The sequence below is a fragment of the Lathyrus oleraceus genome, chromosome 5 (genome assembly GCF_024323335.1).
Source record: "Lathyrus oleraceus cultivar Zhongwan6 chromosome 5, CAAS_Psat_ZW6_1.0, whole genome shotgun sequence".
NCBI lineage: Eukaryota > Viridiplantae > Streptophyta > Magnoliopsida > Fabales > Fabaceae > Lathyrus > Lathyrus oleraceus.
The window spans coordinates 179,957,843-180,102,021 of NC_066583.1; the positions used below are offsets into that span (position 1 = coordinate 179,957,843).

General features: G+C 39.6%; 1 protein-coding gene across 1 annotated transcript; it reads right to left on the reverse strand.

Annotated features, from left to right (window-relative positions):
* Positions 1–36,241: 36,241 nt before the first annotated feature.
* Positions 36,242–37,048, reverse strand: LOC127079570 (uncharacterized). Its single transcript, XM_051019954.1, has one exon. It carries the CDS (start codon positions 37,046–37,048, stop codon positions 36,242–36,244), a length of 807 nt encoding a protein of 268 aa, XP_050875911.1.
* Positions 37,049–144,179: the final 107,131 nt, after the last annotated feature.

Below are 144,179 nucleotides of genomic sequence, written 5' to 3' on the forward strand. Positions count from 1 at the left end.
GCTGCTGTATCTTAACAGAATTTAGAAGTAAGCCGCATTGACCCATGTTAGAATTCGGTAATTACCGCATCCATCAACTAGTCAATAGTAGAATTTATTTTTTTCCTAATGACTAACATCTTAACACAACTAACTTGTAACTTGACGACTCTAAACCAAATAAATTCAGAATTAACCAACTGCCCAACTGTGTAACTGCACTTCAAATAACAATTAATATACCATAAGTTAACAGAGAATCAAGTAAAGCAAAACCTTTTTTCATCTATTTGGTTCTACTGGACTAACTGTTGCTAACAGTTATAACAAATTAAAAGGCTGAAAATAATTACCATCACAATTTCATGACTAACCTAACAGAATGTTGTTAACGATTTCCTAACTAACCTTCATTGCATTTGAATTTAACCATAACAAGTAATCATCCATCCCAAACCTTGGTTGCAACCTTCATACAACAAGGCAGTTAGTGACCATGTGATAACAGAGATTAAACTATAAGTCTAACAGGAAACCAATTTCACCTTCTGGCAGTGTATAACAGAATTTCTCCAAGCAGCCAACTCCCAACTTCACTTTGCAACTGAACCATAACAAGAACAACTTCCCGAACCTGCAACAAAACCTAACTGAATCATTCTCTAACAAAAAAAAACAGAACCACCAAACAAACTAACATTCTAACTCAACCCATCTAATTGGCCTAACCTGTAACAAACCGATAACAGTTTGATCACAACCAAAGCTGAACAGAAATATCCAACCTCTCACTTCAAAAACCATAACAGAAGGTCATTCCCTCTAACTTCCTAACCATCTCTCCAACTGAATCAAACTACTCAAAAAACCACCTCTTAACTGCTTCAACTAACTAACAACTTTTCAACCATTGATAACAAACTTTTCTAACAGAAAAATAGAAGGAAGGAGAATAGATTAAAATAAAGAGAAACGCTATATAAAGGGAAATACCTTGCTGCAGAAGAGGGACTTTTTTTGGACTCTGCCATACAATCTTCTCCAATCTCACCTTCACCTTCAACTTCACCTTTTACTCTTCAATAGAGTTTTGATCCTTCCATCTGCTTTAACCTTCTTCACTGTCCAAAACTTCACGGTCGAAACTCCAATCTTCAACTCCGTCGAATTCCTTCACCATCACCCTGCAGAATAAACTGAAGCGAAACCGATTGAAGCTTCAACCTTCCAACTGCAGAACAATAACGCTTAGAGGATCAAAAGCAGAAGAAGGAGAAAGCATCAGAGGAAATTCAAGAAAGGAGTTGAAGAGGAAAGCTTAGGTAGCAGCATACCGTGGAGTTTTCGAAGTGGATAACTACAAGCATAGGCATCGCGAACCGCATCAGCACTATCGGACCCAGCCTCACTCTTCATCACCGACGGAAAACCGGCATCGCACGAACGTAGAATAACGTCTGTCTCCATCAACTGTGACACAACAATTCAGAATTGAATACCACAACACACACAATCATCTTCACTTTTCATCACAAACGGAAGCGCACGGTTAGGCACGAAGAAGAGGACCAAAACGCATCACCTCGAACCTCCGTCGAATCCGGTAGGTTCTCTTTCCTTCAATTTTCTCCATTCCACGCTCAGTTCAGGTCTTAGCTCAGTTCAGTGTTGAAGTATCCGGCGGATCAATCGTTGATCTTGATTCTTTCGTGGCGGGAGAAAGTCAATTTCTCGTTTTTTCGGCGAATTCTTTGTTTGCGTACAATCGAAGCGATCTCGAAGCGAGGTTCTTGTGCTGTGGTTGATATCTCAGTGCCGGCGTGAAATCGTGAAGAAGATGTTGCTCTGTTCGTATGGCTTGGCAGTGTTTCACTTCGAACCTGGAGCCTTGTTCATGTGAACCCGGTGCAAGACTTAGAGCTTGGGCCAACAGATCACAATTTCATGGCCCAAGTAGAATCCACCACACCACCAGTTCCAGGCATGCACTCCTTTCCTTTTTTTTCCTTACTCTTTTTTATTCATGCTTTTTAATTTGTTAATCATGTTTAGTGGTTAATTAGGTTGATTAGTTTTATTAGTTAATTAGGATTTTGGATCTTTAATTAGTTTAATTAGGTGTTAGGAATTAATTAGGTTTTTAGAAATACATTTTAATTAGATTTAGAGATTTAGGAATTAATTAGGTTTAGAGATCTTGTTAGAATAATTAGAATAGTTTAGAAGTTAAAATTGATTTTAATTAGGATATTGAAATTCTTTTAGAATTCTAGTTAGATAGAATTAGAGTTAATTAGGTTTAGTTAGCTATTAGATTTTAATTAGAACTTAAATTTAGTTTTAACTAGAAATTAGGTAGGATTTAGGCTAATTTTTAATATTAGGTTAAAACCATTTTTAGGACTTAATCATTTTAGGTTCTAGTTAGATTTTGATTAGAATTTAATTTTGTTCCTAATTTATATATTTTGAGAATGGACCATTTTACCCTTATGGGTTAACTTGGTATTTTAACCATACAATTGCATGTCCCCTTAGAATTTTTAACATAGAATTTTAATTAAGTTTGAACCACATATTAACATGATCCCCTAGGATAGTTTGATTCAACTCTAACCTTTAGATTAGGTTCTAACCTAGTTTCCAAATCATTTCAAGCCCTCAAATTCAAATTAATCAAAAGAAATTTTGATCAATTAAATCCTTTGAACTTGTATAATCCCACGGTCTAAATTGAGTGACCAAAAGACCTTTGGTCACTTAATAAGACTTTTTCTATAAACTGTGGAGCTCGAAGCCTCAAGTCAGATTCTCAATCAAAGCATCCTCAGTCACATCAAGCAGTGGATTATACAAGATAAATCAAAGGTCAACACTTGGTAAATACGATTCAAATTATATGATACGAGCCTTAAGTAATAAGGAATGATGAGACATAGTTTCTCCTATCCTTGTCTAGAGTGACTCTACGTACGGGGCGTAGGCCCCAGCTATTCAGAGCATTCGCCCTTATTCATATACTTTAGTGAGATATGAATCAAATAAATTATCAAGTCTTCTTCATACAAGACAACATCAACACAAGGAGCAATAATGAAGATCCCCCTCCTACAACTTGTTAGTTATGAGAAGTATCATGCGCCATTAGCCTTAAGCAATAAGGAATTATGAGACGGAATTTCTCCTATCCTTGTCTAAAGTGACTTTGCGTACGGGGTGTAGGTCCTAGCTATTCAAAGCATTCACCCTTATTCATAGACTTTAGTGTGGTTCCTATCAATCGATTGTCAAGTCTCTTATTAATCCAGGTCTATTCCATCATTTCAATTAATCATTCAATCACTCTTTTGCCTCCTCAATCACCTTGTTTTCAGCCCTAGTGGGCTGAACTACGAAAGCTCTGGTTTCCTTATTGCACTATAAGGATACGTAGGCAGGAGAATTCAGATTCTCCGCAAGCTACCTTATCTATAATTCATCCTTCATTTTAATCAATCCTTATTTTGCCTCAATCATCTTGTTTTCAGCCGTCGTAGGCTGAACTATGAAAGCTCTTATTCCTTATTGCACTATAAGGATACGTAAGCAGGAGAACCCAGTTTCTTCGTGAGATACCTTATTTATCGATCAATCATTCTTCATTCATCAATCAAGACCATCTTTTTTAGATGAAATATACTTCTCCTTGGACTCCTTGTACATCCTTTTAGGACGATATAGAGGCAGTCCACCTCATGAATCAAGAGTTGTTTGGATCGTCCCCAAACAATTAATTTATTCTTTTTTGGATAAGATGCCGATTTGCTCTTCGATTCAAAGTCTATCTCTTTCATGAATCCAAGATATCATTCTTATTTGATTTCGAATTGTTTGTTCCCCATCTAGTGATATATTGTTCCTTGTACACAATAATACTTTCTCTTGGGCCCCGCTTATACCCTTTAAGAACGATATAGCGGCAGTCCATCTTGTGAATTAAGAGTTGTTTGGATCGTACCCAGACATTTAATTCACTCTTTTTGGCTAAGATGCAGGTTTACTCTTTGGTTCCAAGTTCACTGTCCATTTGTGGGTTCCCTTGATACCATTCTGTTGGTACAAGTTAAACTTTTCATCACCCTTATCTCTCTTTGTTCTCGTGGTTCCACGAACTACGATTGCTCTGACTTTCTCATTGCATGATGAGAATACGTAGGCATGAGGAAGTGAATCCCTGGTGAGGATACTCATAATTATTCCTCCTTCCGCCTTAGGGAATCATCCATATCTTTCCTGATCCATTATCTACATTCGATCATAAATCGTTCACCCAGTGACATACTACTTCTTTAAGATCAGAAAAATAGTTTTCTTTGGAATCCCTTATATATATATATATATATATATATATATATATATATATATATCCTTTTAGGACGATGTAACGGCAGTCCGCATTTGTACCTAGAGTTGTTTGGATCGTCCCCAAACATTTAATTCCTTTTTTTTTTACTAAGGCCAATTTCCCTCTATGGTATAGATCCCATTTCTCCTATGGATTCCATTATACCTTTACTTTCGGTTTCAAACTATACCTATTCAGTCACTTGTCACCAGAATCTCATTTTTGTGACTTTAGTCACTTCATTCCATTCATCTTCATGATGAATTCATATTCTACCTTCATTCACTCCATGTGATATACTAGCTATATTTGAGCCAAATACACTACCTCTTTGTGCTCCTTCTTACGTCACCTTGTGAACCAATATATGTTTGGGTCGTCCCCAAACACTTATTTCTTCGTATTCTCGGCATTACCCTATAGCGGCAGCCATGCTAGCCCACGTACTGGTAAGATCCACCTTACTCTTGGGTTCATGTTTTAACCCTTGTTAGAGTTCAAAATACTATCCTTTGGTTTATACCATATCTTGGTAACACTTCTTTTCATCTCCCACCACTAGTTCTTTGAACTACGGAGCTCTGAATTCATTATTGCACTATGAGGATACGTAGGCATGAGAGCCACAATCCTCACCGAGCACTTTATCTATTCTTTTCCTTTTCCCATTCTTTTGCAAGTAATCTTTAGATATCGCACATATTCGAGCGAGAACAATCAAAACAGTTCCCATTGAGTACCATGGATGTTTGGGGTGCTAATACCTTCCTCTTGCATAACTGACTTCCTTACTCAACATATCTCTTTTCCCCGGGTTTTATCGATGTTTTCCCTTTCCTTTGGGAATAAATAAATTTATATGGCGACTTTATTGTATGTTTGAGCGTGTGATACATTCGGGTATATTTTGTTAGCTTCAGGATTGTGCTCGAAAGTCTGCAATCTTTTCAGACCCCGATGTTTCTCGATTCCTCAACGCCAACCGATTAAAAATTTCTTTGAAGGGAGGCATCCAGAAGTATGTGTTATTAAATTCTGTCGGCATGAAACTAGATGTGGAGATTAATAAGATATGGTAAGAGATTTTCTAGAAGTATTTCCATTAGATGTGTCGGGGTTACCTCTGGTACGTGAGGTTGTATTTGCTAGCAATGTTATCCCAGGAACTGCACCTATTCATACTGCTCCATAAAGAATGGCTCCATCTGATATGTTAGAGCTGAAAAGTCAACTTGAAGACCCACTATCAAAGAATTTTATCCGACCAAGTGTCTCACCATGGGGAGCTCCTGTATTATTGGTGAAGAAGAAAGATGGGAAGTCGAGATTGTGTGTTGACTACCGATAACTTAATAATGCCACTATCAAGAATATATACCCTTTACCACGCATTGATGACTTGATGGACCAACTTAGAGGCGCTTTGATATTCTCAAAGATTGATCTGAAGTCAGGATACCACCAGATTCGAGTGAAGGAACAAGATATATCCAAGACACCATTCATAACACGATATATGCATTATGAGTATTTGGTGATGCCTTTTGGAGTGACCAATGCATCAACGATTTTCATGGACTATATGAATCGTATATTCCATCCTTTCTTAGACAAGTTTTTGTGGTTTTCATTGATGATATCCTTATATACTCCAGGAGTAGACAAGAACATGAGGAGAACTTACGCTTAGTCTTGCAAGTGTTAAAGGAGAAGCAGTTGTACACTAACCTAGGGAAGTGTGAATTTTGGTTGGAGGAGGTGAAATTCTTAGGCCATACAATATCAAAGGAAGGTATTGCAGTTGACCCATCCAAGGTTGAAGTCTTAGTTTCTTGGGAACAACTAAAAACAGCCATTGAAATTAGAAGCTTTGTGGGATTTGCAGGATATTATAGGAGATTCATTGAAGGATTCACCAAGATTGTAGCCCCAATAACACAAATCACTCGAAAGAATAATATTTTTGCATGGAAGGAGGAGTGCGAGAAGAGTTTCCATCTAATGAAGGAGAAATTGACCACATCACATGTGTTAGTACTACCACAACCAAAAGAGCCTTAAGAAGTTTATTGTAATGCTTCATATCAAGGTTTGGGTTGTGTACTTATACAACATAAACAAGTTGTGGCTTATGCTTCGAGGCAATTGAAAATTCATGAGAAGAATCATCCCAGTCATGATTTGGAGCTCGATGTTATAGTATTTACACTTAAGATTTGGAGGCACTACTTATACGATTGTAGCTTTGAAGTGTTTAGCGACCATAAAAGCTTAAAATATTTATTTGATCAGAAAGAGCTTAACGCTAGATAGATGAGATGGATGGAATTCATCAATGATTATGACTTAACTTTTCAATATCACCCAGGAAAAGCAAATGTAGTGGCAGATGCATTGAGTAAAAATCTAGTTCATCTCTCGACTATTACATTAAAGGGGTTGTAATTGTTAGAGAAGTTTTGGGACTTGAACTTGGATTTAGATTCTTCAATTGAGATAGTGCATTATGGAATGATCACTATCGAGAATGAATTGATGAATAAGATTATGACCCTCCAGGGAGACGACGGAGAAATTCAGGAGAAGAGGAAGTTGATGGAGATCGAAAGAGTACTAGAGTTCAAATTGGGACCAGACAACATTTTGTGTTCTAATGGGCATGTGTGTATTCCTAATAATTCAGAGTTGAGAAAGACTATTTTGGATGAAGCCTATAAAAGTAAGATGAGTATTCATCCCGGAGCGACAAAAATGTATCAAGACTTAAAGTAGAGATTTTGGTGGTCAGGGATGAAGAAACATGTGGTTGATTATATGGATTCTTGTTTGACATGTAAGGAAGTTAAGGTAGAACATCAAAAGCCAACTAGATTATTACAGTCTCTGGATGTTCCACAATGGAAGTGGGGTAACATTTCTATGGACTTGTTGGGGAATTACCAAAGACTTAGAGTAAGTTTGACTCTATTTGGGTGATCATGGACAGGTTGACAAAATCATCTCATTTTATACCAGTGTGAACCAATTATATTGTAGCCAAGATTGCAGAGATATATATTGCATAGATTGTGAAACTACACAGACTACCTTCTAGCATTGTGTCAGATAGAGATCCGAAGTTTACTTCCCACTTTAGGGGAGAATTACAGGAGGCTTTAGGGACGAAGCTAAGACTGAGTTCTGCTTATCATCCTCAGACAGATGGATAAACCGAGAGGACTATTCATACCTTGGAAGACATGTTAAGGGCATGTATCTTAGATGATCAGGTAGTTGGAACAGTTTGTTACCACTTATTGAATTCACTTACAACAACAGTTATCATTCTAGCATCAGAATGGCACCATATGAGGCTTTATATGGACGCAAATGTCAGACCCTATTATGTTGGTACAAGGATGGTGAAAGCATGTTAGTAGGCCCTGAATTAGTCCAACAAATGATTGATAAGGTCAGGTTGATCCAAGAACGAATGAAGACAGACCATAGCAGACATAAGAGTTATGTAGATCAGCCGAGAAGGCCTCTAGAGTTTCAGGAAGATGATCATGTGTTTTTTAGGGTGGCGCTTAGAACTGGTGTAGGTAGAGCGTTGAAGTCCAAAAAGCTTACCCCTAAGTTTATTGGACCATACAGATTCTTAATCATGTAGGTTCGGTGGCGTATGAGATTGCTTTGCCTCCAAATTTGGCTAACCTTCATAGCATATTCCATGTGTCCCAGTTGAGAAAGTATATGGTTGATGCTTCACATGTTATCACACCTGATGACATTCAGTTGAAGGATAATCTTTCGTTTCAAGATCTTCCAATGACTATTGGTGGTCAATCCAATAGACTTTTGAGAGGAAAGGAAATTCTATTGGTCAAAATAATTTGGAACCAGAAGACCTGTGACGCTACATGGGAGCGAGAGAATCAAATGCGAAAACTATATCCTGAACTTTTTGCATCTGTCTAGTTTCGAGGACAAAACTATTTTAAGGGGGGTAAGTATTGTAACATCCTATATTTTAATTAATTAAGTAGAACCCATATTTTGATTTAATTGTATAATATAATCATTTTCTTTATATGCATGATGTATAAAACTTAAATCAATTAATAGATAATTAATCTACTATTAAAGTGATAATATTCTGACTTTGTGTGAATACTGTCGAGTTAGTAATAATTAAATAAATTATTTATACTTATACATATAATAATAATAATAATAATAATAATAATAATAATAATAATAATAATAATAGTGACATAGGTAGATTATTAGACACCTCACATTTGCACTCATGTCTTTATAGGAAGGAAATTCATAAACAAAATATATTTATTAATATATGAAATTAATATGTTAGAGATAAATATTATTTAAATTAAATTAAAACTAGATGGTTATGTAGTAGAACCATGCTAAATCATATGCCACGGAGAATTGTTTTCAAAATTTCAAGCACTTGTCAAATATTAGTACCACATTTTGAGAAACAAATTTAGCAATAAAGAGGGAAATGAGAGACGAGGTATGTGTGCATGTATTGTGCACACAATTGCAAAAATATAGTAATATATGATGATAACCTAACATAAATGATATGATCTAAAGGCCAAGTAACTATTCTATACTATTTTTTTTTAAATTTTGGGAGTCAAATAATGGGTGCTAGTGAGCAATTTTATTCCAATAACTAAATCACATGAATCACTCACATATTTAAACCCATCATTAGTCTTACTACTCTACTTAATCGTACCAACACCTTGAATTCTAGTTCAATCATGAACTTTAAAGGTATCGTCTTTTTATTATTGTCAATTATTTTCACATATAATACCTTTCTAATAGATAGATAAATAAATTTTAGAACCTTCAAGTTTCGGATCATCCGACCGATGGTAGAATCTTTAAAGTCAATATTGTTATAAGAGCATCTAAAAAAGGTAAAAGCTTTTTCCCCATACACTCATATCCATTATTAATAATCTTCTTGAATACATTATTAATCATACTTTCAAGTATTTGGTCTAAGAGAAAAGTGGTAAGATCGTTGTTGTCTAAAGGTTGTATGGCACGTTTTGTATTCATTCCAACTTTCGTTCGAGAGTTTTTTGTGGAGTGCATGTGCATCCTCCGTCATTCGTACGGTGAGGTAATATATTTTCCATTTTTGCTTTGTAAGGAGATTCTTTCTTTTGCCTGTTTATTTTTTTAAAGGTATATGATTTACCTTGTGTATGATATATGTTATGAGTGCTCAGTCTGAAAAATTTAAGTGATAACCAATGTGTGTTTCATTTAAAATGATTGTAGTGACCTTATCTAAATATCTTCACACGTATGTTATACCATCTCTAGCTTATGCTTACTTGGAATATTTCAAGGTTATGTCGATGATATTATTTTTGGATCCACCAACATGCAACTTATAGAGGAGTTTTCTAAGCTTATGCAGGGACTTACTAAAGAGATTTGGCATGGTTGATGCAAATTCGATTGACACTCTGATGGCTATGAACGGTAACTTGGAAAGGAACGAAAATGGTAAGGATGTGGAAGTGAAGAAATATAATGGTACGATAGGTTCTCTTCTATATCTCACTGCATCTAGGCCAGATATCATGTTTAGTTTCTGTATGTGTGCCCGATATCAATCGGCCCCTAAGGAATCTCATCTCAAAGACGTCAAACATATTTTTAGGAAAAGCACTAGTGGGATTTGTCACATATTTTCAAATTCCTTAGTTAGTTGACATAGCAAAAAACTTAGTTTCGATTGCGTTGTCAACTGCGGAGGAGAAATACATAGTGGACGGTAGTTGTTATGCTCAAATTTTGTGGCTTAAACAATAATTACTTGATTTTGATATAAAACTAAGTCGTATTCCGATTTTGTGCGACAACACTAGTGCCATTAACCTAACTAACAACCCAATGCTACATTCTCTTACTAAGAATATTGAGATTCGTCATCACTTCCTACGCGATCATGTAAAAAAAGGAGACATCATTTTTTAGCATGTTGATAGTAAAAATCAACTTGTCGATATTTTTACAAAACCACTTACGACCGAACACTTCTTTAACATTCGACAAGAATTAGTAATTCTTGACATCTAAAAACACTTGCCTAAATTTTATGTTAATGCACTTTAAATATATCTTGTCTATCTAATATTTCTTTACAAGCACACTTCATAAGAGTGCATTCCTCATCATTTCACAAGCAAGGTACTATCGTTTCATCTTCCATTTTTATGTGTAAGCTTTTTCTTTTCGCATGTTGTTTATGATCCATATAGTTGATGTTCTTGACCTATAAGATAGTTTATGTATGATCACTTCCAACAATGTCTAATTGATGTATGTCAATTTATATGTTTATAGTGACGTTATGCTATCTTCTTTTTCCTTGAAATATAGTAAATGATGCATCGGTTTGTTATCTATTTTTCTCATGATTGATGATTGAACATGTTACATTGTTAACAATATTCTTGATTGTGTGTTATTATTATATTTTCATCTCTGTTTTTGATTTGTATGGTGATGTTTTATTTATCGCCTTGCTAGAGCACATGCGTGTGCAGCATTTCAGGAGCACCCCAAGGCATATGTCACATAATTGTGTCGCTTTTGTAGCATGTCAAGTATTTTGTGTTCACTTTGTATCCTTCATTTTTCATGATTGTGTTATGATTATGTAGCATAAGTTGTGACAATTTATTCTATTGTCGCATTATTCTCTTGTATTTGTGTTTAAGTATTTTTTTAATATGCAAATTATTCTATGTGAGTGCTATCATATTGATGTTTTTATCTTTGAAAAGTGCCTTTGTGTGTTAAATTCGTTTATGTGTGATTTTATATTATTCTCATGGATTACTTTGTTTCTTTTCGATATTGTCAAGGGAGAGAAGAAAATTAAGATGAAGATGAATGAAGTTGTAGCGTGCATACATTCAGGGGGAGACTTTTAATTCCAAACTCATATACATCGTCTCAATTTTTGTCATCATAAAAAAGGGGGAGTATATGAGTGGAACTTCTGTTAGATGTGTTTTGTATGATGTCAAAACTAGGATACTTTAGCGTAAATGTATATTGGACGGTATTTTCTGAATCTCTATGTGCGTCTTAGTATTAGGAAGCATAAAAGTATTTGGAAATAATGTGGAAAATGTCTCATGCATCAAACATGCATGAAAAATTAATTTTTGTGAAAAATAGCAGTACATGTCGATACATAGAACTATAGATCGACCTATGGAAAAATATTTCTGGCTATAGGTCTATACATAGAACTACAGGTCGACCTATGGAAAAAATTTATTGGCTATAGGTCGACACATGAAGTCTATAGGTCGACACATATACTGTTGTATTAAAGCATGTGGCCTTTGTTTCATGTTCCGAGTCTTCAGGTTGACACATAGGGAGCACATAACTGCCATAGGTCGACACATAAACTTGGACAGGTCGACATATGCATCGAACAGGTCGACATATAACCTGTATAGGTCGACCTTTCCAATATTTTTCTTCAAAAATTCATATTTTTCTACTTTACTTTTCATTTCCTTTTTCCCTAAATCACCGATGCATATAAATATTTCATACATGCATCATTATCTAGTAAGGTTTCTAGAGTGAGTAAAACCCACATGAATCCAGAATTTCAAAGCATCTCATCATCTTCAATTCATCTATGCATACACACAATCAAACTACACATAATCATTTTTTGATTGGGTACCATCTAGATTGGGATTGATAACATCCAATTAGATTTTTTGTACCGAGAATATTGGGTTGTGATCTTTGAGGGATTCAAATAAGAAAACCAGTTTGGGGTTTTCCTTTAAGATCTTTAGGGTTTGAAGGTTTCTGACAAGATTGTGCAATTCAGATTCGATCGAGTGAAAGCCTTGAGGCCAGGTGTGTCGGCAAGGGAGTAGCATGAAATGGTGGATCGTGTTGACAAATCTTGGGTTCAACAAGTGTAATACCCCATATTTCCTTAAATGCCTAAATTCCTATTAATTGAGATCAACTGAGTTCCTATGTGCTCTAAAAGTTTCCAATTGGGATAAATAGAGCAAATTGTGAGTTCAGGTTGACTTAATTAATATTATTTGGAACGGACCTTTTATTAATTGGGACATTTTGGTAACACTAATAATGGGTCAATAGCTCCGGTAGAACAAATATTACAAGTTAGTGCCACTTGAGATATTTGTTACTACCACTCCACCACTTTCTAACCATACATTTATCATGGCCACTTGATACTAGCCTTGGATTCACTCATCACCACATGTTTCTACCTGCCATAAGCCATTTTATTTGTTCTATGTATCAGAAAGTATAGAAAGAAAGAGGAAAGCTCAAGAGAGAAAAGGAAAAACAAGGCTAGTGAAGAAGAAGAAGAAGAAGCTTGGAAAGAGCAAGAGCTTGGAACCAACACCATCATCTTCACCCTCATCTCATCTTCAACAACTTCTCCTCTTCAATTTCTTGAGGTGGGTTCTAGTTAGAAACCCTAGGTTCTAGAAGATCAGGGTTGTAGAATCATAGATAAATCATGAATAATCCATGCTATGTGATGAATATTTCTCTTGATGTTGTTGTTTTTATGAACATGTGCTTGATATGCTCTTCATGATTGTTATGATTGCATGATTTGTTATGGTTGTGTTCATGATGTTGAAATCCTTGCTATACATGCACATATAAACATGTAATATGATGAGTTTGTTGGAAGAAGAAATGGATGGTGTGTTAGAAATGAAGTAACAGAGGAAAATGGTGTCTGTGAAGTGGAAAAATGAAAATGTGTGTGAACCAATCAATTGGCCCCTGTTATCAATCGATTGACAGCCTTTAGTTTAGCAGAAAAGTGAAATTTTTACAGGACCAATCGATTGACGCTGCATGTCAATCGATTGCACAAACTTGCTGTTTATGAACAGTGGAAATTTTCAGCAGGATCAATCAATTGACACTCAGGATCAATCGATTGACACTCAACAAATTTTGAAAAACAGAAACGTAAGTGGAACCAATCGATTGGGCTTCCCCAACCAATCGATTGACTCAAGTTAAAAACCTCAAAATCAATTTTCTAAGTGTTTCTAAATGCATTCTTTCATCCATTAATCAATTGTGATGCTATGTTTATGTTGAATACATGTTAATGGTGAAAATTACATGATGAATCTAGTGGGTTAACCTAGGATTGAAATTAGGTCATGAGTGAGGTTTATAATCTAGATAATGCGAGAATATGGTAATCATTCGTACGACGCTTATGTGGAGGTCGTGGACGAATTTTTGCCATGATTGAGAATGGGACGCATTGTATGGAACATGCCATGTTATTGTTGTGTATTGTGGTGAATGAAGTCACCTATGATTGACAAATTTTGTTATGGTTCGTGGAACCGATGATTTTAGAACCGATCATGTATTCAGAATGTGTGTTTTCTGTGATGGTACACATCTCTATTGGTATGCTTAGACGTGTAAGTATTGGGATGTGGGACCAATGATTCGAGCCTTAATTGGGTTTGAGCCCTAACCATGGCGGACATGGGGGAAAGGTGGACACCAAAGCGGGATAAGGCCCATACGGTGAAAGAAACTCAAAGTGGGTAAAGTCCCATACGAGTGATGGTTCTTAAAAGTGGGTTCGAGTCCCATAGGGGAACTTGATATCCACCGCGAAAGTCGAATCATACGAGCATGCATGAACCGGGCCTGGCTTAGACGTAAGTCCTTTCGGGAATTGATGTTTCGTGATCTGAATAATGATCGTGGTTGAGTTATGAGAACTCATATGCATGTTACCATACAATTGCGAGTTAGTTTCCCCATCGCTCAAGTCTTCGTTCCCTTGTTGACTTGAGTTGGATATGAGTTGAATATTGATTATAAAACCTTGTAGAGTCGAGTGAACCCATAAGATAGGGAACCCACTGTAGCGGGGTATTCATTACCATTAGAGATATTGACTAAATCCAAGGTAAATCATACAAGTCGAGTCGCCACCGTACTTCTATTTATCCAAAGGAATGGTTAGAAAGCGAACAAAAACCTAAAAGTTTTATCGAATCAAAAACTAGTAAAAAAGTCAGAGATTTGGGTAAGGGGGTTGGTTATGCAATGGGAAGGTGTTAGACACCCAAAACATCCTAGGTACTCCTAGGGATCCCTTTTCATACTTGTTGTAAGGTTGTTGTTTTTTTGTGAAAAAATTGTTTGTGCAAACATGATTGAAGAGATGAGAAGAGAATATACAAGTTTATTTACATTTTTGTTTGGATGGATAAACCCATTGCCTAAGTACCATCTTAAAAAAGATTAGGATCAAAACCTCGTAGTTCGGGGTAAAAATCTCAAAATGAGTTGGTGAATTGATTGGTCCAAAAGCCTTAAGGTCTTTTGTTATCAAAGGGAGAAAACTCAACCTAAAACCATAAATCCACCATGTGAGGATAGCTTCAACATGCTAGTGAGGGGTTAACCCTATAATAAGCATGGAAGACTCATTGTCCATCACTAAGGATATAGGTGAGTACTACATCTACCACAAGGATAACTCAAACCTAATAGCTAAAGGTTATGAAAAAGTTTGATTAAGAGAGTGGCCATTGAAACCACAAAAGACATTTAAATGGGTTATATTTACCAATGAAAAGTATGTACAAAATTTGGTCAAAGTTGACTTAGAAGTTCAATTTAAAATAAGTGTTATGAAAAGAAAGTTTGAAAATCAAAAGCATAAGGCTTAGGTTTCTAATGTTGAAAACAAGTATTAAATGTTTGCACAAAAGTTTTGACTTGGGTTAGAGTGGAGGGAAGAAAAAGAATGGCTAAGACCCTAAGCAATGCAAAAGGTGAGGGATAAGAAACAAAACTACAAAAGGAGTTCCTATCTTGAGATCATATGGATGATCCAAGTAGCTCCCACCCTTTGGAATAAGCAATCACATAAGCATAAACTCAAGCAATCAACAATCAAATGAACTCTTAGAAGGTTCCTCAATGTATCTTGAATCTCTCTCTCTTAGGAGCACATGGCAATGGTTCCCCAATTTGGATCAAGTTGGAATCCCTAGCCCAAAGAAACACACACATCAAAAGGTTCTATTTACAAATCAAAGAATGGACAAGAGGGAGTTTAGAATATGGTCCTTTCAATGTTCATCTTCAAGCTTTAAGCATTCTAAAGGCATGAGGCCTAGTTGCTCTTTGACATTTATAGCACTCTAAAGGCATGAGGCCTAGTTGCTCTTTGACTCCATTTTGCATAGGGAAGGTCCTAAAGTCTAAGTCCTTTTGTCCATTTTTTGCATTTTTGGTCCACAACAATCAAACAAAACACAAACATAATAGTATATACACAAGTATGTGCTCAAGTGAGCAAAAGACAAATTGCATTAACATAAACATGTGCTCAAGTGAGCAAAGGAAAAAGCAAATGAATAATATGTGCAAGAATAGTAAATTACATAAAAGTAAAGAGCAAAAGTAGATGTTAATGGTTAATAGTTAGTGTTAGTAGTTAGTGTGCCATAAGGCAAATTTAGCGCTATGTTAAGCAATCGTAATTGGACTTATGTAGAAGTCATAACTATCTGAGGCCGGTCAATAATAATGTAGGCAACAACACAAGTTAGAAGTCTTGATTAGTGAACCAAGTTCCAACAACTTGCCATGCCAAAAAGAAGAAGAGAATTGATCTTGTATTGGTTTAAGCCTTTTGCATGTTTAGGAAACAACCTATCCTTAATGCAAAGCCATTCACTTGACCAATTGATCAAGATGAATTAGATTTGAATCAAGGAAGATTAAGTCTCCCTAATCAATTCTAACTTATCAACCTTCAACTCATTGATCAAAAAGAAAAAGAATAAGAAAAAGAAAGAGATGAATAATGGAAAAGGAAATGGAAAGAATAAAGTGCATAAGGTGAAATAGAATGTACCAATCCATGTGTGTTGACCAAATGGCATTGAAAAGTCAAAGTCAAACAATGAGAAACCAGAAATGGGATGGAGATTGGAGGTCAAATAATAATCAAAATATTTTTGGCATTTTTAATATCAAAATAAACTTGAATTAAAAATAAAAGAAAGGTCAAACTTCAAAATCACTTCAAATCAACCTTGAAAGGTCCAAGTGATTTATCCCAAGTTCAACAAGGTCAAGCAAAGTTTGACAAAAAATTTCAGCATTTTAAAAAGTCAGAAACTATTTTTAATCAATTAAAAATGAATAAAAATAACCTAATTGAACTAAAATCTCAAATAAATCTCAAATCAATTAAAAAATTGATGAGAATATTTTTCATAGATCCATCATCATTCAAATAGGTTAGGAAAATATTTTTGTATTTTTTGAATATCAAAAACTATTTAAAATGAATTAAAAATAACCAGAAAAGAGAAAGTTCACAAAAAATATCAAATGACAAAATAAAAAATATTAAAAATCAAAATTAGAAACTAGAATTTATTTGGAGAAGAATGCAATTGGTCCCATATTTTTTGGATTTAAAATGAAGAAGATATGAATTTTTGAAAATAAAGGAAATAAAAGAAATTAAATCAGAAAATAGGAAAATCAAAAAAACCAGGAGCGTCTGATCAAGCCTCATTAATTGACGTGGTTGATCAGACGCTCCACATGCGCGCTTCCATGGTAGACCAAAGTCAGCAACGAAACACATGGCATTAAAATAAGTCATATGAAGCAAGGGCCAGGATTAGATCGTGGTCAATGGATCCAAGGGCCATGAGGCCATCCACGTGTGGACGGTGGTGGAAACCACCGTCTTCTCCGGTGAGAAGCCAAAATCCGGCCACCAGTTGCAGGTTTTCAAACCTCAACCAAACCACACGATCCTTATATCAAAATGAAGTTGGGGTGATGTACATCACCCCTGTAACTTTGAATTGCACTCAATCTTTCTATAGAATAAGAAATCTGAGCTGGAAGATTCAGGTACAAAAATTACAGTTCATTAAAACACAAAATTAAAGCCACCACTGGCTTGCCTCTCAAGTGAGGACTTCAGAAAACACATTGGCCAAGCAAATAGATCATGGAACAATGAGATTCGAAGCAAAAATCAGTTGGACCACACCTTTGGATTGTGAAGATTTGAGCTGATTTCTTTGCTTCCTTTTGCAAAACAGAAGTACAATGGACTAAAGGATGAAGGTCTAGGAACTTTAGATCCAAAGATTCAACCAGATTTAGTTGAATTTCAGATCTGGAAAAAAATGAAGAAAAGTGAAATAGTTCCTTTGGTAATGGTTATGGATTCAGTTGTACAGCATCTCAGGCGCCATTAGGTTGAATTTCAAGTGAAGCAAGCAAGTGTATTTATAGCAAGAGCTGATGCAATGCATGATCAAACTCGTGTGCATGTGAATTGGGTCCTCCATGCATGGGCCTATACAGGCGCATGTGAGGCCCAAAACTTGGTGCAAATGCAAGCTGAAATGAATGTGAGATGGTTTGGACGTGTAGTTTGGAGTGAATTGGCTTGTGTGATGAATTTCAACATGTTATGCATAATCATGCCTAAAACTTCTCCTCTTCGAAAATGCCATTTGCCAAATCCAAACATGAGCATGTGAGTAATGGTTGGAAAGGTCTTGATGTAAGGAACAAATGTTATGTTGGGAAAAAATCCATTTGAAGTGTGGAAATTAGTGAATTTTGAGTTTAAAGTGTAAGGTGCAAAACATGCAAAGGCAAGGTTTCCAAATTTGGCCAATGTTTGAGCCCCTCTATTTTGATGATGCAAGCCTCAAATGAAAAAACCTCCAACATCAAAGTTGTAGATATTTTCAAGACAATCAAAATGGACTTAAATTTTGCATCATTTGGATTTTTGATGAAAGCGTTATGGGCACTTGAAGTTGGACTTTTTTGACTTTCAATGCATTTGGTCCAAAGTGACCTATAATGTTTTGCATTATCACATGTATTTCCTTTGAGATTTTGAAATTTTGTTCAACATAACATTTGAATTATACATCTTAATCTTTCCAATGCATTTGATCCCACCTCAAAATCATAAAAATGAATGAGTTATGTTTTTGGGAAGTTGACCCAAAATTAGGGTTTCAGTCAAAATGACCTATAATATCTTGGAATGGGAGATGACCTTCCAAGATTCAAATCAATTTTTGATGAACATGAAAGTTGTTCATATTGTCCTTAAGAACATGTTTGCTTTTGGGATCATCTCCATTTGACCAACACATAAAAAGTTAGGTCTCAATGCATTTCAAAATAGTCAGATGAATTGACTGATCAACTTCTCAAGTCCATGACTCACATCTTGATGAATTGATGATTGAGGACACTCAAATAAGTTCAAATATGCATTAAATGATGAATTAAAGAACTTCCCTTGATTGTATTTGATCATGGGCTGAGGTTGCTTCAAGAGCAAGGCATTGTGGTACACAGATGAATTAGGGTTTCCTTTGGAAACAAACCTCAAACTCTTTGACTTGCTTTGATAAAAAATGATGAATTGAGATGCTAGGGGGGCATATTTGATGGATGAGAGCTTTGGGAACCATTACCATGCTTGATTTCCTCTTCTCTTGGCCATATCTTAGTACTTATGATCTCCTAGAGGCTTTTGACTTTGTGATTGCTCAAGCTACAAACAAGAAATGTTAGTGACATATTTTTGTGCTTTTGGTTAGTAAACAAAATAAGAAAAGCAATAATATACAATTCAAGCATGCTTGGTGATCTCAAACCACTCACAAGAGGTCCCACCCAAAGGTAAGGGGAACCGAGATGCTTATGATCCTTGAGGCAATGCAAATGCAATGTTATGATGCCATGAGGGATCTTAGGGACAAAATTAGGGTCTTACACCCACTAAGATTATCATCTCACCCCATGTTATTGATTATTTTTCAGGTGGTTCTGAGTAGGATAAGGGTAAGGGCAAGATATAGTGATGTCTTGCTTACCTGAGGACTGATGGCTTTTCTTCCGTTGTGTAGATATATTTGAGATCATTGTCTAATGATCTAGATCAGTAGTTTTATTTTGGGCACTCTTATGTACATTTATGCCATATTATGTTATTTTGGGTATGTATTTATATACGTACATTGTGTTGCTAGACACTTATGTATTTCAATACCAGTATTACACTATGTATAATATGTATTCTAGACATATATTATATGTGGGTGTTACAACAAGTGTGCGATTGGGATTAATTTAATTGGGTGAAGTCCTTGAGACAAAGAGGTTGTGCAAGGAAGTAGAAACAACGGGTGAATTGAAGCGGCATTGTTGGTTACATGATCATGCATTTGGGATTAATTCAACCAGGTGAAATCCTTGGGACAAGGGGTACCTTGCAAGGAAATAGCAACAACAGGTGAATTGAAGTGGCATGGTTAGTTACTTGGTCAAGATAGATCAAGGTTTTTGAAGATGCTAGAGTCAAGAACAAACTTAGGGTTTGTGGGATTTGATTTCTCACCTCTTGTATTAATACATTTGCAAAGTAAGATTTATTATATTAACATCTCAATTTGAATTTGAATTGAGGGTAGACGTACCCATAGCAAGGTCAATTGTAGAACTTCCTAAACAAATCCTTGCATACTCTCTTTCTATCACGTTTATTTTTTGGTTCACAAATTGTTAATTACTTTGATCTCTTGATCAATATTTTTTGGATGATAACTTTTGAATTATTTGTTAAATTATGTTGTAGTAATCACATACCATTTGGTAGTGATTGGTTTTTTAAGAACTACGAACACTATACTAATATCCAAACTTTGTTAATTGCACGCAAAGTGTTTGACAAATTATGTAAACTAGTCTTTTGTGTGTTGTTGTCATTGGAGATAAATTGTTACTTTAGTAGAGTATTCAATTTACTGCTTGAAGTGTTGATATATCAACATGTGAATTATCATCATACCATTAGTACTCATACGCATATCTGAGTTTTTCAATAGAAGGTTCGGTTAGACGATTTTGGATCCGAGAAATATTTGAATGCGCCATAAATTTTTCTAAATCAAATTTTCGAATAAATTTTTAACTTGGGATCTATTCACCCCCCCCCCTCTAGATCTAGGGATATCGTCTAACAATTCTCCCTCATCTAATCGATTAGGTACTTGATCTAATCGATTAGAGAGTACAATAACTTGTCTCAATCAATTTGACGATTCTCAATCATCTGGTTAGGTTCCAAAAATATTTTGGTGATTTTATTTGAAAAATAGAGGATTCAAAAATACTTTTAAGTGAGTGTGTATTTTAGCCATACTACTTATCAAACCTCCCTTGTGCCTTTATTACAATATAATGATCACTAAGAAGACCACGATCAGGTGAACTTTCACACTTCCTCTCTTTCACACTCTGAAGCTTCAAGTCATTTTGTTGGATATACCAATCATATAAGCACTTAACTTATATGAGCACTTAACAATATTTGAAACGAGGGATCACACTTTTATGAGGCATATCAAGATGAAACGAGGGATCACACTTTTGTCAAAGCTTTTCAATATTTGAATGGCCAAGAATAAAGTGGTAATGAGGTTAGAGATAATCTCAACTTTAGGGCTCATTCCCATATTCATGACGAACATTATCTTTTTATTGACAGTAGGGTAGATATGGTTCCAAAAGACAGACATGGTTTTATGATTTCTGTTGATATTGTTCAGTATTTTTAGGTGGAGACCATATTGGTGGGGATGGTTTACATCTTCGGAAATGCTCAAAGTTTAGAGGATGCTTATTCAATCATAAGACTCTCATCTTATTGGTTTGTTTCTCACATTGATCAAAGCAAGATGGTGTGTAGTTCTTCCAGATTGAAGTTTAAAATGCCTTTTAACATTTTTTAAGAATAATTTGTAAATCATATGAGGATTGCACCGTCATAGCTACACCTAATAGCTTGGGCCTTTGTAAAGATATTATAATATTAGTGTGAGTATCGAGGCGGAATGCCAACTCTGAGATTATTCTTCAACTTCTTCAAATTGTTTGATGTTTATCTAAGAAGCTAGAAAAAATTTAAGGCTTGTTACTTATTAGTTATTCCTCATAATCGAGAAACGCATTCCTCTTTTTGAACTTATTTGAAAGATGGTCCCTCTGGCCCCCTCATTCGAAGCAAGTGAAACATAGGAACATGATTAAAAAATGTTGGGTCAAAACCATTTCTTCTAGCCTCCAAAACGTTATGGTTTTGGTTCTCACTTTGTAACATCGAAAGAGTATTTGTTCACCTTTTGGGAGAGTTTGAACTGCGAAGATGGTACACACCCTAAGGATCTACTTCCTGGTCAATAGAAGAGGATGTACATTGATACTCAATCATTCATAGAAGAAAACACATCTCAAGAGAGAAATGATCTCTTTGGTAAGAGGAGTCAACCATCTTTTAGTTTTTCTTCATTGTCTTCTTAGTATATTTTCTTGATAATCTTTTTTAATTATCTCGTAGATGACATGAGGTTGATCTGTGATATATTCAAAAGTAAGAAAGCTTAAGCAACAAAGAATGCCTTCTCAAATACTTCTCCAAATTTTGATCCACGTCTTCGGGTAACTACCCACGTCAGGTAACTACCCACGCTTAACTTCCACCATGGTCTTCGACTTCGACAGGTTTCTTTCTATGTCGACCCTGTGCCATAACTTTTTCCCTCGTCGATCTAGTCCTCCGACAACCCTTATGGTCGACCAAGCTTTCCATTCTTTTGGACGAAATTTGTCAGCTAACACCCCCTATACCCATTTCCTTCCTTTTTTTCGTTGTGTTTGTTTAAAATAAAAACTAGTTTTATTTTATTTTTATAATAAATAGTTTAGGTTTTTTAAAAGAAATATTTTAAACAAAAATATAAAAATAAAATAAAAAGATCAAACTTTTTTTATTAAATAAATAGAAATAAATAGAGTTTTTTTTAATAATGCTTTAGTTTATTTTTATTCAACTTATTTTCTCTTTCAAAATCAAAAATAAAATAAAAGAGATTTGCTTAGATGTATGAATAGATCTTATCAATTTGCATTTTCAAAAGTCCATTGAATTTCTTTTAAGATTTAGTACTTCGAATCAATCATGACTCATGCTTAGTTGGATTTATTTGAACCTTGATTAAAAGTATAATTTCTTGCATATCTTATTAATTATGGATGATTGTCTGACATGTTTGATTGTAAAATCTTGTGTGTAGACTTTTAATTGTTAAATAAAAATGATAAAGGGGATATATAATAAGATCAATCTTTTAAGATAAGTTTCAAACACATGATCAGGATCAAGTTAGTTTTCAAAATCTTACAAACTCAAACTCATTTCTCACTTACACAAACCAAACATCGATCAAACATCGAGTAACTTTTCCTAAATCAAATGTAATGTTAAACCTTTTTTTCTAAACAAACGCGAAAGAAGTGGACTATTGGAGTCTAGCATTCTAGTGGAGTCCTCAAATGATTGGTCCCGAGGCACACATTTTGGGTTAGTCGTTCATTCTTTCTTTTGCATCCAAAACACTTAATAAACTTGGACTAAAAATGACCTTTGGAATCTAGCATTCCAGTGTAACCCTTGATCAATTGATTCCAAGGCACGTGTCTTGTTCTTATCAAGCGTTCGTTGTCCATCAAACAATTTTCTTGAATACCTTGAATGAAAAAGGTCCATTGGAATCTAGCATTCCGGTGGAACCTCGAATGTTTGATCTTGAGGCTTATGTCTCGTTATTATCAAGCGTTCGTCATTCGCCTAAAACATATCCAACCAATCAAACTCTTTTCTCGCCACCGTACGATCCTCCAACACTTTTCACAAACAAAAGGTATTTTTTCTCAAGACAATGATTCGTCCACAATCACGTGAGTTGAGATAAGTGGCACTTTCCCATGATGTTGATTTGTAAATCCATTCAATATGATGCAAATGCCCGCTCCTTACTTGTTTTGGGTAAGTAATGCTTTCCGTCATCGTGACAAAATATATTTCGCTAAAATAGACCAACAAACAAATATTTTCTAACCAGAACTACGTATGCCTTGAGTTCTCCATCGCATCCGGAGATACGTAGGAGCGAGACCCACAATCTCGTCAGACACATTAATAAAAAACTTTTTGCGACCCCTTTCTTTTTCTCTTTTCCCTTTTTAATAAATCGAAGAAAATAAATGACATAAGCTAACATTCAAATTGCAAGTTAAACTAAAAGGTTCCCGTTGAGTATAATGGACGTGAGGGGTGCTAATACCTTTTCCTTGCGTAATTGACTTCCGAACGCAAATATGGTTGCGACGACCATGTTATTTTTCAAAGGTTTTATCGATATTTTCCTATTCCTTCATTGGAATGAATAAAGTTTGATGGCGACTCTGTTCGAACAACATTTTTCTGCAAGTGTGTGATGCACTTCGTGAAGGATCAGATTTTTCGAGGTACGATAACTACTCAAGAACACATGCAGGAGACTTCACTGCTCAAGCAACCTTGCATGAGACTTCCTCTACTTCAAACAAACATGTTAGTAGAAATGATTACAACTATACTTTAATAAACAATCATAAGTATATAAGTGATACAATAACCACAAAGATCTCTAACACTTAAGATTTCTAAGATATACAAAGATAAAAAATATTAAGAGCTTATGCAATAAATAGATAAAATGTTAGCTCAAAGTTTGTACTTAATGTGTTCTGTTAAATTGTTTTATAGTTGGTTGTGAGTTATTAACCTTCCTTCAAATCTTTAGCTCCCTTTTATAGAGGCAGAAAAAGAGTCATTGGAAAGTTCTTCGCACGTGTGATCTTTGAAAGTAACAACTCCAAGAGAGAGACATTGGAAGATGAATCATGTTAAGATCTTAAACCAATGTGTAATAACATAGTCCACTACTTCCTTTTCATACTAGGTATAAACCAGATGAGTGGGCGGACTAGACAAGTCACATCATCTTTCCTTGAGCCTTGCACTAAGAGACTCTAGTTGATTTTTTCCATAAGTCCGGTGTTGACAAGATAGGTCTATTGTGGAGACAGAGTACATACCAGAATCTGAGCTCTTGAAGCTGAGGTCTCCATAGTTTGAGTTTTCACTAGAGGTAGGGATACCATGATCAGAGTTTGAACCTTTAGAATCTGGAATACATCGTTTATAGTCTGATCCTTCAGAAGCTGAAACACTACTTTCAAAGTCATCAGATTCTGATTCATCAGGATCTGATACATTCAGCTTTTCTACATATGTTTTCATCAGGGTCAAATTTGAGTTGAATATTAAGCTTGTGATCCTTCATATTTGAAAATATGTTAGTATATCTAATTTTCTTTAATTACTTTGTTATCATCAAAACCCAAGGGATATGAATAATTTTGTTCCAACAATCTCCCTCCTTTTTATGATGACAAAAAAGTATTTAAGATTAATGGTTGGTCAGTTTAATTAACTTGAAAACATCAGAGTCTGAGGTTTGTAAGCTCCCCCTGAGTTTAATAGTTCAAAGGTACATTTTTGTAAGATCTCCCTAAGTCCTATCCAAGTTAATTAAACTTATCTTGATAACATAAGAAAATAATGTTCAGATTTAAGCATAAAATGAGTTATGATTGGGGTTCAGGTAAATAAAAGCATTTCAAAAATAATTTTATCCTCTTAAATACTTCCATGGTTTTCTCCCTCTTTTGTCATCAACGAAAAGTTAACAAGTTAACAAGGCAACATAGAGAAAGAGAGAGAGAGAGAGGGAGAGAGAAACTAGTGAAGAAAAATAATAAGAGAAAAAATATTGATAAATAAGAATTGATTCCACAAGTTCCAAGAGGTCAAATATAGGTTCTGGAAGTATAATATAGGAAGCAAGACTCAAGAAAGAGTTTGACTCGGAAACACCTCTATAAAAGAAGGTGTCGAATTAAGACCTTGATCATATTTCTCTGGAGATTTTTTGTGCAGCAAAAGAATGGGAAAAATAAAACAAAACCATGTGAGGCCTATAAGGGAGAAGTGTTTTGAATTTATCCTAGATCATGTAAAATTTCCTTAAGTATGTGGTTTCGATGATGGACCAATTTCTGAGGGATTCACTCTGGCATATAATGGGAAGTTTTACGTTTTCAATGAAGTCAAGAAAATAACTATAATTTAACGAAGAAACCAGAGAGTCCGAGTAGCTTTGACTTGTAGAGAAATTTCCTAGATCATGTAAAATTTCCTTAAGTATGTGGTTTCGATGATGGACCAATTTCTGAGGGATTCACTCTGGCATATAATGGGAAGTTTTACGTTTTCAATGAAGTCAAGAAAATAACTACAATTTAACGAAGAAACCAAAGAGTCCGAGTAGCTTTGACATGTAGAGAAATACAAGATCCCTAGTGTATTCTCGACCTTTGGTCGTTGCAGAACTCATTAAGTTATAGATGTAGAGAAGTCGGAAAGTCCTTGTGGGATCCCAACCCATTGGCGTCGTAGAACCTGGTAGGTTTTAAACATAGTGAGTTGGAGGACCCCTTGGACAGTCTCGACCATTTATCATTGCAGAACCTAATAAGTTCAACACATGGAGAAACCGGAGATCCCCAGTGGCGTCTCAACCCTTTGTCGTTTGTAGAACCCGATAGGTTCTAGACATGGAGAAGTCGAAGAGATCTGGTGGGGTCTCAACCTATTGAAGCTCTGTTTTAACCACTCCAATGCTTGACCTTGTTCTTAAATTTATAATACCCCATGTAGGTTATGAGTATTATGGTAATCCGAGCTCTATTGTCGGCATCTTTCATAGTACTCTAATTAAATAAGATCAGGTCGGCCCATACCACTTAAGCATGTTTCATACACCCTGGATGGGATATATGTAGGATAATAATTTTTAACGGATCAGCGATTTGTCCTAATCAGACCATGGTGACTCTGATTATACGCATGTATCATAACGCATCCTTGAAGGTCCTAAGTGTATTATCTTGACCTGACTATAGGTATGTTGATTTGGTATTTTAAAAAGTCAGAGGTTTTATTAACATATACGATGTTCATAGTGTCAATAGACGTTGACGTGGTATTGGTCAGAGCCTTTGTGGCATGACCGACATTTAGAGCTCCATAGGAGTTAACATCAAATGGTGGTTATAAGGCTTTTATTTGCATAATCAACGTTCAGGGCTCCAAGGGAGTTTACGTCAAGTTGAGGTTAGAGGCTTTTATTTTCATGACCGACGTTCAGATCTCCACGGGAGTTGGCGTCAAAAGGAGGTCAGAGGCTTTTATTTGCATGACTGACGTTCATAGCCCCCTGGGGGTTGAAGGTAAATGGAGTCAGAGGCTTTTATTTGCATGACCGACGTTCAGAGCTCCATGGGGGTTGACGTCAAATGGAGGTCAGAATATTTTATTTTGCATGACCCGGCCAGAGGTTTAACATTTACGCGACCGATATTCCCCCTGTGCGGGTCTTGGGTTAAATGTCATTATGGAGGTCATCGTCTTTCTCGACCCTTACTTTTTTGGAGAGTAAGTTTGTATCCGGATTTTATACCTGATGAACTACATAAAAATGTTTAAAATCACAAACAACTCATTATATTCAAACACTCATGTCGAATTTTGTATCAGATGGTTATCCCGACGAGATCGTTTGACTTTTCTTCTTCAACTTCTAATTTGTTTAATTTATGTGACATTTTGATTTTCTTTGATCATGGCATCAGATGTCCTCTTACTGAAAATTTAATTTCTTCGATAGAATATTGTTCTTCCGACAACTACCCTGTATAGTTTTAAAAGTTTAGAAAAGAAGAGGTGTCTCCCGCCCTCGCAAGGGAAAGGAACGACACTCATTGGCTAAAGCAAGTTTCTAAATAGGTCATTAATTACAAACGGCAGAGACATTAACTTGCTTTATACAATAATAAAAATGTTTAACTATAGCATAGAGTTTCATATGTCAAGTCTCTTGGTTTTGCTCGCAATTTCGTTTGATACTCTTTATGCAGTGTGACACATCTCTCCTATTTGCGAGCCACTTACGATCTTTTAAAGATTTTGCATGAAAACTCTTGAGAATTATCTAACAAAAACTAACTAGCTGACTTTGTAAAAAAAATAACTAAGCTTTCTAACTACTCTAATTATATCCTAACAACCTACCATCAAGTTTTTATTTACATAGCATAAAAACACATGTACTTAATAACGCATGACCTCCCTTGCTCAAGAGGAACCCTACTTGTGGTGAACGCGCATGGAGCCTAGAAACAATTGCATTACTCTACTCAAATCCAACCTCTGTAAGTCGACCATGAACGCGAATAACAACATCTTGAGTAGGAGAATGCCTTTGCTCAGAATTCTTACAAATCTTTATCATCAAGAGTGTTATATAATATGGAGGGGTACTTCTTTATGTAATTAACTAGCTAATTAGACCATCCCCTGTCATCGCTTCAGATCGCTTCGGCTGCCATCTTGCCCAATGCAATATTTATCATTATCCTATGTGTGTGAGAACTACACACAACCTCGAATAACATCCTACAACTTTCTCTAATATGGTTAAAAGGGTAAGGAAAATGAGTGTAAGCTTGCAGCACCACTATTTGTGTGTTTCACATGAATCTTGTAGTATTCTTGTTGAAGAATCACCATTTGGTCCAACACCGTTGAGATTAGAGAAAGTAATGACACTGTCCCTTCCCAAAACTGCAATCCAACATGAATTTATACCTGCATCAAAAGAGAAAAGGAATTGCCCTAACAAAGATATTATTGTTATCATAGAATCTCCAAGAATTGTCACTGAGATTTGCAGAAGTAACAACATCGCCGTCCTTATCAACGGTTCTACGGTTACCCTTCTGCATAGTCTCATATATTTGTAGAGTTTTGAAATCAGTTCTATTATTCCCAAAATCAATAGAAGTGTGTTGCCTGCTCCTAAAAAAAACCAAAGCAGTGCAAGTATCCTTTCTAAAAGTAGTCGCATTCTCAGAGCCATCATAGTCATCAGAGCTCAATTCAGTTTGAACAACTTATTCAACATTCCAAAACCTGTAAGAGATTAACAATGGTCTCAATAGTAGCGACCTTACTGACACAATGTTTATAGGATCAGACTTCTCCTTAAAAAAGGATTTGTCCTTAGTTAAGCTTGTAGTTGGTCCCACAGATTCATAACTACAAATTTCGGTTTACCATACTTCATAGGAAGCCTTTAGCAATAGACACCTTTTTTGTAGAACCAGCAGCGACTTCGGGTTCTTTCTTTGAACGCAAGGCATAACAACCTTAATTAAACTCTGATATAATAGCTCCTTTCATTTTAGCACAGCTGCTAGAGGACAAGGTCATTCCACAAATGGACAAGCCATGGCAGGTGATGGAGTTGTAATTGACATGGCTAGCATGGACTGATGTTTTATATGCTATGCATGAATATGGTATTGCTTTCGTTCTCAAGCTTTAAACCAGTTTTCCAATTGAATTTTTCGTTGGAACAGATGAATTTGGATCATCAACAAGACTACACTGTCATTTGGCTGGATGTCGGTTGATGTGCGGCAATGGTATTCAACTCTGTCTTGAACAAGCATGTAAGTAATCGGAATTGTCATGGACCGATCAACATCTCCGTCAAAGATCATTCTCACTGAAACGCCACGGCATAAACCATTCGGTTTACCCGGATTACCTTGAACAAGTTAAAATAACCAAAGATTATTATATCACTAATTCAGTAAACATTCATGACATTCTCATTACCAACTTTGACATATAAGTGGATGATGCAAAGACATTGCAAACACACGTTAAGATTAATATATGTCCTAATATTATACAAAGCAGTGGCATTGAGAAGGACAAGCATGCCCCCATATTTGTGATTCTCTGTCACGGTTTTCCATTTTCTTTATTTCTCTCATTGATATAAATTTTATAAAATATCCCAATAACATTTCTTGCGTGTGATCTTTATTGATTATTCAACATGAATAAAAGTTGCTTATCCATTGTATTTGACTCGACAACATTTTGTAACTCATTTCAGTTTGTTTTATATGCAAAAGAAAGTATGACTTTGCAGGGAATTTGTTAGCTGAGCTAAACTTTGTTACTTCGATTATATATGGATGTTTACCAACATGAAAAAATGCACTGCTAAAACCACTTAAACTGAGATGTTCGAAGCCCCTATAGTAGAACTATCAATTTAATTCAACATTCCAAGTATTACTCTTAAGATCTATGTTGTGATGTATTAAGAACATTATTTTCAAAATAACACTACAACAAGTCATCATAACTGCATACACACCACAACATTTGACCAACTAATAAGGTAAATGTTTTAACAACAACAATCATCATATGACAATTAGGTACGACTATTTAGAAAAATATGTAGAACCACTTATCTTTTATTGTCGACGGCGGCAACACTGTGTCGGCTCTGTAGTTATGTGTCGCGGCAACAACCTTCAATAAAGTCTTCTTTTTCTTTCGTAATCATTTTTGGCGACGCCAGCATATACCGCCTCAGCTTGAAAGTTAGAACCACATCGCCTGTCTGCATCGATTTCGCCCGAATTGGTTGAAATTACAATGGATCAACTCTGTCCTTTGGTTGAATCAACGGCGGCTTCGGATTACTTAGGGCCTGTTTGGATCCCTTTCTAAAAACAGTTTTTTTTGTTTTTAAAAATTAAAAAATTAAAAATGTATTTGGCAAACTATTTTTAAATTATAATTTTCAAAAACTGATTTGTGTTTTTAACTTTTAAAAACTAAAAAAGTAAAACAGCTTAAACATGTTTTTAATTTTTTAATTTTGGTTTTTTAAACACAAATGAAATTGAAAACAATCTTCTCTCACATAAAAATGCAGCAACGAAAAAATTTCACTCAGCACTGATTCCACACGATCTTCCATTTTTCACTCAGCATTGATTCCACACGATCTTCCATTTTTCACTCAGCACTGATTCTACAAGATCTTCCATTTTTCACTCAGCACTGATTCCACACGATCTTCCATTTTTCACTAATCTTCAATTTCTTCTCTACAATTTGTGATTCGGATTTTTTAGGTTGGTATTTTCTTCATCTTGAACTATTGTCAATAGATTTCACAGTATGTAAGATTCAAGTTTAGATCTAGTAGAAATTATATGAATATTTTTGTTTAAAGTTTTGTTGGATTAACCCAATTTGATATGCATAATCTATCCATTTGTGAAATTGAATTTAGAATTTTAGATCTAGTAAAGTTTACATGCTAAAATGATTTTATTGTGGAACTGAATATTGTGGAACTGAATATTTTTTTGTTTTGATTAGTTGTAAGGAAATTATATTTTGGGATGTTGTTTTACAGTAGAATAAAACAATTCTGTTCAATGCTACTATCATTCTACTATCATAGCAATTCTTGGTTGTAAGGAATTTTTTGTATTAATTAGTTCTAAACAGGTTTGAGATTTTGAAAAAGCATGAAGAATAATAGCTATCGTCCGTATTTTGCTGCGCCAGACTCCTCCTCGACCAGGCCTGCCTCTTCCTCGATTGCACCTACTTCTATTGGGGCACCTGCCATTGCTGCACAGGTAACAAACTCTCTGTTTCTATGCCATGATAATCTTGTATGTTCTTCAAATTTTTGAATAATTCATTTGTTGAGAAATAGTTTTCATTGGACTTGAGGCAATAAAATATGTTTATGTTTTTTATTCTTGCGAATGACTATGTGTGATTTTATTTTAGATTTCCTAAGTTGCTTATTTTTATGATAGATGGCAACTAATGTTGACATTAGTGACTCAAAGCTTTGGCCTGATTTTGTAACTAAAGCTTTCATTGACATAGGACAGTTTCCCCACATCCATAGGGCTCCAAGATTGTCAATAGAAAGTGACATCATTCCTCCTGCTTTGACAGAAATTATTTGTAGCCCGGATAGGAGTGAAAAGATAATTACAATGAGGTGGATAACCACGAAGAGGAGCACTTCCTTGTGAAAAACCTTAAGGGCCTTGATAATGAGCATGAGCAGAAATTCAGTTAGGTCAGTCATTTGTGTGAATTAGTCTCATGAACAAATTTGGTTAGAGTATTAACTCTGTTAGTTTCCTGTTGGTTAGTAGTAATGAGAAAATTATTAGTGAATTTGTGAAATCAGTCACTGCTATGTTGATTAGTAGTAATGTCAAAAAATTTATTTTAGTTTTCAAAATTAATTCTAGTATTCTGTTTTTAAAATTTAAAAAGTGAAAACATTTTTTAGATGTTTTTCTTTTCTATTTAGTGTTTTAAAAATATTTGGAAAATAGTGATTTTTTATTAATAGCATTACCGTAAATATGTTAATTTTTTTGTTTTTTATTTGTTTTTGTAAGTTTGTGAATTTTTTTAATACAGCATCACGATTATGTGTTTTTCTAATTTTGTTTTAACATATTTATGAGTTCTTTTTACTTTATCATACGTTTTATCCATTTTTAATCGTAGAAAAAAATTCACTTTAATATAGAACTCTCTCAATTGATTATTTTTAATCAAAAGTAAAATTTAAAAAAATATATTTAAATTGGTAAAGTTTATCTTTTTTAATATAGTCCATATTTGATGACTCATGAAAATTATTATATCTTTTATTTGGAATTATTTATTTAAAATCTTAATTATATTTGAATTTTATTTTAGATCCCTTAATTTTTATTGATTTTATGTTGCTCCGTTATATTATAATATCAAATACTTTAATACTTTAATTTTTATTTTGCTATTTTATTTATTTTAAAAATTACAGTAGATTCTAAAATAAATTAAATAACATTGATTTGAATGTTATAAAAAAATTAAATTAATTATAAATAAATATATTATATATGAGTTTTGTTAAGATAGAGCCATTTAATTTTTAACATATATATATATATATATACATACATACATATATATATATATATATATATATATATATATATATATATATATATATATATATATATTCAAATGATTAATAAAATATTAAAATAGAAAATCTTAAATATTCAGATTGTTTATTAACTTATCTTATCCGATTGATAAAATTATATATAGTTTTGATTTGTATTAGAGTTATTTTACTATAAAACTTAAAAGATTAGATTTTAGGATCTTTAAGATATTCATTTTTTTTTTTAAATTAGAAACCAAAAACAATTTCTCCAAACAAGTTTTTAAGTTTTAAATTTTTAAAAACAGAGCTATCAAGCAGATTTTATTCCATTAGTTTTTTTAAAAACAATTTTTTAAAACTGATTTATAAAATCATTTTTAAAAATAGAAAATCAAAACTCAATCAAACGAGCCATTACTCTTCCCTTTTTATTTTTTTACTCAATCCTTAATTTGAGAGTCATATGCACACACTCATGCTTCATTCATAATTCGTAAGTATCATTAATTGATGTTTGATAGTTGATCACTATAGATTCAAAGCTCTTGGCTTGCAAAGTTGGGGTTTGTGTGTGGATCAAACCTTAAAGGTGACTTTCTTCATCTGGTCATAGGGGAAGTGAAACCCTAATTGCTTTGTCTTGTTGGAAATAAACCCTTTTTGTGTTTAGGAAAAGTGTGTGGGAATTTTAGAGGTTTGAATAGAAACTTGGTAGGTGGGAGAATTATTTATGGAAGAGAGAACTTTATATTTTTGCTTGATCCAAAAGTGTAAGATTACATCTCTATTTATAATACTCTAAGGAGAACTCTAGACACACTAATTCTAGAGAGTTCTCAACTCTAGACATTCAAAGAGTATTCTAGAAAATATTATAATCCTAAGAAATATCTAGACACTCCAAATACTACAAGACTTTTCTAGAAACATTACCCAAAATAAACTAAGTCAACATAACTAAGCCCAAAATCAAATAATAAAATTAGGCCCAAATCAAGTTTAATATTTCAACATCCCCCCTTAAACTTGATTTGTGACTCCAAGCATATTCCTTAGCTTCACGAAAGTTTCCAATTTGAGTGGCTTGGTGAAAATGTCGGCAGCTTGATCTCTAGACATCACATACTTCAACTTCACCTTCTTCTTCTCAATGCATTCTCTTATGAAGTGGTAACGAGTGTCGATTTGCTTACTTCTTTCATGAAATATAGGATTCTTTGCCAAAGCAAGTGTTGATTTATTGTCAACACATATTTCGACAGGATCTTCCTATGGCATTTTTAATTCTGTCAACAAATTCCTTAGCCAAACTGCATGACAAACACATGATGTGGCGGCAACATACTTAGCTTCACAAGTTGACAGTGTGACAATAGGTTGCTTCTTTGACATCCAAGTGAAAGCAGTATCTCCCATAAAGAACACAAAACCAGTAGTGTTCTTTCTATCATCCAAATCTCCACTCCAATCATTATCACTATAGCCAATAATCTCATAATTATTAGAAGAGTAATAGTGCAAGCCAAAGTTTGTTGTACCTTTGATGTATCGAAGGATTCTTTTTGCCGCCTTGAAGTGAGTTGTTATTGGAGCTTCCATGTAGCGACTTACGACTCCTACAACATAGAGAATATTCGGCCTTGTACTTGTCAAGTAACGCAGACTTCCAACCAAACTTTTGTAAAGAGTTGGATCAACAAACTCTCCATTTTCATGCTTACTCAACTTGCTGTCACATTCCATCGGGGTGCCAACTGGATTGGCATCATGCATGTTGAACTTCTTAAGGACTTCTTTGGCATAACCTTCTTGGGTGATAAAAATTCCTTTGTCTTCTTGCTTTACTTCGATGTCGAGATAATATGCCATGAGCCCCATATCTGTCATCTCAAATTCATTTGACATGTCTTTCTTGAACTCTTCGAACATGCTTAAATTGTTCCCTGTGAAGATCAAGTCATCAACATATAAGCACACAATCAAAAAATCTCCACTTTGCGCTTTAATATAGAGTGCATGCTCATATAGACACTTGATGAAGTTCTTGTCTTGAAAGTACTTGTCGATTCGAACATTCCAAGCTCTCGGTGCTTGCTTGAGTCCGTACAATGCCTTCTTCAACTTCAAGACTTTTTCTTCTTGCCCTTTTACTTCACAGCCCTGTGGTTGCTCAATATAAACTTCTTCTTCGAGAAAACCATTCAAGAAGGCCGACTTCACATCCATTTGATAGATCTTCCATTCATTTTGGGCTGCCAAAGAAATGATCAATCTAATAGTTTCAAGACAAGCAACGGGGGAAAATACCTCATCATAGTCAATTCCTTGTCTTTGACTATATCCTTTCGCCACCAATCTTGCTTTGTATCTATCCATATCTCCTTTTGCATTCTTCTTCTCCTTGTACACCCATCTTACTCTGATTGCTTTGTGTCCTTGTGGAAGTGTAGTAAGTTCCCATGTATCATTCTTCGTGATTGACTTGATTTCTTCTTCCATGGCGTCTCTCCACTTTACGTTTTCAACTGCTTCTTGATAGCTTAGAGGCTCGCAATTACCCAAAAGGAAAAAAAAGGTTAATGTCATTTATGTCTTCGGTTAGCTCATAAAGGTTTTCAATACTCCTTAGTCGTGGTGTCCTCTCACTTGAGCTTGTTTCATCCAACCTTGGTGTCAGTGAGGCCGATGGTGTAATATTTTCCTCTATCATTGGTTGTTCCATTTCGTCTTCTTCTTCAAAGTAAGGAAGAAAATCATACATGTCTTCTTAAACACTCCAATCCCAACAATCTTCTTCTTCGAACTCCACGTCACGACTTATGACGATCTTTCCACTATTTGGATTATAGAGCTTGTACCCTTTGGAGCTTGAGTCATAACCGACGAATACATACTTCTCACTTTTATCATCGAGCTTTGTTCTCCTTTCATCAGGAACGTGAGTATAGGCAATGCTTCCAAACACTTTGAGGCGAGAGATCCCAGGCTTCCTTCCATTTTATGCTTCTTGTGGTGTCTTCTCATGCATGCTTTTTGTTGGGGAACGGTTTGTCAGATAAACCGCACATGCCACTGCTTCGGCCCAAAACTCTCTCGGCATCTTCTTTCTCTTAAGCATGCTTCACACCATGTTAAGTATGGTCCGATTCTTTCTCTCTTCTACTCCATTTTGTTGTGATGATCTTGGCACTGTTAGTGTGCGGCGAATTCCATGGTCTTCACAATATTTTTGGAACTCATTTGAAATGAACTCTCCTCCTCGGTCAGATCTCATGGCCTTAATGGGAAGACCACTTTGTTTCTCCACAAGGGCTTTGAACTTCTTAAAGTTTTAAAACACTTCTGACTTCTCCTTCAATAAATAAACCCATGTTTTTCTAGAATAATCATCAATAAAGAGGAGAAAGTATTTACTCTTACCAAAAGAGTTTGGATTGATTGGTCCATAAACATCAGTTTGTATGAGCTCTAGCGGTTTTGTCGCTCTTGACGTTGATTCCTTTGGAAAGCTTTTTCAGAATTTCTTCCCAACTATACATCCTTCACATAGTTGGTCTGGGTGGTTTATACTAGGCGAGACTCTCACCACTTCCTTCTTTGACAAACATTTTAGACTGTCGAAGTTGAGATGTCTGAATCGTAGATACCATAGCCACGAAGAGTCAGTATAACAAGTCTTGAGACACTTTACAACATCATTTTGAATGTGCAAGAGGAACATTCTATTATTTGACATGGGCACCTTAGCAATCAAGTTATGTCTACAATCTCTTAAGAAAAGACTATGTTCTTTCAAGTGGATGTCATAACATTTCTCTAATAATTGTCCCAAGCTCAAAATATTATTCTTCATGTTAGGAACATAATAGACATTGGATATGAATTAATGACTCCCATTCTTTAAGCGTATAAGAATTTTACCTTTGCCTTTGACCGGTATCTTTGAGTCATCTCCAAATGAGATATTGTCAATTGTCGCTTCATTGATCTCTACGAACATGCTTTGATCGCCGCACATGTGATTGCTTGCACCGGTGTCGAGGTACCATTTGTTTCTTTTCTCTTCAACTTGATTTTGGCATGCGAGCAACAAAGTTTCTTCTTCTCCGCCTTTTTCTTCTACAAAGTTAGCTTTCTCCACAACTTTCTTCGAGAATCTACACTCAGATGCATAATGTCTGATCTTGTTGCAGTTGAAGCACTTGATTTGTGATTTGTCACACCTCGACCATGAATTTCCTCTTCCACGACCTCTTGTTGCTTGTGGATTCCAACTTCTTTCTCCATTTTTAGAGTAGTTGTTGTAACTGCCTCTTCCTTCTCCTCCATGTCCTCGTCCACGCCCACGATCTTGGCCACAACCTCGTCCTCTTTGGCTCTTGTAATTCACATAATTTGCTTCCTTTATGTTGAGTTGCAGTAGTTGCTCCATAACCTCCTTTTGTTTAATTTTTCTCTTTTGTTTTTCTTTGTATGCTTGTAAAGAACCCATGAGTTGCTCAATAGTCATGGTCTTTAAATACCTGTTTTCTTCAATGTTGGTAACAATGAAGTCAAAACTTGGATTTAAAGTGCGAAGTATTTTCTCCATGACTTTCACCTCCTCAACATCTTCGCCATTTCTTTTAAGTTGATTGACTACGGCCAATACTCGAGAAAAGTAATCAGAAATTGACTCGGAATCTTCCATAAATAAACGTTCAAATCACCTCTAAGAGTTTGAAGACGAATCTTTTTCACCTGTTCCACTCCTTTGTTGCAAGTTTGAAGTTTGTCTCATGCTTCTTTTGTCGTCGTTGCATTGGAGATCTTCTCAAATGTATCTTCATCCACCGATTGATAAATAAGGAAGAGAGCTTTCTTGTCTCTCTTTCTTGACTCCCTCAATGTCTCCTTTACACCTTGGCTTAGCGAGGCTTCATATTGCTCATTGAAGCCTTTCTCAATGATATCCCACACATCTTGAGCTCCTAGTAGCGCCTTCATCTTGATACTCCAATTGTCATAGTTGTTCTTTGTGAGCATCGGCATTTGAAAAGGGAAACCTCCATTCTCCATTTTTTAGGACCTTGAAGCTCTGATGCCACTTTGTTGGAAATAAACCCTTTTTGTGTTTAGGAAAAGTGTGTGGGAATATTAGAGGCTTGAATAGAAACTTGATAGGTGGGAGAATTATTTATGGAAGAGAGAACTTTGTATTTTTGCTTGATCCAAAAGTGTAAGATTACATCTCTATTTATAATACTCTAAGGAGAACTCTAGACACACTAATTCTAGAGAGTTCTCAACTCTAGACATTCAAAGAGTATTCTAGAAAATATTATAATCCTAAGAAATATCTAGACACTCCAAATACTACAAGACTTTTCTAGAAACAGGTCTTTGAAGCATGAATTCAATAATATCTCATCATGGCACTCCTCAGGCCTCAGGACTTTCAAACCCTAATTTCTTGATGATTTGGTTTGGGGAATTTATGGATGTCCTTTGGGCCTTATCTTGGCTAGCAAAACCCTAATTAGGGCTCACACATGGGAGACTTGCTTGTAAATCATCTTGATTCATTCAAAGGTTTTGTTTGGGGGATATGGCTCATGGAAACCCTAATCAGGGAAAATTGGGTCCTAATATGCTTTGTGACTTGGCCTTTCACCTGGTGATAAGGGAAACCTTAATTTCTTGATCTGGGACTCAAGAGACTTCATTGTGGCATGTCTTGGATCATCTAAACCCTAATGTGGCCCCATCTTCACCGGTTGACCTCTTAACTTTAGTTATGTGTGTTGTGTGCTACACTCCACTTCTCATTCATGTTATTGTCTTGGTTTTGGTTCCATTCATTTGTACTTAAGCCCAGTGGTCCTAGCTTAAATCTTTGGTCCCACAACTTCCATTCTTATTTCTATTCCATGACATTTCATATGGTCATTTCTGGTTGCTAGTTTATGCCTTGCTTGGTTTCACCTGGTCAATGTTATCCAATTTCATTTCATGTCATTGTCATGCCATTGGTGCTTGGTTCATGAATCATTGGTTAGATCATAGTACATCTTGGTCCTTCCTTAGATCTTGGGGCCATGCTCATCATTTTCCATTCAAGTTAATTTGATTCATGTTAATGGTTCATTCAAGTCATAACCGTGTTCTCCAGTCATATTCAGTCCATTTAAGTCATTTATAGTTCATGTTCAAGTCTTGGTCTTAAGCATGTTCATACGACATTCATCCTAATTCATCAAATCATCCATTTCAGTCCAATCCATGATCATATACAATGGCTCATAATGTTCGAGTCCCATATCAAGTTCAAATTTCAATATCATGATCAAAGTCATTTATTCAAGAACCAAGCTCATTTCATTAAAAATTCCAATAGCATGCATTACATATTCACAACAAATGTCCATTCCATGAGAAAAAATACAAAAAATATGAACTTTGATCAAATGTTGACTTTGGTCAACAGTTGAGTTTTTGGTCAACTTTGACCAAAGTCAACCTAATCCTAAAACCCTATATCCAAATCCTAATCCTAAATCCAAAGGCCAGTTTTGATACTTGATCTTTGGTCCTTGCCAATGGTAATGGATGCTTCAAAGATTCAACTTAGTGCAACTTGGTTAAATACCTTGTCTAACCATCCCCCATGTGTAGATAACCATGCCAATGCAAGCCATAAGTCTGCAATCATACTGCAAGCAAACACATGACATGAAGCTAGTCAGGAACATTGGCAAAGCATGATGCAAAAGCTAATAAGAACCTAGAAAAACATGAAGCAAGATCACCATGAAACTTCAAGCACAACAAATTCAAAACATGGCATTGGCCTCATGCACATAAACATGATTAAAGCTCATTGTAACAAGGTCATACCAAACATGCTAATAGGGTCATTCACCTAGCCTACCGCAATCAATTCCTATCACAAAGCAAGTCAGAACCACATTCAGGCATGCCATAAAATGCTGCAAAAAAACCAGTACATAAGACCTACTGCAGAACCATATGAAATTTGTAGCAATAGACCAAGCAGCATCAAGGCATGTGACTACAACAAAGTACAAATAATCAAAACCAATTGCAGATGACATCAAAGATCCAAGATAACCACAACAAAGATGCAATGCACTCACCACGACCATTTTGCAGTGAATCCAGTTACAAGTCAGTGGCATCATAATGTAAGACCCCAATTTTGACCATAAGATCCCTCATGCATTTCCATCATAAGCATAAGCATTAGGATCATACTCTAGTATCCTCCTTACTCATTTTTCATTGGGTTTGTTTTGGGAGAGACCACTAAGCATCTTGTGATTATATCATACTTTTATATTATCATTTTACTAACCAAAATACCAAAAATATGTCTTTGTATCTATCTAACTCTTTTGTAGGTAGGACATGATCTCATTGATTCATTGATCACATCTAGGGTTTGAGACCCTCATGAACAAAGAGCACAACCAAGAATTTATTCAAGAATGGTTATGAACATCATATATGAGTCCCAATTATCTCTACATGTCATATTGATCAAGTTTTCTTCAAGAGTTTGAGGGTAATTTTCCTTGGAAACCCTAGTTTGATTGGGTATCTTGAGTAACTTCTCCAACAAGCTATCTCACCAATTGATCAAATTTCTTAAGGGACACATCAAATTTCATCATCTTATGCATATATGATCTACCATGTGTCGCAACCTGAAAAATACAGTGCGCAAAAAAAACAACCGGCGAAAGAGAATGACAGGAGAGTCGCCACCGTGCGTTATTCATCCCAAAGGAGGGAAAGGAAACGCTCGAAGTAAACCTGAAAAAAGGAAAGGACAAGACGGGGTCTCGCAACCAAATCTTGGGTTCGGGAGTCGGTTATGCGAAGGGAAGGTATTAGCACCCCTACGCATCCATAGTACTCTACGGGATCCACTTTTGTAGTTTTTGTCTAAAGGGTGTGAGTTTATCTTGTGCTGTTTGCCAAAAAAACAAAAAAAGGGTTAAATAAAAATGACTCGCGCGGATGTTGCATCCACTGCATACGTATCTCATCTGAATATGAGAATCAGAGTCTTCGTAGCTCGGCTGACCTATGGGTTGGGGGGATGTGTGCTCGCTAAGACATCGCGTCTTATGCCTACGTATCTCATCTGGAATGAGAATCAGAGCAAGCCGTAGTTCGGCTAACTACGGGGTTATGGATTGGGTTTTGGACGAACAACGTTACTACGCAATCTACCGGATGCTCGACCTTTGGAGACTTACTCGCCTGTAGTAGAAGGAGTAAACGTGTTGCTTTGGGTTTTAGGGTTTGGGATGCTCGAGGGCAAAAAGGCAGTCCTTGACGAAGGAACCGCGCTACAGGTGGAGATATGAATACAAAACACAAAACATGTATCTCAAAGTAAAATGCCACCAAGGGGCTCAAACATTTCCTCCTATCGAGGTCTTCCAGCTAAGAAAGCGATAAAGTATGAGAGAGGAAAAAAATTACCACACGGATAAAGATCCGAAGTTACAGTAATTAAAGGAATGGGAAACCCAGGGATCCTTCCAAGCTAAACACCATCAAAGAAAGTGAGTCAGTACAGGTAATCGGAATGAAACCTCCAGGGGGTATCCCACAAATAAAGTGGGAAACCACGCAAGTTATCCCTGCAAAAGTTAGGTGCCTTCACAAAAACTCAACAAAAGGGTTAGTGAAGCAAAATAGGGTAACCAAGAGTTGCCCTCAAATCAAAATGTAATCACATAAATCATGCCCTTTCAATTCACTAAAAGCTCATAAAAAGCAACCAAAGGTAGGAGGCCTAAACCTCTTGTCAAACACATGCATCAAAAGGGTATCAAATTCACCCATAATACCTCATATATTTAGAGCATTCAAGTTAAAGGCATAAAGATGATGGATATAGGGCAAACCTGATTGGAGAAGAAAAATCAAATGGCAGGGTTTGCTTGAGCTGAAAGTCTGTGAGTCAGAATGAACCTTTCAGAGGTGCCTGGAGGTTGCTGCAGAGTAGCCTGTAGGTTTCCCTTCAGGTTTTGTCCAGTGTTTTGTTCCAAGGAAACCTCAGAGTATTTTGCTTCTCTCCCTTTTTCTCAAGTGAATCTCCCAGTGTAACTCCAAGTGTCTTTTCCTCTACTGAAACCTCAGTATTTATAGACTGATCTTCGTGGGTAATGGACTCAAATGAGGGAGACCCAAGTCCAAAATAATTTGTTATATTTTATTTATTTATTTTAATTATTTAATTAATTAATTAATTAATTAAATTTTTTTTTTTATTATTATTTTTATTTTCGTTTTCGTTTTTTTTTTTTTTTTTTATTTTCGTTTTTTTTTTATTAGGAAAAATGAAGGGTAAATTTTGGGGTATTACAGCTGCCCCTATTCAATCAACTGGAGACCCGGAAGGAAGATGACAGCTGCTTTCGTGCTTTCGAGGTATCAAGGGATTGAATACAATAAAAGCCCAAAAATTTGCACTGAAGTGAAGTGAAGTAACAATGTCTGTCAGAATCGGCAAAGAGGTGGTCTTGAAAGAAGAATCCGTCTGGTACGGTGAAAGTCAGTCTGAATATCGAAAAAAGAATGTTAAACTGGATACCAAAATAAATGGTAACACAGAAATAACCATGGCCTGAATGCCGCTCAGCAGTCTGAATACTGGAAAGGATTTCGATCTGAACATCAGAAAATTGGCCTGAATGCCACAAGTCGCATCGACCTGAACGTCGGAAACTTCTTCGATCTGAATATCGGAAAATTGGCCTGAATGCCACAAGTCGCATCGACCTGAACATCGGAAACTTCTTCGATCTGAACATCGGAACACTGGCCTGAATGCCACTTCGATCTGAATATCGGAACACTAGCCTGAATGCCACTTCGATCTGAATATCGGAACACCGGCCTGAATGCCACTTCGATCTGAATATCGGAAACTTCTTCGATCTGAACATCGGAACACTGGCCTGAATGCCACTTCGATCTGAATATCGGAACACTGGCCTGAATGCCACTTCGATCTGAATATCGGAATACTAGCCTGAATGCTACTTCGATCTGAATATCGGAACACTGGCCTGAATGCCACTTCGATCTGAATATCGGAACACTAGCCTGAATGCCACTTCGATCTGAATATCGGAACACTGGCCTGAATACCACTTCGATCTGAATATCGGAACACTGGCCTGAATGCCACTTCGGTCTGGATACCGGAAAACTGGCCTGAATGCCACTTCGGTCTGGATACCGGAAAACTGGCCTGAATGTCACTTCGGTCTGGATACCGGAAAACTTCATGACTGTCAGCATTGGCAGAAATAGGGAATGATAATAGAGGCGGCGCATGGGCCAATGACACTTGCTGGGGATAACAAAGGTAAGTCATGAACAATCTTCAGTCTGAGTACTGGAAACAACTTCTAGCTTATCACTTGGGATACCGAGAATGTTTTATGCTTACATGCGTATGTTTGAATTTTTCAATGGCGTAATGCTCCATGAAAATGGAAATGCTACGCGATTTGGAAGGATGCAATGCAATATGATTCTACATGCAGGGATGCGAAATGCTGGGTAGAATGCCAAGCTGAGGCAAGGGATCTGCTGGAGAAATGATCACCATCTTCTGGACCCTGGCAAGGCTGTTGGAGATGCACAGCGCAAAGAACTCTGTGGGGAGATGACTAGCCATGCGGTGTTTTGGCCATACCGAGACTCTAATCGGGGAAAGAATAGCATTGGAAGCCTGCTGCTGAGGAAAGCTACAATGGTTCTGGCAACCACGATTTGCGAGAGATGACTCAGCAGGGGGAGCAAACACTAATACGGTACCGAGGTTCTGCTTTAAGGAAAGAAACCATGGATCTGGCATTGGGATTATCGATCTGGCATCGAACTCTAAGGAGCAGCCACTTCTGCTGGAAAGATACAGTCTGGCACTGTCAACTCCGCTGGGGAGTGTATGTCCTGAAACAACCGCTTGGGGAAGTGCGGTGGTGAGAAACTGCTGGGGATTGAAGAATCCAACGCTCTGATCAGCTCTGCAGGGATAAGACACCGAATTTGTCTGTTGGTGACTTCACTGGGGAAGATATTCACGATCATCTGCAGGGAATTTTAAGGAAATGCCCCGAGGGTATCTGTTCTGAATAGACGATCCAAAACACTTAAAATTTACAGCAATTTTAAATGTTTATTAAGCATGTACCTGTAAAGCCCTTATGTGTCATGATGCAATGTTTATCAAAAATTCGAACGTCATTTTTGCAAACAAAACAGTAAAATGAAAATGAAAACAGAGATATACTGAATAACATGATTTTATTGATTGAATGGCCTCTGAATAGGCATTTACATTAAGAAGCAATCCCTGGAAAGAGGTAATCGCACAATAGATAAAAACAGAAATTAATCTAATGGCAATGTGAAATGGATTTCTATTGGGTTCCAATTCTGCTATGACTTGCTCGTCTTCAAGATCCTCCAGATAATCAGCCTTCTGAAAGAGTGATTGGACTGTTTCCTATCCTTCAAAAATTTCCAATCATTGGCACGAGATGAGATTCAGAACTACTCAGAACGCAGTCATTCGCTTAATCCCTAACTTTTGCCTGGATCGCCCTTTTCGGGTTTTCAATCCACCGGGATACCCATTTTTGCCTAAGTTGCCTTTTCAGGTTTTCAACTTACCGGGTGTACGATCTTTTCATTTTTAATCCCTAATTTTTGCCCGAACCTTTTCATTTTCTTGGTTCGTTGGGATGCCCATTTTTGCCTGGACTACTCTTTTTACTGTCCAGCGGGTCTATTTTATGCGAAGTATTTTTTAACTGCGTCTGAGTTCACAGGGGAAGTGAAGTTTTCACCATCCATAGTTGCAAGCATTAAAGCCCCACCATCAAAAACCTTGGTGACGATATACGGTCCATCATAGTTAGGAGTCCACTTGCCCCTGCGATCTGTCTGAGGAGGAAGGATCCTTTTCAAAACTAAATCTCCGACTTGGAAACAACGAGGATGCACTTTCTGATCAAAGGCTCTCTTCATCCGACTCTGATACAACTGCCCATGACAAATGGCTGCCATTCGCTTCTCTTCGATAAGACTCAACTCATTGAACCTTGTTCGAATCCATTCAGCTTCGTCTAGCTTAACATCCAACAAGACTCTTAGGGAAGGAATCTCCACTTCAACAGGTAGGACTGCTTCCATACCATACACAAGGGAGTAAGGGGTTGCCCCGGTCGATGTACGTACTGAAATGTGGTACCCATGCAAGGCGAAAGGTAGCATCTCATGCCAATCTCTGTACGTTACTGTCATCTTTTGTACAATCTTCTTTATGTTCTTATTTGCCGCCTCAACAGCGCCGTTCATCTTTGGCCGGTAAGGGGAAGAATTGTGATGCTGAATGTTGAAGTTCTGACACAACTCCTTCATCATTTTGTTGTTGAGATTAGAACCATTATCAGTAATGATTCTTTCGGGAATCCCATAGCGACAAATGATTTCTTTCTTGATGAAACGGGCAACCACATGTCTGGTGACATTCGCGAACGACGCTGCCTCGACCCACTTGGTGAAATAGTCGATGGCAACAAGGATGAAGCGATGCCCATTGGAAGCAGTCGGCTCAATCTTTCCAATCATGTCAATGCCCCACATGGCAAACGGCCACGGCGAAGACATCACATTCAGAGGATTCGGCGGTACATGCACCTTATCAACATAAATCTGGCATTTATGACACTTCCGAGCATACTTGAAACAATCTGATTCCATGGTCATCCAATAATAACCCGCTCTCAACAATTTCTTAGCCATTGCATGTCCGCCGGCATGAGTACCGAAGGAACCTTCATGAACTTCCTGCATTAACATGTCCGCCTCGTGTCTGTCCACGCATCTGAGCAAAACCATGTCGAAGTTCCTCTTATACAGCACATCGTCTTTGTTCAAGAAGAAACTGCCTGCCAATCTTCTCAAAGTCTTTCTGTCATTGTTGGATGCCCCTGCAGGGTACTCTTGATTCTTCAGAAAGCACTTGATATCGTGATACCAGGGCTTGTCATCGACTACCAGTTCAGCAGCAAACACATACGCGGCCCTGTCAAGGCGCATCACATCGATCCTGGGAGCATGGTTCCAACGAATTACCTTGATCATGGAGGATAGAGTAGCAAGTGCGTCTGCCATCTGGTTCTCATCACGAGGTATATGATACAATTTTACCGTTGTGAAGAAAGTCAAAAGTCTTCTCGTGTAATCTCTGTAGGGGACCAGAGTGGGCTGGAGAGTATCCCAATCACCATTCACTTGATTGACCACCAGAGCTGAATCTCCGAAGATGTCCAGAGTCTTGATTCTCAGATCAATGGGTTGCTCAATACCCAAGATACAGGCCTCATACTCAGCTTCGTTATTTGTGCACTCAAAAGTCAAACGAGCGGTGAAAGGCATGTGGGCACCTTTCGGAGTTGTGATGACAACGCCAATTCCACTTCCTCTAGCATTGACAGCCCCATCAAACAACAAAGTCCACTTTTCGTTTGGATCAGGTCCCTTCTCAACAACTGGCTCTTCACAGTCTTTCATCTTGAGGAACATGATGTCTTCATCAGGGAATTCAAACTTCATTGGCTCATAATCATCAATCGGTTGCTCGGCAAGGTAGTCTGACAGAATACTACCTTTGATGGCCTTCTGTGACGTGTACTGAATATCATACTCTGTTAAAATCATTTGCCAACGAGCGACCCTTCCGGTGAGAGCTGGCTTCTCGAATATGTATTTCACTGGATCCATCTTAGAAATCAACAAGGTAGTATGGTTCAACATATACTGTCTCAGTCGGCGAGCAGCCCAGGCCAAAGCACAGCAAGTTTTCTCAGGCTGCGAATATTTGATTTCACAGTCGGTAAACTTTTTGCTAAGGTAGTATATGGCATGCTCTTTTCGACCAGACTCGTCATGCTGTCCCAATACACACCCCATCGAGTTCTCGGTCACTGATAGGTACATTATCAGAGGTCTCCCAGGAACTGGAGGTATAAGGATCAAAGGTTTCTGTAGATATTCTTTTATCTTCTCGAAAGCCCTTTGACAATCTTCATTCCACCTGATAGCCTGATCCTTCCTCAGCAATTTGAAAATTGGCTCACACGTGGTTGTTAGGTGAGAGATGAACCTTGCAATGTAGTTCAACCTCCCTAAGAAACTACGGACTTGCTTCTCTGTTCTTGGCTCTGGAATTTCCTGTATCGCTTTTACTTTGTCAGGATCCACCTCAATCCCTTTTCCGCTAACAATAAAACCCAGCAATTTTCCCGATCTCACCCCGAAAGTGCACTTATTCGGATTAAGTCTCAGTTTGAATTTCCTCAAACGCTCAAACAGTTTCTGCAAATTCAACAAATGTTCTTCTTCTGTCTGAGATTTGGCAATCATATCGTCCACATAAACCTCGATTTCATGATGAATCATATCATGGAACAGAGTCACCATTGCTCGCTGATATGTTGCTCCGGCATTTTTCAGACCAAACGGCATCACCTTGTAGCAGAAGGTGCCCCATGGGGTTATGAAAGTTGTCTTTTCCATGTCTTCTGGTGCCATCTTGATTTGGTTATAGCCAGAAAAGCCATCCATGAAGGAGAATACCGAGAACTGAGCTGTATTATCCACCAAAACGTCGATGTGAGGTAATGGGAAATCATCTTTAGGGCTAGCTCTGTTCAGATCCCGGTAGTCGACACACATCCGTACCTTTCCGTCCTTCTTAGGTACTGGGACGATATTTGCAACCCATGGCGGATAATTGGTGACTGCTAGAAACCCTGCATCCAACTGCTTTTGCACTTCTTCCTTTATCTTGACAGCCATCTCTGGTCTTGTTCTTCTGAGCTTCTGCTTGACCGGAGGACAACCTTCTTTGAGAGGCAAGCGGTGTACCACGATGTCTGTGTCCAGCCCAGGCATGTCCTGATAAGACCAGGCGAAGATGTCAACGTATTCTTGCAGCAATTCAATCAGCCCTTTCTTCACATTGTCTTCTAAAGCAGCCCCTATCTTGATTTCTCTCTTGGTGTCCTCGGTGCCGAGATTAATCACTTCAACAGACTCTTGATGCGGTTGAATAACCCTTTCCTCTTGTTTTAATAACCTGGTAAGCTCTTCAGGGAGTTCACAGTCTTCATCACCCTCTTCTTCAGCTTGAAAGATTGGATTTTCAAAGTCGAAACGAGCCATAGCAGAACCGTTATCAATAGGATCCGGTGTTGTGCATCTGCATGAGTGATGATATGTGCTTATGAGTGTGAACAAGAAGTGAAAACTAAACAAAACATTGCCATTTTTTTATTTTGAAAAACTGCAAAAATAGAAAGACAGGGAACGAAATATTTGAATGCAAAAAGACGTCCTTTATTTATGATAAAAATGCAATTGTCACATAGATGGGCCCTACAATGAGTCATTACGCCCTGGGCGGAACGTAAGACTTGGATATGCATGAATAAACAAAGAAAATTACTCTTCAAGAAGAGTGACTTGGATAATCTCTTCAGAAGACCAATTGTTGATGACTTCACCCGGGATCCTCGGACGCACCCAGTTATCAATGTCACAATCACTATCCCCCTCTTCTTCGTTGATTGCAGAGACTTGACCATACTGAATGATGCCAGCACTGGAGAAAGTGATCGGCCCCTGATGAGTCTGAAGTGTTGAAGTTGTAGAAGTTAGAGCTGGCTGATACCCAATCCCGAACTTATCTTCTTTCACTGGTAATTCCAACAGACGCCCCCAACCGGGAGCAATACCTGAATCCACCACGGCTCGTGCCTGCTTAAAGGATGAGATAGAGGCACCCGCTTTAACCTCTTCCACAGACTCTTGGACAGACAAATCTTCAACCTGGAGGATACCTTTGTGGAGCAAGGCCTGGATACCCTGCTGTAGCTCCAAACAACCTCCGCCCTGAGTAGCACAATCCAAACAACCCTTCCCACAACCGGGGAAGACATCGGCCTTCAGCAAGCATCCTTTGATATCCAACAATGGAGTCTTCAACTTCAACACATCCTTAATGGACTTGGCTTCTCCCTCTACCAAATTAACGTTCGCACCACCATGCTGGGGCATGGGATTGTTGACGACATTCGGAGCTGGTGCAAGGTCGATGGCCTTTGAATCTATGAGATCCTGAACTACGTGCTTAAAAGCTTTGCAGTTCTCAATATTGTGGCCAGGTGCCCCAGAGTGGAAGCTACACCTAGCGTTGGCGTCGTAACCCACCGGAAGTCTACCAACAGGAGGAGCCAGAGTGCGCAGTTGCACAAGCTGTAGTTGTTGAAGACTAGAAAGCATCTGAGCGTACGACATTGGAAGGGTGTCGAAACGCCGGTCCATCATCCTTTGCCTCTGTTGATAAGCGGGTCTGTTACCCGGTTGTTGCTGCTGTTGATACTGAGCTGGTTGACGTTGTGATTGTTGTTGTTGTAGTGGTGCTGCAGCTGGAATGGTCACAGCCGCAACATACGGTTGCTGATGATAATTCTGAAAATTATTCCTCCGGTTATCCCTGTTATGATAAGAAGATATGGCACTTGCATCCCCTTCTCTCCTCTTCTGTCCCTGAATGAACGACTTCTTCACCCCTGATGAGGATCCAACTCCATTTTGGCTCTTATAGGTCTTTAGGTAATTCTCCACCCTTTCTCCAGTAGAGACCACATCAGCAAAGTTGGAAGCATTGCACCCTACCAGACGCTCCAAGTAAGGTTCAGGCAGCGTATTCATGAACATGTTGGCCATTTCCTTTTCCAACATAGGAGGCTGAACACGGGAAGCTGTATCCCTCCAGCGTTGAGCGTATTCCCTGAAGCACTCATTGCTTTTAAGAGACCGATTCTGAAGTTGAGTTCTGTCCGGAGCCATGTCTGCATTATACTGGTACTGCTTCACGAAAGCCTCCGCGAAATCCCTCCAGCAACGGATGTGGGCTCTGTCCAGCCTCATATACCATTCCAAGGATGCCCCAGCTAGGCTATCCTGGAAGAAGTACATAAGTAGCTTCTCGTCATCAGAGTATGCAACCATTTTACGGAAATAGGCTTGCACGTGAGTTTTGGGGCAAGAGCTGCCATTGTATTTGTCAAATATCGGGACCTTGAATTTCGGTGGCACTCGCACACCTGGGACCAGCCCCAAGTCAGCAACATCTACTTCCAGAAGATTCTGTCCTTCCACTGCTTTCAACCTCTCTTCCAATCTTTTAAACATGGGGTCCATGCCAAAGTCTTCCTGAAGCAAAGGGAACTGATCATCCTGACCATCCTGAATGGGTTGTTGATCTAGGTTGATTCGCGGGATCGGGATAGGCCCTGGTCCATTGGGACCATTAGCCTCTCCAGCTGGAGGATCAGCCAACGTCTCCGGTTGAGTAATAGGGGGATCCCTCTGTACCAACAATCTAAGCTCCTGCTGTCCTTGAGCCACCCCTTGAACCAAATCCATGAATTGATTCATGCGAATCTTCATCTCGGCGAGCTCTGCTTGTAGGCTCTCCATTGCTCTCTGTTGATTCCTTCGGGTACCGTATCGATGAATGCCTGAGTCAACTATCCTGCTAGTGGGACACCAAACAAACTGAGAACACTGTGGCGGTACCTGTTATGCAAGACATGCGGATGACTATGCAAATGCAATGACATGTTTATCAATTCCAAAAGGTATTCTACCTCCTTGATTCCAGTCTCACATTTGATAAACAGCTTAAGAAGAAAACCCCGACTAGAATCAAGAAGAAGATTTAAACCCCCTTGAAAAGGATAAACATGTGTTAAATGATATGAATGCAAATGATGTGATGATGTGAATGCAATGCAGTGGTATGTCAATCAGGATTGCTATATCTGCTTGAACATCTGTCAGGTTGCACTGTCTGGAGAGAAATTAAGAGCACACCAAACAAAGGTCATGGGATGGATCATGTTATCCTTAATATCAACCACCCATTTTGGTGGATTATGGTTTACACCTTATCAACACCCGAGTTTCATTGATATTAAGGATACCTGATCGGATCAACCATGAATCAAGGGTTTGTCGCAAGTCACGAGCATGGAGTTTAGGTTAGGAACCACCCAAAAGGAGTGTACTAAGGTTTAAACCTGTCAAACATGTTCTACAAAAGGTTCCCATAGTCATAATCCCATCTTTCGGATATTATTAGAGGAACGACTACTCGTATTCCAACAATATTCTCAAGAGAGACTCTTATGAGTGTAGTATCGCGTAACAATCGTATCAAATCTTACATTTGAACGACTTTCGCACTACGTCCTACGAATAGGCCAAGATGGGTTAGGTAAACTAAGGTCCTTGGCTTCTTAGGTCTATATTGGAACAAGTAATGTCTAACCACAACTTACTTATGTGACATTATTGATCTCAACATGACCTCCACCAAGTGAATGGGCTTGCAAGTCAACTCGCTAAGGAATACTCCACACAAGTTGACAGGACTATGCCATTCTCCTATCTTAAGTGCACTCGAGTTCGGGTATAGAACTCATCTCACAAAGATCACCAAGCAGCCAGCCAACAGAAACAGATACAACAATGATATGTACACAATGTAATAAGGTAAAGCAGGTAAATAAATAACTGTACAAAAGCATGAACACCCAATAAACAAACAAACTACAAAATCTAGGAGGGACTCGCTTAGGGAAGATGGACCAGCAAGAGGTCAACTTCTTAAAGTCCCCAGCAGAGTCGCCAGCTGTCGCAACCTGAAAAATACAGTGCGCAAAAAAAACAACCGGCGAAAGAGAATGACAGGAGAGTCGCCACCGTGTGTTATTCATCCCAAAGGAGGGAAAGGAAACGCTCGAAGTAAACCTGAAAAAAGGAAAGGACAAGACGGGGTCTCGCAACCAAATCTTGGGTTCGGGAGTCGGTTATGCGAAGGGAAGGTATTAGCACCCCTACGCATTCATAGTACTCTACGGGATCCACTTTTGTAGTTTTTGTCTAAAGGGTGTGGGTTTATCTTGTGCTGTTTGCCAAAAAAACAAAAAAAGGGTTAAATAAAAATGACTCGCGCGGATGTTGCATCCACTGCATACGTATCTCATCTGAATATGAGAATCAGAGTCTTCGTAGCTCGGCTGACCTATGGGTTGGGGGGATGTGTGCTCGCTAAGACATCGCGTCTTATGCCTACGTATCTCATCTGGAATGAGAATCAGAGCAAGCCGTAGTTCGGCTAACTACGGAGTTATGGATTGGGTTTTGGACGAACAACGTTACTACGCAATCTATCGGATGCTCGACCTTTGGAGACTTACTCGCCTGTAGTAGAAGGAGTAAACGTGTTGCTTTGGGTTTTAGGGTTTGGGATGCTCGAGGGCAAAAAGGCAGTCCTTGACGAAGGAACCGCGCTACAGGTGGGGATATGAATACAAAACACAAAACATGTATCTCAAAGTAAAATGCCACCAAGGGGCTCAAACATTGCCTCCTATCGAGGTCTTCCAGCTAAGAAAGCGATAAAGTATGAGAGAGGGAAAAAATTACCACACGGATAAAGATCCGAAGTTACAGCAATTAAAGGAATGGGAAACCCAGGGATCCTTCCAAGCTAAACACCATCAAAGAAAGTGAGTCAGTACAGGTAATCGGAATGAAACCTCCAGGGGGTATCCCACAAATAAAGTGGGAAACCACGCAAGTTATCCCTGCAAAAGTTAGGTGCCTTCACAAAAACTCAACAAAAGGGTTAGTGAAGCAAAATAGGGTAACCAAGAGTTGCCCTCAAATCAAAATGTAATCACATAAATCATGCCCTTTCAATTCACTAAAAGCTCATAAAAAGCAACCAAAGGTAGGAGGCCTAAACCTCTTGTCAAACACATGCATCAAAAGGGTATCAAATTCACCCATAATACCTCATATATTTAGAGCATTCAAATTAAAGGCATAAAGATGATGGATATAGGGCAAACCTGATTGGAGAAGAAAAATCAAATGGCAGGGTTTGCTTGAGCTGGAAGTCTGTGAGTCAGAATGAACCTTTTTGAGGTGCCTGGAGGTTGCTGCAGAGTAGCCTGTAGGTTTCCCTTCAGGTTTTGTCCAGTGTTTTGTTCCAAGGAAACCTCAGAGTATTTTGCTTCTCTCCCTTTTTCTCAAGTGAATCTCCCAGTGTAACTCCAAGTGTCTTTTCCTCTACTGAAACCTCAGTATTTATAGACTGATCTTCGTGGGTAATGGGCTCAAATGAGGGAGACCCAAGTCCAAAATAATTTGTTATATTTTATTTATTTGTTTTAATTATTTAATTAATTAATTAATTAATTAATTTTTTTTTTTTATTATTATTTTTATTTTCGTTTTCATTTTTTTTTTTTATTATTTTTTTTTTTTCGTTTTCGTTTTCGTTTTTTTTTTTTTTTTTTTTTTTTTTTTTTTTTTTTATTAGGAAAAATGAAGGGTAAATTTTGGGGTATTACACCATGATCCAAGGAAGTCAAGAGAATTGGAAGTTAGCAAGTTGGTTGATGGTGGTTGGCCGGATGAATTCATCTAATCAAAACTGGGTCTCCCTAGACCCTATCTCCTATAATTTTCACCATATGAAAATTATTCCAAGAGAAAACTTACTCTAGATGACATTATAAACAACTTCCATGTTGAGACCTAGAGCTAGTTTTGCTTTGAAAATCATTTTTTATGTTGAAATATTATAGGTCATTTTGTCTAAACCCTAATTTGAAAGTCAACTTCCCAAAGCCATAACTTGCTCAATTTTTATGAGATGAAAGATTTCAAAGTTGCACGCACAATCAAATTCAATGTGTCTAATTCAACTTTGATGTTTGGAGTGGGAGCTAATTCAACTTATTTGAACATGTGATATGAGGCTACATTATAGGTCACTTTTGACCTATACCATTGATCAAGTGATTTTTCCAAACTTCAAAAATGAATAACTCTATCATATCAAATCCAAATTACATGAAATTGGTTACCATTTTGAAGTTTTTTGAGAGATCTACAACTTTGATAAAGACACTTTTCTCATTTGAAGCTCCTATAAAAAGTTAAGCAAAGTGGAATATTGAGACATATGGCTTGACACTTAGAAAAAATTTTATGTCAAATTTTTCCAAACTTCCACCTCAAATATCTCCAAGTTCCAAGCTCCAAATGAAAAAGTGCTCGACATCAAACTTGTTCCTCTTGATCTCACCTTTCTAAATAGCTCAAATTCATGCATTTTGGATGAGAAATGCATAGGCTGCACATGGCTTAAACAGGCTGATATCATTTGGCATGGATCAATCTTCAAGTGACAATGCACATGTACCTTGCAATCCAATACATCTCTAAAGCATCTGATCATTCATTTAGACTTTCAAGCCATCATTCCATGGGCCTATGCTCGCCCATGCATCATGCTTTCATCATTTTGCCAAAATTGGAAAGAGAAAAGAGTATGCAAATATCACATGGATTTGGTTATATATATAGCTGCATTTGCTCAGAAGTCACACACACATTGCGCCAGCTTTGAATCTCCATTGAAAACCCTTCACACTAAGAGGATAACCCTGATAAATTCATTTGAATTTGAGCTTGAATCTCCACTGTTTTGGAATTCAATTCTCCAGGAGTCCATTGATTCTAAGCATTTCCATTCCTCTCCTGCAAGCAAGTGAAGTGAAGCCAAGCACGATTCATATCAAGATCTAGCAAGCTCAGACCTCCATTGAAGGTAATTTGCAGAAATTTTAAACTCTTCGATTCTCCTTGATTCTTGCTCAATTCCATTGATTCTTGAGTTGTCTGAAGTCCTACCAATGTAGGCAAGAAGATTGAGGTTCTTTGAGGCCAAATCGAAGCAACTCAGATCATGAACCTCATTTTTCAATTCCACATATCTCTCAATATAGTTGGAATTGGATGAATTAGAGGTGATATTCATGCTGAGTGATGTTTTCTCTTTAAAATCATGTCCCTGTTTTGAATTTTGGTGATGGTTCGTGTTGACCAGTCCGGTGAAGCTCACCGAGAAGACAATCGGGGCTCTGGCTCCGGTGGTGATGTGTCTTGAGTCTGAGCCATGGGATCCAACTTCCACGTTTTAATCTTAGCCGTTCCTTGTGAATACCACGTTTGTAGCGCGTTTGACTAAGGTGTAAATGGAGCGCGCATTTTGGATCATCAGATCTGCCACCTTAATTAATTAGGGAGATCTGATGGTCCACGTATTTTAACATTTTCTGAATTTCCATTTAATTCCATTTTCTTCAATAATTCATAATAAATTTAATATTGATCCAAAAAATATGGGACTTTCACCAAAAAAATTCAAATATTTTTCTCTTCCATATTCTGAATTAAAATTATTTTTTGGATCATTATTAATATTTTTCATGAATTAATTGATTTTTCATTTGTTTTTAATTGTTTAAAAATATTTTTAAGTGTCCAAAAATAATGAAATTTTTTCTCCAAGGTCCTTTGACCTTGTTTGACCTATGATAAATCTCATGACCATTTATTTGGTGTTTTGATGAGATTTTAGGATTTGGACAAAACATATTTGAATTTAATACATTATTTTGATATTTTTAATTGAATAAATGCCATTTTAATTGTGTTGACCATTTGTATAGACTTAATTGAGCTTCTTATTTGTTGTTGGGCCTTGGTCAGGGTTGATTTGACTTTGTCAAGTTAATATTATTGGATTTAGGAGATTGATGGAATGCACATTCCATCTCCCAAAATGAATGTATAATATTAATTTGGTAAAAGTCCTCCTTTGACCAATTTGTGATCTCATTCATCCCTTTCCCTCTTCATCTAATTCCCCTTCTTCATTCATTCATTTTCAATTGGCCAATGACATCTCAAAGTCCTAATGCTAATTGATTGAAAGATTAACATGAGTATGGATGAGATTAGGCCACACCTTTGCATATTTTTGTGTGTGGTATGTTTAATGAGCATAGTTCTTAATACTATGTCTCCAACATGCATTAACACCAAAAGTCTATTGCCCGGCCTCAAATAGTTGTGACTTCTATATAAGTCCAATTACGATTGCTTAACATAGCGCTAAATTTGTAACACAAAAGGCATAAGCATTCTAGTTAGTGAGGTTGTAAGTCTCCCCTCTTCCATGGTATTGTGTGGAAACTTGGCCTTCTTTCCTTCCTTTGGAAGATGTTTTGGTTCAAGGATCCATGCTTGTGGCAATTGGGTTGAGTGTTCTCCAAAGAATGTCTTGAAATCAAAAACAAAATAAAACTAACTACTAACTTACTAACCATTAACTTTTAATTTCAAGTCTTTACTTTAATGTAATTTACTTTTAGTATTCTACTATCATTTGCCATTATACATATCATTCTAATTGTTTATGTTAATGTAATTTTCACTTTGTCCACTTGGACCATATTGTGTGATATACTTTGTTGCTTTGTTTGTTTGTCTGGTCTTTGACCATCAATGTACATAATAATAACAAAAATCCTAAAAGACTTTTGAGTGGACTGTTGGTTTGATCTTGCCCAATTAGACTTAGAACTTAGGCAACATTCCTTTGCTAATGGACTTGGCCAATGCCAATTTGTTGAAGAACCAAGAACTTGCAAATTTGAATTCATCTGATACATCATTCAAGATCTCTCCAGATTCATCTGCAACATTGATTATTGCTAAGTTGTTATGTTAAACCTGTGACTTGTGGAATTCATCTGCTACATAGGCTATTTTGAAGAAGATCATGAAGTGGATAAGCTTGGATGAGGCCATCGTTATTTGATGACTTTGCTCTTCAAGATTGATATAATTGTGCATTTGCGTGTTGCTTGATTCTAAAAGTCCAAGGGAATTCTGGGTTTCTATTGACATACTTGTCTATTGGATTGCTCCCATTTTGGTCAGATCTTTTCAACTTTAAACTTTTAAATTTTTGTGCATAGGGTAGTCTCTTTATCTTCTCCCCATTTCTTTAATTTCAAAATCTCTCCCTCCATTTTCCAAAACCTTCTTTGAGTGAACTACTTTTGTTCTAAACTTTGATCATTTTTGCAAAAAGATAGAAACTTTGGCCTTATGCCATTGCATTTTCAAACTTATTTTCTTAAATCAAACTTGTAAATAGACTTAACTATACTTGACTTAAACTTTAAAAAAAAGCCAAAAAGAACTAACCCATTCAAATCATTTTAGGCCTTCGTGCCTTTCAAACTCAAATTTTGTTAAAACCAATACACTCATTTTGAAATTTCTAACACGAATTACGAGGTTTTGATCCCTCATTTTTATGTTGGTATGTAGGCACAAGACTGAAGGTCTTGTCAAACACAAAAATATAATTAATGAATTCTTTTCTCATCCCTCCACTCTATTTGTTTGTAAACATCACTTTGTACAAAATACATATGCACACAAAAAGGGCTCCTTAGGAGTACCTATGACACTTTGGGTGCTAACACCTTCCCTCTGTGTAACCAACCCCCTTACCTGTGATTTCTGATTTTTATTAGTTTTTATTTGAAAACTTCTTATTATTTGGGTTTTGTTCGTACTTTTTCCCTTTTCCCTTGGAAACAATAAAAGCGCGGTGGTGACTCTTGTTAATTGATCTCTAGCTTGTCAATAGCTTGATGATCATGAATTTCCCGCTACAGAAATTAAGTGGCGACTCTGCTGGGGAGTAGTCTCCAGTGGGTTTAGCCTACTTTTTGTGTGAATATATTTGTATATATGTGATGTTTGTATATATGTATGTGTGATATAATCTGCTTGTTATGCTTGTTGATCTCTGAGTGGTGAGATAAGTTCTAACCCAAACTTGAGTGCAATTAAGATAGGAGGATGGTAGAGTCATGTTCGACTTGTCTGGAGTAGTCCTTAACAAGTTGGCTTGAGATCCATTTGCTCAGTGGAGACTCCTTTGGATTTGGAAATGTCACACAAGTATTTGTGGTTAGGCATGACTATTTCTAATTGGGTCTGAGAAGCTGAGGACCTTAGAACACCTAACCCATCTTGGCCTATTTAGGACGTAGTGCGGAAACTGTTCAGGTGTAGACTTGATAACAACTGTTACGCGATACTACACTCAGACGAGTTTCTCTTGAGAATATTATGGGTCGATGAGTCATTCATCTTAACCTGTAATATCCGATAGATGGAATTAAGACTCTTGAAACTTCTTAGAACATGATCTATAGGTTTTTATCCTTAGTTCACTCCTTTGGGATGGTTCTTACCCAGACTCCATGCTCGTGACTTGCAATAAACCCTTGATTCTTGGTTGATCCAATCAAGTCTTGTCAATATCAATGGAACTTGGGTGTTGATAAGGTGAAAACCATAATCCACCAAAATGGATGATTGATCTTGAAAATGACTTGATTCATCCCTTGACCTTTGTTTTCCTTGTGTGTGATCCCTTACTTGTGATTGTTGCATTCATGCATTTCATGCGCATCATAACATTCATCACACGAAAAATTTCAAGGAACTAAGGTATCATTTGCAAATATTTTCAGACCATGGATTATGGACAAAGGAACACTAAGAAGTACAGTTTCAAATGTCCAGATTTGAAAGAGTTAAGGAAGTTAGTATCTTTTGTATTAGATCCCTTGGACTTCAAGCAACGTAATGAGAAACTTCTATCTGTATTGTCTACTGATGGAGTTGAAGGACTCTTGAGTGTTTTGGTTAAGTTTTATGACCCTCTTTACCGTTGCTTTACTTTTCCTGATTATCTGCTTGTGTCTACCTTGGAGGAGTATTCTCATCTTTTGGGGATACCTATTTCTAGTAGAGTGCCTTGTAGTGGATTGGAGGAGATTCCCCGATCTAGTATTATTGCTGAAGCTCTTCACTTGAAGAAGTTTGAGATAGAGGCTCATTGGGTGAAGAAAGGAGGGTTATTTGGGTTGCCATTTGTTTTCCTCATCAAGGAAGCTACCACTTTTGCTCAAGCTGGTAGTATGGACGCTTTTGAAGCTATCTTTGTATTGCTTATCTATGGATTAACTTTGTTCCCTAACATTGATAGTTTTGTTGATGTTAACGCCATTAGACTTTTCTTGATTGGGAATCCTGTGCCTACTTTGTTGGGAGATATGTATTTATCTTTGCATCTAAGGAATTCTAAAGGTGGTGGAACGATTGTTTGTTGCATTCCTCTTCTGTACAAGTGGTTTATTTCGCACTTGCCTCAAACACCTACTTTTGTGGAGAACAAACAATGTCTAAGGTGGTCTCAGAGACTTATGTCTCTCACTAATGATGATATAGTTTAGTATGATCCATCCTTAAGAAGCTTGGAGATTATTGATAGTTGTGGTGAATTCTCTAATGTGCCTCTTATTGGTACACAAGGAGGAATTAACAACAACCCTGCTTTGGCTTATCATCAACTTGGGTTCCCCTTGAGCCATTAACTCTCCCTAACCAAGATGTAGAGGAGTTGGAAGACGCGATCATCAAGATGAAACAAGAGAAAGATATGTGGGAAGAGCGTTTTCGTGTTTTGAGCAAAAAGCATGAAGAGTTGCTATTGGAGTCTAAGGACAAAGATGCATTGATTGAGCTACTTGAAGACCGAGTAACTAAGAGACAGAGAGAGCCAGAGGTTTCATCTTTTAGCATGCCTCAGCCTTCCGTTGCTTGGAAGAAGATTGTTGACCAACTTGTCCTCGATAAGACTCAGATGAAGGCTTCTTTTGAGACCGAGATTCGTCGCATTCGAAGGAAGTACGCGCCTTCAGCCAGATCTTCTGACATTGTTGTTAGGGATCCTTAGGATGACTAGTCCCGTTTTCTCTTGTATCTTTTTATTTTGGTTTCTGAAATTGTACTCAGTGTAATCCTTCCAATTTATATAAATAAAAAGAGATTTTTGGTCATATCAAAATTATTGTAATTTCCATTTCAATTTTTACATATTTTCAAATGATATAGTAAGTTCCTTGAAAATAAAAATAATCAAGCATTGCATTTTATGCATCATTTGCATAAGCAGGTTTTTGCTAGGTGTTTGATTGGTGTTCTTCTGTGCTTTAGCCAAGCTGACTCACCGGTACAACACCAGAGCTAATCATTCAAAGATCATGGAACACCTTGAGCAAGAGAACCGAGACTTGAAAGAGGAGATTTCCCGACTGACTGCCATGATGGAGTAAGTTCTTGCTGCCCAAAGCCAAGCTTCTCCAACACCCGCAACTCCTCCCACGAGGACTGTCATTTCTGAAGTGGTTACCTCTAGTGTGCCTGCTGCTACCGCCCACTTCGCTCCAAATCTGCCTGCTGGATTCCCTTGGGGAATGCCTCCAAATTTTGTGCCAGAAGGTTTCGCTCCCACTTTTGCTTCCATGCCGTCATCTAGCCCGGTCATGTCTGTTCCACCTCTTATTGTGCATACTTTGCCGCGTGTAGAAGATACCATCTATCATTCCGAGCCATCTGAGGGCCCGGACGTCTATGAGAAGATGGACGAGATGAAGGACCAATTTCTTGAGCTGCACAAGGAATTGAAAATGCTGAGAGGCAAAGATCTGTTTGAGAAGAGTGCTTCTGAACTGTGCTTAGTGCCAAATGTCAAAATCCCGGTCAAATTCAAAGTGCTTGACTTTGAGAAGTATAAAGGGAACTCCTGTCCACTCAGTCATCTTGTGATGTATGCCTGTAAGATGTCGACTCAAACAGATAATGATCAACTATTCATTCACTACTTCCAGGATAGCCTGCAGGTGCTGCGCTTCGATGGTATATGGGGCTAGATAGTGAAAGCATCCGCACTTTCAATGACTTAGGTGAGGCTTTTGTGAAACAGTACAATTAAAACGTGGATATGGCGTCAGATAGGGACCAGCTAAGGTCCATGTCTTAGAAAGAAAAGGAGACATTCAAGGAGTATGCACAGCGTTGGAGGGAGTTGGCTGCCCAGATCACTCCTCCTTTGGAGGAGAAGGAGATGACGAAAATATTTCTGAAAACCACGAGTTCATTTTATTATGAAGGAATGATTGCTAATGCCCTCAGTGATTTTACTGAAATGGTAAACATGGGGATGAGACTTGAAGAAGGGGTCCGTGAAGGACGGTTATCAAAAGATGAGGCATCGACTAGCAAGAAGTATGGGAGTAGTTTCAGTAAAAGGAAGGATAATGAGACCAATGCAATAACCAGTGGGAGGTAGATGAGGCCTCAAGTAAGAAGAAATCCATCACCCCGTCAACATCATCATCATCAAGTATCTTCCGTCATTCCAGTATTTTCAAATCAGCAAACAACACCAATTCAACAACAACAACATCAGTATCAAAATCAACGTCAATAACAACAACCGCAACAAAGAACAAACACCTACAACAACAACAATTCCAACAACAATCATCACCAGCAACAGAACTTTGAGAGGAAGAAGGTCTCTTTTGACCCGATTCGTATGTCATATGCAGAATTGTACCCATCTTTAGTCCTCAAGAATTTGATTCAACCGAGGAATCCGCCACAGATACCAGAACCACTTCCTTGGTGGTATAAACCTGAACTTCGATGTGCTTTTCACCAGGGTGCACCTGGGCACGATATTGAGAACTGTTATCCGCTGAAGTATGAGGTGAAAAAGCTTATGAAGAGTGGCATGGTGTCTTTTGAAGACCGCGCGCCTAATGTGAAAGTTAATCCTTTGCCCGTTCATGGGAATTCTTCAGTTAACATGGTGGACGGATGTCCAGGTGATTCAAAGTTTTTGATGTCCGGTTTATCCGAAGATCTTTGGTGCAAATGCATAAAGATATTTGTTTGGTGAGTGACTGTGAACATGATCACGATGGTTGTGATATTTGTAGCATGAACCCAAGGGGGTGAGTTGTTGTGAAAAAGGACATCCAGCGTCTGATGGATGAAGGCATGATCCAAATTGTTCAATCTCATCATAGAGATGACGATGTCAATGTCATTGTTCTCGTTTTCGAACAACCAGAGTGGTTGGTGATTCAGTATGATAGCAGCAGTAACCAGAACGTCAGCAATAGATCAGTTTCATCGTTGGTAATACGGTTGGCGGGCCCAGTCCCGTATGCACCTGATAAAGATGTACAATATCAATACAATGCTATAATGATAGAGAAAGGTCAAGAGGTCTCGTTACCTACGACCAGTTCAGTAGTAAGCATTGCAGATGATACGAAGGTGACCCGAAGTAGTCGAATTTTTGGACCGGTGTTCCCGGAGAGTAAGGAAGAATTGATTGTTGGTAAGAAGGCGGAGGTGCCTAGTGTAGATCCTATTGGTTGTTCAAGAGATAAGTCTGGTGAATCTAGCAATTTGAAAGCCAATAGTGATGATGATGAGGTGCTCCGACTGATTAAGAGGAGTGAATTTAATATGGTTGAGCAGTTGCTCCAGACTCTGTCGCAGCCTGAAAAATACAGAGGTGCAAAAAAACAACCGGCGAGAAAGAAAAAGACAGAAGAGTCGCCACCGTGCGTTATTTATCCCAAAGGAGGGAAAGGAAACGCTCGAAGTAAACCTGGAGAAAGGAAAGGAAAAGACAAGGTCTCGCAACCAAATCTTGGGTTCGGGAGTCGGTTATGCGAAGGGAAGGTATTAGCACCCCTACGCATCCGTAGTACTCTACGGGATCCACTATTGTTGTTCTTGTCTAAAGGGTGTGTGTTTATCTAATGTACTATTTACTAAAAGAAAGGGTCAAAGAAAAATGACTCGCACGGATGTCGCATCCACTGCATACGTATCTTATCTGAATATGAGAATCAGAGTCTTCGTAGCTCGGTTACCTAGGGGTTAAAGATAAGTGTGCTCGCTAAGACATCGCGTCTTATGCCTACGTATCTCATCGGGAATGAGAATCAGAGCAAAACGTAGTTCAAACTAACTACGGGGAATAAGGGTCTCGATTGCAACTAGGGCAAGAGAAAAGGAAAGTCTCGATCGCAACGAGGGCGAGAGAAAGGATCGCAACGAGGGCAAAAGCAAACAAGGATTAGTTGTTAGTCGTTAGTCAAACTCGGCAAGACATCGCATCTTGTGCCTACGTATCTCATCTGAACATGAGAATCAGAGTTACCGTAGTTCGGCTCACGCACGCCGAAACAAACACACGCACAGACGCTGAGACGTCAAAACAAACACACAGACAGGCAAACGTGGAATCCGAACGCCAATCGCTGGACTTACATCAGATTCCGAACCAAATAAAACCACACTGGAAACCAGATGCCACTTGATGGACTTATACCGGACTCCAAGCACACAACAATAGGATACGGAATGCCAATCGCTGGGCTTACATCCATATCCTAACACACACAAGAAGAAACAAGCAACAAGCTACTAAGGAGTCGGGAACTCGAGCCTAGCAACTGTCAAGCAAACACACACAAAAAAGGAAAAGGGTGCCCGGAGAGATCTCGCACGATCTCCTGCCTACGTACCTCATCTGGTATGAGGATCAGAGCAACGTAGTTCCCCTTTATAGGGGCTGCCATCTGAACATGGACTTACAAAGGAGGACACCAGTTGTGTCAGAGGGGAGTGGGCAATGTGTTCACGTCCTAGCAGTAGGTGTCGCAGCTTGCTGAATCGAGTCTTAGGCAGTTACCTCTTTGCAATAGAACGGACTACATGCCACGAGATTGGAGACGCTCAGAAAGGTCTAGAAGTGGGGAAGCTCTGCCCTAGAGTTGTCATGCAATATGTACTTAGGTGTTTAGGATTTACAAATGGGAATATCTACCTAATGTTAGCATGCAAAGAATATGGGAATTCTACCTATGTTATCATACAAAAGAATAAGGGAATCCTACCTATGTTATCATACAAAAGGGTAAGGGAATCCTACCTATGTTATCATACAAAAGGGTTCTACCTAATGGGTGCTACCTAATCGGAACAAGAATCGACGAATGGAGCAAGGAGAAGTGTTAGGGATAAGGGTAGATGGCGACGCATGAAGCAATCGACTTACAAGGTTGATGGCGATGCATAAAGCAATCGGCTTACAAGGTTGATGGCGATGCATAAAGCAATCGACTTACAAAAGGGTGGATGAATACGTGCTGGTTCTGTTAGGTTTTGAAAAAATGATTACTCGATGTTGGATCGAGGTTTTGATCTTGCTTTGAAATGGTTATCGAATGCTCATTTTTATTTCTTGTATTAACAGATGAATGAAGAATGAAAGAATATTATACATTTCATGGGAGAGGGATACATTTGTTATGAATGGGGATTGTTCATGGCAAACAAACAATAATAATACATGCCTCCAACACCATACAAGTAGGCCACAGTTAATCAAACAAGTAAGATATAAACAAGTATATAATCGAATCAAATAATCAAAGAATGAAATAATGAAGCATTAAACAATGTATGAGTGTAAGTGTAAGGGAACCGGCTCATTGTAAGAAAGCCCAAGAGTAAGCTATGTGAGGTCGATGGCGATGCTTAAAAAGCAATCGACTTACAAGGGTGTGAAAATGGGCTCGACATTGAGTCGAGAAAATATGATTTTTAATTTTGAAATGGTTTTGAATGGTTTTTTATCAAAGAGATTGTGATGATTTATCATGATTGTAACATAACCCACACATAAAGGCAAATAATTTGTACAAATGAAATGAACAAACACAAATGTAATAATTCACATAAATCCTAAAAAAAAATGAGTAATCACATAAGCCATATTAAAAATAAAACAATAAAAAATGAATAAATGATAGAAATATGTTAGTTAAATGGTAAGGCTAGAAAAAAACATGGAAAGATCAAAAATGTTGGAAAACCAAAGCAACAAACCCGGGTATTAAACCCACCCCACTCAAGACCATGAAATCACTCCTCTCCACCAGACCACTTAAGATTATATGCTACTGAAATACTACCTTAAATATATGAACCGAGCTAAAAAAATAAAAAAATAAAAAGGATTAAGAACATATAAACATTTTTCTGGTTTTTGTGTTAAAAACAAATTAAACTAAATAATAAAAAGAATTAAAAAAGGAAAAAAAAGAGAATGGAAACAAACAGCAATTCGTCCTCATCGCCATCGTCTTCCCCACCTCATGAACCCAACCTTCCCAAACTCACTCCTTCACTCGTTCATCAACACTCGCAATCTCACTCACCCCAAACTTCACATTTCTCTCAATCTCACTCTCGCACTCAACGAACCCCTTTCAATCACTCTCAGCTCTCACAAAAAAATCAAACAACAAGCATAAAGAGAGAGAAAGAGAGGTCCTTACAGAGTGTCACTGCAGTGGTGGTGAAGGATGCGAAGAAACTGGCCTCCAGGTAAACGAATTTGGGACTTTAGGTTTTCCTTGTTTCAGATTTCCGCCTCCACCTCTCTCTGTTGCTTTCCTCTTTTTTGGATTATTTTTTCTCTCTTTTTCGCCTCCGATTTTTCGTTGTTGATTCCCCTGCTTTGATTTCTTCTCTTCCTATTTATATCTCCTGATTAGGGTTTACAATTTTGTCTTTGGTGATCCCAACAGGTGTTTCTGCCAAAATCCCTTTTTTGTGCTCAGTTGGGGATTCCCCTGTTTGATGTTAACTTCGGAATCGGTAACCAATCTACGTACTTTCGTCTTCGTTTTTGTCCTAATGCCAATTTTGGGAATTTCTGGAATTCTAACGCTTTACTGGCTATTATGTGTTACTGCAGTGAATTTCTTGTAACCTCCAGCTAATTCAATTGTGTTACTGCAGTGACTTTTTTGTGAAAACTCAAGAGCAGTTTCGGTTGTGGTTCAATGGCTTTGGAGGTTTGGCTTGGCTTCAATTTGCTTCTCATTGTAGCTGTTATGCCTTGGCTTGATGATGAACATGGATGCTGCAGGATGCAAGACTGATGTGGTTTGGTGTGATATGAGGTCTTGACCATCTTCTTGCATTTCATGCCTTGCCTAGTTCTATCAAGCCTTCATTCATGTGTTGACTTCATTTTGTTATTATTTCTCACCATTAGTAGGTTGTGGCTTCAAGGAGGGTGGTGGTTGAACCATGGTAGTGAGCTGGTCTGTCTGCTGATAGTCATGTTGTTGTGCAGGTTTGGACTGGTTTCAAATTTCTTCTGCTTTCACTAAGAACCTTGGTTGCATGACCTATTTCAATTCCCATGCCTGGATCACTGGCTTGGTTCAGCTAGTATGCACCCTGGTATAGACAATAACATCATGGTCAACATGGATGGATGCTTCAATGTATGAAGTTGCTTTGGCCTTGCAGGTTCACATTGACAGGTCACAAAGAAATGTTGCAAGTTGGTATGACATAGGGCTGGAGCCAATGGAGCTGTTTGGACTATGGAACTGTTATGACTGGAACATGATTTGTTCAGTAGCAGGCTAGCACCTACAACAAGGTAGTGTCATGGTGTATTGATGCTTCACTGTAGTTGATACCTTGGAGGGTGGTTTGTTTTCACTGCAAACTGACTGCTGACTGTTGTTTTAATGCAGGTCTGGTAATCATGTTATGGCAAGGCAAGCTGGGTCGATGGCTTGAGTTAGCGGCATATGCTTCCAATGAGGAATGAGGTTGATGATTGTAGGTTTAATGTTGCTCAATTCTACAGCACACATATCAAGTACAATGTGATTCGAATGTACATCTAAGAACAGAGGAGGCACCATGCTGACAGCTTCCTGTCTAGTGATATTTCCAATTTCATTTTCTAGCTTTAAGAATTCATGAAACTCCTTAAGTGATTGATTCTTCCTGAGCTGCATACGGGAAAAATTAGAATGCCAAGCAAGATTTTCAGGATACCATGGCAAGGGTCTAATAGCATCCTCCTCATCCCCTTCAAGAGCAATGGCCTGGAGAGCACGTGCAAAGTCATTTTCCAGCTGGGACCGAATATCGACATGAAAAAGGCTACTGGAATTGATTCTAAATGCTGCAGGACCTTGATACCTTGGTCAAGTTCAGATGTGTGCTTTTTTAGAGTCAAAATGAACTAGTAACTCAAAAAGGAGTACACCTAGGCAGTAAATGTTTGATGATGTTGTGCAAACTCCCTCCGGACTTGCGTACCACTTATTTTCCCATCTTTCACATAAAGATGTATATGAAAATTCACCTGTATTAGATACATAAGGGATGCTAGACATTCTCCCAAAATTATACGGAGAAAATCGTTTATCTTTCTCATATTGTGATCCAACTGTAGGAATTTGAACTTTATGATGATTAGCAGTCTCAACACACAAGTCACTCCCAGTAACCCCCAAACTCTCATCAATTTTTTGTTTCTTCGACTCCATATCAACAAAGGAAGATGTCACTTGCTCAGACACCCTTTTTCTAATAAAAGAATTGTCTAAATTAAGAACTTCAGGATTTACAACACTGTCTGCCATCTGTGTTTGAGTAGGTAACCCAATGTACATGACCTGATTTGACGGTAACAATTTAATGTAAGATGGACAAAGGTTATGCAAAGCAATTCCCCGAGAGTGAGACTCAACCACCAAATCCACTATCTTTCTAAATATAGGTCACTAATAAAAACTCTAATTAAAGAGAAGAAATAAGCGGTTCCCATCCATATGCTAAATATGCTTGCTGCCTCAACATTAGTTTGTTTCAATACTAATTTTGGGAAGAGAACCAAATTGCTTCAACTCCAGAGAAAGCCAATGCAATCAGTCCTTGATTCACTAACAACAACGATGCACTCCTCCATCCACCAGTCCTAGCTTTCAAAGCAGGTTTTCCATAAAAATCAACGGATCCATCTCCTGTGCAAGAATTGATACACTTCTCCCCATGCTTGTAAACTTCAATAACCTGAGAGCTAGAATCTTCTTCGTTTCCGTCCATTGTTCGTCAAAGACCACACTAGATAGGGTTTAGGGAATTTGGGTTGACTTTGGTCAAAGTTGACCAAAAAGTCAACTGTTGACCAAATTCAACAATTGGTCAAAATTGTCAAGACTTGTACTTTTTTATGTAAAATCAAATGTGATGGTTTAGAAATGATGTGAAATGAATTGAAATGGTTTGAAATTTGTTTTACAATTGGTTTATTTTATGACTTGAATGCTTGACTTTGAAAAGAACATGACTTGACTGGTAGTATGTGTTAACAAGGCCATGAAATGATGGTATAAGATTAGGATTTTGACATAGTATCCATGAACCAATAACATGACTAGCAAGTGGCTTGAAACACAAGAAGCTTGGTGGTTCAGATGACCAAGACCATATGTGCATTAACAATCACATGAACAACACCATGACTTTGGACCAAAACCAATCCTCATATAAGACCAAAGTAAGGTTAGGCCAAACATGCTAAACAAAAATAAAAATATAAAAAATTCAGGACCAAAATCGGGGTATGACAGTTGCCCCTATTTAAGCGTCTTCAACTAGAGAATATGAGGCAGGACACTCTTCATATGATCATAGTGGGAGATGGTTAAATACTAAGGAGACCCGGATTTTGATCCTGAATCCCTATGAAATAATTAACAATGCCTGTCAGAATCGGCAAAGGAGCAATCTCAAAAGAAGAATCCGTCTGGTACGGTGAAAATCGGCCTGAGTACCGAAACAGAAAGTTGACCTGGATGCCAAAATAAATGGTAACACAGGAATACCCATGGCCTGAACGCCGCACATTAGTCTGAACACTAAGCATCAGAATATGAGAGAATCAATGTTGGTCTGATCACCGGAAATCTGGTCTGAACACCACTTCGATCTGGAAATCGGAAAACTGGCCTGAATGCCACAAGTACTTCGACCTGAATGTCGGAAACTCCTTCGATCTGAATATCGGAAATTGGCCTGAATGCCACTTCGGTCTGGATACCGGAAACTGGCCTGAATGCCACAAGTTGCATCGACCTGAATGTCGGAAACCTCTTCGATCTGAAAATCGGAAACTGGCCTGAATGCCACTTCGGTCTGGATACCGGAAACTGGCCTGAATGCCATAAGTTGCATCGACCTGAATGTCGGAAACTTCTTCGATCTGAATATCAGAAACACTGGCCTGAATGCCACTTCGGTCTGAATACCGGAAAATTGGCCTGAATGCCACTTCGGTCTGAATACCGGAAAATTGGCCTGAATGCCACTTCGGTCTGGATACCGGAAAATACTGGCCTGAATGCCACTTCGGTCTGGATACCAGAAAATTGGCCTGAATGCCACTTCGGTCTGGATACCGGGAAAATTGGCCTGAATGCCACTTCGGTCTGGATACCGGAAACTGGCCTGAATGCCACTTCGGTCTGGATACCGGAAAATTGGCCTGAATGCCACTTCGATCTGGATACCGGGAAAATTGGCCTGAATGCCACTTCGGTCTGAATACCGGAAAATTGGCCTGAATGCCACTTCGGTCTAGATACCGGAAAATACTGGCCTGAATGCCACTTCGGTCTGGATACCGGAAAATTGGCCTGAATGCCACTTCGGTCTGGATACCGGAAAAAAACTTCACGCTTGTCAGCATCGGCAGAAATAGAGAAAATGAGAATTGAGGCGGCACGTGGGCCAACGACCCATGCTGGGGATAATAAGTCATGAACAACCTTCAGTCTGAGCACTGGAAACAAACTTCTGGCTTGTCACTTGGGATGCCGAGAATGTTTTATGCTTACATGCGTATGTTTGAATTTTTCAATGGCGTAATGCTCCATGAAAATGGAAATGCTACGCGATTTGGGAGGATGCAATGCAATATGATTCTACATGCAGGGATGCGAAATGCTGGGGAAAATGCCAAGCCGAAGTAAGGAATCCCGTTGGGGAAATGATTATAATCTTCTGGACCCTGGCACTACTGTTGGAGATGCACAGCATAATGAACTATGTGGGGAAATGACCGGCCGCGCGGTGTTCTGGCAATGGCGAGATACCGAGGCTCTGACTGGGGAGAGAACGGCGCTGCCAACCTGTTGTTGGGGGAAGTGATAGTGGTTCTGGAAACCATAATCTACGAGAGATGACTCAGCAGGGGGGGAGCAAACACCGATACGGTACCGAGGTTATGCTTCCAGGAAAGAGATCATCGATCTGGGATTGAAAACATCGATCTGGCATCGAACTCCGAGGAGCACCTGCTTCTGCTGGGAAGATACAGTCTGGCACTGTCAACTCCGCTGGGGATATACAGTCTGGCACTGTTAACTCCGCTGGGGATATACAGTCTGGCACTGTTAACTCCGCTGGGGAGTGTATAGTCTGAAACACATGCTTGGGAAGCACCATAGTGAGAAACTGCTGGGGATTGAAGAATCCAACACTCTGATCAGCTCTGCAGGGATAAGACACCGGATTCGTCTGTTGGTGACTTCACTGGGGAAGATATTCACGGTCATCTGCAGGGGATTTTAAGGAAATGCCCTGAGGGTATCTGTTCTGAATAGACGATCCAAAGCACTTAAAATTTACAGCAATTTTAAATGTTTATTGAGCATGTACCTGTAAAGCCCTTATGTTTCATGATGCAATGTTTATCAAAAATTCGGACGTCATTTTTGCAAACAAAACAGTAAAATGAAAATGAACACAGAGATGTACTGAATAACATGATTTTATTGATTGAATGGCCTCTGAATAGGCATTTACATCAGGAAGCAATCCCTGGAAAGAGGTAATCGCAAAACAAGAATTAATCTAATGGCAATGTGAAATGGATTTCTATTGGGTTCCAATTCTGCTATGACTTGCCCGTCTTCACGATCTTCCAGATGATCAGCCTTATGAAAAGATGATTAGATTGTTTTCTTCCTTTTGAAAGTTTCCAGTCATCGACATGAGATGAGATTCAGAACTAACTTAGAACGCAGTCATTCGCTTAATCCCTAACTTTTGCCTGGATCGCCCTTTCGGGTTTTCAATCCACCGGGATACCCATTTTTGCCTAAGTTGCCTTTTCAGGTTTTCAACTTACCGGGTGTACAATCTTTTAATTTTAGTCCCTAACTTTTGCCCGAACCTTTTCATTTTCTTGGTTCGTCGGGATGCCCATTTTTGCCTGGACTGTTCTTTTTACTGTCCAGCGGGTCTATCTCATGCGAAGTATTTTTTAACTGCGTCTGAGTTTACCGGGGAAGTGAAGTCTTCACCATCCATCGTTGCGAGCATTAAGGCCCCACCATCGAAAACCTTGGTGACGATATACGGTCCCTCATAGTTAGGGGTCCACTTGCCCCTGTGATCTGTCTGAGGAGGAAGGATCCTTTTCAACACTAAATCTCCAACTTGGAAACATCGAGGACGCACTTTCTGGTCAAAGGCTCTCTTCATCCGACTCTGATACAACTGCCCATGACAAATGGCTGCCATTCGCTTCTCTTCGATAAGACTCAACTCATTGAACCTTGTTCGAATCCATTCAGCTTCGTCTAGCTTGACATCCAACACTTCGACAGGCAGGACCGCTTCCATACCATACACAAGGGAGTAAGGGGTTGCCCCGGTCGATGTACGTACTGAAGTGCGGTACCCATGCAAGGCGAAGGGTAGCATCTCGTGCCAATCTCTGTACGTAACGACCATCTTCTGCACAATCTTCTTTATGTTCTTATTTGCTGCCTCAACAGCACCGTTCATCTTAGGACGATAGGGGGAAGAATTGTGATGTTGAATGTTGAAGTTCTGGCACAACTCCTTCATCATTTTGTTATTGAGATTGGAACCATTATCAGTAATGATTCTCTCGGGAATCCCATAGCGACAAATGATTTCCTTCTTAATGAAACGGGCAACCACATGTCTGGTGACATTCGCGAACGATGCTGCTTCGACCCACTTGGTGAAATAGTCGATGGCAACAAGGATGAAGCGATGCCCATTGGAAGCAGTCGGCTCAATCTTTCCAATCATGTCAATGCCCCACATTGCGAAAGGCCACGGCGAAGACATCACATTCAGAGGATTCGACGGTACATGCACCTTATCAGCATAAATCTGGCATTTATGACATTTTCGAGCATACTTGAAACAATCTGATTCCATGGTCATCCAATAATAACCCGCCCTTAACAATTTCTTAGCCATTGCATGTCCGCCGGCATGAGTACCGAAGGAACCTTCATGAACTTCCTGCATTAACATGTCTGCTTCGCATCTATCCACGCATCTGAGCAAAACCATGTCGAAGTTCCTCTTATACAGCACATCGTCTTTGTTCAAGAAGAAGCTGCCTGCCAATCTTCTCAAAGTCTTTCTGTCATTGTTGGATGCCCCTGCAGGGTACTCTTGATTCTTCAGAAAGCATTTGATGTCGTGATATCAGGGCTTATCATCAATTACCAGTTCAGCAGCAAACATATACGCGGCCCTATCAAGGCGTATAACATCGATCCTAGGAGCATGGTTCCACCGAACCACCTTGATCATGGAGGATAGAGTAGCAAGAGCATCTGCCATCTGGTTCTCATCACGAGGTATATGATACAGCTTTACTGTTGTGAAGAAAGTCAACAGTCTTCTCGTGTAATCTCTGTAGGGGACCAGAGTAGGCTGGAGAGTGTTCCAATCACCATTTACTTGATTGATCACTAGGGCTGAATCTCCGAAGATGTCCAGAGTCTTGATTCTCAAATCAATGGCTTGCTCAATACCCAAGATATAGGCCTCGTACTCAGCTTCATTATTGGCGCACTCGAAGGTCAGACGAGCGGTGAAAGGCATGTGGGCACCTTTCGGAGTAGTAATGACAGCGCCGACTCCACTTCCTTTGGCGTTGACGGCCCCATCAAACGTTAAAATCCACTTTTCATATGGATCAGGTCCCTCCCCAACAACTGGCTCTTCACAGTCTTTCATCTTGAGGAACATGATGTCTTCATCTGGAAAATCAAACTTCATCGGCTCATAGTCTTCAATCGGTTGTTGAGCAAGATAGTCTGACAGAATACTCCCCTTGATGGCTTTCTGGGATGTATACTGGATATCATACTCTGTCAGTACCATTTGCCAACGAGCAACCCTTCCGGTGAGAGCTGGCTTCTCGAATATATACTTGACTGGATCCATCTTGGAGATTAGTAAGGTTGTGTGAGATAGCATGTATTGTCTCAATCGCTTAGCAGCCCATGCAAGTGCACAACATGTCTTCTCAAGCATTGAGTATCTCAACTTGCAATCTGTGAACTTCTTACTCAAGTAGTAGATGGCATGTTCTTTCCTACCTGTCTCGTCGTGTTGACCGAGAACACAACCCATAGAATTGTCGAGTACTATCAAGTACATAATCAGCGGTCTCCCTGGGACTGGAGGCATGAGGATAAGGGGATTCTGCAAATACTCTTTTATCTTTTCAAAAGCCCTTTGACAATCGTCGTTCCACCTGATAGCCTGATCTTTCCTCAACAATTTGAAAATTGGCTCACACGTGGCTGTTAGATGAGAGATGAACCTTGCAATGTAGTTCAACCTCCCTAAGAAACCACGGACTTGCTTCTCTGTTCTTGGCTCAGGCATTTCCTGTATTGCTTTCACTTTGTCAGGATCCACCTCAATCCCTTTTCCGCTAACAATAAAACCCAACAATTTTCCAGATCTCACCCCGAAAGTGCACTTGTTCGGATTAAGCCTCAGCTTGAATTTCCTTAAACGCTCAAACAGTTTCTGCAGATTCACCAGATGTTCTTCTTCTGTCTGAGATTTGGCAATCATATCGTCCACATAAACCTCGATTTCATGATGAATCATATCATGGAATAGAGTCACCATAGCTCGTTGATATGTTGCCCCAGCGTTTTTCAGACCAAACGGCATCACCTTGTAGCAGAAGGTCCCCCATGGGGTTATGAAAGTTGTCTTCTCCATGTCTTCTGGTGCCATCTTGATTTGGTTATAGCCAGAAAAGCCATCCATGAAGGAGAATACCGAGAACTGAGCTGTGTTATCCCCCAAAACGTCGATGTGAGGTAATGGGAAATCATCTTTAGGGCTAGCTCTGTTCAGATCCCGGTAGTCGACACACATCCGTACCTTTCCATCCTTCTTACGTACTGGAACGATGTTTGCGACCCATGGAGGATAATTGGTAACCGCTAGGAACCCTGCATCCAACTGTTTTTGCACTTCCTCCTTTATCTTGACAGCTATCTCTGGTCTTGTTCTTTTGAGCTTCTGCTTGACCGGAGGACAACCCTCTTTGAGAGGTAAACGGTGTATCACGATGTCTGTGTCAAGCCCTAGCATATCCTGATAAGACCAAGCGAAGACGTCAACATACTCTTGCAACAGTTCAATCAACCCCTTCTTCACATCATCTTCCAAAGCAGCCCCTATCTTGATTTCTTTCTTGACGTCCTCGGTGCCAAGATTAATCACTTCAGTAGACTCTTGATGCGGTTGAATGACCCTTTCCTCTTGTTTTAACAGCCTGGCAAGTTCTTCAGGGAGTTCACAGTCTTCATCACCCTCTTCTTCAGCTTGGAAGATTGGATTTTCGAAGTCGAAGCGAGCCATAGCAGAACTGTTATCAATAGGATCCAGTGATGTGCATCTGCATGAGTGATGGTATGTGCTTATGAGTGTGGACAGTGAGTGAAAACTAAACAAAACATTGCCAAATATTTTTATTCTTTTGAAATTTTGAAAACTGTAAAAATAGAAAAACAGTGAACAAGATTTTGAATGCAAAAGACGTCCTTCATTTATGATAAAAAATGCAAGTATTCACATAGATGAGCCCTACAATGAGTCATTACGCCCTGGGCGGAACGTAAGACTTGGACATGCATGAATAAACAAAGAAAAATTACTCCTCTAGAAGAGTGACTTGGACAATTTCCTCGGAAGACCAATTGTTGATGACTTCACCCGGGATCCTCGGACGCACCCAGTTGTCGATGTCGCAATCACTATCCCCATTTTCATCGTTGATCGCAGAGATCTGGCCATATTGGATGACGCCAGCACTGGAGAAAGTAATCGGCCCCTGACGAGTCTGAAGTGCTGAAGTTGTAGAAGTCAGCGCTGGTTGATACCCAATCCCGAACTTGTCGTCCTTCATTGGTAACTCCAACAGACGTCCCCAACCGGGAGCAACACCTGAATCCACCAAGGCTTGCGCCTGCTTGAAAGATGAGATAGGGGCTCCTGCTTTAACCCCTTCCACCGGAGCTGCGTCCTTGATCTGAACTGACTCAAAGGCCTGACAGAGAGTCTCTTGAATTTCACCTTCCACCTCTACATACTTGAATGTAGACATGTTACTGACCAGGATGTCCTCCTCACCACAGACGGTGACAATTCTTCCATTGACTGGGAATTTGATCTTCTGATGCAGTGTTGAGGAGACTGCCCCAACATTGTGGATCCAAGGACGACCCAGAAGGCAACTGTATGAGGGACTGATATCCATCACATAGAAGACGGTGTTGAAGGTTTGTGATCCAATCTGAATTGGCAATTCTACCTCTCCAAACACTGACCTCTTAGAACCATCGAAGGCTCTCACCATGAGATCGGAAGGTTTCAAGATCAAACCTTCTACTTCTAACCTTGACAGGGCTCTCTTGGGTAGCACATTGAGAGAGGAACCTGTATCCACCAGAACATGAGATAACACGGTGTCTTTGCATTCCATTGAGATATGCAAAGCTTTGTTATGGTTGCGTCCAGCTGGTGTTAAGTCAGAATCAGTAAAACCCAGCCCGTTGCTTGCATGAACATTTGCAATGATCCCTTCTAGCTGGTTTACTGAGATCTCCTGAGGCACATATGCAGCATTAAGGACCTTCAGAAGTGCCTCCCTGTGTGCCTCTGAACACAACAGGAGTGAGAGAATGGATATCTTAGACGGCGTCTGAATCAACTGATCGACTACTTTGTAGTCGCTTTTCTTTATAATTCTTAAGAGCTCGTCCACATCCTTCGCAAAAGTGGGCTCAGAACCAGCTTGGGGTGCAGAGGTACCCTCATTTACAACTTGTTTGCCTTTGGCCTTAGCCGCGGCATCAATGCTCTCAGCTTGGGTAACGGGTGGCGAGAATAGTCTGCCACTCCTGGTGAATCGCCCGATTCCACCAACATTGTCCACTGCGGGACCTTCAACTTCGAGTTCAGACTTTTGACCCTCTTCTACCTTCAAAGGTCGTTCCACCCCATGATCGTGTGTGTATACACTCCCCCCCATAATGCCACGGAATGGCCCTTTCACTGGCGAAAGGTAAAGGACCAGGGGTTGTGATTGTCATAGCGGCCGGTCGCGCTGGTGGCACTGGTTGTGCTTCTGGCACACTGATCTGATTAGTCGGGTAAAAGATGGTGATAGTAGCGACATCATAGTCATACTCGGGAATTTCATTCATTGAAACAAAAACATCCGGAACACCGGAATCAAGTTCAGTTACATCAAGATCAGACACATTGTTTGGTATATCAGCAACAACATTTGGAAAATTAAATACATCAATGGGAAATACACAATCAGCAGGAACAACATCTGTGAATTCTTCAACAGCATCTTCAAATACCTCTTCAACTACCCCTTCAGCAAACTCTTTGACAGACAAGTCTTCAACTTGGAGGATACCATTGTCAAGCAAGACCTGGATACCCTGCTGCAGCTTCAAGCAATCCTTACCCTGTGTAGCGCAATCCAAACAACCTTTCCCACAACCGGGGAAAACATCGGCCTTCAGCAAGCATTCCTTAATTTCCAACAACGGAGTCTTCAACTTCAACACATCCTTAACAGACTTGGCTTCTCTCTCCAGCATATTCACGTTTGCACCACCATGCTGTGGCATGGGATTGTTGACAACATTAGGAACCGGTGCAAGGCTGATAGCCTTTGAATCAATGAGGTCCTGAACTACGTGCTTAAAAGCTTTGCAGTTCTCGATATTATGGCCAGGTGCCCCAAAGTGGAAACTACACCTAGCATTGGCATCGTAACCCACCGGAAGTCTACCAACCGGAGGAGCCAGAGTGCGTAGCTGCACAAGTTGTAGCTGTTGAAGACTAGCAAGCAGTTGAGCGCACGACATTGGAAGAGTGTCGAAACGCCGGTCCATCATCCTCTGCCTCTGTTGATAGGCGGGTCTGTTACCTGGCTGTTGTTGTTGATACTGAGCTTGCTGACGTTGTGGTTGTTGTTGTTGTAGTGGTGTTGCAGCTGGAATGGTCACAGCCGCAACATACGGTTGTTGATGATAGTTTTGAAAGTTATTCCCTTGGTTATTCCTATTTTGATACGAAGACGCAGAATTCACACCCCCTTCCCTCTGCTTCTGTCCCCCCATAAATGGCTTCTTGACTCCTGATGAAGATCCACCTCCATTGTGGCTCTTGTAGGTCTTCAGGTAATTCTCTACCCTCTCTCCGGTAGAGACCACATCAGCAAAGTTGGAGGCATTGCACCCCACCAGACGCTCCAGGTAAGATCCAGGCAACGTATTCATGAACATGTTGGCCATTTCCTTTTCCAACATGGGAGGTTGAACACGGGAAGCTGTCTCCCTCCAGCGTTGAGCGTATTCCCTGAAGCACTCATTGCTTTTAAGAGACAGGTTCTGGAGTTGAGTTCTGTCCGGGGCCATGTCTGCATTATACTGGTATTGCTTTACAAAAGCCTCCGCCAAATCCCTCTAGCAACGGATGTGGGCTCTATCCAACCTCATGTACCATTCCAGGGATGCCCCAGCTAGGCTGTCCTGGAAGAAGTACATGAGTAGCTTCTCGTCATCAGAGTATGCAACCATCTTTCGGAAGTAGGCTTGCACATGGGTCTTCGGGCAAGAGCTACCATTGTACTTGTCAAAGATTGGGACTTTGAACTTCGGTGGGACCCTCACGCCTGGGACCAATCCCAAGTCAGACACATCTACCCCCAGGGGGTTTTGTCCTTCCACCGCCTTCAGTCTCTCCTCTAATCTCCTGAACATGGGATCCATGCCATGGCCCATGCCAAAGTCTTCTGGCAGCAAGAACTGATCATCTTGATCATCGTGGATGGGTTGTTGATCAAGGTTGTTATGTGGGATTGGGACAGGCCCCGGTCCATTAACCTCTGCATTTGGAGGATCAGTCACGACCTCTGGTTGAGTAGTTGCGGGATTCCTTTGTATCATTTGTCTAATCTCTTGCTGTCCTTGCGCTACTCCCTGAACCACGTCCATGAACTGGTTCATGCGGACCCTCATCTCAGCAAGTTCTGCTTGTAGACTTTCCATTGCTTTCTGCTGGTTTCTGCGGGTTCCGTACCGGTGGATTCCTGAATCAGCTATCCTGCTAGTGGAACACCAAATAATATGAGAACACCGCGGCGACACCTGTTATGCAAGAATATGCAAATGAATATGTTAATGCAATGACATGTTTATCACTTCAAAAAGGTATTCTACCCCCTTGATTCCGGTCTCACGAGAAGATCGAACCGTAGATAAACTTCGGAGATCAAGATGCAATAGAGAGCAGGTCTTCATATAGATAAATTCAAAGAGAATGGCCTTAGCCAATAGTACATCGAAAGAGGATCTCCACAACAAGCCTGTGGATCATCACTACACAACAACAAAGCAATAAGTAAAAGGAGGAGCAATAATCAAGACTCAGCCTCCTGTGTACAAACCATAAGGACTACTCCTCACTTCAGCCAACAATGCTATCGTGTCAGGATGATCTGGGAATTCTATCAAACGCCGGATAAGCAGATTCCTTTGGTGAATAACTCCATCCAACTCGTTGATGTGCTCTCTATAGTAATTCCCATCATATTCTCCGAACACCTCTTCAAGTCTGGATTTCTTCAAACCTGCCAACACCTTAAGTTCTTCAATCTGTCCTCGAACCTCATTGAGTTGATCGGTGATGTAACCATTGGTAGAACGGGCGCACAGAAGCTCATTGTTCTTCTCCTTTAGCGAAGTCTTTAATTTCTCCATCTGACCAGTCAGTTCGGTCACCATCTCCTCCTCCTTTTCCTTTCGAGAAGTTGAAAATGCATCCCATCGCTCTTGCCACCCTGCCAATTTACCATGAGCATCCATTAATTGTTGCTTGACTCATTTCAACTCAGAACTGGATGATCCCAAGGCCTTGTCTGTCTTCCTGAAGAATTCCACCTCCACAGCTAATTTCCTCTCTGCTTCCTCTTGCAATCTGACGGCTTCCCCCTTCTGATATTCTGTCTCATGGAATTGATGCATATAGTCTTGCAACTTCGCACTTAACTCCGAGTTTTCAGTTTGAAGCTCTTCCATGGCTTTCTTCAATTTGTCATACTCCTCTCGGCTCACCATTGTTGACTGCGCAGGAGTAGGTGGATACAAAGGTTCTTCTATAGGAAACGGCAGACCCAACTCTTCGACTCTTCCTTGAAGCCACTCTCCATACTGAGGGTAAGTTCTACAATCTCCTTTTCCAAGCACAGTTCTTCCTCTCTTGATCACCTTGAGCCAGGCCTCAGCTGCCTTACGGGGTACAGTCAAATCAGGCGAAGAATGGAAAAACAGAGATTCTTCCACATCCTTTTCCAAAGGCGGAGTTCTTAAAGCATATCCAAACTGTCTGACTGCTAGAGAAGGATTATAGTTGATTCCTCCTCTTCTTCCTACCAACGGTACATTTGGGAAGTTCCCACAACTGTGAATAATATCCGCCCGAAGCAAGCTCCGGTCAGACCACCAAGAAATATCTTCAGCTCTCCACCCCATCAATCTCTTCGACCAACTCAACGAGTCCTCGACATCAACGAACGCTCCTGACTTGGGTAGGTGAGAACTGAACCACTTATAAAACAAAGGCGCACAACAATTCAACAATCCTCCTTTTCTATTCTCATTCCTGTGATGCACCGAATGAAAGAAATCTCCCAACAAGGTCGGCACTGGATTACCCAACACAAAAAGGCGTATTGCGTCTACGTCCACAAATTTGGCAACATTAGGGAACAGGACAATCCCATACACACAAAGAGCCAACACAACATTGAAACCCCTCTGGTCACCGTCTTCAAGTTTCTTCTTTGCTTCTCCCAGTAAGAAACTCAAATGAAAACCACTGACTCCTCCCTTCTGACACATATTAGCCTTCAAGACTGATTTCCCCAAATATGTGGCCGAAGCAACCATGCTGAGATCGGGCAGAAGCTCAGAACTGTAGAATAACAACTGTGACTTGATAGGAACTCTGAGAACAACGGAAATCTCCTCCAAGGTAGGGACCAAAATATAATCCGGGAATGTGAAACACCTCAATGGAGGGTCATAGAACTGCAACAGTGTGAAAAGAGCATCATGTTGATCCTTGGAAAGAACCGTGACGAAACTTAGAATCAAACCGTACTCCTTCCGGAATCCTTCTAGAGAATCAGGATCCATTAACTTCATCAACTGTTGAATAGGCTCCAGGCAGACCACCGGAAACTTGTAGGCGACATGTCTCTTTCTGCCAATATCCATCTCAGGAGAACCAGAAAACCCCGACCGGAATCAAGAAGAAGATGTAAACCCCCTAGAAATGGATAAACATGTGTTAAATGATATGAATGCAGAATGATGCGATGCAATGCAGTGACATGGAAATCAGGACTGCTGTATCCACTTGAGCAACTGTCGGGTTGCACTGTCTGAAGAGAAACCCACTGAGGAATATAAAATAAGATCAAAACTCTGCTCCAGAAAACCGGGTTGGTTGGAGGTTAAGGTTTCCTGAATTTAGCCCGCCCCTCACTGGTAGGTTCTAAGAACAGAAGTTTGTCAGCTTCAGCCCTTCAGTCGAGAATAATACGTTTACCACTGAAGGTTTGGCATTATTACGGGATAAAAGACCTCTGCTGACTCCCTTCAACAGGATAACTTAAAGCAAGTTTCCAGTCTCGGGGTCCTCGGATTGAGCAGCGAGAATGCGCCCACCAGAGCTAACATAAACGCGTCTCGGAGGAGAGGCCTCGACTGAGTTCTCGGGAAATGGTCACCAGAGTCGACGATTTCTAAAGGAATATCTGTCGTTATGGAACACCCATAGGACAAAATATATCCAACAGAAACCTCGTCTGGAATGTGGGTCTCATGAACGACTTAACGTAGCAACATACCACGCAAGCCTCATGACTATCCACTCTAACACCTATGTGTACACTCAAGCCTGGGTAGTGGGCTTATCTCTCATAGAACAGTCCCAACCCAACAAACAAACAACCCACAGAACCCACAGATACAACAAACATATGTACATGAATGCAATAAGGTAAAGCAGGTAAATGCTGAAAATAAATAACTATACAAAAGAATAAACACCCAACAAACAAGAAATCTACAAAAGCTAGGAGGGACTGACTTAGGGAAACCGGGTCCCCAGCAGAGTCGCCAGCTGTCGCAGCCTGAAAAATACAGAGGTGCGAAAAAACAACCGGCGAGAAAGAAAAGACAGAAGAGTCGCCACCGTGCGTTATTTATCCCAAAGGAGGGAAAGGAAACGCTCGAAGTAAACCTGGAGAAAGGAAAGGAAAAGACAAGGTCTCGCAACCAAATCTTGGGTTCGGGAGTCGGTTATGCGAAGGGAAGGTATTAGCACCCCTACGCATCCGTAGTACTCTACGGGATCCACTCTTGTTGTTCTTGTCTAAAGGGTGTGTGTTTATCTAATGTACTATTTACTAAAAGAAAGGTTCAAAGAAAAATGACTCGCACGGATGTCGCATCCACTGCATACGTATCTCATTTGAATATGAGAATCAGAGTCTTCGTAGCTCGGTTACCTAGGGGTTAAAGATAAGTGTGCTCGCTAAGACATCGCGTCTTATGCCTACGTATAATCAGAGCAAAACGTAGTTCAAACTAACTACGGGGAATAAGGGTCTCGATTGCAACTAGGGCAAGAGAAAAGGAAAGTCTCGATCGCAACGAGGGCGAGAGAAAGGATCGCAACGAGGGCAAAAGCAAACAAGGATTAGTTGTTAGTCGTTAGTCAAACTCGGCAAGACATCGCATCTTGTGCCTACGTATCTCATCTGAACATGAGAATCAGAGTTGCCGTAGTTCGGCTCATGCACGCCGAAACAAACACACGCACAGACGCTGAGACGTCAAAACAAACACACAGACAGGCAAACGTGGAATCCGAACGCCAATCGCTGGACTTACATCAGATTCCGAACCAAACAAAACCACACTGGAAACCAGATGCCACTTGATGGACTTATACCGGACTCCAAGCACACAACAATAGGATACGGAATGCCAATCACTGGGCTTACATCCATATCCTAACACACACAAGAAGAAACAAGCAACAAGTTACTAAGGAGTCGGGAACTCGAGCCTAGCAACTGTCAAGCAACACACACAAAAAAGGAAAAGGTGCCCGGAGAGATCTCGCACGATCTCCTGCCTACGTACCTCATCTGGTATGAGGATCAGAGCAACGTAGTTCCCCTTTATAGGGGCTGCCATCTGAACATGGACTTACAAAGGAGGACACCAGTTGTGTCAGAGGGGAGTGGGCAATGTGTTCACGTCCTAGCAATAGGTGTCGCAGCTCGCTGAATCGAGTCTTAGGCAGTTACCTCTTTGCAATAGAACGGACTACATGCCACGAGATTGGAGACGCTCAGAAAGGTCTAGAAGTGGGGAAGCTCTGCCCTAGAGTTGTCATGCAATATGTACTTAGGTGTTTAGGATTTACAAATGGGAATATCTACCTAATGTTAGCATGCAAAGAATATGGGAATTCTACCTATGTTATCATACAAAAGAATAAGGGAATCCTACCTATGTTATCATACAAAAGGGTAAGGGAATCCTACCTATGTTATCATACAAAAGGGTTCTACCTAATGGGTGCTACCTAATCGGAACAAGAATCGACGAATGGAGCAAGGAGAAGTGTTAGGGATAAGGGTAGATGGCAACGCATGAAGCAATCGACTTACAAGGTTGATGGCGATGCATAAAGCAATCGGCTTACAAGGTTGATGGCGATGCATAAAGCAATCGACTTACAAAAGGGTGGATGAATACGTGTTGGTTCTGTTAGGTTTTGAAAAAATGATTACTCGACGTTGGATCGAGGTTTTGATCTTGCTTTGAAATGGTTATCGAATGCTCATTTTTATTTCTTGTATTAACAGATGAATGAAGAATGAAAGAATATTATACATTTCATGGGAGAGGGATACATTTGTTATGAATGGGGATTGTTCATGGCAAACAAACAATAATAATACATGCCTCAAACACCATACAAGTAGGCCACAGTTAATCAAACAAGTAAGATATAAACAAGTATATAATCGAATCAAATAATCAAAGAATGAAATAATGAAGCATTAAACAATGTATGAGTGTAAGTGTAAGGGAACCGACTCATTGTAAGAAAGCCCAAGAGTAAGCTATGTGAGGTCGATGGCGATGCTTAAAAAGCAATCGACTTACAAGGGTGTGAAAATGGACTCGACATTGAGTCGAGAAAATATGATTTTTAATTTTGAAATGGTTTTGAATGGTTTTTTATCAAAGAGATTGTGATGATTTATCATGATTGTAACATAACCCACACATAAAGGCAAATAATTTGTACAAATGAAATGAACAAACACAAATGTAATAATTCACATAAATCCTAAAAAAAATGAGTAATCACATAAGCCATATTAAAAATAAAACAATAAAAAATGAATAAATGATAGAAATATGTTAGTTAAATGGTAAGGCTAGAAAAAACATGGAAAGATAAAAAATGTTGGAAAACCAAAGCAACAAACCCGGGTATTGAACCCACCCACTCAAGACCATGAAATCACTCCTCTCCACCAGACCACTTAAGATTATATGCTATTGAAATACTACCTTAAATATATGAACCGAGCTAAAAAAAATAAAAAATAAAAAGGATTAAGAACATATAAACATTTTTCTGGTTTTTGTGTTAAAAACAAATTAAACTAAATAATAAAAAGAATTAAAAAAGGAAAAAAAAGAGAATGGAAACAAACAGCAATTCGTCCTCATCGCCATCGTCTTCCCCACCTCATGAACCCAACCTTCCCAAACTCACTCCTTCACTCGTTCATCAACACTCGCAATCTCACTCACCCCAAACTTCACATTTCTCTCAATCTCACTCTCGCACTCAACGAACCCCTTTCAATCACTCTCAGCTCTCACAAAAAAATCAAACAACAAGCATAAAGAGAGAGAAAGAGAGGTCCTTACAGAGTGTCACTGCAGTGGTGGTGAAGGATGCGAAGAAACTGGCCTCCAGGTAAACGAATTTGGGACTTTAGGTTTTCCTTGTTTCAGATTTCCGCCTCCACCTCTCTCTGTTGCTTTCCTCTTTTTTGGATTAGGTTTTTTTTTTCTCTCTTTTTCGCCTCCGATTTTTCGTTGTTGATTCCCCTGCTTTGATTTCTTCTCTTCCTATTTATATCTCCTGATTAGGGTTTACAATTTTGTCTTTGGTGATCCCAACAGGTGTTTCTGCCAAAATCCCTTTTTTGTGCTCAGTTGGGGATTCCCCTGTTTGATGTTAACTTCGGAATCGGTAACCAATCTACGTACTTTCGTCTTCGTTTTTGTCCTGATGCCAATTTTGGGAATTTCTGGAATTCTAACGCTTTACTGGCTATTATGTGTTACTGCAGTGAATTTCTTGTAACCTCCAGCTAATTCAATTGTGTTACTGCAGTGACTTTTTTATGAAAACTCAAGAGCAGTTTCGGTTGAGGTTCAATGGCTTTGGAGGTTTGGCTTGGCTTCAATTTGCTTCTCATTGTAGCTGTTATGCCTTGGCTTGATGATGAACATGGATGCTGCAGGATGCAAGACTGATGTGGTTTGGTGTGATATGAGGTCTTGACCATCTTCTTGCATTTCATGCCTTGCCTAGTTCTATCAAGCCTTCATTCATGTGTTGACTTCATTTTGTTATTATTTCTCACCATTAGTAGGTTGTGGCTTCAAGGAGGGTGGTGGTTGAACCATGGTAGTGAGCTGGTCTGTCTGCTGATAGTCATGTTGTTGTGCAGGTTTGGACTGGTTTCAAATTTCTTCTGCTTTCACTAAGAACCTTGGTTGCATGACCTATTTCAATTCCCATGCCTGGATCACTGGCTTGGTTCAGCTAGTATGCACCCTGGTATAGACAATAACATCATGGTCAACATGGATGGATGCTTCAATGTATGAAGTTGCTTTGGCCTTGCAGGTTCACATTGACAGGTCACAAAGAAATGTTGCAAGTTGGTATGACATAGGGCTGGAGCCAATGGAGCTGTTTGGACTATGAAACTGTTATGACTGGAACATGATTTGTTCAGTAGCAGGCTAGCACCTACAACAAGGTAGTGTCATGGTGTATTGATGCTTCACTGTAGTTGATACCTTGGAGGGTGGTTTGTTTTCACTGCAAACTGACTGCTGACTGTTGTTTTGATGCAGGTCTGGTAATCATGTTATGGCAAGGCAAGCTGGGTCGATGGCTTGAGTTAGCGGCATATGCTTCCAATGAGGAATGAGGTTGATGATTGTAGGTTTAATGTTGCTCAATTCTGCAGCACACATATCAAGTACAATGTGATTCGAATGTACATCTAAGAACAGAGGAGGCACCATGCTGACAGCTTCCTGTCTAGTGATATTTCCAATTTCATTTTCTAGCTTTAAGAATTCATGAAACTCCTTAAGTGATTGATTCTTCCTGAGCTGCATACGGGAAAAATTAGAATGCCAAGCAAGATTTTCAGGATACCATGGCAAGGGTCTAATAGCATCCTCCTCATCCCCTTCAAGAGCAATGGCCTGGAGAGCACGTGCAAAGTCATTTTCCAGCTGGGACCGAATATCGGCATGAAAAAGGCTACTGGAATTGATTCTAAATGCTGCAGGACCTTGATACCTTGGTCAAGTTCAGATGTGTGCTTTTTTAGAGTCAAAATGAACTAGTAACTCAAAAAGGAGTACACCTAGGCAGTAAATGTTTGATGATGTTGTGCAAACTCCCTCCGGACTTGCGTACCACTTATTTTCCCATCTTTCACATAAAGATGTATATGAAAATTCACCTGTATTAGATACACAAGGGATGCTAGACATTCTCCCAAATTATACGGAGAAAATCGTTTATCTTTCTCATATTGTGATCCAACTGTAGGAATTTGAACTTTATGATGATTAGCAGTCTCAACACACAAGTCACTCCCACTAACCCCCAAACTCTCATCAATTTTTTGTTTCTTCGACTCCATATCAACAAAGGAAGATGTCACTTGCTCAGACACCCTTTTTCTAATAAAAGAATTGTCTAAATTAAGAACTTCAGGATTTACAACACTGTCTGCCATCTGTGTTTGAGTAGGTAACCCAATGTACATGACCTGATTTGACGGTAACAATTTAATGTAAGATGGACAAAGGTTATGCAAAGCAATTCCCCGAGAGTGAGACTCAACCACCAAATCCACTATCTTTCTAAATATAGGTCACTAATAAAAACTCTAATTAAAGAGAAGAAATAAGCGGTTCCCATCCATATGCTAAATATGCTTGCTGCCTCAACATTAGTTTGTTTCAATACTAATTTTGGGAAGAGAACCAAATTTGCTTCAACTCCAGAGAAAGCCAATGCAATCAGTCCTTGATTCACTAACAACAACGATGCACTCCTCCATCCACCAGTCCTAGCTTTCAAAGCAGGTTTTCCATAAAAATCAACGGATCCATCTCCTGTGCAAGAATTGATACACTTCTCCCCATGCTTGTAAACTTCAATAACCTGAGAGCTAGAATCTTCTTCGTTTCCGTCCATTGTTCGTCAAAGACCACACTAGATAGGGTTTAGGGAATTTGGGTTGACTTTGGTCAAAGTTGACCAAAAAGTCAACTGTTGACCAAAGTCAACAATTGGTCAAAATTGTCAAGACTTGTACTTTTTATGTAAAATCAAATGTGATGGTTTAGAAATGATGTGAAATGAATTGAAATGGTTTGAAATTTGTTTTACAATTGGTTTATTTTATGACTTGAATGCTTGACTTTGAAAAGAACATGACTTGACTGGTAGTATGTGTTAACAAGGCCATGAAATGATGGTATAAGATTAGGATTTTGACATAGTATCCATGAACCAATAACATGACTAGCAAGTGGCTTGAAACAAAAGAAGCTTGGTGGTTCAGATGACCAAGACCATATGTGCATTAACAATCACATGAACAACACCATGACTTTGGACCAAAACCAATCCTCATATAAGACCAAAGTAAGGTTAGGCCAAACATGCTAAACAAAAATAAAAACATAAAAAATTCAGGACCAAAATCGGGGTATGACAGACTCCCTCTAAGATTTCCGTGTTGTCTCTGCTTTTGAATTCTGAAGCGCACAGAGAAGCACTCCAGAGAGTTCTTGAACAGGCATACGTGGAGCAAGATGTTATTGTGGATCAGTTTGATCACATTGTGGCTAACATCACTTCATGCAATAATTTGAGCTTTTGTGATGAAGAACTCCCTGAGGAGGGAAGAAATCACAATCTGGCTTTGCACATTTCTATGAATTACAAGGAAGATGCTTTGTCAAACGTGCTAGTTGACACTGGGTCGCACTCAACGTGCTTCCGAAGTCAACCCTATCAAAGTTATCTTATCAAGGAGCTCCCATGAGGTACGGTGGAGTAATTGTTAAAGCCTTCGATGGCTCGCGCAAGACAGTCATTGGAGAAGTGGACCTTCCAGTCAAGATAGGTCCGAGTGATTTTCATATTACTTTCCAGGTAATGGATATTCACCTGACCTACAGCTGTTTATTGGGAAGACCGTGGATTCATGAAGCAGAAGCTGTTACTTCTACTCTGCATCAGAAGCTCAAATTTGTCAAGAATGGCAAGTTGGTGATTGTGGGAGGAGAGAAAGCATTGTTGGTTAGCCATCTGTCATCTTTCTCATATGTAGAAGCTGAGGATGAGGTTGGAACGTCGTTCCAAGCCTTATCTATTGCTACTGAGAAGAGAGTTGGGGCACCTATGTCCTCTCTGAAAGATGCACAGAAGATTGTTGAAGAAGGTCCTGTTGATCAGTGGGGGCGTGTGGTAGAGGTCTCCGACAACAGAGGAAGAACTAGTTTGGGGTTCCAGAAGGGTTCGTCGACCGTTAGATCTGAAGAGATGCAACTTAGTTTCCATAGCGGAGGGTTCATTCATGGCAATGAATAACACTTAGCTGCTGTGCTAGAGGACAATGAAGAGGAAGACTGCACCAACTTTGTGACGCATGAACAGACATGCAACAATTAGACTGCTGTTGATATTCCTGTTATTTTGCATCGATCTAAGTAATTGCTTTTATATTTTAAAATCCTTCTCCTATGCCTAAGGGAGAAGTGAACATTGTTTGGGCATTTTAATTTGATCATTAATAAAATTAATTCTATTCATCCACATCTTTGATGTTTGTTTTTACTTTTTGCTTTATTCTGAAAATGGTAATCACAAAAAACATAAATAAACAATGTAATTATCCATCTGCATAATATTTGGTCACAAAATTCACTTCTCTAAAATCAAAATATCAAATCATTATGCAGGTTGGTTCCTAACCCCATTGAATACAATAATCATTCTCCTTCTCCAAATTTTGAATTCCCTGTGTTTGAAGCCGAAGAGGAAAGTGATGTAGAAGTGAGTGAGGAATTGTCTCGTCTTCTTGAGCAAGATGAAAAGATTATTCAACCGTTCGAAGAGCAGATTGAGCTAGTCAACTTGGGTTTCGAGGATGATGTGAAGGAAGTCAAGATTGGGTCTCGACTATGTCCAGATGCTAAGAAGGGGATGATTGATCTTCTTCGAGAATATTCAGATGTGTTTGCTTGGTCCTATCAAGACATGCCTGGTTTGGATTCTGATATTGTGGAGCATAGATTGCCGTTGAAGCCAGAATGCCCACCAGTCAAGCAAAAGTTGAGAAGAACACATCTTGATATGGCTGTAAAGATCAAAGAGGAAGTTCAGAAGCAAATTGATGTCGGTTTCCTTGTAATAGTTGAGTATCCGCAATGGGTGGCCAATATTGTGCCTGTACCGAAGAAAGATGGAAAAGTACGCATGTGTGTTGACTATAGAGATTTGAATAAATCCAGACCGAAAGATGATTTCCCTCTGCCACACATTGATATGCTGGTAGACAATACTACTAAATTCAAAGTCTTTTCGTTTATGGATGGATTTTCCGGATATAATCAGATTAAGATGGCACCCGAGGATATGGAGAAGACCACATTCATTACACCCTGGGGAACATTCTGTTATAGAGTGATGCCTTTCGGTCTAAAGAATGCTGGTGCAACTTACCAGAGAGCAATGACTACTCTTTTTCATGATATGATGCATAAAGAGATTGAAGTATATGTCGATGACATGATTTCTAAATCAATTGATGAAGAGGAACATGTTGAGCATTTGTTGAAGTTATTCCAACGTTTGAGGAAGTATAAACTCCGCTTGAATCCCAATAAATGTACTTTTGGTGTTCGTTCTGGTAAGTTGTTGGGCTTTATTGTCAGCGAGAAGGGTATTGAAGTTGATCCTGCCAAGGTCAAAGCAATACAAAAGATGCTTGCGCCCATAACTGAGAAGCAAGTTAGAGGTTTTCTCGGCCGCTTGAATTATATTTCCAGATTCATTTCCCACATGACTGCCACATGTGCGCCTATATTCAAGCTTCTTCAGAAAGATCAATCATGTGATTGGACCGAAGACTACCAAAAAGCATTTGATAGTATCAAATAATATTTGCTTGAACCTCCGATTTTGTCTCCACCTGTTGAAGGAAGACCGTTGATCATGTATTTGACTGTGCTAGAAGATAGTATGGGTTGTGTTCTTGGTCAGCAAGATGAGACTGGGAAGAAAGAATTTGCAATCTATTACCTCAGTAAGAAATTCACCGACTGTGAGACTCGGTATTCAATGCTTGAGAAGACTTATTGCGCATTGGCTTGGGCTGCTAAGCGTCTGCGCCAGTATATGTTGAACCATATGTTGGTGTAAGCCATAGAGGCCAATACTTTTGGTACTTGTATCGCATTATTTAAGGCTTTTTCTTTATTATGGTTGTTTAATAAAGTCCCTAGAATAGCTAGTCCGTTTAATGTATCAAGTATGACTTAATCATGAGATCACATTAAACATAAGGACATTATTCTTAACGTATCCGTAGTCGAGCTTTATTGTGAAGTGGGATAACATTAAAGCACTAAGACTATTATGTTTGTAGACTGATGATCACATCTTATGGATCATGGATAAAGAGTTATCAAGTCTTAAACATAGATATGAATATTAAGAGTAATATTTATACTGGATTGACCCGCTATGAGAATACTATATAGAATGTTATGCAAAGTGTCATAAGTTATTCTCATGGTGATAATGGTGTATACCACTCTTCGACCTGAAACCACTATGGACCCTAGATGTAGAGTCGAGTTCTTTATTGTTGATCCAACGTTGTACGTAACTGGATAACCATAAAGACAGTTGATGGGTACTCCACAAAGCATGCTAAGGGACATGAGTGACCTAGATGGAATTTGCCCATCCTGCGTAATAGGATAAATGTCTATGGGCCCAATATTGAATTGGACAAGGATGACACGGTCTATGCCTTGTGTTCAATATAGACATAAGGGCAAAAGGGTAATTATACACATAATTATTATCACAGAAGGACTTGTCAGATCACATGACATTTTCGTGTCTTGGGTAGCAGTGATGTGTTGCTAGATACCGCTCACTGTTTATTATGTTAAATACGTGATTTAATATAATTGCCAACGCCGCGAAAACTTATAGGGTCACACACAAAGGACGGATTGATGAGAGATAGAGTAACTAAGGAATACTGTAATGTACGGTGCCCTTAAGTGAATTATAGAACATCGTAAGGTACGATGTACTTCAGTAGAATATGAAATATAGTAAGGTACCACACACTTAAGTGATTTTGGCATATTATGAGATATGGGCCATATACACTTAAGTGGGCTTTTTAGCTTGCAGCCCACACAAGTGGTTCTATAAATAGAACCTTTGTGTAGAAGCATTATAACTCTTGCTTGCAATTTCGTTTCTCTCTCTCTCTCTCTCTTACTCAAAGCCTTCATTCGTAGCAGCTAGCACTGAGATTAAAGGAATCCGTTCGTGTGGACTGAGTAGAGACGTTGTCATCGTTCAACGTTCGTGATCGCCACAAGAGGTAACGGTCCTATCACTGATCATGCCCATTCATAAGGATCACTAAATGGAGAAAAATTTAAATTCCACTGCGCCTTGGATGGCAATTCTCCTTCAGTGGTATCAGAGCCACTTACGAAACCATGAATCTGATAACTGTTTATTTTCTATATTAATACGATTAAAACAGAATGAATCAAAGATTATATTGAGATCGATCAAGTTATATATATGATATAAGTAATCCTGATGCAAAATACATTATATATGATATAGTGTTCTCGTTTCGTTCATTCAAACACTCAATGGTTGTTTTCCTTTGAGCGACCATTGATCGGATAATGTAGGTTTCGCCTACGCGAGGTGCATTTTCTATATTGGTAAGGTGCAATGGAATAACTGTAATATCCAACTGCTAAAACGATGGGTCAAACTTAATTATAATAATATCATATATGTTTAGAAGCAAGAGTTGGGAATGATCCATATGATGGATTGGAATAAGGAGTTATTCGCCCAACTGAAATTTTCGAGAGTTGTATGAGATACAAATGGAAGGAGTTCCTACCTAAATAACCTAGTTTTTTGTAATCCGCCTACATGGACTTAGAACGAAGTGAAATATGGATCTCGACCCACTAGAAAATCTTCCAATGGGATTTTTCCGAATCAAATGACGAGGGTCATTTGTTTTGAGTAAAATAGTGGGAGCATATTTAATTAAAGGCCTAATTAAATATGTCAATGATACTTATATTTTCATTAATCCTTATGTAGATTACCATGATAACAAACACCTCTAACAACATCTTGCGATCAATCCTTGACAAGGAGAAATTGTCTGGGACAAATTTTCTGGATTGGCGCCGAAACCTGAGGATTGTCTTCAAACATGATAAAAAGATGTATGTCTTGGAGAAACCTGTTCCTGAAGAGGAACCTCCTAGTTCTGCACCTAAGGAAGAAAGAGATGCTTATAAGAAGCATGTCGATGATGCCAATGAAACTGCTTGTCTCATGCTAGCTACCATGAACTCAGAATTGCAAAAGCAACATGAGAAGATGGCAGCGTTCGATATGATCGAACACCTGAAGATGCTTTATCAAGAGCAGGCAAGGCATGAGAGGTTTGAAGTTTCAAAAGCCATTTTTCAAGGCAAGTTAGCTGAGGGAGCCCCTGTAGGTCCCCATGTGCTCAAGATGATTGGGTATGTGGAAAACCTTGAGAGATTGGGTTTTTCCCTCGGAAAGGAACTTGCGACTGATTTGATCTTGCAATCGTTGCCAGATAGATTCAGTCAATTTATCCTAAATTTCAATATGAATGATATGGACAAATCTCTTCCTGAACTGCTCGCCATGTTAAGAACTGCTGAGCAAAATCTGAAGTCAAAAGGGAAGTCCATTCTGATGATCAGAAATGGAAAGAGACAGAACAAAAGGCCCACCAAGCAGGGTGATAAAGGGAAAGGCAAGGAAGTTGCCAAACCCAAACCCACCGTTGATGCTTTAAAGCCTAGTGGAGGCATAGCAAAAGAAGGCACCTACTTCCATTGCGGTAAGACCGGACACTGGAAGAGAAACTGCCCAAAGTACCTGGAAGATAAGAAGAATGGAGTATAGACTTCAACTTCAGGTATTTTTGTTATTGAAATTAATTTATCTACTTCTGCATATGGGTATTAGATACTGGATGCGGTTCTCACATTTGTACAAATGTGTAGGGACTAAAAAGGAGTAGAGATTTGGCAAAAGGTGAAGTCGACCTACGAGTTGGCAATGGAGCAAAGGTTGATGCTTTAGCCGTAGGAACTTATGTATTGACTTTACCTAGTGGTTTTAATGATTCAGTTAGAGAACTGTTATTATGTACCTGCAATTAGAAGGAATATTATTTCTGTTTCTTGTTTGGACAAGTTTGGTTTTTCATTTATAATAAAGAACAATTGTTGCTCAATTTATTTGAATGATATAATCTATGCTACTGCACAAATGAACAATGGACTATATGTCCTTGATCTTGAAATGCCTATTTATAACATTAATACTAAAAGGATGAAACCTAATGAGTTAAATCCAACTTACCTTTGGCATTGTCGATTAGGCCACATGAATGAGAAACGCATTTCCAAACTCCATAAAGATGGACTCTTGGACTCTTTTGATTATGAATCATATGAGACATGCAGATCTTGTTTAATTGGAAAGATGACAAAGTCTCCATTCACAGGAAAAGGTGAAAGAGCTAATGATCTTTTGGCCCTCATACATACTGATGTATGTGGACCACTGAACATACCAACCAAAGGAGGTTTTCAGTATTTCATCACATTCACTGATGATTTCAGTAGATATGGTTATGTGTATTTAATGAAACACAAATCAGAGTCCTTTGAAAATTTCAAGGAATTCAAGAATGAAGTACAAAACCAACTAGGTAGGAATATTAAAAACTCTTCGATCAGATCGAGGTGGTGAGTATTTAAGCCTAGAGTTTAATGACCATATGAAAGAGTGTGGGATCCTATCCCAACTTAATCCTCCTGGAACACCCCAATGGAATGGTGTATCTGAGAGAAGAAATTGAACCCTGTTGGACATGGACCGATCCATGATGAGTCACGCCGATCTTCCAAACTCCTTTTGGGGACATGCACTATTGACAGCAGCTTACACACTTAACCATGTTCCATCCAAAAAGGTTGAGAAGACACCATATGAGATATGGAATGGTAAGAAACCACATATGTCTTACATGAATATTTGGGGTTGCGAAGTTTATGTGAAACGACAAATTTCAACTAAGCTTGAGCCCAAATCTGACAAATGCTTATTTGTGAGGTATCCTAACGAAACAAGAGGGTATCACTTCTACAATCCTTCTGAGGGCAAAGGGTTTGTCTCTCGAACTGGAGTTTTCCTAGAAAAGGATTTTATTTCCAAAGGAATCAGTGGGAGGAAAGTAGAGCTTGAAGAAATTCAAGAATCAAAAGGCATTGATACACCTATGGATGAATAAGAGCAGGAAACACAAATAGTTGTGTAAGAGCAACCTGCTCAAGTAGAACAAGACCAGCGTAGGTCAGGCAGGATACGTCACCTACCTGAGATATATGGATATCTGATCAAGGTGATGTATTACTCACGGATTCATCAAAAACGAAGATGAGCCTTGTGTCTACAAGAAGGTTAGTGGGAGCATGATCGTTTTCCTGGTATTATATGTAGATGACATATTACTCATTGGAAACGATGTCCCTACCTTGCAACGAGTAAAGTCTTGGTTGGGGAAATGCTTTTCTATGAAGGAACTAGGTGAAGCAACCTATATATATATTAGGAATCAGAATCTATAGAGATAGATCACAAAACTGCTTGGCCTAATTCAGAGTACATACATAGACAAAGTGCTGAGACGCTTTAATATGCATGATTCCAATGGTTATGTGTTTTTTTTTGCTTAAATGGTGGCGCTGTGAGCTAGAAAAGTTCAAAGCAAGATACAATTGCTGATTCTACAACCGAGGTCGAGTATATTGCTGCCTCAAGTGCAGCAAAGGAAGTTGTTTGGATCAAAAGTTCCTTAGTGAACTTGGCATAGTTCCTGGCATTGTGGATCCCATTGGTCTCTATTATGATAAAAATGGTGCTATCGCACAAGCTAAGGAGCCTAGATCTCACCAACGATCCAAACACATACTTAGGCATTATCACCTCATTCGAGAGATAATAGATAGAGGAGATGTGAAAATATGTAGAGTACCGACACTTGACAATATTGCTGACCCACTGGCAAAGCCTCTTGCGTAGCAGAAGCATGACGGCCATACTAGATCAATGGGCATTAGGGGTATACCTGATTGGCTCTAGTGCTAGTGGGAGATTGTTGGTGTAAGCCCTAGAGGCCAATACTTTTGGTACTTGTATCGAATTATTTAAGGCTTTTTCATTATTATGATTGTTTAATAAAGTCCCTAGAATAGCTAGTCCGTTTAATGTATCAAGTATGACTTAATCATGAGATCACATTAAACATAAGGACACTATTCTTAACGTATCTGTAGTCGAGCTTTATTGTGAAGTGGCATAACATTAAAGCACTAAGACTATTATGTTTGTAGACTGATGATCACATCTCATGGATCATGGATAACGAGTTATCAAGTCTTAAACATAGGTATGAATATTAAGAGTAATATTTATACTGGATTGACCCGCTATGAGAATACTATATAGAATGTTATACAAAGTGTCATAAGTTATTCTCATGGTGATAATGGTGTATACCACTCTTCGACCTGAAACCACTATGGACCCTAGATGTAGAGTCGAGTGCTTTATTGCTGATCCAACGTTGTCCGTAACTGGATAACCATAAAGACAGTTGATGGGTACTCCACAAAGCATGCTAAGGGACATGAGTGACCTAGATGGAATTTGCCCATCCTGCGTAACAGGATAAATGTCTATGGGCCCAATATTGAACTGGACAAGGATGACACGGTCTATGCCTTGTGTTCAATATAGACATAAGGGCAAAAGGGTAATTATACACATAATTATTCTCACAGAAGGACTTGCCATATCACATGACATTTTCGTGTCTTGGGTATCAGTGATGTGTTGCTAGATACCACTCACTGTTTATTATGTTAAATACGTGATTTAATATAATTGTCAATGCTGCGAAAACCTATAGGGTCACACACAAAGGACAGATTGATGAGAGATAGAGTAACTAAGGAATACCGTAATGTACGATACCCTTAAGTGAATTATAGAACATTGTAAGGTACGATGTACTTAAGTAGAATACGAAATATGGTAAGGTACCACACACTTACGTGATTTTGGCATATTATGAGATATGGGCCATATACACTTAAGTGGGCTTTTTAGCTTGCAGCCCACACAAGTGGTTCTATAAATAGAACCTTTGTGTAGAAGCATTGTAACTCTTGCTTGAATTTTTTTTTCTCTCTCTCTCACTCAAAGCCTTCATTCGTAGCAGCTAGCACTGAGATTGAAGGAATCCATTCGTGTGGACTGAGTAGAGACGTTGTCATCGTTCAACGTTCGTAATCGCCACAAGAGGTAACGATCCTATCACTGATCATATCCATTCGTAAGGATCACTAAATGGAGAAAATTTTAAATTCCGTTACGCCTTGGATGGCAATTCTCCTTCATCATACCACTTGGTTGATATCCAAAATGGATCCAATAAAGTATATATTTGAGAAGCCTGCTTTAACTGGGAGGATTGCCCGTTGGCAGATGTTGTTATCAGAGTATGATATCGAATATCGATCTCAGAAAGTGATCAAAGGTAGTATCTTGGCTGACCATTTGGCTCACCAACCAATTGAAGATTATCAGTCAATGCAGTATGATTTTCCAGATGAAGAGATTTTGTACTTGAAAATGAAAGATTGTGATGAACCATTGCTAGAAGAAGGGCCAGAACCTGGTTCCCGTTGGGGCATGGTATTTGATGGAGCTGTTAATCAATATGGAAATGGCATTGGGGCAGTGATTATTACTCCTCAAGGCACGCATCTACCATTTACAGCTAGATTGACTTTCAAGTGTACAAACAACATGGCAGAATATGAAGCTTGCATTATGGGGCTTGAAGAGGCCATGAATCTCAGAATCAAATATTTGGATGTCTTCGGTGATTCGGCTTTGGTTGTGAATCAGATCAAAGGAGAATGAGAGACAAATCAACCCAGTTTGATACCATATAGAGATTATGCGAGGAGAATTTCAACTTTCTTTACAAAGGTTGAGCTTCATCATATCCCTCGAGATGAGAACCGGATGGCGGATGCTCTTGCAACGTTGGCATCAATGATTGTAGTGAAGTATTGGAATGAAGTTCCCAATTTATCTGTGATGTGTCTTGATAGGCCAGCTCATGTGTTTATTGTTGATGAGATCAAAGACGAGAAGCCGTGGTATTATGACATCAAATGTTTCCTCCAAAGTCAGATTTACCCGCCTGGGGCATCTTTGAAAGATAAGAAGACTTTGAGAAGATTAGTCGGTAATTTCTACTTAAATGGTGATATACTGTACAAGAGAAATTTTGACATGGTTTTGCTCAGATACATGGATAGACACGAAGCAGACTTGTTGATGACCAAAGTGAATGAAGGTTCCTTTGGTACTCATTCCAATGGACATGCAATAGCGAAGAAGATGTTGCGAGCATGTTACTATTGGCTGACAATGGAATTTGACTATTGCAAGTTTGTGAAGAAATGCCACATGTGTCAAATTTATGCTGATAAGATTCATATTCCTCTGACACTATTGAATGTTATCTCTTCCCCAAGGCCCTTCTCCATGTGGGGAATTGATATGATTGGGATGATTGAGCCCAAAGCTTCGAATGGACATCGTTTCATTTTAGTGGCCATTGACTACTTCACAAAATGGGTTGAAGCCGCATCGTATGCAAATGTAACCAAGCAAGTTGTTGTAAGGTTTAACAAGAATCAGATTATATGCCGTTATGGTGTGCCAAGTAAGATCATTACTGACAATGGATCGAACTTGAATAACAATATGGTGGAAGCTCTTTGCAAAGACTACAAGATTCCACATCATAATTCTTCTCCCTACAGACCCAAGATGAATGGGGTTGTTGAAGCTACGAACAAGAACATTAAGAAGATTATTCAGAAGATGGTTGTCACGTATAAGGATTGGCATGAGATGCTCCCATTTGCTTTACATGGGTATCGTACATTCGTCCACATTTCAACAGAGGCAACCCCTTTCTCTCTCGTGTATGGTATGGAAGCAGTCCTCCCCGTAGAGGTCGATATTCCTTCGTTGCGTGTGCTCATGGAAGCCAAGTTGATTGAAGCTGAATGGTGTCAGACCAGGTTTGACCAGTTGAATTTAATTGAAGAGAAGAGATTGACTGTCATGTGTCATGGTCATTTATATCAGTAGAGAATGAAGAAAGATTTTGATAAGAAGGTCAAACCTCGTGTGTTCAGAGAAGGTGACCTTGTGCTCAAGAAGATTTTATCGTTCAAGCCAGATTCCAGAGGAAAATGGACTCCCATTTATGAAGGCTCGTATGTTGTTAAGATAGCCTTTTCAAGTGGTGCATTGATTCTTACAACTATGGATGGTGAAAAGTTCACTTGTCCTGTGAACACAGATGCAGTCAAGAAATACTTCACCTAAAAAGAAAAGAACAACTCGCTAAGTTGAAAACCCGAAAGGGAGGCTTAGGCAAAAATGAGCGTCTCGGTGGATTGAAAACCCGAAAGGGCGATCCAAGCAAAAATTAGAGACATAAAACAAAAAGAATCTCCCGATAAATTGAGTACCCCACCTTGGGGAAACTTATGCAAAAATTAGGGATTGTGGCAAGTAACTGCATTCTGCTAATCTCCAGTAATTTTTGAAGACTTGTTTGAGCACATGGGTTGACATCGATTCATCTCCAGCAGCGGTTAAGAGCACAGTGGATATCAAGATTTGGTAGAAGGATTAAGGATCATTTGTATTCAATGTACCCCTTTTCCATGTAAATTACCATTTTCAACTTTGTAAAATCTATGGAGTCTTGTCATTTACAGACTACCATCCTAATAAATAAAGTTGAGCTTTTATCCAATTGTTTCTATTCCTATTTACTTCAGCCAACAGTTTTAAATTTTATCATGATCATTTTAAAATTAAAATTTTTAAATAAAAATCAAGTTTTCTTTAAAATATATAAGCAAAAAACTTTTCCAAAGCAAGTAATAGTAATATCAACAGCATTTCAGTGAAAAGAAAGTCCTTAAGTGTGAAGCATCTGAGGTTCCCCAAGCAGTAACTCTTCGAGTATCCTTAGTCATTAGTGTTGATTCATTTCCTCAATAGAGTGTTGTTATCCCCAGCTAGCGGATTCAGTCCCCCGGTGGTGTGTTTGATTCCCTAGTGGAGTTTCTTTTTGTTTCCCCAGCTGAGTTAGTTGATTCATATACTATGTGGCATATTATTTTCCAGTGAAGTCTCCAAGATGTTTGTACATCCCAGTGGAGTTTCTTTCTCCATCCCCAACAGAATTTCAGCATTCCTAGTGGAGTTCGTATTTCCTCAGCAGGAAGATCGTCATCAGAAGATGTGTTGATCTTTCCCCAGTAGATCGCCTTGGTGTCCCCAACATCGTTGTATCTTTGCTCTCAGTCAGAGTTTCCTCCTGGTTCTTGAGCAGCTTTTTGATTCTTCCCCAGTAGGGTTGTCTCCCATTTTTATGGTGTTGACCTAAAATTCCCTACGGTTTGGATGTTTTATCGCCAACAGATCTTTTTCCCCAACCAGGTTTAAGCCTTTGGGATATTGATCTCTCTGTTCTCCAGTAGTTTGTCTCCATGATTTTTGTGGATTAACCGAGGATTGTACCGGTGGTTCAATTTCTTTGTGACACCTTTGTATCCTTTGCGATCGTTTTGTCAGCATAATCACCATATATACATACGCATATACATTCATATAATTTCATAATTTGCATGTCCTGCATCTTCATATTTGATTTGTTCGAGATTCTCATTCTCTGTTATGGCGGTACTTTATCCCCATACCAAATATGGTGTTTGTTCTCCATCAATTGTAGAGTGTCAGCCCCTAAGCAGAAAAGACTTTAACCTTTCTCTGTTTCCCTACTGAGTTTGTTTCCTCGTGGATGATTGTTATTTTAGTTTCCTCTCCAGCAAATTTTCTGGATGGAATTACTCCCCTTGAGTTATGTCCTCATTGGGTTGAATCTTGATTGATTGTTTTCTTTCTAGCTCTTACCTAGATAGATATTTTGGTCCCCTAAGAGTCTATTACCCAGTAACTGGTAATATTCTTCTTGGTTTGCAGTTTGCTACTCCTTGCCCAATACCCGACAAGAGTTCCTTTTTTCTCTCCAGTAGAGTCCCCTGAAAGTATATCCTTGATATGTTCATCTTAACCAGGTGATGGATATCTTTCCTTCTCCGCAGGAGTCTATCCTTGGTATGTTCATCTTAACCAGTGACAGATATTCTCTTCATTGGTATTCTACCCAGTAAAAAGGTAGTTGTAATTCCTATTGTGGTTCCTCAGAGAGTTAATCCTTGATATGTTCATCTTAACCGATGACAGGTTTTCTTCTCCTTGTGGTCTTGCACCCAGTAACCGGTAGTTGTAAACCCTATTGTTCCCCTTTAGTGGAGTTAATCCTTGATATGTTTATCTTAATTGATGACGGATTTTCTTCTCCTTTGGTATTCTATCCAGTAACTGATAGATGTAATCCCTACTTTTGTTCCCCTTTTCAGAGTCTATCCTTGATATGTTCACTTTAACCAGTGACATATTTTCTCTTTGGTTGGTCTTCTACCCAGTAACCGGTAGTTGTAAATCCTACTTTGTCCCCTCGCAGAGTAAATCCTTGATATGTTCATTCTAATCGGTGACGGATTTTTCTCTTCAACGGTTTTCTATCCAGTTTTCGATAGATGTAATTTCCCCTTTTGTTGTTCAGTTGGTATATCCTTGATATGTTCATCCTAAACGATGACGGGTATCCTCCTTGACATCCCCAGGCAAGTCTATCCTTGATATGGTCATCTTAACCGATGACAAATTTTCTTCCCTGTCGAGTTTATCCTTGATATGTTCATCCTAACCGATGACGGATACTCTCACCCTTGGTCTTCTGCCCAGTAACTGGTAGTTGTAAATCCTATTTTCCCCATTTTTCCCCAGCAAGGCTATTCTTACCCAGTAACCGGTAATGAATACTTCCTCCTGGCGGCCCTCAGCGAGTACATCCTTGATATGTTCATCCTAACCGATGACGGATGTTCTCCCTGTCAGATCTTTATTATCTCCTTACCCAGTAACAGGTAGTAGGTAATAGATTTCTGCTCTCCTGTGTTGAAGTTTATTTCTTCCCTAGTTGAGTTGAGTGCGTTTTCCTTAGTGAAATCGTGTTTCTCCCCTGCATGAGTCGAATATTTCAGTGTTATCCTGACTTATTCGTATCCCCTGCAAATGTTGTTTGTTTCCCCGGCTGAGTCTTTCCATTTTGTATGGATTTCCTCGAGTCCCCCAGTAGTTTTAAGTCGTATCCTGGCCTACGCATAATTCCTTTTTATCCCCCAGAGTCTCTGTCGCCCCAGTGAGTTTTCCTTATGGAATGCATTATACTCCTGCAGACTTTCGGTCTCTCTGATTTTCTTTTCCTTTGTGGAAATATTTCCCCACAGAGCATTTGCTTTTGCATTCATATCATCTGTATCATGAGGTCTCTTAGGGACCAAAATTTGTTTCTCTATGTTGTTATTTAAGCCCATTCTACTGAGTTGAGCCGAAGATTTTAACCTTCACCTCCTCAGTTAGAATGTCCTTAAATAGGGGCAGCTGTAAGACCCCAATTTTGACCCTAAGATCCCCCATGCATTTCCATCATAAGCATAAGCATTGGGATCATACTCTGGTATCCTCCTTACTTCTTTTTCATTGGGTTTGTTTTGGGAGATATCACTAAGCATCTTGTGATTATATCATACTTGTATCCTCCTTACTCCTATCTAACTCTTTTCTAGGTAGGACATGATTTTATTGATTCATTGATCACATCTAGGGTTTGAGACCCTCATGAATAAAGAGAACAACCAATAATTGATTCAAGAATGGTTATGAACATCATATATGAGTCCCAATGATCTCTACATGTCATATTGATCAAGTTTTCTTCAAGAGTTTGAGGGTGATTTGCCTTAGAAACCCTAGTTTGACTGGGTATCTTGAGTAACTTCTCCAATAATCTATCTCACCAATTGATCAAACTTCTCAAGGGACACATCAAATTTCATCATCTTATGCATATATGATCTACCATGAACCAAGGAAGTCAAGAGAATTGGAAGTTAGCAAGTTGGTTGATGGTGGTTGGCCAGATGAATTCATCTGATCAAAATTGGGTCTCCCTAGACCCTATCTCCTACAATTTTCACCATATGAAAATGATTCAAAGAGAAAACTTACTCTATATGACATTATAAACAACTTTCATGTTGATAACTAGAGCTAGTTTTTCTTTGAAAATCATTTTTTATGTTGAAACATTATAGGTCATTTTGTCTAAACCCCAATTTGAATGTCAACTTCCCAAGGCCATAACTTGCTCAATTTTTATGAGATGAAAGATTTCCAAGTTTAACAATCAAATTCAATGTGTCTACTTAAACTTTTATGTTTGGAGTGGGAGCTAATTCAACTTCTTTGAACATGTGATATGAGGCTACATTATAGGTCACTTTTGACCTATACCATTGATCAAGTGATTTTTCCAAACTTCAAAAATGCATAACTCTATCATTTCAAATCCAAATGACATGAAATTGGTAACCATTTTGAAGGTCTTTGAGATATCTACAACTTTGATGAAGACACGTTTCTCATTTGAAACTCCTATAAGAAGTTAAGCAAAGTGGAATATTGAGACATATGGCTTGACACTTAGAAAAAATTTGATATGTCAAATTTTTCCAAACTTCCACCTCAAATATCTCCAAGCTCCAAGCTCCAAATGAAAAAGCTCTCGACATCAAACTTGTTCCTCTTGATTTCACCTTTCAAAAGAGCTCAAATTCATGCATTTTGGATGAGAAATGCATAGGCTGCGCATGGCTTAAACCAACTGATATCATTTAGCATGGATCAATCTTCAAGTGACAATGGACATGTACCTTGCAATCCAATACATCTCCAAAGCATCTGATCATTCATTTGGACTTTCAACCCATAATTCCATGGGCCTATGCGCGCCCATGCACCATGCTTTCATCATTTTGCGAAAATTGGAAAGAGAAAAGAGTGTGCAAATATCACATGGATTTGGCTATATATACAGCTGCATTTGCTCAGAAATCACACACACATTGCGCCAACTTTGAATCTCCATTGAAAACCCTTCACACTAAGAGGATAACCCTGATAAATTCATTTGAATTTGAGCATGAATCTCCACTGTTTTGGAATTCAATTCTACAAGAGTCCATTGATTCTAAGCCTTTCCATTCCTCTCCTGCAAGCAAGTGAAGTGAAGCCAAGCACGATTCAGATCAAGATCTAGCAAGCTCAGACCTCCATTGAAGGTAATTTGCAGAAATTTTAAACTCTTCGATTCTCCTTGATTCTTGCTCAATTCCATTGATTCTTGAGTTGTCTGAAGTCCTACCAATGTAGGCAAGAAGATTGAGTTGCTTTGAGGCCAAATCGAAGCAACTCAGATCATGAACCTTATTTTTCAATTCCACATATCTCTCAATATAGTTGGAATTGGATGAATTGGAGGTGATATTCGTGCTCAGTGATGTTTTCTCTTTAAAATCATGTCCTGTTTTGAATTTTGGTGATGGTTCATGTTGACCAGTCCGGTGAAGCTCACCGGAGAAGACAACCGGAGCTCTGGCTCCGGTGATGATGTGTCTTGAGTCTGAGCCATGGGATCCAACTTCCACGTTTTAATCTTAGTCATTCCTTGTGAATACCACGTTTGCAACGCGTTTGACTAAGGTGTACATGGAGCGCGCATTTTGGATTATCAGATCTGCCACCTCAATTAATGAGGGAGATCTGAATGTCCACGTATTTTAGCATTTTCTGAATTTCTATTTAATTCCATTTTCTTCAATAATTCATAATAAATTTAATATTGATCCTAAAAATATGGGTCTTTCACCAAAAAAATTCAAATATTTTTCTCTTCCATATTCTGAATTAAAATTATTTTTTGGATCATTATTAATATTTTTCATGAATTAATAGATTTTTCATTTGTTTTTAATTGTTTAAAAATATTTTTAAATGTCCAAAAATTATGAAATTTTTCTCCAAGGTCCTTTGACCTTGTTTGGCCTATGATAAATCTCATGGCCATTTATTTGGTGTTTTGATGAGATTTTAGGATTTGGACAAAACATATTTGAATTTAATGCATTATTTTAATATTTTTAATTGAATAAATATCATTTTAATTATGTTGACCATTTGTATTGACTTAATTGAGCTTATTATTTGTTGTTGGGCCTTGGTCAAGGTTGATTTGACTTTGTCAAGTTAATATTATTGGATTTAGGGATTGATGGAATGTACATTCCATCTCCCAAAATGAATGAATAATATTAATTTGGTTAAAGTCCTCCTTTGACCAATTTGTGATCTCATTCATCCCTTTCTCTCTTCATCTAATTCCCCTTCTTTATTCATTCATTTTCAATTGGCCAATGACATCTCAAAGTCCTAATGCTAGTTGATTGAAAGATTAACATGAGTATGGATGAGATTAGGCAACACCTTTGCATATTTTTGTGTGTGGTATGTTTAATGAGAAGAGTTCTTAATACTATGTCTCCAACATTCATTAACACCAAAAGTCTATTTCCTGGCCTCAAATAGTTGTGACTTCTATATAAGTCCAATTACGATTGCTTAACATAGCGCTAAATTTGTGACACAAAAGGCATAAGCATTCTAGTTAGTGAGATTGTAAGCCTCCCCTCTTCCATGGTATTGTGTGGAAACTTGGGCTTCTTTCCTTCCTTTGGAAGATGTTTTGGTTCAAGGATCCATGCTTGTGGCAATTGGGTTGAGTGTTCTCCAAAGAATGTCTTGAAATCAAAAACAAAACCAAACTAACTACTAACTTACTAACCATTAACTTTTAATTTCAAGTCTTTACTTTAATGTAATTTACTTTTAGTATTCTACTATCATTTTCCATTATATATATCATTCTAATTGTTTATGTTAATGTAATTTTAACTTTGTCCACTTGGACCATATTATGTGATATACTTTGTTGCTTTGTTTGTTTGTTTGGTCTTTGACCATCAATGTACATAATAATAACAAAAACCCTAAAACACTTTTGAGTGGACTGTTGGTTTGATCTTTCCCAATTGGACTTAGAACTTAGGCAACATTCCTTTGCTAATGGACTTGGCCAATGCCAATTTGTTGAAGAACCAAGAACTTGCAAATTTGAAGTCATTTGATACATCATTCAAGATCTCTCCAGATTCATCTGCAACATTGATTATTGCTAAGCTGTTATGTTGAAGCCGTGACTTGTGGAATTCATCTGCTACATAGGCTATTTTGAAGAAGATCATGAAGTGGATAAGCTTGGATGAGGCCATCTTTATTTGATGCATTTGCTCTTCAAGATTGATATAATTGTGCATTTGTGTGTTGCTTGATTCTAAAAGTCCAAGGGAATTTTGAGTTTCTATTGACATACTTGTCTATTGGATTGTTCCCATTTTGGTCAGATCTTTTCAACTTTAAACTTTTAAATTTTTGTGCATAGGGTAGTCTCTTCATCCTCTCCCCATTTATTTAATTTCAAAATCTCTCCCTCCATTTTTCAAAACCTTCTTTGAGTGAACTACTTTTGTTCTAAACTTTGACCATTTTTGCAAAAAGATAGAAACTTTGGTCTTATGCCATTGCATTTTCAAACTTATTTTCTTAAATCAAACTTGTAAATAGACTTAACTAGATTTGACTTAAACTTTCAAAAAAAAAACCCAAAAAGAACTAACACATTCAAATCATTTTAGGCCTTCGTGCCTTTCAAACTCAAATTTTGTTAAAACCAATACACTTATTTTGAAATTTCTAGCACGAACTACGAGGTTTTGATCCCTATTTTTTTATGTTGGTACGTAGGTGTCATACCCCAAAATTTGCCCGTTAAGTTTTCAGGACATTTTTCAAGACATTCTAATCCATTTTCAAGGCATTAATGTTAAAGGAACAAGGGTCCCACGCACAGGTTACCAAATCCAGAAGATGACCTAAACTGGCCTGCTCGCTAGGCGAGCAAACCCTTCGCTAAGCGAGGCCCACGCGTCATTCCTTCGCTAGCTCACTCGCCTAGCGAGCTCACGAAATACCAGAAAATTTTGGGCTTAATTCTGAGCCCACCAAGACACAATTATTATAAATACCAGAACTTCACACAGAAAAAAGGGAGACAGACAGAGAGGGAACGGGCAAACCCTAACAGAGGCAACCGGAAAAACCCTAGAGGCTAACGAGGAGAATTCAGAGTAAATCCCGGATACCCTGAAGGAAACTCATCTGCACAAAGGTTACCCCCGCCCAACTCAATCCGGTACAAACCATAAGAGTGATCTGCAAGTCCAGCGGCGCAATTGCAATCGCAAACAGGTTTGCCACACCCCCACTAATTTTATGCTCCCAATTTGACATCTGTAAATACATGAGGCATTATGATTGAATTTCTCATTTAGGTTTTGCATATGGGTTTAAGTATGCATGAATGTGTAACACGATATCTTGAATGTTTAACCATGTAATTTCTGTAATGGATGCCATAGGGTTTGGGGTTCCTGAAATCGCACTGTTATCAAAGAAGAACCCAGAACCCGCAGCCGTTCGCCAGCACTTCGCTGAGCGAACATGTAGCGATGGTTCGCCAAGCCTTCGCTAGGCGAGGCAGTAGCGAACATGACAGTGTTTGTTTTGTTATTTTCATTCTAATCTGTACTTGATTGACATGTTTTCTATTGCATTTACACACTATTTGCCTGACACTATTATTGTTGTGATTCTTTTGTTTGGTGCGACTCTTGGTTGCACCCTAGCTTGGTATTCTAACCCGTTTGTTGAATTTTTGTGAGGGTTCACATACTCCTGAAGAGACAGTTTGCTAGGTATTCCACTTTATTTGTGGGATACCCTTGTGAAGATTCATTTTAATTACTTGACTGATTACCTGGCCTTCGAACATATGATCCCTCTCTTTGTTGCCTTACGATATTACGGCCATGTCCCGCGAATGTAAGGATACCCTTAGCAAAGACCATTCGGTTAAATCATCATAGTCCCTTAAATGTTGCCTTCGAATACATGACTTTGTCCCTCGATGACCCTTCGTGGTAGCCTACGATTAAATGATGATCGTCCCTTCGAATGCTAAGGTATCCTTACAAATGTTGCCTTCAATGACCGATCGACGACCCTACGATGTCCCTTTACATCCAAAGGATAAGACTACTTACTTCTCATTAGTAAAGACAGTTTTACCCTCCTAAGGATAGGAAATACCTATAAAGACCTTGGTTAGGTATAACTCTTAAATACTTGCTCGTAGCTCAAAATACTTTTCAGACCTCCCACTTTTCAAAACATCTTTTAGAAAATCATCACTTAGTATACACTCGCACCAGAATCATCGCCGAGTTATATTTTTCTAAACATCTTTCAAAATCAAACGAGATAAACACTTTGTATACATTCGTACAAGAATCATTATAAAGTTAAACTCTCCATTCAAATATTTTCTAAACACACCACATTTCTCAAACACTTTCTCGAACAAGGAAAACATAAGTGAGCTAAGCAATTAAGAGCCCATGGATAACCATGGATACAAAGGGTGCTAACACCTTCCCTTTGTATAATGTACCTCCCGAACTCAAAATCTAATCAAGGTCTTTCCTGTTCTTTTCCGCCTTTCCTTATTGGATAAAAGAAAAGTCGGTGGCGACTTTTGCTATCCGCGACATTGTTTTTCAAAACAAAACACAAAAGTCAGTTCACCGTATGACAGAACTGGCGAATCTGCTGGGGACTTAAAAAGAGAGGTTACCTTAAAAAAAAAAAAAAGGTCATTTATGTTTTCGAATTGTTCCTTCATCTGCTTTATTTTTAAGGGATTGTTTGGGTATTCTATGCTTGAGTGAAAGATCCTACACCCGGATCTAGTGTACCTTAGGTAAGTAGCAAGAGATCATCGCGACTGTCCGGCGTATACTGGAATGGTTAAAATGATGGCTACGGTTAATGTGACATTTTGGATGTCCTGATGTTCCTCATGTTTACCTGAGGAAAAATTTGGCGTCTGCGTGGTGTCATCAAAGCATTAACCAGACCTTTAGAACCCTAATTGACTCATCCTAGCCATTAGAAAGTAGTGAGATTACTGACTTCGGTTCCGACTGAGGTTGGTTGATACTCGATACTACACTCTTTGAGATTGGACTTTAGGGAAATTTTGGTCAACCGCTTGGTGTTGCACTGAAGTGGACTTAAGGAAAGGTCGATGATTTGAGATCCTTCTAGAACCCGGTTACTATTCTAGGACAGGTGGAACCAACCAAACTTCAGTGGGGAGGGTACTTACCTATGGAACTCATGCAAGCCTTAAAACCTGGGAATGATTGCGGTGGGACTTGTTTGTGTTTGTTACTTACATAACATCATAACATCATAACATCATAACATCATAACATCATGACATTATACTAACCATTTCAAGGACTTAGGGGTTTAACTTTGCTCTGTTAAACAGGCCATGGCTTCCAGGAAGACCATCCGGATCAATTTTGTAGCGACCTCTCCTCAACTCAAGGATTTAGTGTCAGAACTGCCCGATCATGCTCAATTCATCAAGAAACATGGTTCTCTCCTCAATTTAGTTACCACCGGTTTCAAAGAAGATATGATGAGAGTTCTATTCCAGTTCTTCGATCCTAAACATCATGGCTTCACCTTCCCAGATTATCAGTTGGTACCCACATTAGAAGAGTTTTCCAGGCTGCTTGGGATACCTATCCTTGATCAAACACCTTTCAGTGGTTTAGAAAAGATTCTGAAGTCTGAAGAAGTCGCTGCGGCTTTACACATGACAAAGTCCGACATTGAAACTAATTGGGTAACAAGAAGTGGAGTTAAGGGTTTACTTGCCAAATTTCTGATAAATAAGGCCCGAGAATTCCTAAAAGTTATAAATATTCATGCTTTCGAAGATGTTCTAGCACTACTAATCTATGGTTTGGTGCTATTTCCTAACCCGGATCAATTCATAGACATGAATGCTGTTAGGATATTTCTCACTCATAACCCTGTGCCCACCTTGCTTGGAGACATTTTGCATTCCCTTCACACTCGTACTATGAAAAGGCAAGGGACTCTCATGTGCTGCGTACCTTTATTATCTAGGTGGTTTATTTCTCACCTTCCTCAATCAGTCTTGAAGAATGAGCAAAATTTGAAATGGTCTCAACGGATAATGTCGCTCTCCCATTCAGACATCCATTGGTGTCCCCAACCCAAAGAAAATGTTATCATCATTGACCGTTGTGGAGAATTCTCTAACGTACCACTCCTGGGGATAAGAGGAGGTATTACTTATAACCCAGCTTTAGCCCTACGTTAGTTTGGTTATGCTCGAAGAGAGGGTCCACATAAAATAATTATTCAAGGCACTATGTTTGACTATGACAACGACTCTCAAGGTCTCCGTCAAAGGTTTGTACGAGCTTGGGGAATGGTGAAAAGAAGTACTTTAGGACAGAAAAACTCTATTCCTATGGAACCTTATCTCAGATGGGTACGCGCCAGAGCTCGTGAGCTTACCATGCCATATCTTGCAATCGGACCTCTGATTGTCGAACCAAAAGTTGAAGGAGGTGCCCCTCAGATCATTCCTTATCCAGATATGCTTACCAATGTTGAAGAATTGAAGAAATCCTAGATCCAGTTGAGAGAGGAAAGGGATACTTTTGAAACTCAGTTCGGTGCAGAAAGGAAGAAGGTATTAGAGCTCACCAGCCAGCTTAATGAGGAACGAAGACTCAATGCATATCTCCGCCCAAAAAGAACCCGTCCCTGAGAGACTTAATCTTTCATTGTATTTTTATTATTTTTTGTAACGAACATTGATTAAAGAAATTATTAATGAAAGCTCCCCTTTTTGGTGGTTTACACAAAGTTAAATTCCAAAAGTCCTTGAAAACATTTCATACATTGCATAGCATAACATAACATCGCATAACAGGTATTCTAAAGGATCAATGTTCTCACGGTCTTCCTTCTAAACAGAAAGATGGCTCTCGAACAAACTGTCAAAGATCTCCAGGCTCAGAATGCTCAATTCCAGGAGATGATCTTGAACTTATCCAAGGGGCAGGATGAGCTGAAGGCTCTCTTGCTCGAGAAGAAGAAAGACAAGAAAGTTGTGAGTTACATTAACCCGGGAAGAAGGCTTAAAGGACAGGCCGCAGGAGTCAAGATTAGAATTCCGAAGGATAAAGAAGATGAGACAGAAAATGATTCGGAAGATGAGAATGCTGATCCCTTCAACCCTGAGGACAACGATGAAGATTATGAAAATGAACAGTACTCTCCAAAAGATGATAAGTATAAGTTGCTGGAAGAAAGCATGCTAGCTATGGAGGGTCAGAAGGCGCCCGGTCTGGATTTCGAAGGCTTAGGTCTGGTCTCTGATGTGGTCATTCCCCGCAAATTCAAGGTCCCCGCTTTCACTAAGTATGATGGTGCGTCTTGTCCTCAGATGCATCTGAGGGCTTATGTGAGAAAGATTCAGCCGTATACCACTGATAGGAAGCTATGGATCCATTTCTTCCAAGAGAGTCTGTCTGGCACACAGTTAGAGTGGTATTATCAGCTCGAGAGCTCTAACATCCGCACCTGGACTGATTTAGCGACAGCTTTCTACAAGCACTACCAGTATAATTCTGAATTGGCGCCTACTCGACTACAATTGCAGAATATGACTATGGGATCTAAAGAAAGCTTCAAAGAATATTCTAAAAAATGGAGAGATTTGGCTGGCAGAGTCAAACCCCCTATGACTGATCGAGAATTAGTGGACATGTTCATGGGTACACTGACTGGCCCATTCTACAGCCATCTATTGGGAAGTTCCTCATCAGGTTTCACTGAACTTATATTAACAGGTGAACGTGTTAAGAGTGGCATTCGAAGTGGAAAGATACAGGTGGCTACCTCTGCAAGCACCAAAAAGTCCTATCAGGGGAGGACCGAATCAAATGCTGTGTACGGTCAAAGGGGTCATAACAAGAAAAATCGTGACCATGCTGTTGGAGCAGTTACGATTACAGCACCGCCATCTCAAAACTTCCAACACAGACAAGACAGGCCAAGAAGACAGTTTACGAAGATCAATATGACTTTAGCACAAGCACTGCAGGGTATGCTAAAAGCAAATTTAATTACCCTCAGAGATCCTCCTGCAAATCCCAACACTACTTCTCCTTGTTATAATCCCAATGCCAGGTGTGCATATCACTCCGATAGCCCCGGGCATGATACAAACGATTGTTGGTTGTTGAAGAATAAGATTCAGGATATGATCGACGCTGGAGAAATTGAATTTGATCCTCCGGAGACTCCTAATGTCATCACTGCTCCTATGCCTAAACATGACAAGACTGTTAATGTTGTGGATGATAATTCTCATATTTCTAATGTAGCCAACTTAGCATCTCCTCTCCTAATCATCAAGAAGAATTTATTGCAAGCTGGTTTATTTCCAGGTTGTGCTGAAAATTGCGATCTCTGCATACTCCGACCCAATGATTGCTTAAAGTTGAGGAATGGTATTCAACGGCTGATGGATGATCGTACAATTCTCTTAGAAAAGATTCCTAAGGTGGAGAACCCCATTGAAGAAATATCTGTGTTTCCAAATATAATTGCTATGAGTATTCCATATATGTCTTAAAAGTTAAATATTTCCAAATATTTGCAAATAGATCTCTAAAAGTTCCTCTGACTAAAAAACAAACTATATGCACAAACATTGCATGCATCATATGCATAAGCAGGTTTTGTTCCGAGCTCTTGATCAGTGGCCTAACTCTTTGCTCTTCATTTATTTTGAAGACAAGCTGACACACCGGTATAATACCAGAGCCAATAATCCGAGGATAATAGAGCATTTAGAGCAAGAGAACCGGGAATTGAAGGAAGAGATCGCTAGGCTGACTGCCATGATGGAGTCAGTTCTGGCCGTCCAGAGTCAAGCTTCACCAACTCCTGCAACTCCTCCCGCGAGGACGGTTATTTCTGAGATAGCGACTTCAATTGTGCCTGCTACAACAGCCCATTTCGCTCCGTCTATGTCAGCCGGGTTCCCTTGGGGAATGCTTGCCAATTTCGTGCAAGAGGGTTTTGCTCCTACTCTCGCCTTCATGTCCGTATCTAGCCTGGTCCTATCTGTGCCACCTCCTGTTGTGCACACCTTACCCCGTGTTGAAGACACCATCTATCATTCTGAGCTGTCTGACGGCCCGGATGTTTATGAGAAGATGGACGAAATGAAAGACCAATTCCTTGGACTGCGCAAGGAACTGAAGACTCTGAGGGGTAACGACCTCTTTGGTAAAAGTGTTTCTGAGTTGTGCCTTGTGTAAGACCCCAATTTTGACCCTAAGATCCCTCATGGCATCATAACATCGCATTTGTATTGCCTCAAGGATCATAAGCATCTTGGCTCCTTACCTTTGGGTGGGGTCTCTTCTTGTGAGTGGTTTGAGATCACCAAGCATGCCTGAATTGTATATCATTGCTTTTCTTATTTTTGCTTACTAACCAAAAGCACAAAAATATGTCACTAACATCTTTTGTTTGAAGCTTGAGCAATCACAAGGTCAAAAGCCTCTAGGAGATCATAAGTACAAAGGTATGGCCAAGAGAAGATGAAAGCAAGCATGGTAATGGTTCCCAAAGCTCTCGTCCATCAAATATGCACCCCTAGCATCTCAATTCATCATTTTTTATCAAAGCAAGTCAAAGGGTTTGAGGTTGGTTCCCCAAGGAAACCCTAATTCATCTGTGTACCACAATGCCTTGCTCTTGAAGCAACCTCAACCCATGGTCAAATACAATCAAGGGAAGTTCTTTAATTCATAATTTCATGCATATTTGAACTTATTTGAGTGTCCTCAATCATCAATTCATCAAGATATGAGTCATGGATTTGAGAAGTTGATCAATCAATTCATCTGACTATTTTGAAATACACTGAGACCTAACTTTTTATGTGTTGGTCAAATGGAGATGATTCCAAAAGCAAACATGTTCTTAAGGACAATATTAACAACTTTCATGTTCATCAAAAATTGATTTGAAGCTTGGAAGATCATCTCTCGTTCCAAGACATTATAGGTCATATTGACTGAAACCCTAATTCTGGGTCAACTTCCCAAGAACATAACTCATTCATTGTTTATGATTTTGAGGTGGGACCAAATGCATTGGAAAGCTTAAGATGTCTACTTCAAATGTTATGTTGAACAAAATTTCAAAATCTCAAAGTAAATACATGTGATAATGCAAACCATGTTAGGTCATTTTGGACCAAATGCATTGAAAGTCAAAAAAGTCCAACTTCAAGTGCCCATAACTCTTTCATCAAAAATCCAAATGATGCAAAATTTAAGTCCATTTTTATTATCTTGAAAAGATATACAACGTTTATGTTGGAGGTTTTTTAATTTGAGGCTTGCATCATCAAAACAGAAGGACTTGAACATTGGCCAAATTTGGAAACTTTGCCTTTGCGTGTTTTGCACCTTACACTTTAAACTCAAAATTCACTAATTTCCACACTTCAAATGGATTTTTGTCCAACATAACAATTGTTCCTTACATCAAAACCTTTCCAACCATTACTCACACGCTCATGTTTGGATTTGACAAATGGCACTTTCGAAGAGGAGAAGTTTTAGGCTTAATTGTGCATAACATGTTGGAACTTATTATACAAGCTTGTGCATCGCCAATTACACGTCCATTTCAACTCAATTATGTATCAGATTGCATTTGGCATCGAATTTGGGCCTTTTGAATGATCATGCAAGCCCATGCAAAGAGTATCCATTTGCCATGCACACAGATTGAATCACACTTGCCTTGCCTCTCCATCTATAAATAAGAGCATCATTCCATTCAATTTCATCCATGAATCAACCTGAAGTGTTGCAGAAATCAAAACCAAGCCACACCTAAAGGAACTAAGTTCAATTCTCTTCAAATTTTCAGATCTAAAATTCAACAAAATTTGGTTGAATCTTTAGATCTAAAGTTCCTAGACCTTCATTATCCAATTCATAGAACTTCTGTTTGGCCAAAGGAAGCAAGGGAATCATCTCAAATCTTCACAATTCAAAGGTGGTTCTCAACTGGTTTTTTCTTCGAAACTCACCATTTATTGATCTATTTGCTTGGATATTGCGTTGGCTGAAGTCCTCTTCATAGAGGCAATTGTTTTGAGTGTTCAATTTTCAAAATCTAACAAGTTCGTGATGAACACCATCAAGTTTCAACCTCTGATTTCTCTCACTATGGAGATCTAGAGCAGAAATGGATGGTACAGAGGTGATGTACATCACCCCAACTTTAATTTGATGCCTGGATCGCGTGTTTTGGCGCACGTTTGGTCTTCTGCAAATTTGAGCTCTCACCGGAGCTAGCCGGAGAAGACGGTGGCGCTGGCCACCGTCTAGTCTCCAGATCCAATCGTGGCCATCCATTCTTATTTCTAGATCTAATCCTGGCCCTTGCTTCTTATGACTTTTAATAATGCCATGTGTTTCGCTGATGACTTTGGTATACCATGGAAGCGCGCATGTGGAGCGTCTGATCAGCCACGTCAATTAATGACGCTTGATCAGACGCTCCTTGTTTTTTTTTAATTTTCTAATTTCTATTTTAATTTCTTTTATTTCCATTATTTTCAAAAATTCATATCTTCGTCATTTTAATTCCAAAAAATATGGCACCAATTGCATTCTTCTCCAAATAATTTCTAGTTTCTAATTTTGATTTTTAATATTTTTTATTTTATCATTTGATATTTTTTGTGAATTTTCTCTTTTCTGGTTATTTTTAATTTATTTTAAATAGTTTTTAATATTCAAAAAATGCAAAAATATTTTCCTAACCTATTTGAATGATGATGGATCTATGAAAAATATTCTCATCAATTTTTTAATTGATTTGAGATTTATTTGAGATTTTAGTTCAATTAGGTTATTTTTATTCATTTTTAATTGATTAAAAATAGTTTCTGACTTTTAAAAATGCTGAAATTTTTTGTCAAACTTTGTTTGACCTTGTTGAACTTGGGATAAATCACTTGGACCTTTCAAGGTTGATTTGAAGTAATTTTGAAGTTTGACATTTCTTTTATTTTTAATTCAAGTTTATTTTAATATTAAAAATGCCAAAAATATTTTGCTTATTATTTGACCTCCAATCTTCATCCCATTTCTGGTTTCTCATTGTTTGACTTTGACTTTCAATATCATTTGGTCAACACACATGGATTGGTACATTTTATTTCACCTTATGCATTTTATTCTTTCCATTTTCTTTTCCATTATTCATCTCTTTCTTCTTCTTCTCTCTTTTCTTTTTTTTTATCAATGAGTTGAAGGTTGATAAGTTAGCATTGATTAGGGAGACTTAATCTTCCTTGATTCAAATCTAATTCATCTTGATCAATTGATCAAGTGAATGACTTTGCATTAAGGATAGGTTGTTTCCTAAATCATGCAAAAGGCTTAACCAATACAAGATCAATTCTCTTTTTCTTTTTTGGCATGGCAAGTTGTTGGAACTTGGTTCACTAATCAAGACTTCTAACTTGTGTTGTTGCCTACATTATTATTGACCGGCCTCAGATAGTTGTGACTTCTACATAAGTCCAATTACGATTGCTTAACATAGCGCTAAATTTGCCTTATGGCACACTAACTACTAACACTAACCATTAACCATTAACATTTACTTTTTGCTCTTTACTTTTATGCAATTTACTATTCTTGCACATATTATTCATTTGCTTTTCTCTTTGCTCATTTGGGCACATGTTTATGTTAATGCAATTTGCCTTTTGCTCACTTGAGCACATAATTGTGTATATATCATTGTGCTTATGTTTTGTTGTGATTGTTGTGGACCAAATGCAAAGAAATGGACAAATGGACTTAGTTTCTAGGATATTCCCTATGCAAAAATTGGAGTAAAAGGACCTTAATGTTGAAGATGATCATGAAGGACCAAACCTCTAAACTCACTCTTGTCAATTCTTGATTTGCTTCATAAAACTCTTTGATGTGTGTGCTTTTGTGCTAGGGAATCCTATGAGAGATCAAATTGAAGAACCATTGCCATGTTCATCCAAAAGTGAAAGAAACAAGAGACATTGGGGATCTTCTAAGAAACTTGTTTGATTATGTTGATTGCTTGAGCTTACTATTATTTTGCTTGCATATTCCAAAGGATGGGAGCTACTTGGATCATCCATATGATCTCAAGAGAGGAACTCCTTTTGTGGTTTTGTTTCTTGTCCCTTACCTCTTTGTATGTTTAGGACTTTACCCTTTCTTCTTCTTCCCTCCACTCTAACCCAAGCCAAAACTTTTTGTGCAAACATTTAACCATTGTTTTCAAACATTAGAAACCTAAGCCTTATGCTTTTGATTTTCAAACTTTCTTTTCGTAACACTTATTTTGAATTGAACTTCTAAGTCAACTTTGACCAAATTTTGTACATACTTTTCATTGGTAAATATAACCCATTCAAATGCTTTTGTGGTTTCAATGGCCACTTTCTTAATCAAATTTTTCATAACCATTAGCCATTAGGTTTGAGTTATCCTTGAGGTAGATATAATACTCACCTATATCCTTAGTGATGGACAATGAGCCTTCCATGCTTATCATAGGGTTAACCCCTCATTAGCATGTTGAAGATATCTTCACATGGTGGATTTGTGGTTTTAGGTTGAGTTTTCTCCCTTGGATAACAAAAGACCTTAAGGCTTTTGGACCAATCAATTCACCAACTCATTTTGAGATTTTTACCCCGAACTACAAGGTTTTGATCCTAATCTTCTTTAAGATGGTACGTAGGCAATGGGTTTATCCATCCAAACATAAAAATGTAAATAAACTTATATATTCTCTTCTCATCTATTCAATCATGTTTGCACAACAATTTTTCACAAAAAACAACAACCTTTACAACAAGTATGAAAAGGGCTCCCTAGGAGTACCTAGGATGTTTTGGGTGCCTAACACCTTCCCATTGCATAACCAACCCCCTTACCCAGATCTCTGACTCTCTTTTACTAGTTTTTGATTTGATAAAACTTTTAGGTTTTTGTTCGCTTTATAACCATTCCTTTGGATAAATAGAAGTGCGGTGGCGACTCGACTTGTATGATTTACCTTGGATTTAGTCAATATCTCTAATGGTAACGAATACCCCGCTACAGAAAAGTGGCGACTCTGCTGCGGAAGTACTTGCCTAGTGGGTTTTCCCTACTTTTCATATTTGTTGTATTGTATTGTATTATTCTTTGTGACATATTTTTTGTGCAATTTGGGATTACTGTATTGTATGTAATGATTGAATTGCTTGAATATTAATTTCTTGTATGCTTGGTGTCATACGGTGAACTGAATTTTTTGTGTTTTTAATCGCAATGTCGCGGTTAGCAAGAGTCGCCACCGACTTTTCTTTTATCCCATAGGGAAAGGTGGAAAAGAACAGGAAAGACCTTAATTTAGATTCTTAGGTTCGGGAGGTACGTTATACAAAGGGAAGGTATTAGCACCCTTTGTATCCATGGTTATCCATGGGCTCTTAATTGCTCAATCATTTATGTTTTCTAGTTTGAAAAAGGTGGTTGAGAAATGTGTGAAAAATGTTTTGACAATGAGAATTTAACTTTGTAATGATTCTTGCATGAATGTATACAAAGTGGTTATCTCATTTAGATTTGAAAGTTATTCAGAAGAATATAACTCAACAATGATCCTAGTACGGATGTATGCCAAGTGGTGATTTTCTAATGGAGGTTTTGAAAGGTGTAAGGTGGGAAAAGTAGTTTTAGATTATGAATAAGCAATTAAGAGTTATACCTGTCCGAGGTCTTTCCGGGCGTTTCCTTTCTTATGAGGGTAAAACTGTCCTTACTATTGAGAAGTAAGTAGTTTATCCTTTGGATGTTAAAGGGTCATCGTGGGGTCATCGATTGGTCATTGAAGGCAACAGTTGTGAGGATACCTTAGCATTCGAAGGGACTATCATCATTTAACCGTAGGCTACACCGAAGGGTCATCGAGGGACAAAATCGTATTTCCGAAGGCAACATCCGAGGGACCATGATTTATTTTATGATGATTTAATCGAAGGGCCATTGCTAAGTGTATCCCCACATTCGCGGGACATGACCGTATTACGTAATCGTGGGGTAATAAAGAGAGGTCCGATATTATTTATTTAAAGTCCGGATTTTAACAATTAATTAAATAGCCATAATCAGTTAGGTAATTAGGTCCACAGTAAATCAATGAAATCAATACATTAAAAAATCAAGCTTGGTGATTCAAGATGAATCTCCACATTAAACTTAGGTCATCCCAAAAGCCATCTCCTCAAGAATGTCCACACCTAAAGCGGCATGCCTAGCCGGCTATTTCTTTGGAAGTATGCTAGCTTTTACACCATGCAACACACGGATTAGAGCATTGAGGTAAAATACAATTGGAAATTGCACCATAAAATAAATACAACAATCAGGAATTTAAGCCAAATAATACAGAATCATGATTAGATAAACATAAAATGGACAACAAAGGGACAAAGCAGCCACTGTCCCGTTCGCCTCTGCTTCGCCTAGTGAAGGCTCAGCGAAGGCTCGCTGCAGGCTCGCTTAGCGATGAGCTAGCGAGCGGCCACGGGTTTGGAATTTGGCAGCAGCACGACTTCCGAAAACCTGCACTCTTATTGCATTTGATCACAGGCATAGCAGGTACAATTATACAGGATATTCATACTCGGATTCATATGCGAAATCAATTTACATATCAAAACTTTAATCGGAATGCATCATGTATGTAAAGAAGATCAATTGGAAACGTAAAACAACGGTGATACGCAAACCTGTGTGCAATTGCGATAGTGAAAGGGATTGATTGCTTGGAGGCCGGATTGAGTTGGGCGGCGGTAGCTTCGGCGCGGATGGGCTGCCTTCAGGTTAGCAGGGTTTTTGCACCAGGGTTTCCGTCCTTCGTCCGCTTGTTTGTGCGTTTCCGTGTTTCTCCCTCTGGGTCTCTCTGTCCCCTTTTCGTGGCTGAGGAGCTGGTATTTATAGTAGTAGTGGTGGTGACCTAATGGGCTTAAAATGAGGTCCAAAACCTCAGATTTTCGCAAGCTTCGCTAGGCGAAGGAATTGCTCGCCTAGCGAGCAAGCTAGTTCTGGGCTTTTTTCTGGATCTGATGCTTCGCTGGGCGAGTGTCATGATGAAATATTCGCTAGGCGAAGGGACTGCTCGCCTAGCGAGCAAGCTATTTTGGGCCGCCTTTGGATTGGGCCTGTTGTGAGCTGGGCTTTTGTCCATTTGATATCAGTGCCTTGCAGAGCAAGTCAGAGGGTCTTGAGAAATGCTTTGTAGTATCGATGGGCAAATTTTGGGGTATGACAGCTGCCCCTATTCAATATTCTTGAACCGAGAGAGTAGAATGGTATGTGCCGTTCGTGGTCTGGAGGTGAAAGATTATTGAACACTAGAATGCCCCAAAAATTTGCGATTGTCAATCAGGGGCTACTCTTGATGGAGATGGGCTTAGAGATGCCATCCAGGAAGTTTGATGACGAGCTTCCGATTGTGTCATACGTTAGACAATGTCTGAAGACATGGATGTCATACTGGGTCATACGCTAGACCGTATAGTGAATCATCCATCATGCTGTTGACTTCGCTGGGGAGTCAGCGTGTGCTATATACTGCTGGGGATAAGGGATCAGAAATGTACCTGTCCGAAGGTAGCATCTGAGTAACAGAATGAGCCGTCCGTTAGGCTGTACCTGCTTTAAAGGGAGTAGTCGCATACTAGACTACCATTCAGAAATGTACCTGTCCGAAGGTAGCATCTGAGGGGATGAAGGTCTAACTTGGTCGTACATTAAACCATATCTGAGCAGAATGAGCCGTCCGTTAGGCTGAATCTGCTGAAAAGGGAGTAGTCGTATACTAGACTACCATTCAGAAATGTACCTGTCCGAAGGTAGCATCTGAGTAAGGGAGTAGCCGTATACTAGACTACCATTCAGAAATGTACCTGTCCGAAGGTAGCATCTGAGTAAGGGAGTAGCCGTATACTAGACTACCATTCAGAAATGTACCTGTCCGAAGGTAGCATCTGAGTAAGGGAGTAGCCGTATACTAGACTACCATTCAGAAATGTACCTGTCCGAAGGTAGCATCTGAGTAAGGGAGTAGCCGTCTATTAGACTACCATTCAGAAATGTACCTGTCCGAAGGTAGCATCTGAGTAAGGGAGTAGCCGTCTATTAGACTACCATTCAGAAATGTACCTGTCCGAAGGTAGCATCTGAGTAAGGGAGTAGCCGTATACTAGACTACCATTCAGAAATGTACCTGTACGAAGGTAGCATCTGAGTAAGGGAGTAGCCGTCTATTAGACTACCATTCAGAAATGTACCTGTCCGAAGGTAGCATCTGAGTAAGGGAGTAGCCGTATACTAGACTACCATTCAGAAATGTACCTGTCCGAAGGTAGCATCTGAGTAAGGGAGTAGCCGTCTATTAGACTACCATTCAGAAATGTACCTGTCCGAAGGTAGCATCAGAGGATTTGAAGGCCCAAATGGGTCGTACGTTAGACCGTATTGGAGTTGCAGAATGAGCCGTACGTTAGGCTGTATCTGAAGAAGAAAGTAGTCGTACGCTAGACTACACCCCGGAATATACCGTACGCTAGGCAGCATCTGAGGATTTGAGTATCCAAATGGGTCGTACGTTAGACCGTATTGGAGTTGCTAAAAGCCAGAATGGATCGTACGTTAGATCGTATCTGAGCTGAAGGAGTCGGGCTGAATCAGAATGAACCGTACGTTAGGCTGTATCTGATAATATTTGTTGTATTTGCAATGAATATCTGGGGTGGGCTTAGAGATGCCACCATTGGGAAGATGTCAGAACGTTCGTCAGATGGATTATATCCGAGAGCTGTATTCGAATCTCGAATGCGATCAGGAGGATAATCAGCCTGAAAAATAAAGTTAGTTTCATGCAATGTCCATGATGCATGAGATGCAAATGTTGTATGCATGCGTGTGCCGTGATATGATGTGATGAATGAATTATGCGTCTGGAATAAATGCGAGCATTGTATGCATGTATATGAAATGATGTAACGTATATGATGCGGAATGAAAATTGTATATAGGTATGTGATGCACTATGCGTCTGAACATTCTTCCAGGGAACACTACTGGGGAGATAAATCTCAGTCTGCTGGTCGGAGACATTGATATTGATGACCCTGTCTCGGCTGGGGGATACTTGATTTCTGTCTGACGATGACAACACTCAACAGAGCCTGGCTGGGGATGGAAGAGATGACCTATCTGTCTGGTGGTGCCGACCTCTTCTGGGGAATAATTGGCGTTGCCGGGGAATCGAATTAGCAACGGATTCATTGGAAAGCATGGTTAGACCTTCTCCTTGATCCTGAAGTCTTGTAGTAATTGCAACTTCCATTTTAGGCATGTATTTTTTATAAACATTGATCATATTCAAATGCATATATCAATTCAAATTAAATCAATAGACGTTTACGCGAACAAAACAGAAAAGTAAAATAACAACATTTTTTTCCGAAATGAAATGGTATTGATTTTGAAAGAGGGTCTATAAACAGGCAAGCGAGTACAAGAGACAGAAATCCTAGTAAGAGGAAATTGTCAAGAAAACAAAGGGAAAGCTATGCGGAAAAAGTCCTATTGATTCTAATTCCACTACTGTCATCATGTCTTCAGGCATCTCATCTCCTGCTGTCGGATAGAGGTGATTGGCTTGTTCAGTCCCTTCGAACTTGGTTGAAGCTGACAGAAAACGGGACATAGTCATACGCTTTAATCCCTAATTTTTGCCTGGACCGCCTTTTCAGGTTTTCAGTCCACCGGGATACCCTTTTTTGCCCAAGTCGCCTTTTCAGGTTTTCGACTTGCCGGGTGCACGTCTTTATATGTTTATCCCTAATTTTTGCCCGAACCCTTTTGGTTCGCCGGGATGCCCTTACTTTTGCCTAGGTACGTCGACCTAGCGGGTCTCTGTTATGCGTAGTATTTTTTAACTATGTCCGCGTTCACAGGATGCGGGAAGTCTTCGCCATCCATTGTAGCAAGTATCATGGCTCCACCGGAGAATACCTTCTTAACCACAAATGGCCCTTCGTATGTGGGAGTCCACTTGCCTCTGGGATCACCCTGTGGTAGCATGATACGCTTTATCACCAAGTCGCCAATTTGATACCTCTGTCTCTTGACTCTTTTGTTAAATGCCTGAGTCATGCGCTTCTGATATATCTGCCCGTGACAAACAGCCGCCAGCCTCTTCTCATCAATCAAGTTTATCTGATCGAGTCGAGTCTGAATCCATTCATCTTCATCTAAGCCCGCTTCTTTCATGATTCTTAGAGAGGGAATCTGGACTTCCACTAGTAAAACAGCTTCCGTTCCGTAGACTAAAGAGAAAGGAGTTGCCCCTGTCGAAGTGCGTACTGAAGTGCGATAACCGTGAAGAGCAAACGGTAACATCTCATGCCAGTCTTTGTACGTCACCGTCATCTTTTGTATGATCTTCTTGATGTTCTTATTAGCAGCCTCTACGGCGCCATTCATCTTTGGCCGGTACGGGGAAGAGTTATGGTGCTTTACATTGAACTGCGTGCAGAGTTCAGTAATCATCTTGTTGTTCAAATTAGTACCATTGTCAGTAATAATTCTTTCAGGGATGCCATATCGACAAATGAGATTATTCTTGATGAGTCGTGCCACCACATTCTTGGTGACAGAAGCGAATGAGGCGGCCTCTACCCACTTTGTAAAGTAATCAATAGCAACAAGGATGAAATGATGCCCGTTAGAAGCAGTAGGTTTAATCTCTCCAATCATATCAATGCCCCACATTGCAAAGGGCCAAGGTGCGGTCAACACGTTCAATGGAGCAGGAGGCACATGTACTTTGTCCGCGTAGATCTGACACTTGTGACAGGTTCTGGAATGATGATGGCAATCAGCTTCCATGGTAGACCAATAATACCCCGATCTCAGAATCTTCTTGGCCATTGTATGTCCATTAGAATGAGTCCCAAAAATACCGTCATGCATGTCTTCCATGATCCTTTCTGCTTCCTTTCTATCCACACAGCGAAGCGGAGTCGAATCATGATTACGCTTGTATACCACTCCATTACTCAAAAAGAATTTAGCGGAGAACTTCCTCAGGAATTTTCTGTCGTTGATGGATGCCCCTTCAGGGTATTCCTGAGCTTCTAAATATCTTTTTACGTCGTGGAACCAAGGTTTCCCCTGTACTCCCTCAGTGTTAAGTTCATAACAGTATGCCGGTTCATCTAGTCGCTCAATGGTGATCCTGGGAGCTTCATTGTCCCATCTGACTCTGAACATAGATGACATGGTAGCTAATGCGTCTGCCAACTGATTCTCTTCTCGTGGGATATGTTCGAATGTAATCTTTTCAAAGTATGGGATTAATGTCATTACCTGCTCTCGATAAGGGATGAGATTTGGATGTTTAGTATCCCATTCTCCTTTGATCTGACTGATTACCAAGGCCGAATCTCCGTATACGCTCAAAAACTTGATTCGCCAATCTATAGCAGCTCTGAGTCCAAAAATACATGCTTCATACTCAGCCATATTATTGGTACAATGAAAACATAGTCTAGCTGTGAAAGGCGTATGGTAACCCTCGGGAGAAATGAGTACAACCCCAACACCATGGCCCAATGCATTAGAAGATCCATCAAAGACCATAGTCCATCGGGATCCCCATTCGGGTCCTTCATCTGGCTTAGGTTTTTCATTATCAGTAACAAGCATGACATCCTCATCTGGGAACTCAAAATTCATAGATTGGTAATCATCCACCGCTTGATGAGCCAAATGATCAGCTAGCACGCTTCCTTTGATTGCCTTCTGGGTAGTGTATTGGATATCGTACTCTGTTAAGATCATCTGCCATCTCGCTATTCTTCCGGAGAGGGCAGGCTTCTCGAACATGTATTTGATGGGATCCATCCTAGAAATCAACAAAGTGGTATGATTCAACATATACTGTCTTAGTCGGCGAGCAGCCCAGGCCAAAGCACAGCAAGTTCTCTCGAGCAGTGAGTATCTTGTTTCACAGTCGGTAAACTTTTTGCTCAGGTAGTATATGGCATGCTCTTTTCGACCAGACTCGTCATGTTGCCCCAATACGCACCCCATTGAACTTTCTAACACGGTCAAATACATGATTAGAGGTCTTCCTTTGACTGGTGGTATCAGAATTGGAGGTTCCTGGAGATATTTCTTGATTTTGTCAAAGGCTTCTTGGCATTCGTCATTCCATATCATCTCTTGATTCTTCCTCAGTAATTTGAAGATGGGTTTACAGGTAGCGGTCAAGTGGGAGATAAATCGGGCAATGTAGTTCAAACGTCCCAAGAAACCTCTGACCTCCTTCTCCGTACAGGGAACTGGCATTTCTTGAATAGCCTTCACTTTAGCCGGGTCAACCTCAATTCCTTTACCACTGACAATAAAGCCCAAGAGTTTACCGGATCTTACTCCAAAGGTGCATTTGTTCGGATTCAATCTCAACTTGTACTTCTTCAACCTCTCGAACAGTTTGTATAAATGATCGAGATGTTCTTTTTCAGTATGAGATCTGGCTATCATGTCATCCACATATACTTCTATTTCATGATGAATCATATCATGGAACAAAACCACCATAGCGCGCTGGTATGTTGCCCCGGCGTTCTTTAAACCGAATGGCATTACTTTGTAACAGAAAGTGCCCCATTGCGTCACAAACGTAGTTTTTTCCATGTCCTCAGGTGCCATCTTAATCTGGTTATAACCCGAGAAACCATCCATGAAGGAGAATACTTTGTGTTGAGCGGTATTGTCTACCAGAACATCGATGTGCGGGAGTGGAAAGTCGTCTTTGGGACTTGCTTTGTTCAGGTCTCGGTAATCTACGCACATTCGCACCTTACCATCCTTCTTTGGCACTGGCACCACATTAGCAACCCATTGAGGATAAGAAGTAACGGCTAGAAAACCGGCATTGAATTGTTTCATAACCTCGGCTTTGATTTTCTCAGACATTTCAGGACGCATGCGACGAACCTTTTGCTTAACAGGACGACATTCTTCCCTCGTTGGCAGTCGATGCACTACTATATCGGTATCCAGTCCTGGCATGTCTTCATAAGACCAAGCAAAAATCTCTACATAGTCATGCAACATCTGAATCAACCCTCTCTTGACACTGTTTTCCAAGCCTGCTCCTATTCTGACTTCTTTTTTGTCCACTTCAGTACCTAGATTTACGGTTTCGAGTGACTCTTCATGCGGCTGTATAGTCCTTTCCTCTTGCGGTAACAGTCTGGCAAGCTCTCCAGGTACTTCACAATCTTCCTCACTTCCATCTTCGGCTTGGTAGATCGGATTTTCAAAGTCATAATGAACAGTAGCGGAATTATTATCAATAGGATCCAGAGTGGATACGGATCTGCAATTTGTGACGTGAGTGTGTGTAAGAAAGCATAGCTTGTTTGAAAGACGACAGGAAAAATAAAGAGCGCAATATTTGAATGCGAAAAAGTCCATTGATTTATTGAATATGAATATGCTTATGAAATGACAAAACCCTTAACAAATTAGCTATTGTACCCCGGGCGTAGACACAATGCTTTAAGAAGTTCAATTGAAAAATTAAAGATTTGCAATACTAAATGGACAATAACAATTACTCCTGACTAAAGGAGATTGGGATAGTGTCTTCAGCCTTCCAATTATTGAGTCCGTCGCCAATTGTTGGGTAGATCCAGCTATCCAGGTCGCAATCACTGTCAGCATCTTCTACAGCGTTGATTTGATCTTTGACCATCTTTTCAGAGCTAAATCCCAGACCAGATTTATCAGACTTGTAGGGTATGCTGATCAGTTGACCCCAGCCAGTATAGCCACCATCTTCAACCACAGCTTGAGCGTCCTTCAGGGAGACCATGGCAGGAGGAGCTCGAATAACCTCGGGCGCAAGGGGAGTTGGCTTAAGGACAGGACTAGGCGGAGGAACCACTTCAAATGACTGGGACGGAGTCTCGAAGAATTCACCATCCATCTCAACGTATCTGAAGGTATGCACACTACTGACAATGTATTCTTCTTCCCCACACACAGTGACGATCTTACCCTCTATTGGATACCTCAGCTTTTGATGGAGAGATGAAGCTACAGCACCTGCCTCGTGAATCCAAGGGCGTCCCAGTAAGCAGGAGTAGGCAGGACGAATGTTCATTACATAAAAGATAGTGTTGAAGACTTGAGGTCCGATCTTGATAGGGAGAACAACTTCGCCGTGGACAACACTCTTTGCACCATCGTAAGCCCGCACCACAATGTCACTAGGCTTCAGTTCAACGCTCTTGCAGTCAAGTTTATCGAGCACGGCTTTCGGTAGCACATTCAAAGAAGAGCCATTATCGATCAACACATGAGACAGGGTGATCCCTTTACACTCAATGGAGATATGCAAGGCTTTATTGTGGTTCTTTCCCGCTGGCGTCAGGTCAGCATTGGAAAAACCTAGGCCACCGTCGATAGTCAGATTAGCAACATAGTTTTCGAATTGATCGACAAATGTTTCCTGAGGCACGTGAGCAGTCTTCAAGAATTTTACCAATGCATTGGCATGAGATTCAGAAGATAACAGCAAGGATAACATTGAGATCTTAGACGGGGTATGCCCCAACTGTTCTACAACATCAAAATCACTCTTGCGAATGATTTTCAGCACTTCTTCCATTTCTTGTTTGGCAACGTCTTCAGTAGTAACTTCGACCGGTGTCTCTGACTGAGAAGGGTTGACTGGTTCCTTTCCTCGGTTTTCGGGAACTGGGGGTGAGATCTCTAGAGAGAAGATCCTTCCGCTTCGAGTAACTTTACTAGCCCCAACAATGTCATTAGGATTAGCAGAATCACCAACTTGCTTTACGCCATGGATGTAAACATCACCTCCATAGTTCCACGGAATGGCTTTGCTTGAAGAATACGGTACTGGGCCAGGGGCAGTGATGATTAGAGGAGCTACCCTGGGCTCAGCAATAATCTTCACAGGTATTCTGGGAGCAGTAATCTTCACTGGAACCTTGGACCTCGCAATCACAGATACTTCTTCAATAGGGTTTTCCGTCTTAGAAACCCTTTCAAAGAGAATGGTACGATCGTCCATCAACCGTTGAATACCATTCTTCAATTTCAAACAGTCCTCGGGCCAGAGTATGCAAAGATTGCAATCTTCAGTACAACCTGGAAATAAACCAGCTTGCAATAAATTCCTCTTTATGATCGGGAGAGGAGATGTTAAGTCCGCCATAGCAGTGATGAGAGAATCGTCATCGAGAGCATTAACAGCCTTGTCATGATTAGGCATAGGAGCAGTGATGACATTAGGAGTCTCCGGAGGTTCGAACTCAATTTCCCCAGCGTCGATCATGTCCTGAATTTTGTTCTTCAACAACCAACAGTCGTTTGTATCATGCCCAGGGCTATCGGAGTGATATGCACACCTGGCATTGGGATTATAACGAGGCGAAGCAGTGTTGACATTTGCAGGAGGACCTCTGAGAGTGATTAAGTTTACCTTTAGCATACTTTGCAGTGCTTGTGCTAAAGTCATATTGAGCTTGGTAAACTGCCTTCTTGGTCTGTCTTGTCTTTGCTGGAAGTTTTAAGCTGGCGGGGCTGCGATCGTCACTGCTCCAACGGCGTGGTCACCATTTTTCTTATTATGATTCTTTTGACTATACACAGCATTCGATTCATTCCTCCCATGGTAGGACTTTTTACTGCTTGTAGAAGTAGCTGCCTGTAACTTTCCACTTCGAATGCCGCTCTCCACCCGTTCACCTGTCAGTATAAGTTCAGTGAAACCTGATGAAGAACTCCCCAGTAGGTGGCTGTAGAATGGGCCAGTCGGGGTACCCATGAACAGGTCTACTAACTCTCGGTCAGTCATAGGGGGTTTGACCCTGCCGGCCAAATCTCTCCATTTCTGAGCATACTCTTTGAAGTTTTCTTTAGATCCCATAGCCATATTCTGCAACTGTAACCGAGTAGGTGCTAGTTCAGAATTATACTGGTACTGCTTATAGAAAGCTGTCGCTAAGTCAGTCCAGGTGCGGATGTCAGAGCTCTCGAGCTGATAATACCATCCTAACTGTGTGCCAGACAGGCTCTCTTGGAAAAAATGAATCCACAGCTTCCTATCAGTGGTATGCGGCTGAATCTTTCTCACATAAGCCCTTAGATGCATCTGAGGACAAGACGCACCATCGTACTTAGTGAAAGTGGGAATTTTGAATTTGCGGGGAATGGTCACATCGGAGACCAGACCCAAACTTTCGAAATCCAGACCAGGTGTCTTCTGACCCTCCATGGCTAGCATGCGTTCCTCCAGCAATTTATACTTATCATCCCTTGGAGAGTACTGTTCATTTTCATAATCTTCATCGTCATCCTCAGGGTTGGAGAGATCAACATTCTCCTCTTCTGAATCATTCTCTGTCTCCTCTTCCGGACCATTTGGAATTCCAAACTTGACTCCCGCGGCCCGTCCTTTAAGCCTTCTTCCCGGGTTAATGAAGCTCACAACTTTCTTGTCTTTCTTCTTTTCGACCAAAAGAGCCTTCAGTTCCTCCTGCCCCTTGGATAAGCTTAGCATCATCTCCTTGAATTGAGCATTCTGAGTCTGGAGATCTTTGACAGTTTGTTCGAGATCCATCCTTCTGTGTAAGAGGCAGACCGTGAGAATATGGTCCTTTAGAATACCTGTTATGCAATGTTATGTTATGCTATGCAACGTATGAAATGTTTTCAAGGACTTTTGGAATTTAACTTTGCGTAAATCACCAACAAGAGAGAAATGTTTATTGCTAATTTTTTTTTTGATCAATGTTCATTACAAAAGGAATAATAGTAAAATGCAATGAAAGCTCAAGTCTCCCAGGGGCGGCTTCTTTTTGGGCGAAGATATGCATTGAGTCTTCGTTCCTCATTAAGCTGACTGGTGAGCTCTAGTACTTTCTTCCTTTCTGCATTGAACTGAGCTTCGAAAGTATCTCTCTCCTCTCTCAACTGGGTCCAGGATCTTTTCAATTCCTCAACATCGGTAGGCATATCTGGGTAAGAGATGATCTGGGAAGTACCTCCTTCGACCTCTGATTTAACACTCAATGGTCCGACTGCGAGATATGGCATGACAAGTTCACGAGCTCTGGCGCGTACCCATCTGAGATAGGGCTCCATAGGAATAGAATTTTTCTGTCCTAAAGGGCTTCTTTTCACCATGCCCCAAGCTCGTACAAACTTTTGACGGAGATTTTGAGAGTCATTGTCATAGTCGAACACTGTACCTTGAATAATCATTTCATGTGGACCATCTCTTCGAGCACGCCCAAACTGACGTAGGGCTAAGGCAAGATTATAAGTAATACCTCCTCTTATCCCCATGAGTGGTACGTTAGGGAATTCTCCACAACGGTCGATGATGATAACATTTTCTTCGAGCTTAGAACACCCCCGGATGTCTGAATGGGAGAGTGTCATTATCCTTTGAGACCATTTCGGATTTTGATCATTCTTCAAGATTGATCGAGGAAGGTGCGAAATAAACCACCTAGACAACAAAGGTACGCAACACATGAGAGTCCCTTGTCTCTTCATAGTACGAGTGTGAAGGGAATGCAAAATATCTCTGAGCAAGGTAGGCACAAGGTTATGAGTGAGAAATATCTTGATAGCATTCATGTCTATGAACTGGTCTGGATTAGGGAATAAGACCAGACCATAGATCAGTAATGCTAGGACATCTTCGAAAGCATGGACATTCATAACCTTTAGGAATTCCCGGGCCTTACTTATCAGAAATTTGGCAAGTAAACCTTTCATTCCACCCCTTGTTACCCAATTAGCTTCAATGTCGGACTTCGTCATGTGTAAAGCTGCGGCAACTTCTTCAGACTTTGGCACCTTTTCTAAACCACTGAAAGGTATTTGATCAAGGATAGGTATCCCAAGCAGCTTGGAAAACTCTTCCAATGTGGGTACCAACTGATAATCTGGGAAAGTGAAGCAATGATGTTTAGGATCGAAGAACTGGAATAGAACTCTCATCATATCCTCTTTGAAACCAGTGGTAACCAAATTAAGGAGATGACCATGTTTCTTGTTGAACTGAGCATGATCGGGAAGTTCTGACACCAAATCCTTGAGTTGAGGAGAGATCATTACAAGATTGATCCGGATAGTCTTCCTGGAAGCCATAACCTGTACAGCAGAGCAAAGCTAAATTCCTAAGTCCTTGAAATGGTTAGTATAATACCATGATGTTATGATGTTATGATGTTATGATGTTATGCAAGCACAAGCATGTCACACAACAATTATTCCTAGGTTTTAAGGCTTGCATGAGTTCCATAGGTGAATACCCTCCCCACTGAAGCTTGGTTGGTTCAACCTGTCCTAGAATAGTAACCGGGTTCTAGAAGGATCTCAGATCATTGACCTTTCCCTAAGTCCACTTCAGTGCAACACCAAGTGGTTGACCGAAGCTTCCCTAAAGTCCAATCTCAAAGAGTGTAGTATCGAGTCTCAACCAACCCCAGTCGGAACCGAAGTCAGTTATCTCACTACTTTCTAATGGCCAGGATGAGTCAATTAGGGTTCTAAAGGTCTGGTTAATGCTTTGATGACACCACGCGAATGCCAAATTTTTCCTCAAGTAAACATGAGGAACATCAGGACATCCAAAGTGTCACATTAACCGTAGCCATCATTTTAACCATTCCAGTATACGCCGGATAGTCGCGATGATCTATTGCTACTTACCTAAGGTACACTAGATCCGGGTGTAGGATCTTTCACTCAAAAATTCCCTTAAAAAGAAGGAACAATTTGAAAACATAAATGATTTTTAAGGTGACCTCTCTTTGTAAGTCCCCAGCAGAGTCGCCAGTTCTGTCATACGGTGAACTGACTTTTTTGTGTTTTTAATCGCAATGTCGCGGTTAGCAAGAGTCGCCACCGACTTTTCTTTTATCCCATAGGGAAAGGTGGAAAAGAACAGGAAAGACCTTAATTTAGATTCTTAGGTTCGGGAGGTACGTTATACAAAGGGAAGGTATTAGCACCCTTTGTATCCATGGTTATCCATGGGCTCTTAATTGCTCAATCATTTATGTTTTCTAGTTTGAAAAAGGTGGTTGAGAAATGTGTGAAAAATGTTTTGACAATGAGAATTTAACTTTGTAATGATTCTTGCATGAATGTATACAAAGTGGTTATCTCATTTAGATTTGAAAGTTATTCAGAAGAATATAACTCAACAATGATCCTAGTACGGATGTATGCCAAGTGGTGATTTTCTAATGGAGGTTTTGAAAGGTGTAAGGTGGGAAAAGTAGTTTTAGATTATGAATAAGCAATTAAGAGTTATACCTGTCCGAGGTCTTTCCGGGCGTTTCCTTTCCTTATGAAGGTAAAACTGTCCTTACTATTGAGAAGTAAGTAGTTTATCCTTTGGATGTTAAAGGGTCATCGTGGGGTCATCGATTGGTCATTGAAGGCAACAGTTGTGAGGATACCTTAGCATTCGAAGGGACTATCATCATTTAACCGTAGGCTACACCGAAGGGTCATCGAGGGACAAAATCGTATTTCCGAAGGCAACATCCGAGGGACCATGATTTATTTTATGATGATTTAATCGAAGGGCCATTGCTAAGTGTATCCCCACATTCGCGGGACATGACCGTATTACGTAATCGTGGGGTAATAAAGAGAGGTCCGATATTATTTATTTAAAGTCCGGATTTTAACAATTAATTAAATAGCCATAATCAGTTAGGTAATTAGGTCCACAGTAAATCAATGAAATCAATACATTAAAAAATCAAGCTTGGTGATTCAAGATGAATCTCCACATTAAACTTAGGTCATCCTAAAAGCCATCTCCTCAAGAATGTCCACACCTAAAGCGGCATGCCTAGCCGGCTATTTCTTTGGAAGTATGCTAGCTTTTACACCATGCAACACACGGATTAGAGCATTGAGGTAAAATACAATTGGAAATTGCACCATAAAATAAATACAACAATCAGGAATTTAAGCCAAATAATACAGAATCATGATTAGATAAACATAAAATGGACAACAAAGGGACAAAGCAGCCACTGTCCCGTTCGCCTCTGCTTCGCCTAGCGAAGGATCAGCGAAGGCTCGCTGCAGGCTCGCTTAGCGATGAGCTAGCGAGCGGCCACGGGTTTGGAATTTGGCAGCAGCACGACTTCCGAAAACCTGCACTCTTATTGCATTTGATCACAGGCATAGCAGGTACAATTATACAGGATATTCATACTCGGATTCATATGCGAAATCAATTTACATATCAAAACTTTAATCGGAATGCATCATGTATGTAAAGAAGATCAATTGGAAACGTAAAACAACGGTGATACGCAAACCTGTGTGCAATTGCGATAGTGAAAGGGATTGATTGCTTGGAGGCCGGATTGAGTTGGGCGGCGGTAGCTTCGGCGCGGATGGGCTGCCTTCAGGTTAGCAGGGTTTTTGCACCAGGGTTTCCGTCCTTCGTCCGCTTGTTTGTGCGTTTCCGTGTTTCTCCCTCTGGGTCTCTCTGTCCCCTTTTCGTGGCTGAGGAACTGGTATTTATAGTAGTAGTGGTGGTGACCTAATGGGCTTAAAATGAGGTCCAAAACCTCAGATTTTCGCAAGCTTCGCTAGGCGAAGGAATTGCTCGCCTAGCGAGCAAGCTAGTTCTGGGCTTTTTTCTGGATCTGATGCTTCGCTGGGCGAGTGTCATGATGAAATATTCGCTAGGCGAAGGGACTGCTCGCCTAGCGAGCAAGCTATTTTGGGCCGCCTTTGGATTGGGCCTGTTGTGAGCTGGGCTTTTGTCCATTTGATATCAGTGCCTTGCAGAGCAAGTCAGAGGGTCTTGAGAAATGCTTTGTAGTATCGATGGGCAAATTTTGGGGTATGACACTTGGTGATCTTTGTGATATGAGTTCTATACCCGAACTCGAGTGCACTTAGGATAGGAGAATGGCATAGTCTTGTTGACTTGTGTGGAGTTATTCCTTAGCAAGTTGACTTGCAAACCCATTCACTTGGTGGAGGTCATGTTGGGATCAATAATGTCACACAAGTAGTTGTGGTTAGACATTACTCTTTCCAATATAGACCTTAGAAGCCAAGGACCTTAGTTTACCAAGCCCATCTTGGCCTATTCTTAGGATGTAGTGCGAAAGTCGTTCAAGTGTAAGGTTTGATACGATTGTTACGCGATACTACACTCATAAGAGTCTCTCTTGAGAATATTTTTGGAATACGAGTAGTCGTTTCTCCGATAATATCCGAAAGATGGGATGATGACTGTGGGAACCTCTTGTAAAACATGTTTGGCAGGTTAAACCCTAGTACACTCCCTTTGGGTGGTTCTTAACCGAGACTCCATGCTCGTGACTCGCAACAAACCCTTGATTCGTGGTTGATCCGTTCATGTGTCCTTAATATCAATGGAACTTGGGTGTTGATAAGGTGTAAACCATAATCCACCAAGATGGATGATTGATATTAAGGATAACATGATCCATCCCATGACCTTTGTTTGGTGTGCTTTGTTTGATCCTTGAGTGTGATTGTTGCATTCATGCATTCATACATCCATTTGCATCCATATCATCAATAATGAAGAAACTTTTCAAGGAACTTAAGAGGTCTATTTGCAATTTTTCAGACATGGAAAGACAAAGAAGGAATACAAAGAAGTACAGTTTCAGACAACCAGATTTGAAAGAGCTAAGGAATTTGACATCTTATGTATTAGATCCTTTGGGTTTCAAGGCTCGTTTTGGGAAGCTTCTTCCTCTTCTGACTACTCGGGTGGATGAAGGGTTGATGAGTGTATTGGTGCAGTTTTATGATCCTTTATACCGTTGCTTCACATTTCCGGACTTTCAGCTTTTTCCTACGCTTGAGGAGTATGCTTATCTTGTGGGTATACCTATTCTAGACCAGTTGCCGTTCAGTGGCTTGGAGAGTATTCCTACTTCTCAAGAGATGGTTGATCTGTTGCGTATAGATGAATCTATTATTGGTGCTCATATGACTACCAAAGGTGGAATTCAAGGTCTCCCTTCTGAGTTCCTCATTGCTCAAGCTACTATGTATGGGAAGGCCATGAGTGAGGACGCCTTTGAGGCCATATTTGTACTTCTCATCTATGGGTTAGTGTTGTTCCCCAACATCGACAAGTTTGTGGATGTGAATGCTATTAGGATCTTCTCTACTCTTAATCTCGTTCCGACTCTGTTGGGTGACACTTATTTTTCTTTGCATATGAGGAATGCAAAGGATGGTGGTGCCATAGTGTGCTGTTTGCCTATGTTGTATAAGTGGTTTATTTCTCACTTGCCACAGACGGTCGCCTTCAAGGAGAACAAGGGATGTCTACGGTGGTCCACGAGACTTATGTCTCTCACTAATGATGATATCTCTTGGTACAACCGTGTGTATGATGGTGTGCAGATTATCGACTCTTATGGTGAATTCTCTAATGTACCTCTTCTTGGTACATGTGGTGGGATTAACGACAACCCCGTTTTAGCACGTCGTCAGCTTGGGTTCCCCCTAAAGGATAAACCTAATAACATTCTGTTAGAGGGTGTGTTCTTTCAGGAGGGTAAAGATCCCCAAGGCTTGAAGGGCAGAATGGTCCGCGCTTGGCGCAAGATTCATAGGAAAGGAAGGAGTGAGTTGGGCCCTAAGAATTGTGTCGCTTTGGAGCCATACGCTGCTTGGGTTAGGAAGAGAGCTTTTGAGTATCTCATGCCTTACGAGTACTCGAGACCTACACCTTTGGTTACGGTTGGGCCTTCAACCCTCCCTAACCAAGGAGTAGAGGAGTCAAGAGACGAAGACCGTTCACGTGCCTGGATCCGTGAACGAGAAGAGTTGCTTCAGAAGATTAAGGAAAAGGATGCTTTGATTGAGTTCCTTGAGCATCAGGTTATTGATGATCCTAATGATGCATGGACTTCTCTACTTCCTTAGTCTTCTAGGTTCTGGAAGAGGAAGTATGATCGACTTGCCAAGGAAAAGGCAGATATGGAGGCAGCCTATGAAGAGGAGGTGAAGAGGCTTCGTGCATCTTATCTTCCTGTGTCCCGAGCGTTAGATGATTGTTTCTAGGGATCCATAGGATGATTATTTTCCTTTTCTCTTGTATGTGGTTACCAATGTTGTACTTCTTTGATGTAAAACTATTTTCTAGATATTAGTGACAATATACTTTCCTATATGATAAGTGTTTAATAGTTCCAAAATATGCAAATAAGACTCTAAAGTTCCTTTGAGATAAAAAAATAAATAATATGCACAAGCATTGCATACATCATGTGCATAAGCAGGTTTTGTTCCCAGCTTCTTGTCCTATGGTCTAACTATGTGTTCTTCATTTATTTTGAAGACAAGCTGACTCACCGGTACTACACCAGAGCCAATTCTTCAAGAATGATGGATCATCTAGAACAAGAGAATCGCGAGCTGAATGAGGAAGTAGCCAGGTTGACTGCCTTGATGGAGTCATTTTTGGCCGCTCAGAGCCAATCTTCTCCAACGCCATCAACTCCTCCCCAGAGGACGGTCATTTCTGAGATTGTAACTTCTATTGTGCCTGCTGCAACGACTCATTTTGCACCATCTATGCCAGTTGGGTTCCCATGGGGAATGCCCCCCAACTTTGTACCAGAGGGTTTCGCCCCTACTCTTGCTTCTCTGCCGGCATCTAGCCCGGTCCTTTCAGTGCCACCTCCTGTTGTGCACACGTTACCAAGGGTCGAAGATTCCATCTACCACTCTGAGCCATCTGAGGGCCCAGACGTTTATGAAAAGATGGATGATATGAAGGACCAATTCCTTGAGCTTCGCAAGGAACTGAAAACTTTGAGGGGGAAAGACCTCTTTGGTAAAAGTGCTGTTGAGTTGTGCCTTGTGCCCAACGTGAAGATCCCTATTAAATTCAAAGTGCCTGAATTTGAGAAGTATAAGGGAAACACATGCCCTCTCATCCATCTTGTGATGTATGCTCCCAAGATGTCAATGCAAACTGACAACGACCAACTACTCATCCATTATTTCCAGGACAGTCTGTCCGGTGCCGCTCTCCGGTGGTACATGGGTTTGGAGAGTTCGAACATCCGCTCTTTCAACGATCTTGGCGAGGCCTTTGTCAAGCAATATAAATACAATGTGGATATGGCTCCTGATAGGGATCAGCTGAGGGTGATGTCCCAGAAAGAGAAAGAGACCTTCAAAGAGTACACCCAGAGATGGCGCGAATTGGCAGCTCAGATAGTGTCTCCCCTAGAGGAAAAAGAGATGACAAGATCTTCTTGAAGACCTTGAGCTCGTTTTATTACGAGAGGATGATAGCCAGTGCTTCCTCAGACTTCACCGAGATGGTGAATATGGGGATGAGATTGGAATAAGGGGTCCGTGAAGGACGTTTAACCCGAGACGAAGGCTCTTCGGCAAAGAGATATGGAAGCTTTGCGAAGAAGAAGGAGGGAGAGGCACATGCCGTGTCTTCCCATGTCAAAAGAAGACCCTCTATAAAGAGGAAGATTGCTCGCGAAGTCAACAATCAGCATCAGGTGGCTCATATAGCACCCGTTTTCAGGGAAGCTCAACATTATTAGCAACCGCAAACTCAGCAATATCAGCAACAACAACAACGTCCACAACAGCAGGCCTACCAGCCTCGAAATAACAACAATAATGCCAGCACCAACTATGAGAGAAAGAGGGTCACCTTTGATCCAATTCCAATGACTTATGCTGAACTCTATCCGTCGTTGATCGATAGAAAGTTGATCACGCCGCGAGACCCTCCCGTTGTACCTGTTAACCCCCAGTGGTGGTACAAGCCCGAACTTCATTGTGTGTATCATTCTGGTACTCCCGGACACGATGTGGAGAACTGTTATCCCCTGAAGACCAAGGTACAAGACCTTGTGAGAAGTGGGATTTTATTTTTCGAGGACGTAGGTCCGAATGTGAAGAAGAACCCATTGCCCGAGCATGGGAAGTCTGTCAATATGGTCCAGGGTTGCCCTGGCAAGTACAAGGTGAAATATGTCAGTCATATCTGACAGTCGTTGGTTGAGATGCATAGATTGTTGTGTGACTATAGCCATTATGAGCATGACCACGATAGATGTTAAGTATGCTCTGTTAATCAGAGAGGATGTCGCCAGGTGCGCAAAGATGTGCAAGAGATGTTGGACGAAGGAGTCATTGAGATTCTTCAAAATAGAAATGTTGACGAAGATGAGCTCGAAGTCAATGTAATTTCTCCAGTTTTTCGGATACCTGAACCTGTTATCATCAAATATGATGGTAGCAAGCAGAAGGCTCCTCCTGCCCTCGTCATCAAACCAGCCGGACATGTACCGTACTCCTCCAAGAAAGCAGTTCCCTATCGCTACAACGCTGTGGCACTGGAAAATGGGAAAGAGGTGTCATTGCCCTCCTCATCTGTTGTTAACATTGCTGATGTTAGCGGTTTGACCCGCAGCGGTCGTGTATTTTTAGCACCGTCGAAGCCTCAAGCTCATGCTCAAAGAAGTGTTGATGTTGATTTTGTTGAGCGCCCGATTGGGAATGCAGTGAGCACCCCGAATCCGACACTTGTTGTTAAGCCCTCCTCTACGTTGAAAACTCCTGCTTCTGCTGGCCCGAGTGGCAACACAAAAGAAGACTGTGATGAGATGCTGAGGCTCATCAAGAGAAGCGAGTACAACATTGTAGACCAGCTTCTACAAACGCCATCCAAAATATTTGTGTTATCATTGCTTTTGAATTCAGAACCACACCGAGAAGCTGTGCAGAAGGTTTTGGATGTGGCGTACGTGGATCACGATGTCACAATAGAACCATTCGACAGTATTGTTGCAAACATCACCGCTTGTAACAATTTAAGTTTCTGTGATGTTGATCTCCCCGAGGAGGCAAGAGACCACAACTTGGCATTACACATATCTATGAGTTGCAAAGATGACGCCATGTCCAATGTTTTGGTGGACACTGGGTCATCATTGAATGTTTTGCCAAAATCCACTCTTACGAAGCTGTCATATCAGGGGCCTCCCATGAGGCAGAGTGGAGTAGTTGTGAAGGCTTTCGATGGGTCTCGCAAAACTATGATTGGTGAGGTTAATCTCCCAGTCAAAATCGGACCAAGTGATTTCCAGATTACCTTCCAGGTTATGGATATTCGCCTATCGTATAGCTGTCTCTTAGGCAGACCATTGATTCACGAGGCGGGCGCCGTGACATCCACCCTACACCAGAAACTGAAGTTTGTGAAGAATAAGAAGTTGGTGGTGGTAGGGGGAGAAAAGGCTCTTCTGGTTAGCCATTTGTCTTCCTTCTCCTATATAGATGCTGAGGATGAAGTTGGAACTCCGTTCCAAGCTTTATCTATTGATGAGCCTGTCGAGAAGAAAACTCCTTCATTTGCTTCCTACAAAGATGCAAAGTTGGCCATTGAGCATGGCGCAACTACTGGTTTGGGGCAAATGATTGAGTTAAAAGACAACAAGTCACGGGCTGGCATAGGTTATTCTCTTGGGGTTTCCAATACGCAAGGGTTGTTCAAGAGTGGAGGTTTCATTCACACCAGTCAAGGCGAGGAGGCTGCTGCCGTTTTGGAAGAGGACGAAGAGAATTCTGGCAACTTCGTCATCCCTGGGGGAATCTGCAATAATTGGGTCGCTGTGGATATTCCAACAGTTATCCATAAGTCAAAGTAATGTTCATTGTGTTTAAAAACCCTTCTCCCATGCCAAAAGGGGAAGTAAGGACATTGTTGGCGCATAAATACAATGATATTTTCATTCAATAGATTCATGTTAAATGTTTGTTTTTCTGATTATTTTCCCTTTTTGCTTTTGCATGAAATTGGTGATCACATAAAACCTCAAAAAATAGAATAAAATCAATCTTTTCATCTGCATAATGATTTGCCTTGTTTGAATTCTAAAGCTCTTTATATCCAAAATCATTATGCAGGTTAATCAAACCCATTGAACATAATGATCCAACACCATTTCCCAACTTTGAATTCCCTGTATTTGAGGCGGAAGAAGATGATGTTGAAGAAATTCCTGACGAGATTACCCGTCAACTTGAGCATGAAGAGAAAATCATTCAGCCGCATCTTGAGAATCTGGAAACAGTCAACTTGGGGTCTGAGGATTGTGTGCGAGAAGTGAAGATTGGGGCAGTCCTGGAAGAGTCTGTTAAGAAGGGGTTGATTGAGTTGTTACGAGAGTACGTCGATGTCTTTGCCTGGTCATATGAAGACATGCCTGGTCTAGATACTGATATTGTACAACATTTTCTACCTTTAAAACCTGAGCGCGTGCCTGTGAAGCAGAAACTCAGAAGAACTCATCCTAATATGGCAGTAAAGATCAAAGAGGAATTTCAGAAGCAAATTGAGGCGGGGTTTCTGGTGACTTCTACATATCCTCAATGGGTGGCCAATATTGTGCCCGTGCCTAAGAAAGATGGAAAAGTCTGAATGTGTGTGGACTATAGAGACTTGAATAAGGCTAGTCCGAAAGATGATTTTCCTCTACCACATATTGATATGTTGGTAGATAATACGGCTAAATTCAATGTCTTCTCATTTATGGACGGATTTTCCGGATATAATCAGATTAAAATGGCACACGAGGATATGGAGAAGACAACATTCATCACACCATGGGGAACATTCTGTTATCGAGTGATGCCCTTCGGTTTGAAGAATGCCGGAGCCACGTATCAACGAGCTATGACTACCTTGTTTCATGATATGATGCACAAGGAGATTGAGGTATATGTTGACGATATGATTGCGAAGTCAAGAACGGAAGTTGATCACGTAGAGCACTTGTTGAAGCTTTTTCGGCGTTTGAGGAAGTACAAGCTTCGTCTGAATCCGAACAAGTGCACATTTGGAGTCCGTTCCGGTAAGTTATTGGGCTTTATTGTCAGTGAAAGAGGTATTGAAGTTGATCCTGCAAAGGTCAAAGACATACAAGAGATGCCTGCGCCCAAAACTGAGAAGCAAGTCCGAGGTTTTCTTGGCCGCTTGAATTACATTTCCATATTCATATCCCACATGACTGCCACATGTGCACCGATATTCAAGCTCCTCCGGAAAGATCAGTCCCATGATTGGACCGAGGATTGCCAGAAAGCTTTTGACAGTATTAAAGAGTATTTATCTGAGCCTCTGATCCTGTCTCCGCCCGTGGAAGGAAGACCATTGATTATGTATCTGACTGTTCTTGAAGACTCGATGGGTTGTGTTCTCGGTCAGCAAGACGAATCAGGAAAGAAAGAATATGCTATTTACTACTTGAGTAAGAAGTTCACTGATTGTGAGTCTCGATACTCAATGCTTGAGAAGACATGTTGTGCTTTGGCTTGGGCTGCTAAGCGCTTACGCCAGTATATGTTAAATCATACGACTTGGTTGATATCTAGAATGGATCCAATCAAGTATATCTTCGAGAAGCCTGCTTTAACAGGGAGGATTGCCCGTTGGCAGATGTTGTTTTCTGAGTATGATATTGAGTATCGAGCTCAGAAGGCTATAAAAGGTAGTATCTTGGTTGACCACTTGGCACATCAACCAATTGAGGATTACTAGTCAGTTCAGTATGACTTCCCGGATAAGGAGATTCTGTATTTGAAAATGAAAGATTGTGATGAGCCTACGCTCGATGAAGGACCAGAGTCTGGTTCCCGTTGGAGCATGGTATTTGATGGCGCTGTAAATCAGTATGGAAATGGTATTGGGGCAGTAATTATTACTCCTCAGGGCACACATTTCCCTTTCGCAGCAAGGCTAACTTTCAAATGCACGAATAATATGGCTGAGTATGAGGCCTGTATTATGGGGTTGGAGGAGTGCATTGATCTAAGGATCAAGCATCTTGATGTATATGGTGATTCGGCCCTCGTTGTAAATCAGATTAAGGGTGAATAGGAAATGAATCAGCATGGCCTCATTCCATATAGGGATTATGCAAGGAGGATTTCAACATTCTTTACTGAGGTTGACTTCCATTATATTCCTCGAGACGAGAATCGGATGGCAGACACTCTTGCTACACTTGCTTCGATGATTGTGGTAAGACTTTGGAATGAAGTTCCCAACATCATTGTGATGCGCTTGGACAGACCAGCTCATGTGTTTGCGGTTGAAGAAGTGAAAGATGATAAGTCGTGGTATCATAACATCAAGTGTTTCCTTCAGAGCCAGATTTACCCACCTGGGGCATCTGTGAAAGATAGGAAGACTTTGAGGAGATTGGCGGGAAGTTTCTACCTCAATGGTGATGTGCTTTATAAGAGGAATTTTGACATGGTGTTGCTCAGATGCGTGGATAGACACAAAGCAGACCTGTTAATGACTGAGGTCCATGAGGGTTCATTTGGTACTCATTCCAATGGACATGCCATGGCTAGAAAGATATTGAGAGCAGGCTACTATTGGCTGACAATGGAGTCTGACTGTTGCAGGTACGTGAAGAAATGCAATAAGTGTCAGGTCTATGCGGATAAGATTCATATTCCTCTGACACTTCTGAATGTGATTTCATCACCATGGCCTTTCTCCATGTGGGGAATTAACATGATTGGCATGATAGAACCAAAAGCGTCCAATGGACACAGATTTATTCTCAAAGCAATTGATTACTTCACTAAGTGGGTTGAAGCAGCATCATATGCTAATGTGACCAGGCAAGTGGTCGTGAAGTTTATCAAGAATCAACTCATATGCCGTTATGGTGTGCCAGATAAGATCATTACTGATAATGGATCTAACTTGAATAACAAAATGATGAAAGAGTTGTGTAGAGAATTCAAGATAGCGCATCATAATTCTTCTCCTTACAGACCCAAGATGAATGGGGTTGTTAAACCTGCTAATAAGAATATCAAGAAAATTATCCAGAAGATGGTTGTCACGTATAAAGATTGGCATGAGATGCTGCCGTTTGCTTTACATGGATATCGTACAACTGTTCGCACTTCAACAGGGGCAACCCCTTTCTCCCTTGTTTTTGGCATGGAGGTTGTGCTCCCAGTAGAGGTGGAGATCCCATCAATGAGAGTCTTGATGGAAGCCAGGTTGACTGATGCTGAATGGGTTCAGAGTCGTTATGACCAACTAAATTTGATAGAAGAAAAGAGATTGACTGCCATGTGCCATGGTCAATTATATCAACAAAGAATGAAGAAAGCCTTTGATAAGAAGGTCAAGCCTCGTGTGTTCCGAGAAGGTGACCTTGTGCTCAAGAAAGTCTTGTCTTTCGCGCCCGATTCTAGGGGCAAGTGGACTCCAAACTATGAAGTTCCATATGTTGTTAAGAGAGCCTTTTCAGGCGGTGCTTTGATACTCAAAACTATGGATGGGGAGGATTTGACTCGACCTGTGAATTCAGATGCAGTCAAGAAATACTTCGCCTAAAATAAAAACAGCATAGCTCGCTAAGTTGAAAACCCGAAAGGGCGGCTTAGGCAAAAATGAGCGTCTCGGTGGATTGAAAACCCGAAAGGGCGATCCAGGAAAAAGTAAGAGACATAAAAAAAATGAATATATGTATCCCGCTAGATTGAGTACCTCACCCTGGGGCAATCTAGGCAAAAATAGGGATTTGGCAAGTAACTGCATCCTGACAAGACGTTGTTCTACAACTATTATCCGTCAGAGATTCTCGCTCATTCATCATCAACCAAAGCCTCAAATACATCGGATTCAGAATTGGTGGAGAAATGGTCATTATGTTCAATGTAGCCCTTTTCCAATATACATCACCAATCTCAAATTTGTAAAAATCTATGGAAGTCTTGCCATTTGCATATTACCATTCCATCAAATAAATTTGAGCCTTTATCCAATTATTTGCACTCTTATGTGTTTCTATTCAACAAATGTTTTGCATGATTTAATTGAAAAATATATCATTGTTTTAAATAATCAAACTTTTCATAACTTGTTTTTAAACAAAGTGAACATTCACAATGACATAGGGATACTGGGAATGCCTGCAGTGCTCTCCCAAAGATGGTATGATCCCCAACAGGGTAGACGTTTGTTCATACTCCTGGCATGCTCATGATGTTTTTTTCTCAAGCAGAATGTTTGGTAAAGATTATTCATCTTTGCTTCCTCAGCAGACGTGATCTCACTATTTGAGACAGTATTTGATTGGCCCTTGGAGACTTCTGATTTGGTGGTTATTCTCCACGGGGTCCCCTTTGGATAACTCCCCCAGTAGAGTTGCTCCTACGTCGGAGTTCATCTGCGAAAATGACTATGCCCCAGTTGGAATGACTGACGCTCATCCCCTGCGGAGATCTTTGTTATCCTGGCTTTCTCTCTCGAGATGTAATACCGGATGTTTGTACTTATTCGCTGGACTTGTTGGTGTTAGAAACGTCTGTTTGTCAATATTCATCATACATAAACTACGCATGTGTGCATAATTTTCAGACATTCAGATATTCATGTTGCATCCTTTGCCATAAATCCTTGTTTGTTATCCACTGCTAGTCGGTAATACATTTCCCCAAGCAGATGTCGGTGTCTGAACTCCCCATATAGAGTCAGCCCCTTAAGTAGAAAGTATTTATCTTTCTTCCCATATTCCCCACCGAGTTATATCCTCGTGGATGATGGTTGTTTCTGTCCCCTCCCCAACACATATATTGGGATGGGAGTCCCCATTGAGTTATATCCTCACGAGGACGAGTCTTGATTCAGCTTGCCTCTTTAGTTTGATCCTAGATTGGCTTCTTATGATTGTTTCCTGCGCTTCCCTGTGGTATAAATGAATAATTGCTCAATAATCAGTAATCATTCATCTTATCCCCGGTGGAGTCTGTGGTTTTCTACCCTTATACCGGTAGTTGTAAACCCTATTTCATCCCAGTGCAGAGTTAACCTTTTGTTCATCCTAATCGATGATGGTTACCTTTCTGTGGTCTTCTACCCAGTATCTGGTAGATGTAATCCCCTCCTTGATGGCTATCATTATCCAATATTCGATATTGATAAGTCCTTCACCCCTGGTGATTTATCTCTTGGATAATTGCTCTCATCAGGCAGTTTATCCCCAGCAAGTCATTTTTCATATACCGATTGCTGGTAATGTTTGTTGCTCCCCTTGAATGGTCATCATTTTATACCTAGTTTCGGTATCCCGATGCCTTTCTTTGTCGGTCGATTTATCCTTTATTAACCCAGTATCCGGTTGTGGATAATCTTCCATGCGAGTATATTATCTACGTTCTGACGGTAATAGATAATATCTCATGCACTCTTTGGTCGAAGCCTTTTGTTCTTCCCCAGTTGAGTAAGATTCGTAGCCCTTTTTGGAAACGAATGTCCATCCCTTAATCGAGTTTGCTTTTAGCCCTCTTTTAGATGATGAGTGTCTTGGGAATATTCCCCAATTCACGTTT

Excerpts from the sequence above, each read along its gene's own strand:
- LOC127079570 (XM_051019954.1), bottom strand. The coding sequence starts at position 37,048 with ATGGAAGATTCCGAGTCAATTTCTGATTACTTTTCTCGAGTATTGGCC.